The sequence below is a fragment of the Hyaena hyaena genome, unplaced genomic scaffold (assembly GCF_003009895.1).
Source record: "Hyaena hyaena isolate Hyena2069 unplaced genomic scaffold, ASM300989v1 scaffold_55, whole genome shotgun sequence".
Lineage (NCBI taxonomy): Eukaryota > Metazoa > Chordata > Mammalia > Carnivora > Hyaenidae > Hyaena > Hyaena hyaena.
The window spans coordinates 672,545-816,723 of NW_024080687.1; the positions used below are offsets into that span (position 1 = coordinate 672,545).

The window sequence follows — 144,179 nt, forward strand, 5'->3', positions numbered from 1 at the left end:
GGCAATGTTCTCACAAGAGGCTACTTTGTGAGCCAAAGCCCTGGAGAGAAAGTGACATAGAGCCAGATAAAGCTGATCTGCAATAAACATGCAGCATGTTGGAACCGCAAGTCCAGAAGATGTTGGTGTTTGTTTCTATGGCTTAACCTTTTCCCCTTCTGCAAAGAGGCAATACTCCCGAAAGAGGCTACTTTGTTAGCTGGCTACTTTGTTAGCTGGCGCCCTGGAGAGAAAGTGACATAGAGCCAGATGAAGTTGATCTGCAATAAACATGCAGCATGTTGGAAATGCAAGTCCAGGTGATGTTGGTCTTGTCTATTTCTACGGCATAGCCCAGTCTGTCCTCTAACAAATACACTCATTTACAGATGAAGACACTAAGGACGAAAGATAACTGAGAAAGGATTTGAATCCAGGCAGTTTTACCAGAGCCCAGTACACCTTAACCATATGCTAACCCTTGCTCAGTTTAATTGAGAAGACAAAAGAAAAACATCACCACTCATGGATATAATTATAAACAAGAAACTAGGAATAACCACACATTCTAAAAATATTTAAAGCATCATTAAGTAGCATCTTACAAGACAATATGCAAATAAATGTACTCAGAGACTTGGATGAGGATAATTTTCTAAGTAACAAAATTTACCTTAGAAGATACAAAGACATGGAGCATCTGGGTGGCTTGGTTGAGTGTCCAACTTTGGCTCAGGTCATGATCTCACAGTTTGTGAGTTCAAGCCCCACATTGGGTTCACTGCTGTCAGCACAGAACCTGCTTTGGATCCTCTGTCCCCCTCTCTCTTTGCCCTCCCCTACTCAGGCTCCTTTTCTCTCTCAAAACTAACTAACTAACTAACTAACTAACTAACTAACTAACTGACTGACTAACTAACAAAATAAATAATAAGCAAACAGAAGATACAAAGACACAAAACAGAATAAAAACCACAAAAGAAACTGAAGGGGTACCTGGGTGGCTCAGTTGTTTAAGGGACTGACTCGTGATTTCAACTCAGGTCATGATACAGGCTGATGGTTTGTGAATTCAAACCCCAAATGGGGGTCCATACTGCTTGGGATTCTCTCTCTCCTTCTCTCTTCTCTTTGCACCTTCCCCACACATGTTCTCTCTCTCTCTCTCTCTCTCTCTCTCTCTCTCCCCCTGTCTCAAAATAAATAAATAAATTTAAAAAAAGAAAAGAAACTGAAAAAATTATCAAAAATATATCCACCCACCTCTCTGACTCCTATACCTGCTGGCCACTGCTTAAAATATTAGGCCTAGATTGCTTCATGGGTGAATTGTTTCAAATTTTTAAGTAACAGATAATTCTTGCACTATTTAAACTGTTCCAGAGCCCTCATAGGAAGCTTTCATAGTATTTTTAGAAAGCCAAAGTAACATTGTACCAAGACCTTCCAAAGATAGCACTAAAAATGAAACTTAGCATCCAATCCTATTTAAGAATAAGGATAAGTCCTAAATTACATATTAAAAATACATAATTCAGCAAAACAATGAAATACAGCAAGTGGAATTCATTTTCAAAAACAAGAATAGTTTAGTACTTGACATATGTTTTGATACTAATCATAAACTAAACACTACACTAATATAGACCAAAGGGAAAATGATGTTCATCTTAAGTAATGGCCAAAAGGCATTTAATGAAACTCAAGAATTAGTTCTGATTTAAAAACATAGACAAACACTCCACACATAAGAAAACCATAATAGATGGATACTTTCTTTACCAAACAATAAAAAAGATACATCAAACCCTAGCTTTAGGGTGAAAATACTAGAAACTTTACTACTCTCACCACAGTTAAATAAGAGTGTGAATAAGAGATATAAATATCACATCAAGAAAATTAAGAAAGTAAATTGAAAAAAACTATTCAAACAATAAGAGATCTCAAAAATTGGTATTTTTACAAAATAAGGACAGACACACAGACACACACACATGCACATACATACACACACACCCATGTACACATGGGGAACTTTTATCTTCCTAAAATGGAGTAAGAAGGACTGGATTTACCTTTCCAATTGATATAACCAAGAACATACACAATACATGAAACAACAGTGTTTTTAACAACGGACATCAGGGAACAAAGGACATTGATTCCCAAGAGACAGAAAGCAAATGTTGAGTCATATGGTTGCTTCAGCTTCTGCCTTTAGGGAGTTTCAGGGCTGTGCTGGAAGACAGGGAACCAGGAAGAGCCCAGCTCACTACTAGAGTTGAGATTGTTTTTGCAAATAGAGATAGTTGAGGGAACAGAAGAAAACTTTAAAAATGTGAAACTAAAATCTTCAAAGAGTAAAAAAAAAAAAAAAAAACTTCAAAGAGAAGTTACTGCATCCATGGAATAAGGGCAGCGCTCTAGGGAAAGGAGCATCAAAGACAGGAACGAATTCTTGGTAGTTTAAAATATGAGAGAAGGAAAATGAAGTGAGGTTGGAAGATAAAGGGGGAGAAACCTTCTCAGATATAGAAAAAAGAAAAAGACACAAACACACACCCCTGAAAAGTAGAGAAAAAATTAGAAACTTAGAGACATTGATCTAGTAGATAATATGATTCCAGAAATAGAAACCAAAAATGAAAGAAGGGAGGAAAGTATAATAATAAAAAAAATAAACATCTCACTAGAGAAGAAATCATGTTTTCTGATAGAAAGAGTCCACCAAGGACCTAGTACAATGAAGGAAAAGACTCGCACCAATGCGCTTCATCATGAAATATCCATAAACTGGGGATAAAGAGAAAAATCCTCAGTTTCCAGGAGGAAAAATAGACTATTCACAGAATAAGTAAAAGAATAGTATTGTCTTCTCAATGAGAATGGGAATCAAAAAAGATGATGAAGAAACATATTTGCAATTTGAAGGAAGTTAAATGTTTTTTGTTTTATTTTATTTTATTTTATTTTATTTTATTTTATTTATTTCAACAGTAACATAAACAGTCAATTAACATACATTTTAGGTGTGCCTGGGTGGCTCAGTTGTTTGAGTTTATTAAGTGTCAGACTCTGGATTTTGGCTCAGATCATGATCTCATGGCTCATGGGATTAAGCCCCAAGGCAGGGATTTTGAGGGGGTGGAGTTGGGGGGGGTATAGGGATGGGGGAGGTGGCTCCAATCTGTCAGTGTAGAGCCTGTTTGGGATTCTCTCTTGCCCTCTCTCTCTGCACTTCTGTGCATGCTCTCTCTTTCTCTCTCAAAATAAATAAATAAACTTTTTAAAAAATACACATTTTATATGTTATATATATTATATACTGTATTGTTTTAGCAATATAAGGTAGAGAAAAGAAAATGTTATTAAGGAAATCATAAGGAAGAGAAAATACATTTATAGTACTGTATTGTGAAAAACCAATGTACCTTATTCACATATAAGTGGACCTGCACAGTTTTAATCCATGTTGTTCAAGAGTCAATTGTACTTTTCCAGTGTTAAAGGAAATTTTTCAAAATGGTAATGCTATGACTCTCACACAAACATGAAGTGAACACATGTGAGAGATTCCATTTAAGTCATCAATGAATGAAGGCACCAGTAAGATGTTACAACCAGTCCAAAGGACAATCCATAGAATAGATGTAGGAAGAGGCTTCAATAAGTAATCCCAAAGTAGATTTCCTAATAAGGGCAAAACTGTCTTCTTCTGCTAGGGAGGAATCGGTTGAATTTCCTCCAGACACAATTCATTTCCATCTTTGGGGACAATATTCACTTGTGATGCTATCAGTTTTCTACAATGCCTAAAGTTATGAAATGGCTCAAAGACAATAAAGAGCACAGAACCTATAGAATCAACCAACCCTGAAAGGTCCACTAGATAGTGTATAATGCCTGTTTTGAAGTTTTTTACATTTGTTTCTGGCACAGTATTCATATATATATACATATATATATATAAAATGTTTTAATTTTTTAAACATTTATTCTTTTTTTTTTTGAGAGATAGAGAGCAAGCAAGCAAGGGAGGGGGAGAGAGAGAGACACACACACACACACACACACACACACACACAGAGAATCCAAAGCAGGCTCCAGGCTCTGAGCTGTCAGCATAGAGCCTGACGCGAGGCCTGAATTCATGAACCATGAAATCATGACCTAAGCTGAAGTCGGCTGGCTGCTTAACTGACTGAACCACCCAGGTGCCCTGGCACAGTATTTATATTTTAAATTCTGGTTTTATTTCAAAATGTAATAAAGGAAAACATATGTGCTATTAGCTGACTAGAATTGCATGAGTACATCTTAGAGCATTTTACCCAAACTGCAGGCAGTACTCCATGAGGGACAGTTTTCTGAGAAGCACCATAACATTCCTAAGCCTTTATGACAAGAAACCTGTTGTAATTAAGCCTTATTGCATATTCTGAAAGTATCTTCTAGAACCTTAAGGTCCAACATTTTAGTTCATATTGACACCCATGTTCTCCAGAGCAGCTACATGGCAATAGCTATGGTAATAACAGGAGGGAGAAGGCAAGTGCCAAAACGTTCAGGGAGCAGAGACTAGTTCTTAGTCCACAAATCTTGTGTGTGAGACACAAAACTTCAGGACAGTGCTTAGCACATTTACGATGGGTATATAGCCAAATATTTGACTTTTACCTTGGAATTTTCTTCTTCTTCCACCACTATCTCCCTCTCATCTGGCCTTTAGGTTCTATCCATGGAGACCAAGAGAATGCAGACTTGGTGGAGAATCGTAACTTCTGGAAGAGAATGCCTCTTAAAAGCATGACTATTTTTGAGTAGAAATGCTCAAGAATAGGGGAAAGTTGTTCTAACACTTGGAGGAGGAGTTGTTGTGACATACCTCCCAGAAATGACCAAAGCCAACAGCAGTTATTAGACTAGAATATGGGAGTAAGGCAGGGGGGGTGACCACAGCTATGCAAAACTTAATTTACTAACAACAGTCTTATGTAGTTAACTTCAACAGCAGAGAATGTCCTCCTTTCCGGGTACATATAAAATGCCTGTTTTCTTTATTACTCCGAAAAGTGGATTTTCTTAAAGAACCCACCTATGAGCACCTGGGTAGCTCAGCCGGTTAAGGGTCTCACTTTGGCTCAGGTCACGATCTTGTGGTTCACGAGTTTGAGCCCTGCGTCAGGGCTCTGTACTGACAGCTCAGAGCCTGGAGCCTGTTTTGGATTCTGTCTCCCTATCTCTCTCTGCCCCTCCCCCCCTTCTCTCTCTCTCTCTCTCTCAAAAATAAACATTAAAATTTATTTTATTTTTTAAATGTTTTTATTACACATTTTTTTTTTAGAGAGAGAAACAGAGCATGAGCGGGAGAGGGGCAGAGAGAGAGAGGAAGACACAGAACCTGAAGCAGGTTCCTGGCTTCAAGCTGTTAGCACAGAGCCCGAAGTGGGTCTCGAACTTGCAAACTGCAAAATCATGACCTGAGCTGAAGCTGGATGCTCAACCAACTGAGTCACTAAGCGCCCCTAAAAAAAAGAAAGAAAAGTAAAAGAACCCAACCTAGAAGATGGTCTACTCTATTGACCCAGAATCCTTTTACATCTCCACTCTTCACTCTTAAGGACAGTTGACAGAACTGATTTATGGATCAAGTTAAACAAAGGCATATGGTGAATGTCTTTTTCTTTCTGGCTTATTGGGGAAGGGTGTGTGTGTGTGTGTGTGTATGTATGTGTGTGTGTGTAAGAATCTGGAGGTCAGGGAAGGGCATGAACTTGTGTGGAGATCTCACCATGTGTCAGGCTCATTGCTATGTATCTGACCCTGTGAGATAGGGATTTTTATCCCAGTTTTATGAACGAGATCACCAAGGCACTGCACTGAATCCAATGCCAGACAGTTAGCCATCTTATCCATGGTCATGGTCATGGTCATTCTGATTGCAAGCTCACTCTTTTTGCTGTATCAAACTGGCCTGCTAGAGGTACGGTGGTTGGTCCTGGGTTAAGTCTGGTTCCCAGCTGTGATCCTCTCTTGGAGATATCCTTCCTGTTCCAAGTTTTGTCTTCCTGTATTATACATCTTCATCCTCTAGCTAATTACCCCCTGAGTAATTAGCCCCACTTGGGCCACCTTGGCCCCACTCCCACCTTCCCCTTTGGCATTGTCTATGCCATTTGCAATCAGGCTCCTCTCTTCGGGTAGCTCTGAATTCCCTCAAAGGTCTTCTCTCCCCCTCTGACCTCTTGGGGCACTTAGAATCTACTCTGCTCTTCATTTGGCATTCACGTCCGCCTCTGTGAAGTTGTTACCTTTCCTACAGTTCACGTCTTAGATCCCAAACTAGTCTGTGAGAACCTGAGGGCAGAGATGTTTATCTTAAGCCTCTTTGAAAGTATTTCCTTCAAGTATAAGACTTTGCACAGCGTACGTGCCCTTCATGGCACCTTCATGGATGAAGCCTTTGGCAAGCCTTTCCCTATCCCCCTCTCTCCACTGTTACTATGACAATAACTGCACCTATTTCATCAGAATTCCTGCAAAAGGGGTAACTTCTGGTAAAGAAAACTTTTTCCAAGACATGAATGAGTAATCAAGGCTTAATTTATTCCAATATTCCTAAGAACAGCTGTTTTGCTTTCCCACAAGGGTCTGCATTTTGCTCTTATGGAAACGTGGGGATTTCAGAGTAGGTCGAAGGGGGGGCTATCTTATTCAGAGCTGTGGACACTCCCACGGTTAGACCACGCTGCACAGAAGGCACAGAAGGACTGTCACAATGATGCCACCACACTTAGTACGCTTCTGCTCCTCTTTGTTCCCCTGCCTTGGTTTCTCAGCACCACTCTGTCCTTCCTACCTACAACCCTTGTTTCTCTCTATCCCTGCAAACCCAGGCCATGTGGGGCTGGCCCAATCCCAGCACCCAGCCTACCCCTTTCCAGGGTGTTCCCAGAAGGGGACATTCACAGCTAACCCTGCCTTTTCCTTGACGTGCCTCCAGTAATGAACGGCCTGGCTCAGTCACTTCCTGGGTATTTTCCCACAACAGAACTCTTCAGAGTAACCCCTACAACCCAGGTCAGCTTCTGTAACTGACACAATTCACTTCATTAACTTTCATTACGATCCCATCCTTTCCGCAAATTTCTTTCCAAAATACCACTTACGAGACACGTAGCTAGCTGCCTATCGGTTTTTAATCTTTTTTCCCCCCGTCTATTTGGTTCCAGGAATCAGATTTCCTCATAGGAGTCATTTCCCAACTTCATGTCTACACGATTTAAAACAAAGTTTTCCCATCTAACATGATGGACTTTCAGAGAATAGGTCCCACTTTTCCATGCAGAGAATCAGAGACCTGCACCAAACAGCTTTTTTTTCTTCCCACAGAATGGGAAAATTAGTGACTGAACCTCAAGGCTTACTCCTGTAGGCTCCTGTCCCCGTCCCCCACCAACGGCTTTGTAAATTAGGCAGAGTTAATTGCATTTTTACAGTCACAAGCCATTCAGAGAAACATCTATTGTGCCTTTTAAAAGCCAAGTAATAATGTTAGAATCATTGGGCAGTGAGATGTCATTCACCTCTCTGATTTAAATAAGAGAGGAAGGAAAACCATTAGTGTCACACCCATCCTTAGCGGGGAGAGATGCATCTTTAAGAAATTATGAGACAGAATAGCTCCCTTTAGAAATCATTCAAACTTCTTTCTGACATGTCGTGCTTCATATCAAGTTACTCATTTTCCTTTCTCTATGCGATCTTCTTCCTGAGAAACTCGCATTAATCTTCTGCTTTGTTTCAAGGCCTGTATTAGATTAACCTCTTTTTCTTTCATTTGGGAATGACTGATTAGCAAGCAGAAATGAAATGTAAAAATTAAACTGCCTTCTCTATGCAGTGGATTTTTCAAGCCCGCTAGGCGTTGCTGGCAATATGGATGGGATCTTCTGTAAAACCCATCTTTATTGTGGCTGCTGGAAAGACAAAATGCTTTGGGGACCACGTCTTGAATAACAGACACCGGGTACTATAAATCTACTCCTCTGTCCCTGCAGGTGAGATTTCGGTGTTCGCGAAGTGCAGGTTCTTGGAAGGAGGACGAGAAAGTTTCAAAGTGCCGAGGACAAAAGAATTTGATCCAAAGGGAATACTTTGGATAATTGTCAAAGTCAAGACTAGAAGTGTCCAAGTATAGAATTTAACTCTTCTGTTTTAAAGATTAGGGAAATGAGATGCAAAGGTAATTATTGGTGAGGCCTGGAGGTGTCTACAGGTCCGGTTAGGTTTCCCTGTGAGAGATACTTTCTCTGATGTGCTGTCTTCTGAATATAGAGGGTGCGCATGTGCACAAGAGCACGGCAGGGTGGGGCAGAGAGAATCCCAAACAGGCTCCAAGCTGTCAATGTGAACCCTGACTAGGGGCTCAAACCCATGAGCTGAGCCGTGAGATCATGAACTGGGTGGATATCAAGAGTTGAGCAACCCAGGTGTCCCAAGCCTGTTCTGAATTTTAATCAATTGCTCCTTCTTACAGGAGGTTCCCTCAAGTGTTCCCTAAGAGCACAGTTCATTCCGTCTTGACCTTTGTTTTCTTCCATCTTCCTTTTTTTCTTGTCTACAGTGTTCTTTCTCTCTTGATTACTTATGAAAAGCTTGACCAACATTTTATTCAGGCAAAGGCCTGAATCAAGAGCAAGGTAATCAATCTAGGGATCATGATAAAGATGATGGTGTTGATAATGGTAACAATACCTTGCATTCCCATTGTTCTTTTCTATCGCACAAAGCTCTTTTGATTTCATTTTCTCATCCCATCCTTACAACCCTGGGAGACAAGTTAGGTCCATATCATTTTTGCCATCTTTAATAGAAACAAAGGCTTGGGTAAATTAACTGACGTGCCTACAGACGGAATCCAGGAAAGGAGATGAAATCAGGGTTCAAGTCTATGTTTTAGGACTCTGAGTCCAGGACCATATTTCTTCTCTGGAATGCAGTCTGATCAGAGGCTACGTACATACTCTGATCAGAGGCTACGTGCAGTCCGATCAGAGGCAGGTAGTACAGGGTGATTAAACCATCACAAAGATTTTGGATACAATAAGGGGAAAACAAATGTTAACAGGTCAATAGAACATGGGAATAATTCACTATGGGGGATTATGTAATCTGTCCCTTAATAGAGGGTTTACCTGAAGCAACAGTTCTTTCTTATTCTGTAAAACATCCAAAGTGTGTTTCCAGAAGTATATATCAAAAACACTAAAAGACATGACTAATAGTAACCTCAGGCAAGTTACTCAGTATCTTCAAAGTCAGTTTCTTCATCTGTGAATAATAGGGTTTGGGGGAGGATTAAATAGTGTAATGTAAGCACACTGGCACATAAAGTGCATTCAATAGACATTGCCAACAATGTTTAATGATGATAATATTTTCATTTGTATGAGGAAATAACAAGCACAAAGGTTTGGCAATAAAGACATTCTTAGCTGTGTTTTTGCAAATAATAGTTGGAAACACCCTAATGTCCAGAAATAGGGAACTGGTTGAAGAGAGCCTGCTGGTATTAGGTGCTAGGCTATTAGACAGTCATTTAAAAGATTATAAAATATGTTATTACGTGGTGAGATTTTTTTGCAATTTATTGTATTTTTATTTAAAAAAAATTTTTTAACATTTATTTATTTTTTGAGACACAGAGAGAGAGAGAGAGAGAGACAGAGACAGAGTGTGAGCAGGGGAGAGGAAGAGAGAGAGGGAGTCATTGAATCCAAAGCAGGCTCCAGGCTCTGAGCTGTCAGCACAGAGCCTGACACAGAGCTCAAATTCATGAACCATGAGATCATGACCTGAGCTGAAGTCAGACACTTAACTGACTGAGCCACCCAGGCACCCCAATTTATCGTATGTTTTAAAACAATCTATAAAATATTCAGGACAGTGGGATGTTTTTTGGTTAAAGTGTGTGTGTGTGTGTGTGTGTGTGTGTGTGTGTGTATAATAGACATATATATATCTATATATAGTATATTCATAGTAAACCTATAGTATATAGTATATTTATATATAGCATATATAATATAGGCATAGAATATCGCTAGTACATAGTATATCTATTTGTATATATCTATTTATAGATATAGATAAAAAATATATCTATTTATGTATAGTTATATAATATATAGGCATATTACATATCTCATATATCTATTTATATATAGATATAATGCATATAATATAGGCATAGTATATCTATAGTATATATTTGTAAGCTACCTATTTATGTATGTAATATGTAATATATATAAATAGATAAAAATCTGGATGGGTTTACCTTACTACGCTAATAATAAATGGGGAGAAAATTATGAGTGCTTTTAATTTTCTTATTTTTGCTTGTCTGTTTTAATTTTTTTTCCAACAATGAACATGTTTTTCAAGTTCTGGGCTTTGTGGCCTCCCTTTTTCTTCCTTAGTTCAGCAGATCTGTGCTGCAGGGCACTAGACACAGACAACAGTCCCTAACCCTCAGTTAGTAAGTGTTTTCTGAGTGTCCACTCTAGGCCAGGCACTGTTTCTAGGCACTAGATGCAGAGGTAAACGAGAACTATGTGGACAAAGTGGCTCTCAAAGAGCTTACATTTCGGTGGAGGGACGATCCAAAATAAACACGTAAAGAAGTGGGGGAGGGAGTGGACCCCACATCCGGGTAAGCGGCTATTTCTGAGGCAGCCACCCCTCCTAGCAGCATTCATTCCCCACTCCTCCGAGCAACCTGCAATCTGAGGTCCAACGTCATTTATTGGGATAAAGGTGGCTTATCTCTTGCTAAAGGGCATGATCTCCTTCGGGGTCAGTGCTGTGTCAACACTGGTAATGTATACCTTAGTATGAGTCACTTCCTGAAAGCAGATTATCTGCCCTTGAAGGGGCAAAGGGGAGGCAGTGAAAGGACACTGAGGAAGAAATGGGGGTCACAGGCTTGCCACTTTCAGAGGAGTAGAGGGCAGGAAAATGGGGTGCGGTAGGGGCTGGGGTGCAGGGGACCCTAAAGTGGAGGGCGAGAATGACATTACCAAGAGCTGAGCTTGGTTCTAGCTGCTCCCCCATAGATCTGACAACGAAGTGTCACTTTCCCTCCTCTGTCCTTCTCCCAGTGCTTCTCCTTTTCTTGTTTAGAAAAGAATTAATCATTTTCAAGCGTAGCGTAGACATTACTGGTGCCACAAGGCCTGATTCGCTGGATTCCCTGATATTCCCTTTATCAGATGACATTTCTCCTTGTTTTTCCTGTGCAATGATTAATTTTTACGAATGCGTTGTGGTTATACACGTAGGCACTCCACTTCTCTTATAAAAATACATGATAGTGAGGACGGGGTTTATGTCTATGGATCACGTATGGTTCACCAACGCCTTTCAACAGATACAAAAATAAACAGGTCCCCATGGTGGCAGTTTCCGTGCATATCAGCTGTTTGAAAAGTGCTTATGGCATGAAATGAATGTAAAGCATGCTCCATTATGGGTGTCACCCAATCATCCACACCGAGATCTCACACAACAGCGGGTTGCCATGGCAACGGCCAGATTGGCTCCCTAGCATCCTTGTTCGGCATTCCCCCATCACCTCTGGGCCACAACACTTGGAAAGAGTCAAAGCCTGGAACTGAAAGTATCTGAGCTGGGGTATTTAGCCAAGTGGTGAAAGAGAAGATCTAGTGGCCCAGTCTATTTATTTGGCTCAGTAGGGTCAGTACAATGATGATCATTCCATAATCTTGTGTAGATCAAAGAGAACTTTCTTTCTTTTCTTTTTTTTTTTTTTTTTTTTTTTTTTGAGGGAAGGAGAGCGTTGGGAGAAAGAGAAATATACTTGGAAGGCAGGGAATTTCAAATACTAACTAAGTGTTCAACAACTGAGTTGAACTTCCTACATTTCAGTTGAAATGACTGCCAGGAGATTTTCCCCTTTAGCCAGACTTTTTAAGGCCCTTGAACTCCAAGTAGAGAGGGTGTTGAACCTTTGGCATGTATATTTACAGACCATTAGAGACTTGAGAGCAATCACAGTAATTCCTGGGGGCAATCTCACCCTCTCATAACCCAAATAAACTTTACCCCACAGCATGGATATTCTAATCCATTCTTCCCGCCGGCTCTTTGCTGTTTCCCTAGCAACTTCACAGCTTGGGGAGCGGCAAGGGGAGGCTATAGTAAACAAAGCGAATTACAGCAAAGATGTGTGTGGCTGGCAGAATGGGCACAGCAGGAGGCGGAGGGACTTGATCTTGCAACCCAACCACAGCTCCTATGCCTCAGGCACCGCAAAGCCAAATACTGACAGTGGGTTTGCTGTAAGGAAAGAAGTTTAATTCATAAGGCAGCTAAACGAGGAGAGGGAGAAAAATCTCAAATCCAAGATCTCAGATTCCCCTTCTTGAAAAATTAGATCTTGAGTATTTATGGGATTTTAGGGAGAGCCTGCGTGAATGTGATTGGAAGCTAGCGAGGGTCGGAGAATTGTTGATCTACGCATGCTCAGTCCACCATCCTGAGTCTTCGTTCTTCACATGTTCAAAGATGTGGTATTGACATGATCAGGGGCCGAAGGGTTCAGGCACCTTGAAGTCAAATGACCACTTACGGGCGTTTGTGCAGGCCCAGGGAGAAGGTCTTGACCCGTCTACACTGGATGGAAATGGTCCTCTTAGTTCCTGGAACACAGCTTAAGCAAGTGTCTTGTGACTTGTACCTCAGAGAGATTTCATCTGTATAAGCAGTTATACATCCTTGTGTATGTTACTTGGGCTGCCTGTCCTTTAGAAGCAGGCAGAAGGTCTGTTGTGAAAAGAAATGGGCCTTAGGTTATAGTTTACTTCCTGTTAGCTACCCTAAACATAAGGCAACAATAATTTGGCATTGTTTTAAGCAGGTTAAAAGTAGGGGTCCCTGGCTGGCTCAGTCGTTAGGCGTCTGACATTGGCTCAGGGCATGATCTCACCGTTGGTGGGTTGGAACCCCGCATAGGACTCTGCTGACAGTTCAGAACCTGGCGCCTGCTTGGGATTCTGTGTCTCCCTCTCTCTCTGCCCCTCACCTGCTCCCACTCTCTCTCTCTCTCTCTCAAAAGTAAATACACGTTTAAAAAACAGTGAAAAAAAAGAGTAAAACTAATTGTAAAGCACCAGTTTCAATCTTACATGCATTTTTGCTCCTCTCCGCCCCTCCCCACCATGCTCCACCCCTTCTCTCTCCTCCTCTCTCCTCTCCTTTCCTTTCCTTTCTTATTTTGGTATTTTTCATCTCATTCTCTCCTAACAGAATACACTTGGCTGTGTTAGTTCTCATATCTGCACCCGGCAGGCAGTAGAGCATTGGTAAGTTCCAATTTTTTAAATTTTTTTAATTTTTGAAGTTTATTTATTTATTTATTTATTTAGAGAGAGAGAGAGAGAGAGAGAAAGAGAGAGGGAATCCTAAGCAGGCTCCGTGCCTGAACCCATGAACCATGAGATCGTGACCTGAGCCAAAATCAAGAGTCGGACACTTAACCGACTGAACCATCCAGGTGCCCCCGTAAGTTCCAATTTTTAGAATGACAGCTCAAAGAACTGCAAAGGGTGAAGACTGACTTCCTAAATGATGAGGTGTGACCATGATTATTTTTAGACACTTTGCGTTTTTATTCTGTTATTATTATTCATTTCCGGTATTCCATTGGTACCAGAGACAGCCATGCTCACACAGAAGTGCTGTATAGGTGTTTTTTTTTTTAATTTTTTTAATGTTTTATTTATTTCTAGGAGGGAGAGAGAAACAGCGTGAGCAGGGGAGGGTCAGAGAGAGAGGGAGTCACAGACTGAAACAGGCTCCAGGCTCCGAGCTGGCAGTCAGCACAGAGCCCGACGCGGGGCTCGAACCCACAAACCGCGAGATCATGACCTAAGCGAAAGTCGGACGCTTAACCGACTAAGCCACCCAGGCGCCCCGCTGTATAGGTGTTTTTAAAAGGTCTGTCTTAGTATATAATGGTGTTGGGCCACGAGGACCTCTTTCTACAATTCCCTCCTTCTACTCCATGAGTCAAACTTTATTTCCTGGTCAGGATCCTTCTTTTGTTGTTTAGCCCCTTGTCAAGAGTGAGTAACTTCTAGAACACACACCCATGAGGTGTCATGTAGTCATTTTCAACAATGATGCAAACATTCTTTTCCTTCACATCGGTCACGGACTGCATTCCGGGCGCTGACCCAAGCCTTCGAAATATGGAACAAACCGATGAAAACCTCTGCACACATTCTAGTTGGGAGAGAAACAATAACTACTGAACACTACAATTAAATTAAGAAAGTGACATCCTATGTTAGAAGGATCATAAGTGCTGTGAGCAAAATAATGTAGTGGTAAGGGCAAGGTAAAGTGAGGCATAGCGTCTTATTTATTTCTTTAAGTTCATTTATTTATTTTGAGAGAGAGAGAGAACGAGAGAGAGAATGGGGCAGAGAGAGAAGGAGGGAGAGAATCCCAAGCCGGCACTGCGCTGTAAGCGTGGAGCCCAGTGTGGGGCTTGAACTCGAGAACTGTGAAATCATGACCTAAGCTGAAATCAAGAGTTGGATGCTTAACTGACTGAGTCACCCAAGCACGCCCATCTTACTTTCAAAATCAGGTTTGTAAGGTGTGGCACACTGAGAAGGGGACATTTCATCAAAATGTTGAAGCAAATGAGGGATGGAGTCATTGTGGAATCCAGGAAAGGGCATTCTGAACAGAGGAGGCTGGCTTTGGCAAAAGCCCTTGGTTGGGGGCAGTGTGGCCGGTGCATTTGAAGAACTGAGCAGGAGGCTGGGGCTCAGGCTGGAGCATAGAATGCACTAGAAGGAGCTGAGGGCTCAGACGAAGCATTGTGGCAGGGCTTGTGGGATAGGATAAATACTTTGAGGCAAAAACCTTTAAACTAGTGCTGTTTAGAAGACAAGGCAGAGAAAGAATGTGCATTTAAAAAAAAATCCTAAAGAGAATGGGAAGACCACTTAGGAAGGTACAATAGGAATTAGGGGGGAGGGGGAATTGCCTGGATGGCTCCGTCGCTTAAGCTTCTGACTCTTGGTTTCTGCTCAGGTCATAAACGTGCAGTTTGTGAGTTCAGCTGTGCTAACAATGTGGAATCTGCTTGGGATTCTCTCCTCTCTCTCTCCCTCTCTCTTCCCCTCCTGCACTTTCATATGCATTCTCTTTCTCTCAAAATAAATAAATAAACTTAGAAAAAAAAAAAAAAAAGAATCCAGGCTAGGGATGAGGCTTCTCAGGGTGGTCATCCTGGAGGGAGGGAGTGGTCAGATTGCTAATAGATGTTTCCTGATGGGTCGCATGTGGAGTTAAAAGAAAAATCTCAGTATACGCTTGATTGGTTATAGTGGAGCCTGGTCAATAGAATATATGCCAAACTGTTAATAATGATAGTTACCTGGCGGATAAGCAAAAATTGGAGGCGAGGAGGGTTTTGGGCGTATCATTGTACACTTCAATGTTGCTTGGCTCATTGTGAATCACACTATTGCTTTTTGTGGTAGGAAAGCAAAACTCAATAACTTATTTGTGAAAAGATTTACCTCTGAGGCTCCTTTGACTTGTCCTCACCTGTGTTTAAATACAGGCAGGGCTCTCTGAGCCGTTTGTTCCTGGCCACTCCCCAGTCCCCAGAGCAGGGCCTTGGCTGGCCGAGTTGGTTTTTGTTGCCATCCGCCAAGTGCTTGGCGTTGCAGAGAAGGATGTGTATCCTGTGGCTCCTCATATATTCAACGCAAATAAAGAGACGATATCATCTCTGGACACTTTTGCCATCTATGGGGGCACTCGGATCTTTTAAGGAACCCTCAAGCAGTCTGGGTGTTTTGTGCCGGGCTACACAGTGGCTTCTTAATATCTGGTATCATTAATACAGGGGAAAAAATGAAGTGGGATGTACTCACCCTCTCAGCCAGGAGATTGTGGGGGGCAGGATGGAGGGGAAGAAGGGTTACCGGCATTTGCCCTCGACATTTCTTTCTTGCTTTTCCTCTTTTCTGACTCTTTTACTGCGGGTCTGATGAAACCAAGATGGCAATCAGAGGAGACAGCTGGGGCTTTGTCCTGTGACTGCCCTCTGTAAACATTCCTGCCTGGCTCACAGAATTACTGTCATGGTGAAAGGAAGGAAGGCTTTCTGAAGTGCAAGGAGTTATGTAGTCGCAGTATCCTATTGCGTGGGGGATGGGCATGGAGGGGCAAGGTGCTGTCCACCTTCTGCATAGAAGCATGTCCAGTGTGCTTCAAAATATTTGTCACCCACACGGAGAATCCCGCAGCCCCTACTGGGTGGCCTTGGGAAGGAGAACACGGACACATCTGCAGAGGACTTCCTCTCACCTGTGTCTCCCAAGAGCACTTCTAGAGCGCGAAGGTCATTGTCTTCTAGGCCCAGACTCTCGGTCTTTGCGTCGTTGTGCTCTCCTTACTCTGTTAAATGCAAACTCACGTCGTGGCCCTCCCCACTCCCCACTTCCCCACGAGCTGGAGGTTCTTCAGGGCATGTGGGGCACATCATACCTAGGGGACAGTTATCACCTCCCTTCTCAGGTGGTGCTCAGTCTCTATCAAAATTGCCCAAACCTCCTGGGTGCCACCCTGTCAATGTCATTGCTCAGCCCCCTTGGCTGAGGACTTGTCATGACATCCGTTCAGCATGCTCGTACTGGGCCCCTCCCGATTCTTTTCTCAAGCCAGAGAAGTGCAGCCTGCGATGAGTTACAACACTTCCATCTCTGCTTGTAAGCGACTTCTATTTATATGGGTGCGTGCCTTTTCCAAAGACATTCCAGTTGCTGGGGCTGACGCTGGCATTTTGGAACAGTCCTCAAAGCTGTGTGGCTTCAGATTTGAGTTACAGAGCACGCTGTAGCTCTGTAACACTCAAATGCTCGCCCTTTGTCATCTCGTAACCCCCATAGCCACTACCAGATTTCCTCTTGTCCTTTTTTTTTTCATTTCGACACTCACAAATTCAACTGTTGCCAAATCCCTAAAAGCAACATTTTCCCAACTTCTCTAAAGTGTGACAAGACTCCTAATTCTTTCCCTCCGTTCTCTTTTGCTGTTACTTCTATCTGTGTTTGTTTCTTTGTTAATCGTAAACAATAAGAGAAACCAAAGGGCTGTTTTCATCTCCCATCCATTGTAACTGAGGGCATACTTCGCCTGTGCTAGAATAAAATTAAACTCTGTTCCTAAAGAGTGTGCTGGTTTGAAAACGCAGCTACCCTTTCACACTGCCTTGGCTTATCCACAGATAAACTTTGAACTATGTCTTTGGGCATCACTGATTTTGACTCCAATGTTTACTCACTAAATGGTCTACTTGTTAATGACCCAACTCTTAGACCACACATCCCTCTGCTTCTCCCAACTTACTCTATTTGACATTAGCTCTAGAGGTAATCTTTTCGGGACCCCAGTGAGTAAAATGGGAATTGTCCCTTATTCGGTGGGTATGTAGAAGATAGATGTGAATTGTGGCATGTCTTATGATCGTCAGAACAAAAGGCCCGGGAAAGTGAAAGTGTCACTATGTTTGCTATAATTAATAATAATGGAAATTTACATCACCAACATGAATATACATAGCCTTTCTCTTGCCGGCCCTTTTCCCTTTTGCTTGTAACACCTAGTGGCATGGTTTTCTGAGTATCAGCTAAATGCACACTCAGGAGGAAAGAACCCTGTGGGATCTAACTGGAGTCCTGGCCTTGCCATTAACACGTTTGAATCTGGCCAAATCAATCAGTCTTCTTTTGTGACATGTAGCATCCACAGTCCAGAACCCAAAATAAGGGAGGTTTTTAGTGATCTAGATAACCAGGGACAAAAAAGGAAAGAGAGAGAGAGAAAGGGAGAGACAAAATTTTACTTGGAGGGAAATTTCACCTTTAAAAGAGGAGCTATGGGGGCAAATTATCCTTTTATGCCTCCCAACATTAGATGATTGTCAACTCATTACACCTTTTTTCTTTTTTTTTACAGTATTGATAAGGACAGTTACGTAATTGTAAATTTGTTTATAATTGTTTCTGAAAAAACTGTACGAAGTAATTAAGCGAAAGAAGATTACTCCTTCAATTTTAGAGACCATTAGGAGTCTGAAGTAAAATTTCGGAAATAGTCTTACTTGAAACTCTTGTAAATTTCTAGCAAATAAAAGTCTTAGGCATAGTTGTTCAGCTCATGGGCTCTGAAGTCTGGCTATGCCGCTTGGGTATCGTTAGAAGAGTGGCTTAATGTCTGTTTTCTCATCTGTACAGTGGGTACGATAACCATAGATAACTCAGAAGGCAGTTGAGAGGCTTTAACCACAACCTCTGTATTGCTTATTGGACCTGTACTGCTTATTGAACACTTCCTAAGTAGTTAATTTCCGCACAACCCCAAGAAGCTTATCCTGGAAGTCAATTAAGCCATGCATGGAAAGCCCTTAAAACTCTGCTTGGCCATACTGATTCTCAGTACAGGCTATCTAGCATTCCGTGTCCCCAGAGAGGGTGCAAAGTGAAATCAGCATAACTCTGAAGTGAAATAAATAATTTAACAGGAGGGAGCATATTTCAATATGAAGCAATCTCCATGAATCTTCACTTATGAAGGGAGTTCATTTGAATTTGTCAACAAGCTCCTGCTAAATGAAAACAGCTGGAGGGCTATAACTTAAGGCTCTAATTAAAGGGTGAATTAAGAACAGTGCCTGAAGGTTAGGCGGTGCAGAGAGGGTCTCACAGCGTGCCAGGGACGCTGGGCTTTTGCTGCCCTTCTTCTTAATGTGACTCTAGGGTGCAGCGACTTAAAAGGTGGGAAAGCAGTGTCCCGGGGGTTGTGGCCAGCATGCAAAGCAGGTTGGAAGAAAAGTAAAATGATGAAGGGGGATTAAATCACTAGAACAGTGATTTTCAAACTTTTAAAGAGTCAGGACCCCTACACACTCTTAAAAAATTATTGAGGACCTCAAAGAGCTTTGGTCCAGGTGGGTTGTTTATATCATATTGACCTTATTTAATATTAAGGCTGGAAACATGTAAATTTATTTATTTATTTATCCAGTTCAAAATAACAAAAATCTATTTCTTGGTGGCATAACATCATTTCTAATGAAAAATAGCTATAGTTAACAAAACAAAAAAAAATAAGAAGAATGCTATTGTTTTACATTTGGGCACATATTTGTTGTGTTACTAAGTGGATTCTTAACTCTATTCATTCAGTTTGCTGTGATGTATCATTTTGGTTGAAAATCTAGCTTGTCAAATATGTATTAGTTGGAAAAGAGAGTAGTATTTTAATAGCCTTTCAGGAAATTACGGGTATTCTTCTTTAATAATACACTAAAATCTGGGGCGCCTGGGTGGCTCAGTCGGTTGAGCATACGACTTTGGCTCAGGTCATGATCTCACAGTTTGTGGGTTCGAGCCCCGTGTCAGACTCTGTGCTGACAGCTCAGAACCTGGAGCCTGCTTCAGATTCTGTGTCTCCCCTTCTCTCTGCCTCTCTGATGCTCATGCTCTGTCTCAAAAATAAATAAACATTAAAAAATTTTATAGAAAAATAAAAATAATAATACACCAAAATTTGACAGGTGTTTGATTCTTAAAGATGAGTTGCGATGTGAAATTCCAAACTATTGGTAAGCTCTGTACACATGTGTGAGAATGAGTGGAAACAGAAGGATTTCTTCTCCTTCTCTCCCTTCCTTTCTTCCCCTCCTTCCTCTTTCTCTCTCCTTCCCCTCTGTTTCTCTTTCTCTCCTCCTCCTCCCCTTCTTCTTTTTCTTTTTCTTCTTCTTCTCCCTCTTCTTCCTCTCCTCTCCTTAAAATAGTTTTGGCCTTAAAGGGACCCTGGAAAGGCCTTAGGAGTCCCTAGGGATTCCTAGAACACACTGCGATCACCTTCTTCTTAGGTAAATTATCTCCCCAACCCCATTTACCTTTTGGCTGTGTGATTGCAGAGAACAAAGTCTTCCTCAGGTTATCTCAGAAAAAGCACTTTATTTTATAGCTATAGATGGCCTGAACTTGACCTGTGTAATTCTCCCTGGCTCACTTTCATGGACTGCGTATTCTCTTTCCTGTGATATCCACCCATCCCCATTCTTCTCCCTTCTTTCTCATACTTTCTGTTCCCTCAATTTCAAACTTGCCCGTGGCTCTCTAGCCTCCCTCTAAATATGAAGACGTTTTAGCTTAAGCTGCTGGGCATAACTAGACATTCTCTTGATGTTTCCAAGTTCATGTGTATAGGAGAAGAGCCCTCCTTGGTCATGTTTTTGTGCCAGTCATGGCAGATTCACTGAAGACCCTATGGATGTGCTGCTGTTGGGCTAAGTGCCCCTCGGAGCCCATCAGCTGTGGGTGGTGGACTGGGTCACTTGAGGGCAGAGTGTATTTCTTCTGTGTTCTTTCTCTGGTGGCTGAGAATTTACCCCATTTTGATTAACCTTGCATTTTCTTTTGAAACCTCCAGAGGCTCTCCCTTAGATTCTAGTCTACGATGAAATGTGATGTAGCAGGGAAACAAGTGGGCTGTGGAGACACCTGACCGAAGAAGAATTGTATCTTGTCACTTGCTCCCTGTGTGCCCTTGGATAAATTATTTACTTTTTGGTCCTCAAATGTAAAGTGAGGACCATAATGTTACCTACCCTTGGGCTCACTATAGGATTAAGAAGTGAGAGGGGTGGTCCATGGAAAGAATTCAGCATGTGGTAAGTACCCACAAAAGTTAGCGCTTGTCATTAAGTTTTTCTTCAGCATTGGAGAGGTAGAGGTTGTTCTACCAGAGAGATTGGAGATCAACCCTTGGGCCCGCTCTCTCATCCACCTCTTTCCCTCACGCCTTGGCCTTGACTGATTCAGGTCATCTATTTTTCAATCACCAGATTTGGTTATTTGGAAATACTTAAACAACTTTTTTGTTTTCCTCTCGGTCCTATATTTCTTCCTCAATTTCTACCCGACTTGCTTCCTGTCTTCTATTCTCTCTCTTCCCCGTATATGTTGTCCTCTTCCCCCCTTGTTCTTTTCTTAGTTAGGGAATATGATAAGCTGATATAACAAAAAGGCCCCAAAATGCTGTGGCTTAAAATAGGGAAAAGAATTTGTTTCTTTCATTTCGTTGAATTAGTCTCGAAGCAGTGATGCAAAATGTCTGTTCCCCACCAGGTCATCTGAAGACCCAGATTCCTTCCTTCATGTTGTTCTTCTGTCTCCTGGAATATTGGGTTCATCTGCCTGGCTGAAACTTGACTGCTCTGTATCCACATATTCCAACCCACAGTAAGGTGGGAGGGGAAATGCATGGCAAGCAAATTCCTTTTTAAAAAAATGTATTCTGGGGGCGCCTGGGTGGCTCAGTCGGTTGAGTGCCTACTTTGGCTCAGGTCATGATTTCGCGGTTTGTGGGTTTGAAACCCGCGTCAGGCTCTGTGCTGACAGCTTAGAGCCTGGAGCCTGCTTCAGATTCTGTGTCTCCCTCTCTCTCTCTGCTCCTCCCCCACTCATGCTCTGATTCCCTCTCTCTGTCTCTCATAAATAAATAAGCATTAAAAATTTTTTAAAATATATATTCTGAAAATTAGCATACTGACCAAAATGTAATACAAGGCCATGGTCAGGTTCCAATCTGGGGGGCTATGGGCTCAGCTAAAGCCCAGAGGAGATCAGACTCCTACCCCTAAAAGGAAGGAGAAGAGAATGGGAGACAGTTCTTTGTTTCTGCCACAGTTCTTAGGTTTATCAGTGGGACTCAAAGGGCACAGAACTGCAGGTTTGTGCAGCACGGCTCCCAAACTTTGCAGCAATTGAACTTACTAGCTCTTCCCTCTGCCACCACTCACCTCCCCATCTTTGGCCAATTCTTGTTCTCCTTCAGATGTCAACGTAGCTGTCACTTTCCTAACTCCGAAAACAGGTAGCTACCCCATAAGGCATCCCACAGCATTTATAACTTGACTCCTAATATCTTTCTTCCCTTACTGTTTTGTCCACCTTGCTTACCAGGCTATGAATGGCTTCAGAGCTGGAACTTAGTCTTCTTAATCCCCACTCTCTTCCTACCACCTAGCACAGTGCTTGCAGCTGAGAAAGAATGATCTCACAGAGTGTTGCCGGCAGAGATCAAACAGAGATTAAGCAAAGAGCTGCTGGATTGCCAAAGATGGAAAGGATAGCAGGTGTCTATGTACCACATGGCCAGTCCTGTTCTAAGTACTTTCTATTAGAACTCAGTTCTCTCAACCAACATGTGAGGTAGGCCCCACTCCCATTCCCATTTTATAAATAAAAGAACTTAAAACAATGGACAGGTTAAGAAAAATTCTCTATGGCATTTGGACTCACACAGCCTGGGGCAAGAGTCTACGTCCCCACCCACTGGGTTATATGGATAACACAGTGGATAATAGCCCATGATAAACCATAATCCTGCACATCATCAGGGTCCACAGGTAGGGGTCAAATTCAACATCTCATGCTTTGACGACATTAATAACAGGTCTTTTTTTTTTTTTTTTTGTCCATACTACTTGGGATTTCAGAGGGAATTAAGAGAAGGGATTTCGTGACTTCGATGAGCTTTTATAATCCTACTGTCAGTTGTATGAGGTAAAGTCACCAACTTGTCCCATTTGCCTGGGACGCCCATTTTAGTACTGAAAATCCCATGTGCTGGACAACCTCTCAGCCCTTGGCAAATGTGGGCGTTTGGTCCCCCTCGTGTGAGGTTTCTGTGCATGAATCTGAAGCACCCCTGCCACATTTGAGCCAGGTGGACCCAGAAGGGAGGAGAAGAGTCACCGACTTGCAGTGGGCTCCCCATCCAACCCTATGCCCTCTGTCTGTGCCTATTTCCATCCTTCTTGCTGATCTTCTCAGGGCAGGTGGCCTCTGATAGGCTGGCCGTGAATACACAGTCTCAGCAACTCAAGTCTTATGATTGCAAACAAGCCTATTCTTTATTTTCCTAGGGAGATTACAGGAGGTGAGGGTATGGGCTAGCTGGAGATAGTTTCACTGAGGAACTGTGGTTTACTTCAGAAAACCATAATTGGGAAGAGACTCAATCTAACTCACTCAAAAATTTTATTAGGTGAATATCAACATAGTCATAAAATTTTCCCTCTGCCCCTTTTATAATCCCACTAAAATATATCCTTCTGTTACTCAGATTCCTTGGCTTGAGCTCAATGGGAAACATTGTTTTAAGAGGGAAATGATATTTTATTTTATTTTTTAATGTTTTATTTATTTCTAGGAAAGAGAGAGAGAGAGAGAGACAGCGTGAGCAGGGGAGGGTCAGAGAGAGAGGGAGTCACAGACCGAAACAGGCTCCAGGCTCTGAGCTGGCAGTCAGCACAGAGCCCGACGCGGGGCTCGAACCCACGAACCGCGAGATCATGACCTAAGCGAAAGTCGGACGCTTAACTGACTAAGCCACCCAGGCGCCCCGGGAAATGATATTTTAAATGGCCTCTTTTTATTACTCTATTTATGTCAAGCCCCGGGGTGATTCATGTGCCTACACAACCATAAAATGTCCCAGGAATGTCATTTAGTAATTGTGATGTCACCACACTGCTGAGGTTTGAGTGATGACTTCTTCTACCCAGCTTATGGGTTCTCAACTCTCTTTAGCTTTAATCTTTGATCTAGAGCTAGAAAGTCATATTATGAACTCAAATGGGAACCTCAAGTTGAATATTTTTTTTTTGTATTCCAATTTAATAACAGGTATTTTTTTCTTATAATAAAACAGCTACTTAGAGAGAGGGAGTGAGAGAAGTGGGTGGTCAGAGAGACAAGGAGAGAGACTCTTAAGCAGGCTCCATCCTGTCAGCACAAAGCCTGACCTGGGGCTCGATCTCACAAACCACGAGATCATGACTTGAGCCAAAATTAAGAGTCAGCCGCTTAATTTCTTTATCCAAGGTAGTTCATCAAATAGGCAGTATAAAAATAGCTTATAAAATCTTCAAATACTTATATAGTTAATGGCTTATTTTGTAAGTAAGTGAAGCAAACATTAATAATATGATCCTGGGGGCGCCTGGGTGGCTCAGTCAGTTAAGCATCTGGCTCTTGATTTTGGCTCATGATCTCATGGTTTGTGAGATTGAGCCCCAGGTCAGGCTCTGTGCTGACAGTATGGATCCTGCTTGGGATTCTCTCTGCTTCTCTCTCTGAGCCCCCATCACACACTCTCTCTTTCAAAATAAATAAACATTAAAAAAAAATGATCCTGAAGAAACTAGTTGAGAAGGAGGAAAATGATATCATATGCCATAGTGATCTTGGTTCCCCTCTCCCTCATTTCAGTACTTTTATCAAACATTTGAGAGAAATCTCAAGTGGCCTGATTATTAATTTGAGAATGACGCAAAGTTGGGAAGGATCGTTAACAAGAGGTAGGAATTCAGATTCAAAGTGATCTCAGTAAGTTGCATTGGCAAATCTATACAGTTTAACCGGGGTACATTTTTGCCTTCAGTCACTAATGTGACATTAGGTTGCCTTAAAGGGAAACTAGTGAGCACAAGATGAATAATAGGCCTCTCAGTGTTCTTTAGATCATATTGCATTTAAAGAATTATCTAAAATTCTAGATGCTATGTTTTCAGAAGCATATTGCCAAACTGAAATGTGTTCAGAGGACTTGTGATGAACACTGGATGTCGTATGGAAGTGTTGAATCTCTGTATTGTACACTTGAAACTAATATTAAACTGTAAAAAAAAATATGCAGAGGAGAGTCAATGTTGAGGGTTTTGGAAACAGTCATGTATGAAGAATATTTGATGAGACTGGGGCTGTTCTGATATAAATAAATAAATAAATAAATAAATAAATAAATAAATAAATAAAAGGCTTTTTGGGAGATGAGAATTATTCTTGAATACTGAGATTAGTTGAGGATCCAGGGCTGACTTTCAGATGGGGGCATCATTAGTCTCCCATAATCTTCCCTATAATTTCTCTTTTCCTTGGAAAATATACTGAAAATGGAAGATTACTATTTTATTATATGTATATATGACAAGTAAGTTTTACCTTGTAATATCTCCTTTTTAAAAATGTTTATTTATTTTTGAGAAAGAGAGAGAGAGCAGGGGAGGGTCAGAGAGGGGGACAGAGAGCTGAGAGTACAGAGCCTGAGGTAGGGCTGGAACTCAAACTATGAGATCATGACCTGAGCCGGAATTCGAATGCTTACCAACTTAGCCACCCAGGTGCCCCCCTCTTTCTTATTCTAGCTATTTCCAGTGACAATCACTTTCATAGCAGAACAATCTCTCCCCCCTCAAGTCTTCCAAAATAGTTTTATTTATCTAATGAGACTCATCCTTTCTGGACTCAGAACGAAGGTTGAAATGTCCTCTAAAATGACTCTGTGCTGCAGGAACCCACAGATTGTCTCTCTTGTCATCCCCACATCCTCAACGTTCCTGGACTTCTTGACTTGCTTATTCTGTCAGAGACCACAACTGTCATTCAGGCTCCAAACTACAGAGTCACCATTAACTCATCTTCTCCCTCAGCCTTTCTCCCTCATCAAAGCTCCAAGTCTTGAGATCCAACTAGATTTTGCCCATGATACCGTGACCTGGCCCAGCCCAGGGACATCAACCAGAAACCTGCGATTTCTGTAATATATGGCAACGATATATGTGTGATCAAAGGCTCCTGTTAGGTGCGAATCAGAGCTTCTGCACATGGTTGGGAGGCTGGGGAGCTCTTCCTTTCTGACTCTGCATCTGCATGTCCAAGCCTGTTATATATGAAAGCTTCATTCTGCAAAGGGTCTGGAAGATGTTTAAGGAAAGTCAAAATGATAAAGCTGTGAGTATATCTCATGATTTGAGTGTAGTTTCTAAGAGCCAGTGGGATGGCCTGGATCATCCACAGACTTTCCTCACCCAGGAGATGGGACTGTGTGCCTCGTGAGGCCGGGACATAAAGAGCAACTACAGATTTGGCAGGAAATTGTAGAAGATGGTAATTCAGCATGAGGCAAGTGTCTTTGGTTGTTCCCAACTTTTCCGGGGCTCTAGGGCTCAGGGCTCAAATCTTGGAAACTAAATGCAGGGGAATGTTATGCCATGACTCTGCAGGTTCATTTCTTCAGATCAAGGTTTAGACAATCAGATTCTAGCATCTATATTGTGAAAATTTTTCCTAGACTAATCCTGTGGGTTGAGAGAATAGCCAGAGGTCACTCAGTAGCTCCCTTTAAGGGCTGAGCTACAGTGCACGGCATTTAAAAGAGTAGAGAGCTGACCTCAGGGACATCCAAAGCTCACTCCTTCTCCATTACAGGTGGTCTATCTTGGGCATCCCAGCCAGGAAGTTATCTTTTCAGTAGGCCTGGTGAACTTGGGGCCAGGCTTCACACCTCCTTAAGGGTCTCCAAAGTGTTCCCTGCCATTAGGAAGCCTGGCAGGAAACTCTGGGAACTGGGGACACATGTGACCCTCGTTCCCAGTCCATGTGCTTTCAGCTTGTGGTTCTAGAACCTAAGGTCCAAGTTGTGGAGTCTGGGGAAATCTGGGTAATGTTATGAAACACAAGCTGCAGGCTGTCTTCCTCATCCTGCCTCATATTATCTGCTTCTGATAACCGTTCTGTGGGAATCTCTCTCAAACTGACGTGGGGAATCTTTACTCAGCCTCACTCCATCCCTGGCAGTGTGCTTTTCAGGAACTGTCAGGAAGAGTCTGTTAACTCTTAGGATCCCTTGGCCTTGGGGAGTCTGTTTGGGGCAGGAGGTTAGTCACATTTGAAGATCTGGAGAATCCATTATGGAACATTCGTTTGGTCATATCACCTTGGAGGTCCTTCCCATAGCCTCTGGCCACAAGATTGGTTGCCCATTGGTGGGAAATTCTTGGTGGGACTAGAAATGGAGTTTTGCCTCTGTTGTGTTGCTGGAGTCCTCTTTCTGTCCAAGAGTATGGGCTCTGGCTTGTGTGGGTTTTTTATTGGCTTGTTTGGTTTTTTATTTGTTTGTTGACATTTCTATGTTTAATCAGACATTCTTTTTAAACACTTATTAATAGCATCATTTCGTTTCTAATGGAGACTCTTATACTATTTGAACCTCCTCCATGTTTTCATGCATGCCAGTCCAACTCTTTTTTAGCAGTTTTATTGAGATATAATTGATACTTTTAAAACTGCACATATTCAAAGTATATAGTTTTAAGGGTTTCAACGTATGTGTGCACCTTTAAAACCATCCCCACAATCAAGATAATAAACATTTCTATCATGTCCAAAAGTTTTTTTCTTATAAGGGCTCTAGTGGAGGAAAACTTTTATGGCAACAATAACAACAAGAGCTGCAATAATACTAATATTTATATTATTTCTTTATTATATATTATTTATTATATGATATATACATATATAATTATATATACATGTACATATATTTATATATAATGTATAATTATATATTATCACATTATATAAACACATATATAATTATATATGCATATACATATATATGAAAATATTTCTATATAATGTATAATTATATATTATCACATTATATAAACACATATATAATTATATATGCATATACATATATATGAAAATATTTCTATATAATGTATAATTATATTTTATTTATTACATTCTAATAAATATTATTATATTATAATATTATTAGTAGTATTGTGTACTTGACTGGGACCAATGAGTGTTATATACTATTACTAGCCTCAATGTCCTGATAAAAAATATGAAGCTTAGGCAGGGAAAGGCACCTTTCTAGAGCCACACAGCTACAAAATAATAAAGGGAAGATGACCTGTACCTAGGTTATCTTCCCTTTAATAATTACTCTAAATAAAATTGTCCTGTTCTTCTGACCTTGCCTTTTATACTGAGCTATGAACACACCAACTAGGATGGATTCTCCTACACAAGATCCCGGACAAGTTAAGAGGGAGAAGAGTATAAGTTTTTCATAAGTAATTTTTTTATACCCCTCACCTCATACTTCATTGAAGAAAGGGTAAAAAAACTCAGAAAATTATAAGAAAGAACTGACTAACAGAAGAAAGAAAGAAAAAGAGTCAACACTACACTACTCCTAATATTTTGAGACTTTTTCTCTGTGATATTTCTCTAAGGCATAATGTTGAAGCTAAAGACCCAAGTAAAACTTTAAAAACTTGAAACTTTACTTGAAAATCAAGTAGCTTCTCTAACCTGGCTGAGCTTGTATAGCTTGTTTAGGAATTCCAATGGGGGCAAAGGTCAACAGGCTACAGGGCTACGATTAGAAGACTTGTGTGAAATAGAAAGACAATGAGGTCTCTGAATTTAGAATTCTGCAAGCTGGTCTCATCTGGCACAGGACCGTGAGCAGCTGCAGGTGCTGAAACCCATGTGTGACTCTGGAATGCAGGTGCCGGTGCTGGAACGTGCTTCAGTCTTGGAGTCTCTTCCTAGGATTGTCATGGTCCAACAGTTCTGATTAAGTCCCCTAGGGGAAGCCACTGGATACTGGTTGTGTTTCTGTCAGTGACAGAGGGAATCATAATTCAGATAAAGTTTGAAAGAGTAGAGTTAGAAGAAGAAGAGTCAAGATAGGATAGAACATCATAACCTACTTGATGACACGTCATTAACATCCAGCCATTTAGCAATTGTCATTAATAACATACTCTGGGGGTAAGTGGAGACAGGGATGAGTCGGATTGGATAGTTTTTTTTATTATATATTTTGTTCAAAATCTCTACTTCTTTTACACCCTGGTGTAAACCTTTTTATTTTTAATTAAAAAAATTTTTTTAACGTTTATTCATTTTTAAGGGACAGAGCGCAAGCAAGAGTGGGGCAGAGAGAGAGAGAGAGACACAGAATCCGAAGCAGGCTCCAGGCTCTGACCTGTCAGCACAGAGCCCGACGCAGGGCTAGAACCCACAATCTGAGAGATCATGACTTGAGCCGAAGTTGGACGATTAACTGACTGAGTCCCCAGGTCCCTCTGGCATCGACCTTTTTAGACAAATAATTTTGGCATCTGATTATCTTCCACAATTTGTGTTAAGAAATTTCTTGCAAAAGAACACCCTGTCTCTTAATTTTTCTGCAAATATAAATTTAATGTCACCTAAAAACAATTCTTGAGAGGTCTTTTGTTTCTACCACTATGATAGAAAATCGTGCAAGATTCTAAGAAAGCCTACAACTTTATTTTGACTTCAGAAGATGTATTAAGGCTGCAAGAGAAAAAAAAAAACATAGAAGAGATAATAGTAGAAGGTATTATAGGTCTCAAAATTATAAGAAATGGTTGTGTTAGAGCTAAGAGACAACCATTCCTTAGGACATTCCATTTGATGGCCCCATGATACATGGATTTCAAACTCTAGGTCTCAACTGTTTAGTGGGTTGCAAAAATTAATTAAGTTGATTATGTCCACCCTTTAAAAATACAGTAGAAAATATCAAAGTTCACTACATGTCAGAAGGTGGTGAACTTCATAGACTTACTTTTCATTTACAAATAAACACACACATACACAAATGTCAGTGATGGGTGTCATTATAAAATGTGTTTATTCTCCTGGATTCAGTCAAACCAATTTCAAAGATGTTCCATTAGCCAATGTAACCCACAAACTAGATCTCCGTGGCTACCATTTATTAAAGGCCTGAAAATTTCCAAGGCCATGAATAATAATGCTTAAAAAAACTTTTTAGGAAATCACAATAACAACACTCTGAGGCCATGAGTCATCCAGAGGACAGTCTTCACAACAGCTAGCATTTCTGGAGCACTGCTCATGCCCTGGACATTGTGTTAAAGATTTTTCATACATTGTCTAATCTACTCATAGCAATGCTATGAAGAGGCTACTATTGTTCTTCCTATTTTTCAGATGATTAGCTGAGGTTTCAAGATGTTGAGTCACTTGCCCCTGGTCACTCAGCTAGTAGAACTCAATCTGTCTGGCTCCAGAGACAAGGCATTTCACTTCCCTACTACTTTATTTTCCAAGAACAAATCCCTCATGGAGAGCTTTATGATTTGCAAAACTTCTTTTTGCTGTCTAACTCTTTTACAATGCTCTTCAGTTAGCACCATGATAACTCAACCCCGTTTGATCCTTACAGAAGGCTGATAAGGGGCGTTTCTATGGTTATGGGTGTGTAGGGTGGGGTGCTGTTGGGGGAAGTTGATCCCTGCTCTGATTCTACAGAACTTGTCCCCTCCTCCTACAGACTGTGTCCTAACAGGTCCAACGTCTCAGATCCTGAGGTAAGCCTGCCTATCCCCTCTGGAAGAATGAAAGGTGAGCTACATTGCTCAGCTGCTCGCCCTGAAGGAGGAAACATGGAGATGCTGGGAGAAAGATCTGGGTATGGGGAGGCTGGTGCCCAAGGCATGTGAAGTTGGGCAGAGTGCTGAGTGGGAGCCTGAACAGAGGCGACACACTGAGTGGGGATAAAGCTGGTGAGGGTTGGGATGCCTGGGTGGCTCAGTCAGTGAAGCATCCCACTCCTGGTTTTGACTCGGGTCGTGATCTCACAGTTCATGAGGTCAGGCCCTGAGTCGGGCTCTGTGCTGAACATCACAGATCCTGCTTGGGATTCTCTCTCTCCTTCTCTCTCTGCCCCTCCCACAAGCACTTTCTCTCTCAAAATAAATAAACAAACTTAAAATTTAAAAAAGATGGTGACAACTGTGGACCAGCAATAAGAGAAGCCTCTTCCATCTACTCTTTGGAATCTTCAGGAACATCTTCAATCTAATGCATTGTAGGGTTGAGTCTTTATTTCAGTAAATAGAGAGGCAAATTAGTACAGTGAGGACACAGGTCTCCTCACCATGAAACAGTCCATATGTATTCTCTTTCTCCCTTTCTCTGTTTTCCTCCCTCCTTCCCCTGCCCTCCCTCTCTCCCCTCCCTCCTCTCTCTCTCTCCCTCTCTCTCTCTCCCTCACTTGCTCACATGCATTGTATATATTTATGGAAGCATTTTCCTTGTATAGATATGCAACATATGACAAAACATGCCAAAATCTTAACAGTTTTTAATTCCTCATGGTAGGGTTACCAACCCTTTTTATTTTTAATTTTAATTTTTTTTGTATTTTCTAAACTTTGTGTAAGAAATGTATTAATTTTATCTCCAGAAGAAAATGAAAGTAAATAGCTCTTTATCAGTCATTTCACCTGAGACTTTTATTTCTTTAAAGTTTATTTATTTTGAGAGAGACTGAGCAAGTGAGCGTGCGAGTTGGGGAGAGGCAGAGAGAGAGGTAGAGAGAGAGAGTCCCAAGCAGGCTTCAAGCGCTCAGCATGGAGCCCGATGTGGGGCTTGATCTCAGGAACCCTGAGATCATGACCTGATCTCACGAACCCTGAGATCATGACATGGGCTGAGATCAAGTCAGACGCTCAAACGACTGAGCCACCTACATGTCCCTTTGTCTTAGGGTTTTAAAGGGAGAGGAAAGGGAGAAAGACTTGTGAGAACACTGAGTATTTGAAAGGAGCTAAATGCGAGTGCTAGCAGGAAAACCCAGGGTCCAAAATCTTCCCATAGTTCGCTGTCACTGAGGGATGATTGGTTAAGGGCGTTAGAAAAGCATAAATATAGCATTGCATTTCCTTCCTGAAATCCCTCAAGGGAAAAGGCATGGGGTGGGTGTAGAGTGCAGGGTTGATGAGACGGTTTGGTTTCCCACGTTGCGTTCCAACGGAGAAAGGAGGTTACTTTAAATATGAGAAGGTGAGGAAATGGATATTGAACATGAGGTTCTGCATTTTTGTTTTACCTTATTTTAAAATATGCAGCATATTTGCATGTTCCCCTGCCTGTGCTCATTTCAGACAGTCTGATTTCTCTGAATCTCCAATTGCCATTTTATAGAGAGTTTGTTTCAGGTATGGGTTTGTTTTTGTTTTTGATTTTGTTTTGTTTTTGTTTTTTAGCAGTGGTGAAAATATGAAATGGAGAGGAATGGGGAGAAAAGCAGAGAATAGACAGAAGGTCTGGGGTCCTTCATCCAGTTCAAGGAATATTTCAAAAGTGCTTACTTGACACTATTAATGGTAGCAGCAGATCAAAGAATAAGGCAGAAATGTTGTCCCTCAGGAGTACTGTCTATTACAGCATGTATTGTCCCAGCAGCATGTTAGAATCACCTGGGGACTTTTTTTCTTAATTTTAAAAAATGTTTTATTTATTTCTGAGAGAGAGAGAGCTTGAGCAGGGGCGGGTCAGAGAGAGAGGGAGATACAGAATGTGAAGCAGGCTCCAGGCTCTGAGGTAGCTGTCAGCACAGAGCCCGACCCGGGGCTCAAACCCACGAACCGCGAGATCATGACCTGAGCAAAAGTCAGATGCTTAACTGACTGAGCCACCCAGCCGCCCCTGGGGGCTTTTTTTAAAAACACTGATGCCAGAGCCCCACCCAGACCATTGGATCAGAATCTCCAGGGATACAGTATTTTTTTATTATGTTTTTTATTTTAATTCCAAAATAGTTAACACAGAGTATTAGAGTAGTTCTAGGTGTGTAATATAGTGATTCAACAATTCCATACATTACTTAGAGCTCATCAGTCATGATAAATGTGCTCTTTTTTTTTTTTTTTTTATTTATTTATTTTTTTTACAAATAGTTTATTGTCAAATTAGTTTCTACATAACACTCAGTGCTCATCCCCAAAGTGCCCTCCTCCATGCCCATCCCCCCTCCCCCCCACATCCATCAGTCCTCAGTTTTTGTCAGCATTCAAGAGTCTCTCATGATTTGCCTCTCTCCCTTTCCCCCACCATTTCCGCCCTTCTTCTCCCGCTTGTTCCTCCGTCAAGTTCCTCCTAATCCTCCTATACGTGCAAATACTACATGGCAATGAGAAAGAATGACATCTGGCCATGTGTAGCAACATGGATGGACCTTGAGGGTGTTATGCTGAGCGAAATAAGTCAGGCAGAGAAGGACAAATATCATATGTTTGCATGATAAATGTGCTCTTAATCCCTGTCACCTATTTCACTCACACACACCCCACCTCCCCTCTGGCGTTCACCGGTTTGTTCTCTCTAGCCAAGAGTCCCTTTCTTGGTTTGCCTCTTTTTTTTCCCCTTCGCTTGTTTGTTTGCTTTTTTACGTTCCACCTATGAGTGAAATCACATGGTATTTGTCTTTCTCTGACTGATCAGTATTTTTTTTTTAATGTTTTATTTATTTCTAGGAGAGAGAGAGAAAGACAGCGTGAGCAGGGGAGGGTCAGAGAGAGAGGGAGTCACAGACTGAAACAGGCTCCAGGCTCTGAGCTGGCAGTCAGCACAGAGCCCGACGCGGGGCTTGAACCCACGAACCGTGAGATCATGACCTAAGCGAAAGTCGGACGCTTAACCGACTAAGCCACCCAGGCGCCCCTGACTGATCAGTATTTTTTAAAAAAACACTTATGGGCGCCTGGGTGGCCCAGTCTGTTAAGCAACTGACTTCAGCTCAGGACACGATCTCACAGTTTGTGGGTTCGAGCCCCACGCTGGGCTCTGTGCTGACCTCTCAGAGCCCGGAGCCTGCCGATTTAGTGTCTCCCTCTCTGTCCCTCTCCTGCTCACGCTCTGTCTCTCTCAAAAATAAAAATCGAACATTAAAAGAAATTTTAAAAATCACTTGAGGTGACTCAAGTGTAGCGAAGATGGAGAACAACAACTGAAAACAAGCACAGATCAGGCAGGTGATTACAGCTCCACGTGCTATAACCCATGAGCCAAACAGACAGATGCATCCTGGTTAGTCAGGAGGAGGAGGAAGAGATCAATTCTGGCTTGGGACGGGATGTCTTCTCAAAGAGTCACAGAAGAAGGAACACTTAAACTGACTCTGGAAGGATTAGCAGTTCACCAAATCAGACAAAGGGAGTGGGGTGCAAGGAAGTCAGCCCGGGGATAGGGTGCAAAAACAATCAGCCCATGCCAAGGCCTGGAGGACTGAAATGCCAGAGTGTATATACACCCTGGAACTGCGCAGGGAAAGGCAGGCAGTATATTAGCTCGCTAGGGCCGCCATAACAGAATACCACACAGTAAGAGGCCTAAAGAAACAGAAATTTATTGTCTCCTACGCATTGAGCCGCAGCGTGGAGCATGTAGCTATTGTGACTTGTTCTGGAGCTGCAGCCCCAAGATGGGGTAATACAGGACTTTACACACATCCGAGGAGACTTGAGACCTGGGGATCAGATGATACGCCAGGCAGGAATAGGAAAGGGGGCCTGGATTAACTCAGGAGGTGCCTGGGTGGCTCAGTCGGTTAAGCGGCCGACTTCCACTCGGGTCATGATCTCGCAGTTTGTGAGTTCGAGCCCCGCGTCGGGCTCTAGGCTGACAGTTCAGAACCTGGAGCCTGCTTCAGATTCTGTGTCCCCCTCTCCCTCGCCCCTCCTCTATTCATGCTCTGTCTCTCAAAAATAAATATTTTTTAAAAAAGTAACTCAAAGGCAGAACTGGGAGGGTGGCGGTTTTGTTTTGTTTTGTTTTGTTTTTTAAAAAAAAAAAAAACAGAAATGGAGATGTCCATCTTTCAAGGAGAAGAGTGAGTTCGGTTCCAGGTTTGGTGAGAAGGAGGTGATAGAGGGTGTCCAGTGGAGACCTCAGCAGACCCCTAGAGACACAGGACTAGAGCGTGAAATGACCTGGGGCTGGAGACCTGGAGAAGAAGCCCACCGTGAGGAGCAGAGAGTCGAGACGCTGAGCCATCAGTGGTCCCGAGGACAATAACCAAAAGGACAAGAGGGGCAGGGGCGCCTGGGTGGCTTAGTCGGTTAAGCGTCCGACTTTCGCTTAGGTCATGATCTCGCGGTTCGTGGGTTCGAGCCCCGCGTCGGGCTCTGTGCTGACTGCCAGCTCGGAGCCTGGAGCCTGTTTCAGTCTGTGACTCCCTCTCTCTCTGACCCTCCCCTGCTCGTGCTCTCTCTCTCCCCTAGAAATAAAGCATTAAAAAAATTTAAAAAAAAAAACAAACAAAAAAAAACAAAAAACCCCCCAAAAGGACAAGAGGGAGCTCCTTCATTTCACTCTCCTGGCACATTAACCCTCTCTTGTTCCACCGGTGCACAGGCACTAGTTCTGGAGGTCAATGATAGATGATGTCTTGGCTTCTCCTCGGCCGGCTAGGATGGCTGTGACCACTGAGGCACGGAGTCTCTCCGAGGCCGCCATGGGCTGTGTGAAAGTGTCAGAGACCAGTATCCCAGGGATGGCAGATGTGTTGTCCTTGAAAGTTTGGAAATTTGAGCTGCCATCAAAAGCCTGGCCGTGTAGTTTCCCCTAACATGTGTTTCAACATTCTGCTGGGCCTCTAAGAGGAGAAAAATAAGGCCTGTAGAGGTACTGGGACCCACGTGGGTACAGAATGACTCTGAGGCTTCCTTGGGAGGTCCCTCTAAAAGTTGGCTTGCCACTGCTCCCCTCCTTTCCACAAGCAGATCTAGCCTAAAGGCTGTGCTCCACAATTTGAGCCATTAGACAGGGAAAGCCCCTTGAATGACAGATGGAAAGACTACTGGATTAGAAGTTAGGAGACCCCAGTTCTAATCCTGCTCAGCTTCTGGAACACTCAGCAAATCACTCTGTGGACACTGAGAAGAAACAGACCCTGAGTCTATTTTCTTCATCTCTGGAATGAGACAGGTAGACTATATTATCTTTGATGTTCTTTTCTTTTCTTTTTAACATTTATTTATTTTTCAGAGATAGAGAGCAGGAGCGGGGCAGGGTCAGAGAGAGAAGGAGACACAGAATCTGAAGCAGACTCCAGGCTCTGAGCTGTCAGCACAGAGCCTGACACAGAGCTTGAACTCACAAACCATGAGATCTTGACCTGAGCTGAAGTCGGATGCTTAGCCAACTGGGCCACCCAGGGGCCCCGTCTCTGAAGTTCTTTAAAGCTCCCAAATCCCCTGATTTGTGTGTTCTAACTGGAGCTCAGACCGAGGACATACCCGAAGTGGGCAGGTCAGTCTGAAAACAGTGGATTTGTGAAGATGAACAGGTGACTTCTCTTGCCCCAGAGCTGGTTTCCTTCCCTGTCATCCTCTGTCCCCTGATGTTTACTCAGAGAACTACAATCAACAAAAATTGCTACATGCAAGCAGCTTGGGCTTGACTGACTTCTCGGTGATTAAACCACAGTTGCTCTAAGAATCTGGTTGCCCTTTCTCAGCCACGGCGGCACCACAGACGAATTCCTCCCGTGGCAGGGGGCCCCGTTTGCCAATTCATGCAGGTAACAAGCGCGCTTTTTCCCTGGTCATGGGAGTGTTCCTGCTGTGGTATGAAAGGAAGGCATTGTGAGTTTTATTATTATTTTCAAACGAAAATGTTTTGTGTCATTTGTGTGATGACTTCCTCCGTAGAATGGGGTGGAGTTGTGACTAAGTTCAGGGAGGACTTTCCAGGGCAGAGGAGGCCTCCTGATAGTTATGGGAGGACACTTTTTCTTGAACAGCAAATACCTTACTTGACTAATTCCTGGGGGCCACGGGATAGTCATCCCATGTTCCACGGTTTGAACTTTGGTTCTTGAGATGTAAACATGAAACCAGAGAATACCAGACCCACGTTTCATAGAGGGAAGTACAACACTGATGCTCCTTCATGTGTAAATACATGCATTTGGTACCTTCTAAGGAAGATACTGGGGACCTGCTAACCTCTGGTGTTCCACATGGGTTCCTTCTTAATACTTCAGATTTCCCCATTGTATAATGCAGAGTGGTGTCTAATGCTAGAGACTGGTGCTGGGCTGAGTTAGAATGCTTTCGGGCATTAGTACTTCCAAAGAGCAGAAATAATACTATATTTAAAAAACCCTATATTTAATTTTTATGGTTTATTTTCCAGAGATAGAGTGAAGTGGGACAGAGAGAGAGGGAGACACAGAATCCAAAGCAGGCTCCCGGCTCTGAGCTGTCAGCACAGAGCCCGAAGTGGAGCTTGAACCTATGGACTGTGAGATCATGACCTGAGCCAAAGCTGGACTGAGCCACCCAGGCACCTCTCTCCTAGTTGTTTTTATTTTTATTTTTTAGTTGAAGGAAGTGTTCTTATCTTATCTTATCTTATCTTATCTTATCTTATCTTATCTTATATCTTCCAACAAAAACCTAGCTATTAAAGAGAGTAGCATAGTTTTGAATCCATGGACAAGATACCTTAAACATGTATAAAGGTGCAGGGGGACCATAGGGAAATGAGCTTTCTGAATTCTGAAGTTAGACAAAAATTGGAGCACCCCCTCATAGCATCCACTCCCTCATTCACCCCCCGACCTTGTCCCTCAGCCTGGGGTTCCAGAAAAATTTAGGAAGCCATGCTAGGTGTAGGGATCACAAGCCTGGCCGATTCTGTAACTCCGTTTGTAAGGACATTTCAAGTAACCTTCATAGTCATTTTCTTTCTTTCTCCACTCTGTCTCTTTTTCTCTAATTGGAGTCGCATATGCTCCAAAATGTAACTTTGAGAGGCAAGATTTAATCATTCATCAGACTTATTTTCTAAGTTAAATGGCACAAATTTCTTAATCTTTGCTTCAAATCTTGAAAAAATATTTTTAGACGTCTGATGAATTGTCAGTTTATTGCTAATTCCTAGAATGTTCTCATTTCATAACAACTCTCAAATTGTGAAGATTCCTCTTCGATCAGCTCCTGCATAATTCAGAGCAGAAATACACACGTGTATTAAAGCCCCAAGTGACCCCTCACCTGACCAGAGAGCTCCATTTTTTGGGCAGTTTCATAGAAACAAGCATCCTGACAACAGCCACCCAGAATCCACAATGGAGGAGACAGAAAAGCTGCAAAAAGCAAACCACAGACTGAGCAAGTGCATTGGGCTGGGGCCAGTTATAAAAAGACCAAGTAGTGCTATACATCTTCTTAGCTTCTAGGCAGTCAGTGGGTTTTAAATGCCTTAAAATCAATCATTGATTTTCACCATAATGACCATGGGTCATTTAGAAACGATGCTGTTCACAAAGGCGATGAGCAGTATCATCCATTTAAAGAGTTGGAGAAGTGTGTTTCTTACTCTAGAATGCTCTCCAACGGGGGTGCCAAGGTGGCTCAGTCAGTTAAGCTTCTGAGTTCGGCTCAGGGCATGATCTCGCAGTCTGTGAGTTTGAGCCCTGAGATGGGCTCTGTGCTGACAGCTCAGAGCCCGGAGCCTTCTTTGGATTCTGTGTCTCCCTCTCCCACTTGCTCTCTGTCTCTCAAAGATAAATAAATGTTAAAAAAATTAAAAGGCAACAACAACAACAACAAAGATTCAGAATGCTCTCCAACAAAGTGTATTGTAAGCAAATTTAGTCTTGGCATGAAAAGTGGTCAATCAGCTAGCAATTTTGTTGGTATGTATTGTCAGAAAAATGTAAGCCAAGAGATTTTTTTGTTAGCAATGCAAAAAGAAAGGACAGTGATGGGGAAAAAGAGGAGGGACAAATCCCCTTGGGCACTTGAAATAGGTAGAGGGCTAGGTAGAACCAGGTAGGGGTAAGAAGGATGTGCCTGACTCTGGGCTTTTATTCCACTCAGAAATTTATTTTGAATACTCAATTTGAAAATGCATAGCAACTTCTGGGTTAAAGATGTCACCACAAGGGGCACCTGGGTGGCCCAGTCAGTTAAGTAACTGACTTCAGCTCAGGTCATGATCTCACTGCTCATGGGTTCAAGCCCCGCATTGGGCTCAGAGCTTGGAGCCTGCTTTGAATTCTGTGTCTCCCTCTCTCTGCCCCTTCTCCTCTCTCTCTCTCTCTCTCTCTCAAAAATGAATAAACATTTAAATGTTACCACAAGTCCTCTGGATGTATGTTAATAGTGTAGAGCAGGGGAAAGTTGAATTAAGGTTTCACCTCAAAAGTACCTCCCCATATGGGCAGTAGCTTTCCCGGCTTTTAGCATAAACCGCTCTGTCTAGTGGAATACACACCACACTTCCAAGGACAGATGGGGAGAAATTCCGGGAAAGCCACTAGTTCGAATTATACCTATATGCAGCAACTGACTCAGCTCTGATGATGAATTCACCTTTATCAAGATCACTTGTTTATAAATATGGAGCTTAGGTCACATCCTCCTTGAGCTACCAACTTGAACTCATCTCAACCCTGCAAAGCGCTGTGAACGTTCTCTGTAAATCATCCATTTAACATTCATGTAACAAATCCTTACAGAGAGTCAACCATGTACCAGGCAGTGTTCTAGACCTGAAAAAATTAGACCAAAATTCCACCCTAATGGAGATCACCTTTTCTGGAGGATATATATAGTTTCTGTATGTGCTGTATTTCCTGGTTTCTAACCAAAATGAAATCAAAGAGAGTGAAAAGTGAAGCAAGAACAAAGAACACTGATGGAAAAAATAAAAAGGGTCCAGTTGCACCAGAGGGCTCAGCGGTGAACTCTCCCCAGATCTGTTCTGCAGCAGAATTAGCAGGAAAACTGCTGGAAACACAGGCCTCACCCAAGGCTCCTCCTAATCAGTGTTTCAGGTCCAGGAATCTATATTCTCTCTTTTTTAAAAAAAAGGTTTTTTTAATGTTTTATTTATTTTTGAGAGAGAGATAGAGACAGTGTGAGCAGGGGAGGGTCAAAGAGAGAGGGAGTTACAGAATCTGAAACAGGCTCCAGGCTCTGGGTTAGCTGTCAGCACAGAACCCGACGCGGGGCTCGAACCCACGAACCATGAGATCATGACCTGAGCGGAAGTCGGATGCTTAACCGACTGAGCCACCCAGGCGCCCCAGGATTCCATATTCTCAAAAGTTCCTCACGTGATTCTGATGTGGCCAGTCTGGAACTGTGCCCCAACTTGTGTTTGGAAATCACTGAATTAAATGTTCCCCCTGATATTTGTGTCTCTCAGCCTTCTTGCAGGAAATGAAAAACACATTTAGTTGGATAAATTGAGAGTTTACAATGGGATGATTTACAAATGGGTGGTCAGGCTATTGGGGAAGCCCAGAGGATGGTGCAGAGCTCCGAGGCTGGTCAGGGAAATAACCATTAACATCTCCAAGCCCGAAGGAGTGACAGGAGCAGGGAGCCAGAGACCTGGAGGCAAGGAGGGTTGGGTGAAGAGGGTTCTTGACAGAAGCCATGACTTTCAGTTCCAGGAAGCAGTCAGCTGGCTTGAGCCAAATCCAAGGGCCAGGAGTCCACCGATGCCAACCACAGAGGCTAGCCTCCGGGGCCCAAAGATGGATGGAGGAAAAGATGGACGGTGAAACTGGACAGGCAAATAAAGGTGTTCTTTCAGCTCAAGGCTGAATATATGAAAATAGGAATATATGGAAACATAGTAACTAAATTAATCTGAAGCCATATTCCTAATACTTCATAGCAAAACTGTTTTCATGAGTTATCCAACTCTTAGCCCCTTGCTAACTTTACTTGGTGCCCCAGAGATAACAAAATGGTGGATCTTGTTCTTCCTCTCGTTTTTCTTTTGATAGAAGTGAATATTTGTTGAGTAATCATTATATTTCATATATTGTGATCATTGTAATTTATAAGACGTTGAAGGAGGAATTATTATTTTACAGAAAAGGAAATCAATGCACAGAGAGGTTAAAAATTTTACCTTGGGCCACACAGTCTATAAGCCTAAAGCCAAGCTTCAAGGTCAGATTTGTCTTATATCACTGCCCATGCTATTAACTTCTGTGCTATTTTGTTAAGCGTCTCCAGGAAAATGTAAAGCCTAGTCTCCCTCAGAAACTTGGAAGTGTATTCTCTAGGCCTTTTGTCAAGAACAAGAAACCACAATTTCTTGTATTTTTAAATACAGTCTCATATTCGTTCAGTACCTCACTAATTTTTGTGTTTGAGAAATATTATATATCTCTGCATTCATACTCAGAAAGCTACTTGGGCCTTGTGGATGGGCCATTTATTAGTTCGTGGATCCAGGCTGAAGCAACGGGTTGTTATGTTATCTCTGTGCTCTGCTGGTACTTCTGTGTTCAGAACACACCTAGTGTGACTGACTGTCCCAGTGTGTCCCCACGGAGGGGTGTCCCAGGCCATGGAACTTTCAGTGTGAAAACTGGAACAGCCCCAGAAAAAACAAGATAGTTGGTAAATGCCAGTTTGTTTGTTTGTTCATTTGTTTTTAAGATAGTTTCCATTTTGTAACTGAGAGCCTCACGATAAGTTCTAAAAACACATTTAAAACCATTTTAAAAGTCCAATTTTCTTCACATTTTCCCTTCTGTTTAGGCCTTGGTTAGATCTGTTCCTGCAGTATTCAAAGTCTAGTTTCTGGTCCTTATTTAAAACAAAGAAGCTGAGGCACAGAAGTCACAGGAGAGGACAGTGACAGAGAATTCAAAGAAGGTTCAGCCCAGACAAGTTATGGGGGCGGCCAAAGACGGGATGGCAAGCGATGGAAGATGTGGGTCATCCTCAGTAGAGCCTAGACCCTCGTCTCCTGCAGTGTCCGTCCTAGGCCTGCTTGGCTCCAAATATGGAGCTCATTACATGATGTTGTCATAGATTGTTGATTGCTGGTCTCCCTCGGTTGAGAAATATCATTGAGGACAAAGGCCCAGCCACCTCAGGATTTAAACTGGGCCTCTTCCATGGCAGCAGCCCAATGGCTTGTTGGGTAATATCCGGGATGTAAGGGAGGTACATTTACTCAAGATTTGTGTCTGCATTTTCTCTACTCATCATAGAACTTGGCTTAGGTATCACCTTTGAAACATGTGAAGCACTTGAGGTAGGGATGGGGAAGCAGGGTGCCTCACGTCATGAGGAAGTTTCCAATCTCATTCTCCCGAGATTTCTGTGTCCCAGGGACTCTGCCAACTCTCCCCAGCTCCAGGAGAGTTGGGGTACGGAGATGAAGACAGCCCAGGATCCCTGGCTTTCTGAGGCTCACGTCGGCCTTCATGCTTCCTTGTTCTCTGGGGGTGCCAGACCAATGAAAAAAGTTTCTTTTGAAGAGGGCAAAGATTCGGTTCCAGTAAGTGACTGTAGAAAACCTTACAGGAATCCATCCATCCTGGGTGGTATTATTACTTTTTTCAAACTTTTTTAATGTTTTATTTATTTCTGAGAGAGGGAGAGAGACAGTGTGAGCAGGGGAGGGTCAGAGAGAGAGAGATACAGAATCTGAAACAGGCTCCAGGCTCTGAGCTAGCTGTCAGCACAGAGCCTGACGCGGGGCTCAAACCCACGAACCGTGAGATCATGACCTGAGCCCAAGTTGGACACTTAACCAACTGAGCCACCCAGGTGCCCCCTGGGTGGTATTATTAAAGGTAGTGAGAAGGATGTTGAGGAAGGAACTAATTCTCACAAAGCACTTATTTTGTGCCAGGGACAGCACTCGCATTTTATATGTCCAAATGAGTTTATTCTCTGCCAAACTCTTATGAGATTAATTATCATTTCCACTTACAAGTAAGGCTTATCCAAAGTCATACAGCCAGCGGGAGGCAGAGGTAAGATCCGAAACCAGATCTATTAACCTCAAAAACCTCCATCCTTGTTTGCTAACATACAGTTGTGAAGCATCATGGCTGCCTCCTGGTGGCCTTGAAAGTCTCTGGACCGGCTCCCTGGGCCACCAGGTTTCTTCTGGTGTCTGATGTTACCCAGATATTAAGCATGACCAAGAAATGTTGAGGATTTCCAGAGAAAGCCTACAAGATGCATGGAGCTAGTAGTGAGGAGGTGAGGGAACCTTTCTAAGAGGGGGACCTGAAGAGTAGCCAAAACCATGGTTTGGGGACTTCCTTATATTATCAGGGGGAAGAAATCCCATTTATAAGTGCTAAAGAAGTCTCTGGTTCAATTTCACCAGTATCAATTATTCACAGAGAATTAGCAACTGGTGAGGATTTCCCCACCCTGTTCAGCCAACAGCTGGCTTTCTGCCATGCCCAGCCTTAGGGTTTGGGTTTAGTCTTTTGAAGATCAGTGCCCTCTGGAGGTTGAAGTCAGAGAAGCAAATGCAAGAGAGAAAAAGGACGCTCAAAAACTTGTCTGCCTCTGGTCCTTATCTAAGTCCCTTCCTCGAGATACATTAAAACAAAGGCTGGGGGACTTGGGAGGAAAAAAAAATTAGTTTTCTAGTGTGACCCGAGTGTGAAATACCTTGGAGCCACTCTACTGGGTTAGTCATGAGGAAGTCAGGTGGTGCCTCAAGTCCAAGCCCCAGGTGCTGGTCTGTTTCCTGTGCTGGCTCTTTGCACGTGCTCTATCCCGTTGGCCTGGCTAATGAGGTCTGGACAGTGACTTGCCCGCAAAGCAGATTCCCAGTGAAAAAGCAGTAACACTACGCATTGGAGGACTCGGTGTCAATGTCAATGTCTTCTTTGTTGAGAAACAAGAAGGTCCGGAGTGCAGAATTGGATTAACGTTAATGCCCTGTTCCTGGCTGGCTGTCCCAAGGCAGTGGTGGCAGGGGCTGGGGAGAAACCAGCTTAACATTTGTGAGCACTGATGACCTCCCAGGCCCTACTTTAACTCACTGATTTCCTTAAGAGGAGGAGTGCTCTCTTTTGGTTCTTTAAAGCCCTTGGTGAATTTATTTTGGAATCACCAACTTGTCTCTTCAATAGGATGGCCCACAGCAGGAGGAGCTGCTTTAGGTGAGCGTGTCCAGCAAGGAAAGGAAGTGGTAGCACGGGGGCGCCTGGGTGGCTCAGTCGGTTAAGCGTCCAACTTCCACTCAGGTCATGATCTCACAGTTCGTGGGTTCGAGCCCCATGTCGGGCTCTGTGCTGACAGCTCAGAGCCTGGAGCCTGTTTCAGATTCTGTGTCTCCCTCACTCTCTGCCCCTCCCCTGCTCACGCTGTCTCTCTCTCTCTCTCTCTCTCCCTCTCTCTCTCTCTCTCTCTCTCAGAAATATATAAAACATTAAAACAAAATCTGAATCGGAGGACGGTCCCAACAGGGTGAGCCTGGCAGATCGTGTGCCCGTGGTTAGGGTGGAGGGTCATGGGAGCGATTCCCAGTCTTTAAGCCTCCTCCATTTTCCTCCCAGCAAGAGTGATTGATTTAGGAAGGTCAGACTTACCATCAGGTCTAGGAGGCTTCTGCTACTAGTCTGGCCCTGCCTTGAACACCCACATGGATAGCTGGGCTCTGACTGTGCTTCTTAGTCCCAGATCTGTGCCTTCTTCCTGTGGCTGAGGCTTGGCTTGGTAACTGAGGCAGATGGTGCCCCCCACCCACATCCCACTACCTGATGCCATTTCTGAGTTCATTGGTTCAACTTGTAACCACCAGCACCTGTGTTCACTTGCCTGCTGGCTTTATCTACAGGAAGGGACCCACTCTGGCCATGTGCATAGCAAGCCAGAAGTGCCAGGGAGATGATGTCCACCTCTCTGGTAGTCTTCGACCAATAACTATGGGAAATCCAACGTATCATCTACAGAATGTAAAGACAACGTGAAACCCAGCACATCTGCAAGATCATGCTCAGAGGCAATGTTGAAAAGGTTTATTCCTTTGGGTCCGCCTGGGCAGCTCAGTTGATTTAGTGTCTGACTCTTGACTTCCGCTCAGGTCATGATCTCACAGTTCTCGGTTTCAAGTCCCACATCGGGCTCTGCACTGACAGCATGGAGCTGCTTCTTTGCCCCTTCCCCACTTGTTCTCTCTCTCTCTCTCTCTCTCAAAACAAATAAAACTAAACTAAAAAAAAGAAAAGGTTTATTCATTTAAAATGTCCATGAGTGTCTTAAAGGCAAAGATCGGCCCTTAACTACTACTGAAAACCCAATGCCAATTTCAGGTAATAGTTCTCTAGAAATCACTGCCGTGGTGTTGGGCAACACGGTAGAGCATTAATTGGAATCTAGAATCAGAGGATTTAACAGACTGTCGTGTCTTCCACTCAATCCCAGTAACTCAGAAGTGGTTTTGTATTAGTTATCACCCTCTGTGTAACAAACTGCCCCAAACTTAGTGGCTTAAAATAAAACAATAATAATTTCTTACCCCTCACAGTATGGGTCAGGAACTTGGGAGTGGCTTCTCCCAGGTGGTGGCTCAGAGTCTCTCATTAGGTTGTAAGCAGATGTTGCTGAGGACGCAGTCATTGGAGGGCTTGACTGGGGCTGCAGGTCCATGTCCAAGGCTGCTCATTGACATGCCTGTCTGTGGGTGAGATGCAGCTGTTCTTCATGCGAGCCTCTCTGGAGATCTGCTTGACCATTTTTATGGGGTGGTGGCTTACTTACCGCAGAGGGCATAATCTAAGAGGGCAAGGTTGGAGCTGCAGTGTCTTTTCTGACCTAGCCTCCGAAATTACACATTGTCATTTCTGCTCGATTCTATGGACCACACAAAGCAGTACTGATTCACTGTGGAGGGGGGCTGCATAAGGGCATGAGTAGCAGGATGTGAGGATCGCTAGGGATCTCGAAGCCAGTTAGCCTGGGTTTCCAGGGTAAAGCTCACTCTCCACAGTGTTTTAGGTGAGGGACATATGAACAATGACAGATTCAAGTTACACTGGAAAGTGGCTGTTGACTGGACAGCCAGAACCATTGAAAATGCTTTTCTTACTTTATAATTTCCCATAATGCTACCTCTGAGAATAGATCATGATCTGTAACCTGTTTGTTAAATATTCTACAGCCTCCAGTAAAGCTTTGCCCTGACATGGAGGTGGACACACCTTAGAAATGTATATACTGAGTCACACTTGAGCCAAACAGAAAGTTTTGCTTTCGATGAGGAAGTGTCAACTCTCAAGTGCCTTCCTTTGGAAACCCCTTTAAAACTCTAAACTCCATGAATTCGCAGAGATGTAAGTCAGAACCTTGAGCCCAAGAGTCAGGCTAGGGCATGGGCAGGGTGTTACTACCTTCAGGCATTTTCTGGGCCAGGATGTGGCTGCACAGAGGGGCCCTTTGTTATGCTCCGGGCAGATGGAGTCCACCGGGCCTGATTGCTTCAGGGCTCATTTCCTGAACCGGAAGGTTCTACCACCTGGTGGATGGATCTCTCCAAAACAAACAGGCCTCACACCTCCAAAACTTGAGCCCTGTGCTGAGCCCGGAGTGCTAGGGAACCGAGATGGACCCAGGATACACCATCAGTGGTATCAACTACCACGGCTCCAAGATGTTTTTACATTCATTAACTTCTTGCTACCAGAGAGGTCAAGTTCCCTCTGCAGGAATGGGGGAAAACAAAACAGAACAAAGCAAAGCAAAAGAAAACAGAACAACACACCCCCAAACCTAAGGAGGCAGCATTAAAAGGGCCCAGGGAAAGTGAAATGAGAGCAATAGGCATGCTCAGCTGATTTCTCAGTCATGGACACGGCCTTACTCTTATCTTATGCGAAGTAGTTCTGTGAGCTGTTCAAACATTCAGTGCTATGGTACGTTTGCTTCATGATGTAATCTGTTAAAATATATTCCCTTTTAGCTTTTCCACAAGAACCTTCTGAGGTTGATATTACTTGCCTCTGGCTACTCTAACTAAAATGGCAAACCCTCCCTCTTTCCTTCTCCTGCCTTATTTATTTTTTCATAGAGCTTATACCATCTGGTGTTATATCCCATGTCCCCATATTTGTTTATTTCTGATTATCTCTTTGCCTGTCCAGAGGTATAAGGTCTCCAAGAACAAGGATTCAGTCAGTTTTGCTCTTTGCCACATTCCCAGAGTCTAGTAAATGCTTCATAAGTAATTGCTGGAAAAAAACCTTTTGCATTGAGTCAGCTATGAGAGGTTAAATGACATTCTGCAGGCCCATGGTGTCCAAAGTTGATGCACTGTTTGTTTGTTGTTGTTGCTGTTTTTTTTTTTTTTTTTTTTTTACCATGTTGTGCTGCCTCTCTGTTTTCTGTTTCAGGAGCCCAGGTTTTAGGAAACTGAGGCCACAAAGCTGCCAAGCTGGATAATGAAAGAGTTCACACAAGAACCCAGGTCTTCTGGGATTTCATTACTCAGCCTTGATTTTTCCTGCCATGGACAAACTATGGATTTTGCCTCAGTTTATGAAGTTAATACTCAGGTTAGAAATGGTCATTTGCCTTTCCCGCTGTGGCCGAATTTGCTTCTTAGGTGGTTTGTAGGTCTCTAAATACACTTAGGGTATAACTCAGCATTGTTACAATCCGCCCCTCTGCCCATTCCACCTCTGTAATAAACATGGCACATAAGGAAATAGCTTGAAAGCGGTTACACATGGCTTCTCAAACGTCTCTATCTAGGTTTCTACATGGGAAGAGCTTACGTCTACAGCTCTAAGCAAAACATCTGAATCAGCACAGGGATGAAGTCCAGTGGAAGTTCAGAATAGATCTCACTTGTCTTATTTGTGGATTTTCAGGGTCATTTGACAATTCTTTCTCCATCTTCGGCTTGCCCTCGGTCTTCTTCTTTGCCCACCACCTGGCTTTCTTCTTTGCCTCTGCCTTTCTCTCTCCTGAGAGCTGAACATAGCTGTCAGGATTGAAAACACCCAGTGAACACCCAAGAGCATTGGTTGCCAAGTTGTGGAAGCCGCAGCAATCACTCCCTTATGGCCATTTGCTCACAGAGCCAAGAACAACCAAAAACATCAGCTGGGAGTCGACCCTCAGAAGCAAACAGATTGGTCCAGCTTATATCTCTGAAACAGCTTGCTGGGAGAGTCTGTTTCTTCTGAGAAGAAACACATGTTTATACCCAAACGATGCAGTTCAGCATGTTCCTCTTGGAAGAGTTAGAGCCCATGGGTCTTTAGCACTCATTTGGTGGATTTGATACAGTGGACTCACCTTGCCCATCACTACTGGGGTGAACTGCCTTTCTAAGTTCTCCCTCTGCTCTATGCTTTAGGAGCCCATGAAAACAGCATTGCCTGATCAACTATTAGAGAAGTGCACCAATGAGGCAGAAAATAAATGAAAGATTGTTTTGTCCCCAGTTTACATGGCATCAAGTGATTGATAGTAAATTTTCCTAATAATGTATCACATTTCCATATTGGTTTTTTTTCCCTTTGAAAAGATACCATAAAAGGAGAAGAATCAATGGAAAGAGCTCATGAGTCTTGGAATGTAGGTTCAAATCCCAGATTGACCATTTACGGACTTTGCCCCTTTGAGTGAGGTGGACTCACTGTAAGCTCAGAGCTTACACGTAAGGACACAGAACCCCAGAGAGGTTAAGTCATTGGGGCAAAACCATGACACTATTGAAGGGCAGGGTTGGAATTGGAGCCTGGATTTTTTGAGATGTGTTTAGACATCAGTTATAAAATGAGATATTATATTAAAACTTAATAAGTGCTAGGTTTATCATTACTATTTTTGTCAAATTCTCACTGATTATGTCATAAATGCAGGATTAGGTGATTGGGATACAAAGAAAATAGGAAATAAACCCTGACATTGAGGGACTGTCAGAGACTGAGAATCTCTTAGGGATCTTGTGTTCTTTGGCACATAAAACTTGCCTTCCTAAAATAGAAATAATGTTCTCGTTTAAAAAAAAAGACATTAAAATGTAATTAGTGTTTCATTTGGTGAAGGAGAAAGTATAACGGAGGCTACCCCAAAGCATTGTGCAGATCAAATGAAATAATATCTAAGGCTCTTGGAAAAGAAAAAGCAGGTTTTAGACATAAAGCATTGTTGTTCTTGTCTATTGTTATTAAATACCAATTGCTTTTAAGGTGCTGCAATCCTGAAGAGGAGACTGAAAGATCGTGTCCTCTAGAAGAAAGGGTGTAGAAGGTGTTGAGTAAGGGGTAGAACGAAAGACCCATGGGAGTTCAGAGAAAGACCCACCGTGGTAATATTTACAGACTGTCTGAAACTCAGAGATGCCTAGACTACAACAAAGGACCTTGGAGACAATTCATCCTCATGGCACTTGAAGTGTAGACCTAAAGTATTTGAAAGGTTCTTAAGTCATCCAGTTTATCTCAGAAGGATGGGGTTGGGTACCGAAGGAACATGTAAGTGTTATCTTTACAGAGAGGAAATTGAAGTCTACTGTCATGCCCAGAGTCAGATAGTAAGGTTGAGGTAGAGACCAGATATCTCCAAGTTTGCTTAATGAGAGTGGAAAGAAACAAGAGTTTAGAATCAATCCCTCCCTTTACTAGGGACGAGACTATAGACAATTACATTAAACCTTTTAGGGCATCATTTTTGTTTTGTTTTGTTTTGTTTTGCATCTGTAATAGGAGGGAAAAGAATAAAGCATCAATTACATCTCTTGAGTTGGTTTGGGGGAAAGTGAAATAGGACAGGCAAGGATACACATGGTACAGAGTTGTGTTTACATGTGGAACAGAACTGTGTTTCTTTCCACCATCTCCATCAGTTGTGGTCATGAATTGAACCCCTTCTTTTCCCAGTGAAGGCAATAGATAGCTCACATGTTATAGGCCATAAAGAAAGGAAAGTTGTATTTCCCTCTTAACTGGAATAAAAGTGTAACCTCCTTCAAAGACAGAGCTGGTGGGCTCTGTCACAGGGCGTAGAACTAAGAAGGTGCTCCAAAAATATTTATGAAGCTGGAAATATCACAACATTGTTAATAAAACTTCGAATTGTCCTTCCACCTGCCCTATGCCATTTTTACCTAAGAATTATCCAACCACTATTATTTGAGAGATTTCGGTTTTTGGTTTTGTTAAGTGGTCTCTATTGAGCCAACCTTTGTAAAGATAAAAACGATGAACTCCAGACAAAAGATACTGAAAAAATCAATTACTTGAAGTTACTACAAAGTGAATCAAAGCACATAGACACTAGAAGAGTATGACAACAGACAAAGTAGAGAGCACTGGGTGTATTCCCTCCTGCCCCCTTTTCTAATAGCTGTTAGCCTGAGGCAAGACCCCAGTCTGTGGCTTGTGGGGGTGAATAAAGCAAGTGGAAAATCACATCTTACTGGTTTGAAGAAGAGAAAATTCTGAAAAAGAAAGGATCAGAGAAGGAAAGCCCCAGACTCTAGTTTCTCAACTGCCTAAATCTCTGAATAGTTTCTGAATCATGCATGCACAAGGAATTGACTTTACAAAATATATCAATACTCTTCAGAGGAACATAACAAAATCCAAATTCTCTAGAATACATTTTTCATAATGTCCAGCATATAATCCAAAAATTGCTGAGATATGAAGAAACAGAACAACATCATCTACATATAAAGAAACCCAAATTATAACATTGTCATGTGGAATTTATGATGTATGAGGATGTAACACATATTAAGATTATAGTAAAACTGATGTGGATTTCTGCATTTTACATGAAGTGGTACAATATTAACTTGAAATCAATTTTAACAAATTAAGAATGTATATTGTAATCTCTACAGCAAACACCAAAACCATAATGCATTCGGTACGACTAGAAAGTCAACAAATTACAATTATCTTCATTGGATTCAGATATGAATCTCACAGCAGATGTTCAGACCCATCCCACAGCAGGCTCAGATTATAACCATGGAACAAAAGGGTAGCAAAATCCAGATGTGAGCATCCAAAACAGCTCCTCAGTGACCTAACTCCTTCTGGCCTTAATGAGAACAAGAAGGAAAGAAATGGAGTTCAGAAGGGACATCCCAGATTTAATGATGTGAGCAAAACTAAGGACACATAAACAGAAATGGGCAGAGTCAGTAGAGTGGAAGGTGGAGAGGGTGGAAGAAGCTCAGGATGCTGGTGCGTCAGCCTGATTTCTGCAGTTGGTTGCCCTACCACTGAGAGAAGGCTGGTAAGGCTTTGGGAAGTGAATGCCAGTCATAGCCAACCACAGCCAGCCACTTTGGACTAATTTGGGTAAGCCAATGGCTAAGCAGGTTGCTAACCACATTTCTAAGATATTGCTAGAAGAAGGAAAAGGGCAAAACCACGTTCCTGACCCTCTTCAACCTTGTGTTTTTGCACCTGTGTTGGTGTGTTGCAAAGCAGGGGGCATTGCACAACTTATTTGCGCCCAGTCCTTCAGTTTGTTCACAGACCACACACTTTATTAGCAGATGGTTTCTGAGTCAGTGTTGGTTGCTTCAAAATCAATAGCTGTGAGGGAGTGAAGGCGCCTGAAAAGTACATACTAGGACAGCCCCAAATTCCTTTTGTCTAAACAAGGAACGGTAATGACTGAAGTAATTTGGGGGAGACAAATGAAACTAGGAACTTCAAACCACGTGTGAACATTTTGGAAACTCCTTCATGTAGTTTTCTAGAATGTATATGTCTGATTCTGTCCTAAAGGTAACCAAGTCTTGCCCTCGTTCCGATTCAGCAGCATAAGAGGAGGAATTGCTAGGTGGAGGGAGAACATAGCCCTTTCCAAAAAAGAATTCTGATTTGGGGGAGAATTCTTTATTGGAGCTGGTGAGAGTGGGTGGAGAGGGCTAAGATAAATAATAAAATAAGAATGTGAATGGAAAGCAAGCTGGTCATCAGACAGCAGGGGTGATGGAGAGACGGGTAAAATAGGTGAAGGAAATGAAGAGGTACAAACTTCCAGTTATAAAATAAATGTCATGGGGATGAAAAGCAGAGCATAAGGGAATGTAGTCAATAATATTGTAGTAATGTTATATGGTGACTACATATATATACCTACATTGTACATATAACTACATATATGTACACATGACTACATATATACATATATGTACACACATACATAGATGTATCATGTTGAGCATTTTGTAATGTATGTAATTGCCAGGTCACTACACTGGACACCTGAAACTAATATAATATTATGTCAACTATACTTCACTGTAAAAAAATAAATAAACATGCTATTCTGGGAGTTTCTACTAACAAAATGACAGTGTCAGCCTTCAGATTTTCAAGGAGAATGAAAGAGATAAAATACTGGCTGGCTACACGGGCAATTGTATTTTTGGGTTCTATAAAGGACTAGACGGGGTCAGGAAGCCCCAGATGGGAGATGCTGTCGAGACCATGCAAGTGAGTGAGAGCACTGGAATAAGGTCAGGTGTGGGAGGCACAAAATTTGAAGGAGTGCCCCCCAAAATCTCAAGAATCAAGAATCAAGCAACCATGAATTATTTTTATCAAAGATACAAATTTTAACACCAAACTTAATCAAATTTCATGAAAAACAATCCACCATGAACAAAAAAATCAAAAACTTTACATAAAAGCAAGCTGCTGCTGCCTGTCTGTATCATGACCCTGAGTTACTGTTCTGCAGTGACGGCCATTTCCAATCAGCCCTTGGTTCCTGCGTCTGCAGACCCAGTGCGTGTATGACGGTTGGTAATGCTGAGCAAACAAACAGGGCATCACACGACTTTATGTATAGATAAATTTTTTAATTGTAGAACCTTCACCCATGTTTCTACTTGGTTCAAAGTCTGGGAGGATGTGTCGGTGGGAGTACAGAGGTGGGCACATCATTCCTTCGTCTTTGGTTTCGACAGGGCACAGCCCGGCGTGCCGCAGAGAAGGATGTGCTGTGAACGCAGCCGAGGAGGGAAGAGCCAAGAACACTTTTAGTGAAAGCTTGCTACACAGAGGGCTTTTGAGAATTCAGGATGTGTTGATTTACAACTGAGGGTCTGGGGGAATAGCTGGCTGTAAATCCATAGAATGAAGACCTAGCACAAAGGAAACAGGGGACTCTGTGTGATAATGGAGCCCAGAGAGTAGAAAGAGAGCTTTGGCTGCCACGTGAGCCACGAAGCCTAGTCCAGCCACTGACTTCCCATGTGCCTGCCTGCATTAAGCCCTCCCTGAGCCTCAGTTTCTACACCACTAAAATGAAGTGGTTCTCACATTTGTTTCCGCTGGGAGCCCTTTCTCCAAGTAGACCTTATGTGGCAGCTACAGGCAGACGTAGAACTGATCTGGTTGAACTTGGGGTGTGACCACCCTCGATCCCCCACAGGGGCCTTTATGGAAAGCTCCTCCATCATCTTAGGGCTCTCCAAGCTGTATTAGGGAAACGCTGATGTCAATTCTAGTTCTAACATCCTATTCTAGCCCAGAAGAAAGCTTTGCCTGTATTGGCATGTTGACAATTTGACAGTGAAATGTTTACTCATTTTAAGGAGCCAGAGGAGCCTCCAGCCTTTGGATTGCACTTTTGGGTGCGCCCTGTTCTGTTTCTAGGCCCTTCCAGCCTACAGGGCCCATGGAGTTAGCAGAGGCATCAAGAGGATTTAGTCAGCCTTGCTATGGCCAGTACAATTATACAGTGGAGTGAGGCCCACTGCCAGGATTTTAACATGAAGCAGGCCCCCCTGGGACCATAGACAAATGGCCAAGGGTTGTCTACGCATGGCCAGGAGCCAGCGGCAGCCAGCTGGGCCTTACTTCCTGATGAATGTGACAGTTCCAGACCTCTGAATGTTCCAGAACTGAGAGTGAATGAATTCTAGTGGTATTCAAAACAACAACAAGGTCTTTGTCATCTTTCTTAAGACTGCTCTCCTCTTGATTCTGTTGGCTGGTATTGATCTTCAAGGATGTAACAGCCTACTTTAAAACACAGGTGGCAAGGAAGCAATAGAAGCTATAGAAAGGGAAGGAATTGCAGGCTCTAACAGATCTAAGTTGGAACCCCAGTCCCGCCTCTTACTGGCTGTATGATCTTGGTCTGGTTTCTTTTAACTTGTCTGAGCTTCAAATTTCTTAGCTATGCAATGGAAATAAAGTGCTATAAATGGGATTACATCAATAAAATACTATTAGCAGGCATTAGCAGGTGCTCAGTAAATGTTCCCTTCCTTTTCTCCCCCTCTTTTCTGCAACTCTCATCTCCTTAAAGAAATAGGTCTAGAAAAGTTTTATGTTTAATTCAGCTCTGAGATCCCTTGCAAGGGATTATGCTGATTGTTATTTTTTCTTTTCCTATTTTCCAAGTTTTCTATAGTAAATGTGTATCAGGATGTTTGAAGTAGTCCAGGATCTAAACAAATGAAGGGTTGGGAAGCAGAATGTTTGAAGTAGTCCAGGATCTAAACAAATGTAGGGTTGGGAAGCAGAATGGGATTTGCCAATGTGCTAATTTCTTTAACTTATAAAGGGCTCCTAGAAATTAATAAAAGAAAGACCAACAATCCAATAGGATTCTGAGTAAAGGAGAGGACCTGGCAGTTCAGAAAGTAGGAAATGCAAAGGACTCTTAAATACATAGCATACTTCCTATCATCATTCTGAGTAAGATAAATATAAATTCAAATTACACAAAGATATCATTTTTTTTCACCCATCAAACCTCTAAAAATACATGCTTGAAAATATGTTCTGTTGGAAAGTTCTTCAGAGGGTAATCTAATACGTTTACATGTATCACAGATATATCCATGCCCATGAGTTCATGTGGAAAGATCTCCAAGATATACACAACAAAGGTAAGCTGTGTATATTAGAATATGAAAAATAACCAACCTTTTATGTAAAAGGAAGACAAAAAGGAAAACCTACATTTATATTATTTTCCTGATACACAACAAAATCTGGAAAGATATGCTAAGAAAATTTGTGGGAGCTGGGCAGATGACTGGGCTGGAAAAAAGACTTCACCACATATCTTTTGTTTGTTGTTATTATTATTTTTAGAGAGAGAGACAGAGAGAGAGAGCATGTGGGCAGGGGAGAAGGAGAAAGAGAGAGAAAGAGAATCGCAAGCAGGCTCCAAGCTGAGTGGGACTTGGTCCCATTACCTTGGGAACGTGACCTGAGTGGAAACCAAGAGTCAGACACACAACTGACTGAGCCACTCAGGTGCCCTTTCACTGCATATATTCTTATATTTTGTCAATTTTTAAGTTTAAATGTTGCCCCAACTTAAAAATATTTTCAATAAAAAAAGTATGTTAAAAAGAGAAAATGAATTGGGCACCTGGGTGGCTCAGTTGGTTAAGTGTCTGACTCTTGATTTTGGCTCAGGTCATGATCTCATAGTTGTGAGATTGTGTCTGGCTTCAAGCTAAGCGTGGAGCCTGCTGGAGATTCTCTCCACCCCCCTCCCCATCTCTCTTTCAAAATAAAACAAGAAGGTGGGGAATTTTGTATAGGCAATCAATATTGGCTGCCACAGCATGTATTAATTTCTAATCAGATAAAAAAAACAATAAAAAATAAAGACAATCATCTCCCAACATAGAGAACTTTATTCCTGATACACAGTGGGTAGAGTAGTCTTCTAATTTGCTACAATTTTGATTCTGTGGGAGAGTTTACCAATCCTTTACCAAAGCCACACTCCATCAGCACGTTATTTTTATAACTTTTTCTAAATCTATGGCCCTTTATATAATACATCATCTACTGGTGAAGCCAAATTTATTTTTTTTGATGTTTTATTTATTTCTGAGAGAGACAGCGTGAGCAGGGGAGGGTCAGAAAGAGAGGGAGATACAGAATCTGAAACAGTCTCCAGGCTCTGAGCTAGCTGTCAGCACAGAGCCCAACACGGGGCTCGAACCCACGAACTGTGAGATCATGACCTGAGCTGAAGTTGGACGCTCAACCGACTGAGCCACCCAGGTGCCCCAACATTTATTATTACTAAAAATGATAGTGCATCATAATTGCATCACTCAGAATAGTGGTGGCTTCAGAATTTTTTGTGTAGGAAGAGGTTAAAGACAATGAACTGGTTGGAAGTTGACAACTAGGGAGGTGTGTTAAAGCTTCACGTGCTAAATACTTTCTTTAAATCGAGTCATGGTGACAATTCCAGAGTGTCCCCCACCACTCTGCCCCCAAGTTTTCAAGCTGCCCCAGCTAATAGCATGGAGCACAGACACAAATTGTCCCAAACAAACCTTGCTCAAATTATAGATTTGTAAAGAAAATAAATGATTGCTGTTGTTTTCAGTTACTAAGTTTGGGGTGGTTTCCGACACAGAGCCCAAATCCCTTTTATCCAGCCAGTGCATGGATCCTCCAGCTGCTGTGAATGTGGGCTGCTAACCATTTACAGCTGCTTCCTTCTCCAGAGAACTGCCCTGTTCTGGCTGGAGTCACAAGGGAGGTCATGTCCAGCACCCCCACCCCAGGGGCAGCCTCCAGCCAGTGACTGATTGGGGAAAAAAAGGTGGTCTCCTTCCCTCCAGGCAGAATTGATGCTATGGTACAATTTACACTCCAGTGCTTCCCCAGTGAGGCTGCGTTCTTGTCTAGTGACTTTCCCTACCCCGTCCTCTTCTCTCTTTCCCTTTCTCATGAAAGTTGCATCAATGCATCGCACGGGCTGTAATCCTTGTCTCAGGCTCTGCCTCTCGGTCTTACCTTAAACAGACGCTAATGGAAGTTTTAAGAAGTGTGAGGGAGGGGCGCCTGAGTGGCTCAGTCCTTTAAGAGGCCAACTTCTGCTTCGGTTATGATCTCACGGTTCACGAGTTCGAGCCACGCATCCATCTCTCTCTGCCCCTCCCCTGCTCGTGCTCTGTCTCTCTCTCTCTCAAAAATAAATTTAAAAAACATTTAAAAAAAAGTGTGGGGAGAAATCTTTCCAAGCCATCTCTTGATACCTCACCTGCCCAGAGATACCTTTGTTAACATTTTGGTGTACGTGAAAGTATCTAACGCTTGTAGAGTATGTATAACATTCCCTGGTACATAGTAAGCACTCAGTAAATGCTAGCTATTATTATCATATTTGCCCAGTACTTTTTCCTGTATTTAATAATCATATCAATTTCTGAAGCACCTACCACGGGTCAGGCACTGTTCTAACATATTTCGTGTATGATTCCATTAGTCCTCACAGTAATCCTATCTAGTGGGGATTATCATCTCAAACAAGGCAACCGAGGCTCAGAGAGGGTAAATAACTGATCCAAGGATGTACAGCCAAAAAGTGGCAGAGCTGGATGAGTTATACATATATGTCTGTGTTATATTTTAATCATCATTTTACTGATAACTTTTTTGTGGCCAACTGCCTCAGGGTGGGGCTGGATACTTTTCTGCTTTGAAGAACCGCAAGCTTGCATAGTCATGCACTTCGGCTGTTGCTATTTCCACCCTGTCCTGGGAACTGCCCTCCTCATAATCTCCGATGGTCTTTTTTCCTGGAATGGCCTCACCTCTTCTCTCCACTTGTCCAAATGCTAACCATCCTTTAGGAGTTACATCAAATCTTACCTTTCCATGTAGTTTGCCCTGATTTCTGTTGCATGTGCTCATCTCATCTGTAATGACCTCCTACAGCATTTGCTGAATGTCCAAGTCATTCTGGTCCCTATCAATGGCCCGACACATTCCCTTTTAATAGAGGTTATGTTTATGGATGGGCCTGTTTCCATGAGGTGGACTGCAAGCTTTTTAAGGACAGGTTCAAGACTTACTTCTCTGTTATTTCTCTAATATCTTACGCAATGCTTGCCACAAAGTAGGATTCTTAATAAAAATGTGTTCACTGGAGGAATGAATCAATAAACTATGTTGTGGGTGTGTGTTTCCTGTCTTTTTGTCCATATTGTAAGATCCCTCAGGCCCAGACCTGCTTTCCAATGTCTTTTGTGACCTTCGTGTTTAGCAAATGGTAGATCCGGGGCAGAAATTTCGTGAAACTGAACAGGAACTGTCTGCCCCAAAGAATTGGTCACACTTGGGTCATGCTCTGGGAAAAGGACAGCTCTCTTTCAAAGGGAATCAGTCCCATGTGACATCCTACATGGAATTAGAGGAATGTTTCATCTTTGAGTTTGTTGCATGGCCAGCCCTATGTGTGCTATTTCCATAACTCCGCATGTGACCAGATGTCCTTGACTTGACCTTGTGGGAATATGTAAACCATGAGATTCAAAGAGGGATGTTTGTGGGAGGAGGGGATCATGTGATGTGGAACAATCTTTATTTGCAATTCCCTGACTCAGGAGTGATTTCTGAGAAGTGGCAAGGGGTGACTCTACAGAGAGCCTTGGCGGCCTCTACAAAGACAAGACTTTTCACGGGGTGGCACTCTGCCAGCCTGACAGGAAGTAGAAAACAAAGGGGCAGCTGACTCCAGGTCCCATCCTGACCAGCAACAGCTTTTTACAGGCAAATTTTTTAGCATAAAGCTTCTCCTTCAGGAGTTGAAAGCTGAGCTAAAAGAAGGCTGGAATGTTCCGTTGTACTGGAAGACCACATTCACTTATTTCTTATTTTATAAATGAAAACTAAGTTTTAAAATGCATCAAAGAGCACACAATTCAGAGTATCTCAGTGCACACTTTTCGTCGTAAACCATCCGACTCTCCTCAAGTTTATCTAGTTCGTAAACAGACGTGATCAATATTAGGGTTTGTTCAAAAACATGTATTTATGCTCAAAGAATAGGAAAAAGGCAGTGAGCCACAGGGGGGTTAGGAAAGTTCGTTATGCTTTGGAGAATATTTCAATCTTGCTTTTCAAATGGGACGCCCGGATAACTCCATCTTCAACCTCAAGGTCACTATGTGAACACACTGCTTTAAACCAGAAAAGATGAGGGCTCCTTGGTTTGGGGTCAGGATTGGGATAGGGTAGGGAGAAATTCTGGCATCCACAGCTGTAGGAAGTGCTTGTTCTGTCTTAATTTTGTTTACTTAAAAAGAGAAAAAGAAGTCCACATATCTCTTTGAAGCCCTGTGGGACTGTTTTTACTGCGAGCACACAGAGAAAGCCCGTGATTGTTCTTGGAATGCTTGTCTCACCATTTATTGTCCTTGGATTCAAGCCTGCTTTGCATTTGGGATAAAGATTCATTCATTCTCGTGCCAAGAAATAAAGAATTCTATTGCCTTCCTGCCCAAATTGTTTCAAGGCGATCTTTCTTTCTGAGACCAACAAGCCCAGATAGCATCTTGCTTGGCTCCATGATCTAGTCGCCAAAGGAGATGCCATGTCCTTTTCGGTCAGAGCTTTTCCGCCACAGTACCCGTTACACGGGGCAGACCTGCTCCCCTCAGCACCAGGAGGCTCGCTCTGTTCACAAGGATCCTTGACAACCTCCACAGATTGCCAGCCCAGGCTTACGGTAATTCTGCACCGCAAGAATTGTTGAGTCACTTCAGCAGACAGAGTGATGATGAGCTCTCGGGGGGGGCTGCTAACTCGATCCGCAGGGAGAAATGAGAGGAGCGTTATTGCGTGCTGTGACATGCCTCATCCTAGAATCTTCCATGATCATTCACAAGAATAAAGGCCAATCTAATTAAAATGAACACAGAAGTGTGAAAAATAAAGGGCAAAGAAACTCCAAGTAAGTTGGTTATCTCGTCAGAGGAAAACCACCCCCCGGGGGACTGCAGCCTCAACAAATTCCTGGTTCGTTTCTGACAACGTTCTGGTTCGTTTAGAGGGTTTAGTTCCAATCAGCACGACAGTGGTCCTCTTGTCACTTCCACATCTGCCCCCCTAAACCTTCCTCACTCCCCTCAGACTTTGCCCCTAAGTCCCAACTGTTTCCTTCAAGAAGATCTCTTTCCCTGGATGTCACATGTAGGCAGCTGAAACTCAATATAATCAAAATTGCACTTACCTTTTCTGTAAAACCAGTTCTTCCTTCCCTACCCCATCAAGGAAATGATAGCACCATCCATCTATTTACTCAAGTCAGAATCCTGTGTTGGGGGTGGGGACGGGGGAGGGTTATCCTAGCTTTCTCTCTTCCTCTCACTCCGATAGCCAATCAGTTGCCAGACTTGTACACTGGACCTTTTCAGCGTCTCTGGTATATCTGCTGGTCTTTTTCCCAGCTCTCAACTTCCCAAGAGCAAATGCTCTTGCCCACAGTTTTTCGCTTTGCAGTGCATCTCTCCAAAGCAGCTGAAGCGAACTTCCTTCAATAACTCCCTATTGCTTTTAGGATTAGGTCTCTACTCCTTAGTGGGACCAATAAAGCCTGATAACATATCTCCAAGCCTACTCCTCTGTTCTCCCTGTCTGCCTCTCACCTAAATCTTTTATATTCCACTCACCACGCATACATATACTGTCTTTTCACCTTGTCCAGAAAGAGGCTTTGTTTTCTTTTCTGATTTCCCGTACTTATTATTGGTCCATTTACTTCTACCCTCAACCACTTCAATGCCACATTATCTGCATATCTCCTTTAAGACCCAGTACCAGGGTTATTCCACCTCTGAATACTAGGAGGCTTTTCCTGAATACTACCTATCTCCTACCTCTGGGTGTAACTGTTCTCCTCTGTGTCTCATGGTACTCTTACATTCTTCATCCATGGAATCTCTAGCCCTCGATCACCAACATTGTTCATTTTTGTTTCAGCTCTTTTTACCATGCCAGAATTGAATAAATGTTCCTCTGAATGAACGAACGAATGAATGAACTCTTAGCATTTCTAGTTGGATAAGGGTAACTTACAAATCTCAAGTACTGATAACTGAAGAGTTTTTCCCCTAGAAGATAAATCTGCTATGAGAAAGGAAATAAAAGCCGTTTGGCTTACCTGATATTTTTAATAATCAAGAATATGATTTTTCTCTTACTGAGCATTTATGGCGTGTTTCCTGAGGGTTAGGTAGCAGAAACATACCCTGCTCTTAGTCAAAATTAAAATAGCTCTGTCAGGGTAAGTGCTTTTAATGTTCTTTAATATTTTGGTTAGAGAACACTTCAGCAATTTGAATTGAAAAGTTTTGCAGATGGATTTGTATTTGACTTGTATGTACTAGCAACACAACGAACTTGAATGGGGGTGTGTGCTGTTTTACTTTTCGGAAGCACAGGTCCACTCATTGGTAGCTGCAAGGGTCGCATCCTCAGGTCTACCTTTGGAGAATATTTGCCTAAAGGGGACAGAGGAAAGATACATCATATCTACCACTATTTATTGAGCACTTAGTCTGTATTGGGTACATTCTACATACAATATTTACATATTTACCACATTCATTTAACATTTACAACAACTTCTGGGTGCAAGGGTTCATTTACAAAAGAGGAAACTGAGGATCTACACATGCCATCCAGTAGAAAGATTTCAGCCCAGCTGTGGATTTTTATCAGTGGGTTTTGGTGATGTCTTTGTACAGAGTAGGGTAAGGAGGCAAAGATGCTTGCCTGCAAATCCTTGCCAAAAACCGGCCTTTCAAAATTGCTAATTATCTTGGTTCTTGCTCTACCCAGAAACTTTCATCCTTTCTAACTATCTGCCATAAAAACTTGATTGCATCATTCTACTGTGATTCTTTTTTTTTTTTTTTTTTGAGAGAGAGAGAAAGAGGGTGCAGGTGAGGAAGGGCCAGAAACAGAGAGAAAGAAAGAAGGGGAGCTCATCCAAAGCAGGGCTCATGTTCACCCAATGTGGGACTCGAACTCATGAACTGTGAGATCATGACCTGAGCCGAAGTCAGATGCTTAACCCATTGAGCCACCCAGGTGCCCCCATTCTACTGTGATTCTCACATCACTAGTTTTCATGATCCCTGACTACTTACATGTCAATTTGTTTCTTTTGCTCAAATTTAACACCTCTGAAATTCAACTTGAGCCAGATGTTCTTTTCAAAATCAAATACTAACTCTCCGATCTTATAATCCATGTTAATAAGTAATTGGAGGAGGGTTAGAGAATCTCTATCTTTCCCATTCATATTGAAAATTCATAAGTTTGTTCTTGAAACTATGTCATACTGTGCCAGTATTGTTTATCCAAAGGATGGGTCTAGAATAAATTTCAAAGCATGAAGTGGGAAAGGGTCATGCCGTGTTTGGTTGGAAGACATGCAATTTTAGGAAAGTATGAGGCCTTAAGTTGGGAAAAAGCCCCAGATTAGTTAGAATACTGCTCTCCAATAGAAATATAATATTAGCTCCATAGTTAGATATGTAATTTAAAACTTTCTAGGAGACACATTCCACAAAAATAAAAAGAAACAGGTGAACTTAATTTTAAAAATATACTTGAGCCTAATTGATTTCAAATATTATTATTTCAACATATAATCAATATAACAAGTATGAGGTGTTTTATAATTATTTAGTACCAAGTCTTTGAAATCTGGTGTGTATTTTACATACTTGACAAGCCCACATTTCAGGAGCTCTATAGATAGATGCTACCCTATTGGATAGCACAGCTCTAGAATCCCAGGGTAGGAAGAAAACCCGAAGTTATCAAATCCTACAATTCTTTGTGGGCTGAAACCCATAGAGAGAATCCAGGCTAAGTGGCTGCTTGGCCCCTGAGTGAGTACATCTAGTAACACAACTTTGCTGACCTCTAGCAAGCTTTTGGACTTCGATCCCCCAAGTTGAGAGAGAACAAACCTAATATCCCTTTCACAGGAGAACTTTTCAACTACCTTAAGAAGATCAGTGTAATCCCTGAGTTTGTTCTTTTGGCTAAGCTTTCCTCATGTTTTCAGCTTCTCTCTGTGTGCAGTGGAGGATGTCCAGAGTCTGAGGGCATGGACATGATTCTCTCTTAAGTGTTTTCCACCTCAAATATTCTCTGTCCCCAAATATTTAGCTGCCAACTTAAAGACTCTGTTTAAAGTAGAAGTGAAAAGCTTCGAAGGAAGACATAGGCCAAGTAGATTGATGAGTCATGTGTTCGTGGGCACATATTAAGGGACCTAGAATCGATTAAAAGGGGAAATTGTGATGTTTCTGTGCAAGTCCATGCTTCCCCTTGCTATGGTTCGTAACTCCCTGTGTGATGTACCTTTCTCTTTTGGGCTATTAAAGTTCTTCACCTGGTCCACATATACAGAGCCCACCTCCCAAAATGTCTCAGAAAATAATGAATGAGTAGTCATTTATTAGTGTGATTTCAAGCTAGTGAGTTTCTCTCCCAAGGATAATTGCAGTTAAAACCTTACCTCTGGGGCGCCTGAGTGGCTTAGTCGGTTAAGTGTCCGACTTCAGCTCAGGTCATGATCTCACGGTTCGTGGGTTCGAGCCCCGCATCGGGCTCTGTGCTGACTGCCAGTTCAGAGCCTGGAGCCTGCTTCAGATTCTGTATCTCCCTCTCTCCCTGACCCTCCCCTGCTCACACTGTCTCTCTCTCTCACTCTCTCTCAGAAACAAATAAAACATTAAAAAAAATTAAAACCTTATCTCTAATTATAGGTATCAAAGACACAAAATACCTTTCTCATCCATTAAATCATTGTTTTAAGCAAAAAAAAATCATATTTAGGTTTTTGGTTTGTCTTATAGATTGAACAAGTAGCATTACTTAAGCAGAACATACCTTCTTCCTTCACTTTTTCTAGACCTTTCATCTATTTATTTAACAGCTGATAGATTATAAAAGGGTCACCATCTCCAGTTTATGGTAGTAGGTTCAGCAGTAAGGACTTAACCAAGAATTTTGAATGGATTTGCCCAAATTCTTCACTGCTGTTAGAAAAACAATTCACATTATTATGATATACACAAAGATGGAGGGACCCTTAGAGTTGGAAACAGAAATCGTATCCTAAAGGAAATAGTTGGCAAATTTTTGCCAAATAGGTAAAGGATACCCTTTGTTTTTTGCAGAACTGATGAACTTAGGATGATTTAACTTATAAATTCAGGAAAGATGTATGAAAGCATTTATTAAAGTTGATTATAAAATTCTTTCAACAATACAGTCTCCTAAAGAACTTTAGGAGATAACTTAATTTACAAAATACAATTTACCTTTTCAGAAACAATTTTTTTTGAGTAAACTTAGACCTACCATTAGTACCTATTTGTATATGTTCTAACATCCCAAAATTAACATTCAGAAGTCTCCAGCCAACCATGTCAACATCAAGAAGTCTTTGAAAAACAGTCTAAGAAAGCAGAAACCTAAATAAAGGGAGCTGGAGAACAGTTATGAAGGAGAAGGGGTATGATAAAAATAGGATAAAAGGATCCACTCATTTATTCTCCAGCCCTTTTCCAAAAGGGGGGAAAAAAAGAAAATGGTGGTAAATAACACTCTGGGATTGTGTTTTCAAAAGATGGCCACATCTCCCATTCCACATGCCTTTCTATAATGTGACCTTGTTATGCCCTCATCAATAGGTGGGGTCTAATTTTCCTCTGCTTGAATGCAGAGTGGTATTATGACTCATTTGAACCCCACAGAACTGGGTAGAATTCTGTTTGCATGACTTTTGTTTGTTTGCTTTCTTAAAAGCTTAGCGGACACTCTATTTACCGTGCATTGCTGCATGATGTGCCCTTTTAATTTTCTTTAAAATTAAGCTTTTAATTTTGATGTAGAATTGTAGAATCACTTACAGTTGTAGGAAACAGTAGGGATATCCAACATACTTTTACCCCTAATGGTAACTGTAAACATCTTGCAAAACTACAGGTCACCATCACCGTCTAATATAGATACTGGCATTGATACAGTCAAGATACAGAATGCTTCTCTCATCACAAGGATCACTAATGTTGCCCTTTTATTGTCACATCTATTTCCTTCTCACCCACACCCCTTTCTTAAGCCCTTGAAGCCACTCATCTGTTATCCATTTCTATCATTGTAACATTTTGAGGATATTACGTAAATACAGCTATATGGTATATAATCTTTTAGGATTGGCCTTTTTTTATTCAGCATAATTCTCTGGAAATTCCCTCAGAGGATGTTGCAGGTATCAGGAGTTTGTTTCTTTTCACTACTGTGAAGTATTTCATGGTAGGGTGCAACACAGTTTGTTAACCATTCCGCTGCTGAAGGATATCTGAGTTTCCAGTTTTTGGCCATTATTTTTTTTTTAAGTTTACTTATTTATTTTGAGAGAGAGAGAGATAGAGAGAGAGAGCTCAAATAGGGGAGGGGCATAGAGAAAGGGAGACAAAGAATCCCAAGTAGGTTCCTTGCTATCAGCCCCAATGTGGGGCTGGATCCCATGAACTGTGAGATCATGACCTGAGCCAAACTTAAGAGCCGGATGCTTAACCAACTGAGCCACCCAAATGAGTGAATATAAATATGAATTTATAGGAATATAAATACATTCATATTATTTATGAATAAAGCTGCTATGAACATTCACATACAGCTTTTTGTGTGACCATAGGTTTACACAAATGCCTGGGAATGCAATTGCTAATATATAGAAATACAATTGATTTTACATGGGAAGTCTGCAGCTTTGCTAAATGTACATATTAGTTCAAACCGTTGTGTGTGTGTGTGCACATGCGCACGGGCATGTGTTCATTTTAGTTTCCCTGGGATTTTCTATGTAAGCAATCATATTACTTACAAATAGGGACAGTTTTATTTCTTAATTTCTGGTCTGTATACCTTTTATTCCCTTGATTGCCCTTTTGCATTGGCTAGAATTTCAAGCATCATGCTGAGCGAGAGTGATGAGAGTGGATCTACTTTTCTGTTTCCAATCTTAGAAAAGCATTCAGTTTTTCCCTATTAAGGCTATTGTTAGCTGTAGACATTTTGTAGATGTTCTTTATCAAATTGAGGAAATCCCTCTTACAGTTTTCTAAGAGGCTTTTTTAATATCACAAATAGATGCTGAACTTTAATATGTTTTTTGCATCAATTGATACGATCATTTGATATTTCCTCTTTCACTTGTTAATATGGTAGGTTACACTGATTGATTTTTCAATATTGAAATAATCTCACATTCCTGGAATAGGCTTCACTTGGTCATTATATATAATTCTTTTTCTATTTTGCTGAATTCTATTTATTAATATTTTGTTAAGAATTTTGTCTATATTCATGAGGCATACTGGTCTATAGTTGTTTGTTTTTTTTTTTAAATTCTGTGTTTGTCTATCTGTGTATTTGTCTGGGTTTCATCCATGTAATACTATCTCTATTAAACAAATTGGAAGTGTTCACTCTTCTTCCATTTCCTGGAAGTGATTTTGTAGAATTTATATTAATTCTTCTTTAAATGTTTTGTAGAATTCTGCAGTGAAATAATCTAGATCTGGAGATTTTTCATGGGGGAGGGCAGTTTCTAAATTATAATTTCAATTTCCTTACTTATGGGGTTATTCAAATTGCCTATTTCATACTGGGTGAGTTGTGGTGGTTTTTAAAAAATAGTCCATTTCACCTAAGTTGTCAATTTTATGGGTATAATGTTGTTTGTAGTGTTGCATTGTTATTATTATTATTATTTATTACTTTGTTATTCTTTTAATATCTCCAATGATATCCCTTCTTTCATTCCTAGTATTGGTAATTTGAGGATTCTGTTATTTTTTAAACCAGTCTTGCTATAGATTGTTAGTTTTATTGATCTTATCAAAGAACCAGGTCTTTGTGTCATTGACATTATTATTTTTCTGTTTTTAGTCCCATTGATTTATGCTTTTATCTTTATTATTTCCCTTACAATTGTTTTATTTTGCTCTTCTTTTCCTAGATTTTTGAGGTGGGAGCCTAGAATATTGATCTGTGATTTTCCCACTTTCCTATTTTTTAAGGTTTATTTATTTTTCAGAAAGAGAGAGAGTGTGTGAGCAGAGAAATGGCAGAGAGAGAGGGAGACACAGAATCTGAAGTGGGCTCCAGGCCCTAAGCTGTCAGCACAGAGCCCAATGTGGGGCTAGAACTCACAAACTGCAAGATTGTGACCTGAGCTGAAGTTAGATGCTTAACCAACTGAGCCACCCAGGCACCTCATCCCACTTTTCTGAAGTATTGATGTAGTGTTATAAAATTCCCTCTCTGCATTGCTTACACTTTGTCCTGCAAGCTTTAGTATGTTATTTCTTCAAATCTTCACTCAGTTTAATGTATTTTTTTTATTCCCTGATAACTCCCTCTTTCAACCAGGTATTATTTCAAAACCTATTAGATTGCTAGAAGTTTGGAGATTTTCTTGTAATTTTTCTGTTATTGGTTTTTAGTTTGATGATGTTGTGATTGGAGAACATTTTCTGTATGATTTCAGTCCTGAATTTTTGAAGGTTTGCCCTATTGTTCAGGATATGTTATCTTTGCATATGTTCTATGGGCACCTGAAAGATGTATATTCTATGGTTGTGGAGTGGAGTGCTCTAGAGGTTTTGATTAGATTCTGTTGTTGATAGTGTTGAGTTCTTCTATATCCTTGTTGCTCTTCTGTCTAGTTGTTCTATTAGTTGCTAGGTGAAGCATGTTGAAATCTCTAACTATAATTGTGGATTTGTCCATTTCTCCTTTCAGTTCTTGCTTCACATAGTTTGAAGCTCTGTTCTTTGGTCCATATACATGTAAGATTGTTAAGTCTTCGGGTGGATTGACCTTTTATCACCTCATAATGCCTTTCTCTGTCTCTGATAATTGCTTTACTCTGAACTTTATTTGATCTTATGCTAATATAGACACTCCTGCTGCTGCTGCTCTTCCTCCTCCTCCTCCTTCTTTTCACCTGATTCTATAATGTCCGTTTACTTTTAACCTGCCCATCTGATTATATTTTGAAAAGAGTTTCTTGTGATAGCATATAATTGGGTCATGATTCTTACTACATCCTGTCAATCTTTGTCCTTTATTTGCTGTTTTGAGACCATTTGTTTCAGACCATTTAAGGTAACGCATTGATATGTTAGGGTTCAAGCCTGTCATTTTATTTTTGGTTTTTGTTTATTATCTCTGCCTAATCATTATTCTGTTTTGTTTTTCCTGCCTTCCTGTGGGTTACTTGAATATTTTTATAATTCTTTTTTTTAGTTATTTATGGCGCTTTTGAGTGTGTCTCTTTGTAGAGCTTTTTTAGTGATTGTATGAGGTGTATATATACATAATACACTCTACTGGTGTTAGTTGTAGTTAAGTGTGGAAATTCTACCTCCTTGTATATCTCTTTACCCTCTTCCATTTATAATTGTCTTAAATATTTCCTCCATATACCTTTAGAACCACACCAAATAACAGTATAATTTTGTTTCAACTTTAAAATATAGTTTGGAAAACTCAAAAGAAGAAAAGTCTACTGTATTTATGCATATTTTCGCTTGCCAGTTTCCTTCTTCTTTTTTAAAAGTTTATTTATTTATTTTGAGGGAGAAAGAAAGCATGAATGGGGGAAGGGGAGAGACAGAGAGAAGAGAGAGTAAATCCCAAACAGGTTCAGCACTGTCAAAGTGGAACGTGATGTGGGGCTTAAACTCATGGACAACAAGATCATGACCTGAGGTGAAGTTGGATGCTCAACTGACTGAGCCACCCAGGCACCCCTGAAAATTCCTTCTTTTATTGTTTTCTTTCTATTTAGAGAATTTCTTTTTTTTAAACATTTTGCTTTATTATCTTTTTTCAGAGAATTTCTTTTAGCCATTCTTTTAGGGTAGGATTGCTATTGATAAATTTTCTTAGTTTTCTCTCATCTGAGAATACCTTGATTTGCTCTTCATTCTTGGTGGATAATTTTTTGGGTAAGGAATTCTTTTCTTTCAATTCTTGAAGAATGTCTCCTTCTGGTCTCATAGTTTCTGATGAAAAATTAACTGTCATTTAGTTGTTTCTCATTACAGGTAAAAATATCATTTTTCTCTAACTGCTTTGAAGATTTTTTCCATGTGTTTGTTTTCAGATACTTGAATTTAATGTTTCTTGGTGTGGATTTGTCTGGATTTCTCTTATTTAAGATTTGGTTAACTTCTTTAGTTTTTCAAATTTGGAAATATTTCTGTCATTTTAAGTACTTTTTCAGCCCTGCCAGCTTTCTTCTCTCTTTTGAGGACTCTAATGACTACAATGAATATTAAATCTTTTGTTATAGTCCCACAGGTCACTAAGAGTTTGTTCATTTTTTTCCAGTCTATTTTCTCTCTGTTGTTCAAGTTGGGTAATTTCTATTGTTATACTTTCAAATTCATCAGTTCTTTCTCTGGTGACTTTTATTTTACTGGTGAAGTTATACATTGAGTGTTGTCCCCCAGTCTTATTGAGAAATCATGTATATACATCACTGTATACATTTAAGGCATATAGCATGATTGTTTGATTTACATATATTGTGAAATAATTACCTCAGAAATTCAGCTAACATCTATTGTCTCATGTACTGCTATATGAGAAATAAAGAGAAAAAGAGAAAAAGGAGAAAAATTTTTCTTGTGATGAGAATTAGGATGTATTCTCTTAACAACTTTCCTGCATATCATACAGCAGTGTTAGCTCTAGTTCTCATGAAGAACATTACATCCCTAGTACTTACTTATCTTATACATTGGGTTTTTATTTTGGTTATTTTACTTCTCCATTCTAAGATTTCCATTTGCTTCTTCTTTATATCTTCTATTTCTTTGCTAAGACTTTTCACTTTTACCTTTGTTTCAAGCATGTTTATAATTGCTCATTGAAACATTGTTATTATAGCTGCTTTAAAATATTTGTCAGATAATACTAACACCTCTGTCATCTCAGTGTTGGTATCTGTTGGTTGCTTCTTTTTATTCACTTCATGATCTTTCCAGTTCCTGATATGACAAATGATTTGCTACTGATACCTGGACACTTTGAGCATTATATTTTGAGATAATACAATGGTTTGGCAAATGGAGACCTGGCTGAGTTTCAGCCTCTACTGTGCCAGGCACTCTTGGGGGAAGATACAACCTATGTAGTTGTATGCAGTGCCTTGATAATGGCCTCCGAAGACTGCTGCCTTCCCATTGTGTGTGAGGTACAGCATTGGCCTTGGGCTCATGGCCACTCTCACCAGGGACCTTCTTCTGTAATGTTTAGGGCAGACCTGGAGGCAGATGGACCTTGCCTGGTTACAGATTGGATCATAACTCTTGGCTCACAAGTCCCCCTCTTCCCCAGCCAGAAGAAGTCCTCAGTCCCTTCTTCTGTCTGTTTGTCATTTCTCCCTGAGATTAGTCACCAGGCCAGTATGAAAGAATGTAGGGAAGCTGGCTGTCTTTCCCAGAATCCTCCCCAATTATAAGAGGTCTAAAGGGCAGGGGCTCTTCAGTCCTTGCTGGTTCTTTCTTTTGAGACAGCAGCCAGAAGGAGGGGTAGCCGTTGAGGCAGGAAGGAAGAATAATGTTGTTGTTTAACACTGTTCACATGAAAGCCTGCAGGCCTTTGGCTGAAGATAGCACAGAAAGGACAGACAGAGCCAAACTTCAGTCATTCCTCAGCAGTGTTTACATCAGCAAGCCCCGGGCACTGCCCTGCTGGCAGCCTGGGTTCTAGTAGCTGTTGGCTCATGACCCTGACTGGAGAGAGATTCCAGATTTTGGAGGGAGTGGAGGGAAGCAAGAACAACATGTCCTGTTCACTTGGAGGGTATGGAGGCCTCTAGAGAGGCCAGATGTACCAGTCACCTGGCTTCGGGGTGATGCAGTCTCCCACACCCAAGAGCATGAGTGCCAGGAGAATTTCAGATCTGGACGTAAAAGAGGTTTTACAATTGAGGCCTGGTTCACCTTTCCTACTACAGCTAGGGAGAATGGGATCCTTTCCATTTACAGGTAAACCAGCCAAACCTGGCCTTACTTTGGAGTACACAGCTAGAAAATAGATTGAGGAGGAAGGGACGTAAGGTAGAACTGTAGTCTTTGGTCCCCTCTTGTCCCCTCTTGGGAACACTCTGACAATCCGGCCAGCCTGGACCAGCACGGGCAACCCTGTGCTTGCCTGTTTATCCCTTACCCACCCCAACCAACCTCCTCTTCAAGAGTTGCCAGAATCTAATAAACCTATTATCCGGGGCTTACGTGTATGGTGTTGGTTATTTAAAGGAAATCATTTCCATGAAGAGCCAGAATCGTCAGGGAGAAAGTAGCCATGGAGAAGAGAACTTGATTCAGTCCTTTAATTCACTGCAGGGCTTGATGAGGTGGAGAAGAAGGAAATGGACATTCACTGGAGGAGGCCACTTTAAACATTTATTTTATTTTTTTGGAGCCACTTTTTGGAAAAGCATTTATACTACGCCACTTGTTAGCAAAGCTTTCTACATACATTGTCCTACTTAATCTGCTCAGCAACCTCTGAGGTAGGCATGAGGTGTTATAGGTTTAAGATGAGTTCAGGGGATGATGCTTATTTAGCATCATCGGCCCATAAGTGGCATTGGATTTAAACCTGGCAGTTGTCCCCATGAGCCTCTGTTCTTAACCCCTGCACTACCCACTTCTCATGGTGGAATAGGAGAGGCACCAGGGAGTTCTGGGAAGAAATGCAGAGTGGATTTGCTTGACAAAACGGTGCAATTTATATACATTTTCTGTGGTCAGACATGGGTTAGGGGCTCAGTACTTCTTTGGGCATCTGCTGATCTAACACTTAGGTATTATATTAATGTTAGAGAAAATGCAGCTGTAACAACATAAATGAGATCCCCCGAATTCGGTTTCATGTGGTATAAGGTCAGCTCGTTGTGAGGTTAATGAAATGATCTGGATAAGTCTGGTCATCATCAGCTCTATAACACCCAAATTCCCTAGTTTACAGGTGAGGTGATTACACTATTATTGTTTATTGGTCCATGTCCTTTATTAATTTGTATGTCCCTTGAGGGTAAGATTACTAGTAAATAGCTCAGTTAAGTCCCTCTGTAATTAAAGAAACTCTGTTACTTCAATCTTTTCAAGAGGTCCTCAAGTTGAGTTAGTGAAATCAAATTATTTTGTGGTGATCCTTTCACAATAGACACATATGTCAAGTCAACACTTTGTACACTTTAAATGTGCACAATGGTATATGTCAATTACAGCTCAATAAAGTTGGGGAAAAGAAAAAAGGGGAAAAATGTCAGCCGTATGATTTTTGAGTAAAGTTACAAAACAGGTAGGCTCAAGGCTCCCATTGCCTCCTCAAACAGTCAAACTTGTTTTAAGAATCTAAAGCAGTAATTTAAATTTATGTTCTGGGACCCAAATAAAGTCTCTGAAGTGGCATTTCTTTAAACCAATAGGTCCAGAAAATGTTATGCATTGCACATATGGAGGAATTTCATCCTTTGAAATATCCCAAGACTGGTAAAGTTTGCTTTAAACCATATACTTAAAGTCTCATGATTTCTAAATTTGGACGGAGAGGCATTAAGGCATGATTTAAAGATAAATAAGGAAAAGCTCAGAAACCCAAGGTAGACAGACTTCATTTCCACAGTCAGCTTTTCCACCGATTCTGTGACCTTGAGTGAAGGGGCTTTCAAAGCTTTGGTTTTGTCATTATAAAATGGAAGAAAAAAATAGAATCCATCATAGGTGGTTGGTGTGAAATATAATTGAGAAAGTGCACTCCAAGTATTTCCTGGCATTTGTGTGTTCCATAAATGTGAAATTAGTAGGTGAAATAAATGAGTAGAATTGCCTTGGTTATTTCCATTCAAGGGTTATTTGTGTCTCCTAGGAAGGAGTGGGTGGCTCAGGGGGATGGGCAGTTGAAGGAAGCATTGTGGTCTGTTTGTTGCGGGACAACCACAGGGCAAAGCTGCTTCAACAGGCTCCATGAGTCAGTGGCAGAATTGCATAGGTATTGTTATGCCTCAATGAAATTCACTGCTCCCTCTCTCCACACCATAGAGAAAGGTAGATCCTTACATTTCTCCTTGTTTCTTAGTTCAGGAACCTGTTCTATATCATCCACTTCTTTTCCAAAGACATTCTGAAATAGTCTACTCTCAGAAAAATCTTCTTTTCTTTCTCTTGGAATTTGTTTCTTATATCGAGTAGGCAAGCCAATTCTTTAAAGTGCCTTAATGTAGGGAAGGTCTGAAATTCATAATTCTCAGTGTATTCCCCATTCTCATGTGTTTGCTCTGAAAAGGCGTTGCTCTTGGAGACCTCTTGAAATGTTGGGTCATGTGAAACACAGCATCGATGCTTGTTGAGTGAGTCTGAAGGGTCTAGATATTGTTTTAGCTAGTTGTTGGGGACAGTTGGATTTAATATTTGGCTCTTCATGTATTATGTGTCCAACTACCTGATATCTACCAAGTGATAGGAGCTATCTGTGGGATCAGGGTGGCTAAGGTGATCTAGATGAAGTGTCAGAAATTTTCCATACCATTGACAAAGATGGCAGCTTTTGATTTACTGATGGTTTCTGTGCCACACCCAATATCTCATTGATTTTTTAAAATCTATTTCTGGCTGGTTAATAGATGAGTCTCAACAAAATAGTACAGTATTATAATTTTGAAGAACATGATAGAAATCACGAGGAGGCGGATACGAGTAGCATGAAAAATCCAGAGGGTTGGGTTGGACAGTCTCTGGCTGATTAGTTTGTAACGAGGGTGAGGGTGTTTTTGAATGAGATTAACATTTGGATTGGCACACTAAATAAAGCAAATTACTCTCTATAATGTGAGTAGCCCTCATCCAATCAGGTGAAGGCCTGAGTAGAACAAAAATACCGACTTCCCTGGAATAGAGAGAACATTGTCACCTGATTGATAGAGCTGGGACATTAGTCTTTCCCAGCCTTCAGACTTGGATTCTTTTTGGAACTTGGACCTTGAACTTGCCAGCTTTCTAACTGGAACTCACACCATTGGCTCTCTTGGTTCTTAAGGCTTCGGTTTTGGAATGGAACCACACATCAGCTCTCTTGGGTCTTCAGCCTGCCGATGGGAAATCTTGGACTTCTCAGCCTCTCCAATCATCTGAGCCAATCCCTTATAATAAATCTCTTACCAAGCAGATATATACATATATCCTATTGGCCCTATTTCTGCAGAGAACCCTAACTAATAATAAATGAGTAAAGAAAACATACTTTTGCTTAGCCATGTTATTATGTTCAGGCATTTGATGAGCCATTTAAATTTGCTTTCCCACTTTAAGTAACTGCACCCCAGATCCTCTATGTGTATTTAGGTGGATTTTTATTTAAGTTTTTGTTAAAAGGTTTTGTATATGAAAAATTATAAATTAGGTCTCCAGCTTGCAAAGTGTACATGTGAGAATGTGTTTGATCAAGTTTATGAATAAAGGCTTACAGAATATGTGAAAGACACATTAAATTTGAGAATACTTTACATAAAAGTATGCTTTTGAGGTCTAAGAATTAGAGTTAAGTCAAGTTGAAAGAAGTCTTTTGGGAGAGATTGTCAATAATCAGTGTCGATGCTTACCCGGGGACTGAACACATATTTCAAAAGAAAGGTTTTGGATTCACTCTTCAACATTTGCAGTACCCTCCCCCACCATGTCAAGGTGAGAAAAAGGTGGAAAGGAGAGGGGAAAAAAGGAGGGCAACAAACATAGATTGATAATTGAGCATGCTCTGAGCCTGTTGAAATTTCATCTGCTTGCAGGAAAATAGAAGCTGTCTGCAAATACACATCATACCCCAAGGCCATCAAGAAGGAACAGCAATAACCAGAAATTGCCAGAGCAGCAAAAGTGAGTGTATATTTTTTGTCTCCCTGTCTTCTCTCCTTTCCCTTGCCACCCTTTCTTTATGAAAGAAATCTATCTCTTTTTAAAGATGTGTCTTTGTAGAGAGCAGACTGAGGGTTGATGGAGGGCGGTGGGTGGGGGATGGGCTAGACAGGTGATGGCCACTAAGGAGGGCACTAGTTGGGATGAGCCCTGGGTGTCGTATGTAAGTGATGAATCACTGAATGCTACTCTTGAAACCAGTGTTTGTCTGTATGTATGTTAACTAACTGGAATTTAAATACAAATTTGAAAAGACAAACAAACAAAATTATACCTTTTACCCATTTATTCCAGAAGCTCCTCTTTGCAATTTCATGATAAACTTGCAATGGAACATCATCCTGAGTGGACATATTTCTCAACATCAGGTTAATTTTATTTTACATTTTATTTTATTTATTTTTTAATTTTTTAAAAACATTTATTTATTTTTGAGAGAGACAGAGACAGAGTGCGAGCCAGGGAAGGGCAGAGAGAGGGGGAGACACAGAACTCAAAGCAGGCTCCAGACTCTGAGCTGTCAGCACAGAGCCTGATGTAGGGCTTGAACCCATGAACCCATGAGATCATGACCTGAGCTAAAGTCGGACACTTAACTGACTGAGCCACCCATGTGCCCCTTATATTTTAATGACACATGTGAGCATTCACACATGCCTCACAGGCTTTGGATGTAACTGAAAATTCTCTTTTATGTTCTTTAGTACATTTAGAAAGATTTCTTCATATTGATCTTGTATATTTGTTAGAATCATTCCTTAATATTTTATTTTATTTGAACAAGTAGAAAAACAAACCATATACTTAATTATGGGAATTCAACATTTGAAAGACATTGATTATCCCCAAGTTTATCTATACATTTAAGAAAATCTCAATAAATGTGTAAATAAATTTGGCGGGGGTGGTTTTTGTTTGAGGGAGGAACTCACACTCTGATTTTAACTCTACATGGAAAATTATTCTAAAGTTTATATAAAACATTATTATTATCATTTCTTAATGGGGTGCTTGGGTGGCTCCATTGGTTAAGCATCGGACTTTGACTCAGGTCATAATCTCGCAGTCTGTGGGTTCAGGCCCTGCATGGGGCTCAGTGCTGACAGCTCAGAACCTGGAGCCTGCTTCAGATCTATGCCTCCCTCTTTCTCTGCCCCTCCCCCACTCACACTCTGTCTCTCTCTCTTTCTGTTTCTCAAAAATAAATAAAAATTAAAAAATAATAAAACTATTTCTTAAATGTTTATTTATGTATTTGTTTTTGTGAGAGAGCACAAGCATGTGAGTGGGAAAGGGGCAGAGAGAAAGGGAGACAGAGAATCCCAAGTAGGCTCCATGCTGTCAATGCAGAGCCCCACAAAGGACTTGAACTCACAAACTGTGAGATCATGACCTGAGCTAAAATCAAGAGTCGGATGCTTAACTGACTGGCCCAACCAGGTGCCCCTCTATAAGAAATTATTAAAGATTAGAAAGAAAAACATTTGACAAGGAAGAATGATAAGGGAGAACTATTATATTGGATATGAAAATGTATCACAAAGCTACAGCAAATAGTGTTGAGCTTATTCTTGTGTAAACACAGATGAGTGAAAAAAACAACACAGTCCATAAGACCCAAAGATGCATGGGAATTTAATATTTAATGAAGGTGGCATCTCAAAACAATGAAAGAAAGATGGATTGTTCAGTCACTGGTGTTGGAAAAAGGCTAGATAACTGAAATGCCAGTTATTAGCATGACTTAGCTGCTATTGGCCTGCTTAAACTTCGTGTTGCAAGAAAACAATGACGAGTTCTCACACAGGTGTTAAGAGGGAAAAAATAAGAACAAAAGTTCCAGACAGAAGATGCAACATGTTCCTACCTCTCTAATTTCTACCTCTAACAGGTAAACTATGAAACTGAGATGGACCTTCAGTGATTAGGACTAATTCTAGCTAAGACTCATGACAAGGAACAAGTCAGGGTATGGACACCAAATCTGTTGCTTAAACAGCTGGAATGATTAAGGTGCTTCTGAGTAAATCCCCTCCTTTGGAAAAAGTTGCTCAGGAAAGGAGACCAAAGGTGTGCCTCTCCCTCTGAAGCCCGATTCCCTCAAGGTATCTGTCTGGAAAAGAACTGGGTGCATAGCTACTGGCATTAAAAGTTCTGCATCCACCTAATCCTCCTATACGTGCAAACATATGGTATTTGTCCTTCTCTGCCTGACTTATTTCGCTCAGCATAACACCCTCAAGGTCCATCCACGTTGCTACACATGGCCAGATTTCATTCTTTCTCATTGCCATGTAGTATTCCATCATATAGATAAACCACATCTTCTTGATCCATTCGTCCGTTGATGGACACTTAGGCTCTTTCCATGTTTTGGCTATTGTTGAGAGTGCTGCNCAAATATCATATGTTTGCACGTATAGGAGGATTAGGAGGAACTTAATGGAGGACCATGGGGGAGAAGAAGGGGGGAAATAGTGGGGGAAAGGGAGAGAGGCAAACCATGAGAGACTCTTGAATGCTGAGAACAAACTGACTGATGGGTGTGGTGGGGGAGGGGGAGATGGGCATGGAGGAAGGCACTTGTGGGGATGAACACTGGGTGTTATATGGAAACCAACTTGACAATAAACTATTTGTAAAACAAAACAAAACAAAAAAAACAAAAAAAGTTTTGAATCCAGTTCCATTGTGTGTGTGTGGGGGGGGGGAAGGACAGGGGGAGGGTTTTCTCCAGAAATCCCAGCAATTCTTGGATACCAGCTGGGTGTCCTACAATTTAACTCAATTCTGACCCCGTGGATCTGGAGGTAGCGTCGGGTTTCATAGGATAAGAGCGAGTCCCAGAGGACTGTCCCCCACACCCCACATTTCAGATGCAGTTGCAACTCCAGGGCGTTACCTATACCTCTAACCCACCGACTGTAAATCAGAGGTTCCCACGACCTCCTCCTTGGGTTTGCTCAATTTGCTGGAGTGGCTCATAAAACTCAGAGAAACGTTTTACTTACAAGATTACCAATGTGTTACAAGAGGATCTTCCTCAGGAGCTACCAGATAAATCAGACGCACAGAGCGAGGCTGGGGAGAGGGCTGGAGCTTCTGTGCCATCTCCACAGGTGCCACTTTCCCCAAATTGCCACGTGTTTACCAACCTGGAGGCTCTCTGAAATCTGTCCTTTTGGACTGGTATGGAGGTTTCATTACACAGCCATGCTCGATGGAATCACTGGCCATTGGCGATTGATTCAACCTCCAGCACCCATCTCTTGCCCCAGGAGGGAGATCGGGGCAGTGGGGTTAAAAGTTCTAATTCCAAGGATTAATTAGGAGTCCTGAGCCAGTCACAGGAAAAAGGCCAAATACATGTTTCTTCTGATTAATCGTATCACAGGCACCTAGCGTTAGGTGGAATAAAATAGATAAAAAGCCAAGTATATTTTAAAGAGACTTGCACCGTCAGGAGAACCACTTTTACACTAAAAGGGATTCTAACTTCTTTGCCTAAAGCCACAAGCTCGGTTAGCATGTTATCTGCCCTCCGAGTTTGTACAAACGTTTCACTGCATTACATATATGGCCTCTGTTCATTTCCAATAAATTTCCTTGCTTCCTATCGGCATACCGGGAGCAAATGCCTCATACTTTCAGATCTCTCTTATGAAAGCTTTTGCCCCACTTTTAGGACCAATTTCTGTTTTAGCTTAAGCTAGTTTACATTGTAGTAACAATTTCGGGATTTCAATTGCTTAAAATAAAACAAAAAGGTTTATGATTTGAGCATATAACACATTTTAAACAAATATAATCCACCACATCTATTAAAGGACTTTTATACCGCTTATAATTTTCACATACTAGAACTAATTCTGCACTGGATATATTTGTATGGGTACCATTTTGCACACGAGTGAGCATATTTGTAGGTTATTTTCTAGAAATACAGGCATGCTTTGGTGATACTGCCAGTCTGGTTCCTTACCACCGCAGTAAAGCAGAGAGCACTAAAGCAAGTCAAACAAAAATTTTGGTGTCCCAATGCATATGAAAATTGTGTTCATACTCTACGGGAGTCTACTGAGTGTCCAGTAACATTACGTCTAAAAAACAATGTACATGCCTTCATTAAAAACTAGTTTATTGCTAAAAACTGCTAACCATCATCTGAACTTTCAGCAAGCTGTAATCACCGATCACAAATTACCATAACCAATGCATTAATAATGAAAAAGTTTGAAATGTTGTGAGAATTGCCAAAATATGACACAGAGACATGAAACGGGCAAACGCTGTTGGAAAAATGGCACTGATCGATTGGCTTGACTCAGGGTTGCCACCAGCCTTCAATTTGTAAAAAGCACATTATCTGTGGAGCGCAGCAAAATGAGGGGCAATAAAAGGAGGCGTGCTTGTAGAATTGCTAGGCCAAAGGACAGGCACATTTTAAAATTTGATACAGACCTACTAGTTTATACACCCACTAGCTGAGCAGGAGACAGCCTGTTTCTTCCTACCTACAAAACTGTTGTCAATTGTTTTGAATTTTTTCCCACCTGGGAGCTGAAAAATAGCTTTTCATCTTTTTAATATATTTCAGAACTATTTGTATTCTTTTTTGGTTTATTCCTGTTTGCCCATTTGTCTCCTTGGATGTGTCTTTTTCTTTTAATGTTTATTTATTTTGAGAGAGAGAGAAAGCAAGAGAGGAGAAGGGACAGAAAGAGGGTAGAGAGAGAATCCCAAGCAGGCTCCATGCTACCAGCACAGAGCCTCACATGGGACTCAAACTCACGAACCGTGCTAACATGACCTGAGCCAAAATCAAGTCAGCTGCTTAACCTACTGAGCCACCCAGGTGCCCCTGGTGTCTCTTTCTTATTGATTTATAAGAACTACTTACATATTCAAGATACAGTCACTTATGATATGAATCAAAAATATTTTTCTAGATACTCATTTACATTTGGAGGCTGTTCATTGTATTTTTTGCCATGAAGAACTTTTTAATGTAGTCAAATATCAATTGTGTGTGTGTGTGTGTGTGTGTGTGTGTGTGTGTGTGATGTCTGAGTTATGATCTTTCTTTCTTTATCACAAATGAACATATTATTTAAAGGATAGAAAAAATAACTTTTTTGTTTCCTTCTAGCATTTGTAGTTTCACATTTTGTTTTAAAATTTGTCATATGGATGACATTAATTTTGATGTAAGGGGTGAGGGAGGGATACACCGAATCTCTACCTGATAATAGGAGTGAGTGCCTTTGTAGGTGATGATTTGTTGGCTGTAGAACAGGGCATAGCAGGAGACTGATTTTTCAATGAACACATTTTTGTAATTTTTACTTTTGTACCCCATTCAATGACATCCACCAAAACATCAACGAAATAAGTAAATTCTTTATTGTCATGAAAGAAGGAACAGGAAGGTTAAGCAGTCCCTGCCCAGCTCGGTTTAACATCTCCCTAAAGCAATCTGGAAACAATGCTGTCAGATCTTCCCATTTTTCAAAAGAAGCTGCAGTCTGGATTTTCATGTGAAATCCCCTGTTGTTTAAAATGTTAGCAACTAATTCAGAGTTTTAAAAACATTGCACAGGCCAAACAAAACACATCTGCAAGCCAGATGGGACCCGCAGGGTGCCAGTTTGGGAACTGTGGTTTAGACCTTTATTCTTCTCGCACTTGGAGATTCATTTAAGTGACTTTTCTATGGGCTACTATAACAGTGCGACCAGTCCTTATCACCTTATCACCTTTAATGGATTGTTGCTGGTCTAGTCTTGCTCTTAAGCTACAAAAAGGCAGTATATATAAATTTTGAGGTCCCCATGGCCTAGCAGAGTCTTGTACCTAGTCACTATTTAATAAGTTAGTTGAATGAGTGAATGAATGAATGAATGAATGAATGAATTCCACCACAAGCAGATCCTTGTCAAGCATCTGAACAAAGTAACTCAGGGTCTCAGGGGTTACCTTATCCAGATCACTCCTTCCTTCTCCTCCCTTCTGGCCAAGTGCCCCAGTTCATCCTCAGGACAACTAAACCTCTGTACCTTACAGTGATTTCATGAACAGGTGGCCTCTTCTACGGTGCAAATAGTGGCCACTAGATGTCTCCCTTTGCTCGAAGGACATCCTGAAGCCCTGGGGTCAACCAGAGGTTTGCTAAACAGAAACCAAACTTGTGCGAAAAATAGACTGTCTCCATCCCAGGCCGCATCTTCAGATGTTTGTCCTAAGGAGGAAGTTGAGTACAGCCGCAATGTCAAAGACAAAATGCCCAGGGACAGAATCGAATTTATTTTGTTCGGGGAGAGCTTCTCACCCACAAGAATTCTCCCTTGGGGAACTCAGTGACAGTCTGTTGGGTTTTAGCCTCGAACCCAGCAGACTCCTGACTGTTCTTCGGGCCACTTGTTTGTGTGACTTTTGTCTGCTGCTATAGGCCGGTGGAGAAATAGCGTTACTGTTAAGGGTCTGGTGATCTGGAACCTACATGGTAAAAGCAGGATTCTTGTAAACTGCCTCAGACTGAGCATTTCCCCAGAGGCTGCCCTGATGCACAGATGAATTTGTCTACATCACGTTGAATGCAGGTGGATGAGCTCTGTTGTACCATCCCTGTCACCCCAGAAAGGTCCCCTGAGCTTAGAGAGGTGGCTGCTTGATGTTGTATAATTCTCATTTTAAAGACAAGTGGAGGGGGAAAAACCAAAGTTCATTACTTTCATAGTGTTATCTCTGACATTCAAATACTGTAAGCTCTGAATGGATGAAAGACCAATGGTGGAATTCTGCCTGGCCTTTCTAAATTTGTCCAGGGCTTTGAATTGAGGGACACTTGAAGTTTATTTGGCGAATGAAATGGAAACTTGGATTCTATGGCTTTGGTGGCTCTTGATTTCACTATGAAAGTTTCCAATGTAAGAATGCTGTGTCTCGGGTGCCTGGGTGGCTCAGTTGGTTAAGCCTCCAACTTCAGTTCAGCTCGTGATCTCGTAGTTTGTGAGTTTGAGCCCCGTGTGGGGCTCTGTGCTGACAGCTCAGAGCCTGGAGCCTGCTTCCGATTCTGTGTCTTCCTCTCCCTTCCAGGGCTTCCCTCCCTCTTTAAATTATACTTGAAATATTTCTTATTGTATTTAATCATTTCACAGATTGGAATAAAGTCATCTGAAATGGCTCAGGGCCTATCACACTCTTGAATCACCATATGATCCAAGGTGACCAACTGCATTTACAGCCCCTGGATTAGAGCTTCTCTAAGACCGAGGGCAAAGCCCAGCACCTCTGATGGATAAACACTGCCCTCCAGGTTCCCCTCCAGCTCCTCTGCTGACTTCATTCAGGTAGTGCCCCACACCCAGTGATAAGGTGTGGATAAGGTTTAGAAAACTAGTTTCAATAATGTGATTCGGTTTGCCGTTGATTCCTGTGACTCTACTCTTTCATCAGGAAACCAAGCCATCAGGCTGCTCAGGAAGCCAGTGCAACCAAAAAATGACTTGACAGGTTTCAAAGCGCTTCCTCAGCCCCTGGTCTTCCTCCTGGTTCTCTCGGACGTCTATAGGATGCTGGGCCTGGTCCAGTCAAGGAAGCTCTGTGGCCAAGATTACCAGAGAGGAGATGTAAAGTATACCAGAGGGACCAAAACACATTTGTTTAGCTGTCTTTGTGTGCTCAGGTGAACACCTTGTGCCTGCCTCACACGTGAGTGTGTGTGAGATTTTGTACCAGAAAGAACGTTGCAGTTATACCAGAGGAGCAACCTCCTCAACGCTGCCTTCACAGAAAGTCAGCTCTTCTTGGGCTCCGAACAATGATATGTCACAATGCTGCTATGGTGCTCAAAAACCCGTGTTACTTTCTTTCGCTTTCTGTCTGCTGAAGGGACTGAGGAGCCCTGTAACCTAACCAGGAAGTATTGAGGAATTCAGCATCGCATGTGTTAGTAGATCATTAGGAGGAAACTAGAAGGGGTGAGTAAGTGGCTTACTAGTGAGTCATCCATCAATAATTCAAAAGCACACCCTATTTGCAAAGCAACCTAAATATTGGGCATACAATGATCTCCTTCCATTAAGTGGGGAATTAACAAACAATTAAATATAGTCATTTGTTTGGATTCAGATTTTCTCCAAAACCAATGTACTCAAGAAATTATTGATGTCTGTTGGTTGCCTAATTTTCTACTACCTACTAACGTGGTTTTGGTCTAATAAGAAACTATAGGGATCCCTTTGTTTCCAAGGGCCATATGCCAGCCCCTAGGAAGTTGCCGGGCTTTACAACACATTGAGCTGGAGGTCAGTAACAGAGCTTCTATCTGAGCTTCAAGCCCTCCCCTCGTAAAGCTCCACGGTGACTGGTCATTTTGTCTGTCTTACCTCTTCACCTTACCCCCTCCCAATTCCACAGCCACTTTCCTCCCTAAGTAATTAATAGATGATTGGTACCATTTTATAAACACATTCCCACTAAGATATCAGTGATTTTTGTGCTCCTACGTGCACTTGCATTTTAACACAGACAATAGGAAAAGGACAGCACTAAACCGAAAAGATAGCATCAATTCCTAGAACATTAGACATGAGATCAACTGAGTGAAGTCCTTCTGGAAGCCCTCGACCTTCTGTACTGAATGGAAATTTGGTCTCCATTTGCAATTGCAAAACCCTGCAGAATGGGCACAGCAGAGAGTGGTGTTAGCTTGATTAGATTGTGAGATCAGCTCTATTCAGCCCAGGCTGGTGGTTGACAAAGGAGGGATGGTTGATGCCTTTTAACAGTTAGGGATTGTCAGGTCAGCTTTGTTCTCTTGACAGCTTCTTCACTGGACCAGACTTGGGTTTGATCATGAAGAATTATGCTGTAGACCAAGTGGCTCAACTGGTGGTGAAAACAAGAGGGATACATTGTGTTTAGGCCTTCTTGGAACCAAAGGTCTTCAACATGAAATGATGGGCTCCAGTTTATTAGAAGAATTGTTCACTCTAAAAGAAATATTTCTACTAGAACCCCGTGCTCTGAAGACCATTTCCTCCTTCTGAAGAAGATGAATGCTTCCTCTTCTATAATAAGAACAATGTACCTGCTTACCTTCCCCTTTTCCTTGAATGCTAGGAAGCTCTTCTCCTATAGTTAAGTTTCAAATTTATAAAATAGTGTAGTTACCTCATAGGTTTTTAGTTGCATTCTTTTTCTTAATTGACACTCTACTTTTATAGCTTCCCTTTTTATCGTTTGTATAGTTTATATGGAAGTTTTACAGTTCATGTGTCCTTATTTCTAGTCAAATATAATGTTTTAAATGCATTGGCATTGTGAGCCACCTCAGGTCATTTGCAGAATGTAAGGGTGGTAGGGGGATCTGGATGGCTCAGTCAGTTAAACGTCCAACGCTTGATTTCGGCTCAGGTCGTGATCTTGTAGTTTGTGAGCTCGAGCTCCACATCGCACTCTGTGCTGACAGTGCTGAACCTGCTTGGGATTCTCTCTCTCTCCCTCTTTCTCTCTCCCTCCCCTGCATGCCCTGTCTCTCTGTCAAAAATAAATAAACATTAAAAAATTATGTGTGTGCGTGTTTGTGTGTGTGTTAATTTTCAGTTTGGATGGGTTGTTAGAAAGCAAAGAGGCATTTGTTAAAAAGTTGAAAAGATTTAGCTCTAGGTTTTCTAAGCCCAAAGAGCATTCCACCCTCAGCAAGTATACTTTTGTTCTCTTTTCCCAGCCCCCATTCCATATTATCCCATGGGTAAGGCTGGGGTTTCTTTGTCTGGGAAAGAACCACATTGGTTCTTCGGGCCTGAATGAGAAAGTCAGAAAAGGAAAAATAATATTGACCCCTATCTTCACTCCACTGGAATTGCCCACCTCCCTCCCATTGGAATTATACATGAAGGGCCGCATTCCTTCCATTTTATGGGGTTTGACCTGTGATGTCCTGAGGCTGGATGTGAAAGCTCAACAGGATGGCATTTTATAGCAAACTGATCTAGGACAGAAGTGTTCCGCATTCCCCTGGAGCATTTTTCTCCCACTTTCCTTTTGTGGTTTCAGAAACCTGTCTATGTCTGCTGCAAGAATCATTAGGTCTTGGGCTCAGATCTCCTTCCTCTTACCAGGCCTGGTATTGACTCCAAGTGGGAGGGAGAGTCAGCATAAAAGTATTTCTCTTTTCCTTCTTGAAGGGGGTGTGTCCTGGGTTTGTCTGCCTACAAGGGCAGCAACATGCACCAGGAGTTGCTTATGAATCGGTGGACTTGCGTGAGTGCCAGTGAGCTACTATTCAGATACTAGCAATGTCTTTCCAAACAGCAGTAAGAAGCGATTGAGCCACAGGTGCACTGGAGGAAAGGCTCCCTAAGGCTGTGACGTGAAGAGAGGAATCACCAGGTAAGCCCAAAGCTGTGATTTGATTCCTTAGAATGTGTATTACTATCACCCAGTACTACCAGTAAATTTGAGATCCCTTACCCCTGGGGAAAACTCTGATTTCAACAACTCATTTCCTAAAGACGGTTAAATAAGGGAACAGAGAATGGAAAAAGCAATGAGTAGAGACAACAGAGATCATCCTCTTGGTGACTATATAAATTGAGGAGATTTGCTGATTCGAAGACTCCAGGTTTTCTAACTCAAAGCACACACGTCTCTCTATCAATTATAACCCAGTACCCCCTATTCTTCAGGTGTGCCTGGGAGGTAGATTGGCTGGAATAAAGAAGGAGCCACCAAAGAAATTTAAAATATCAATCCCATGACTTCTACTGGTTAGTAATATATTAGCTTTAACAATCCCTTAAAATACAAATATGCTTGAGAAGATTAAGTTTATTTTCACTTTAGGATGAATTCATATAAGTTTTGCATGAACCAGTATAAATCTGGGAAGTACTTCCAATTTACCTCTGTCCCTGGACTCGGAAAAATCCCAAAATTGACCCTTACAATTATCTCCCTGATCCTTCCCACTAATAAATATAAAGCAATACTCTGTATTTTCTGACCAAAAGGCCTTGAAAATTGGTAATTTTTCTTTTCCTTTTTCTTTTTCCCCTTTTTTAATGAAAAATTTATGTGTGTAAACTTGATATCCCAGATATGGGAAGTTACTGAAGAAAGTACAGAAGGAAGATCAAGGTGGAAGAGATGTAGATAAATGATATCTGTGGCTTTTCCGTAACGATATCTGTTAAACTAATCCTGATAATAACACACAGAGGTGCGAAATTACAGATAGGAAAGAGGTAATAAAAATAGGTAAGCATATGTTCTATAATTTATTAGAATATTAGCACAGCCTTTTATTTATTTTTTCTTTTCCTGTAATAGACCACTGCTAATTTTACAACCATAATCAAAATTAAAAACAATCTTACAAAATAGACACAGAATACTATATTCAACTACTAGTAAGTATTAACACTTCGAGCACATTATTTAAGCTTTTCGTGCTCTGGTGACTAAATGTGCTAAATGGTGGCAAAAAGCATTAGGACGTAAAATCAGAGCATATGCGTGTTGAGATTTTCCAGGTTGATGTGCAAACACTTCTGTTTTGTACACAGCAACAAGCTGTTGGGAACTGTTGCTGACATGCCTCACAGGTATGCATGCCCTGCTTCTCTAAAATGACAGTAAATTTCTATAATATTTTTAAAGTTTATTTTCATTCATTTATTTTTGAGACAGAGAACATAGGCAGTGGGAGGGCAGAAAGAGAGGAACAGAGAGAATCCCAAGCAGGCTCTGCGCTCTCAGCCTGGAGCCCAGCATGAGGTTGGATCCCATGAACCCCGTGGGGCTCGAGCTGATGAACTCGACTGTGAGATTACGACCAGAGCCGAAATCCAGAGTCTGCACTTAACTGAATGAGCCATCCAGGCACCCCTAATTATTTTTTTAAGTAGGGGTAGGGTCCCATTATAGGGTTTGTCTCTTGCTGTGCTGAGGGTAAGGGGAACACCAGACCTTTGCACCCACATGCCCTCTGATGTCATTCATTCATTCATTCCCCAATTAAAGGACTGCGAATATTCTCCTAAAAAAATAAATGAACCCATTCATTTAAACTAGCGTCTACGTGAGTGATTTAGCACTTTGGTTGGGAGCAACGGTAAACCGGAAGCATCCAGAGGGTACTGAGTATCGAAGGGCATTACCAGAGGTAGGGGCGTGTCGTAAGGGTGAAGAAGTCAGAAAGTGGAGAAGTGGCATCCTTGGGACAATGTCACTGAATTCTCAGTTTTGCTTAGTGCCACTCCTTATGAAACCATACTCCACCCAATCTAAACATGTATTTACAACTTTAACAATATTCCGCCTTGTTTTCTTTCTCAAGTTCTTTGGCAGGAAATACCCGTAGCTTCAGAAAAGGGGAATCGCTGTTCCCAAACACACCAGGGAGTTCTAGTTGTGCTCGAGCAGGGAAGTGCTCCCTGGGTGTCAGGGTCTCCAGAGTTCAAGGATAGACAGACACATGGTCTTACTAGCTGTGAAAATAACCGAGAAAGTTGGAGGGATAGTGCAAGAGGTCTATAGACCCTCTTACCACACCTCTTCCCTCAAAGCCAAAGATAATCTCAGGAGCTCCTGTTCAATGGTAGGTGGAAACCTGGTGTCTGCAATGTTGAGAATGAAAATCCATAAGAATGAGTGTGAAAGTGTCCTGGAATCTCATAGGGTCGTAGTAAAATTCCCTGTGCAGTCAGTTGAATAAATAACAAGTAAAGAGGAGAACAGCAGAGAGAGGGTATGTAGTTCTCAAACTGTGAAACTATAGTTAAATCCCGTTGATGAGGGTTATCAGGGCCCGATGGTGTTTTTGGGTCCTCACTGCAAGTGTCACTTTTTAATCTCCGAGGCCCACGAACCTTGGAAACTCTCGTTTTTTGTTTTGTTTCAAATAAAGTCTTTTAAAATTAAGACGTTAAATAAAGTCTAAGATAATTTCTTTATTTGATTTATTTATACTAAGATTAAGTAAACTGATTGTTTAAGTTCCTTTCTTGTTTGGGGATAAGCAGCCATTTACTATAAATTTGTGATATTAGGATAGCTTGACGCAATGGAACACATTCACACCTGCAAAGTTTTGGGTAAAAAAATCTCCTTGTCTTCCTTCAGGAGATTATATTTTCTGTGAAAACCTTGCACACTTGTGTTTGTAGTTTAGCCTAATTTTGCTCGAAGACTTCTGTATACTTAATCTCTTAGAGAATCCAGCTGATTGTTTCTCATAAGAAAGTTAATGATATATTTCTTAGGCATGTAGCACTCTACAGTATTGTTGATCAAGATACGAATTAAACAAGTAAATAGTAAAAAAAAAAAAAAAAGACACAGTGGTACAATTCACAAAAATATAAGTCAGAACTTTACTATATGACAAGGATTATCAAGGTGTCTTGATAAAGAATGGTTGAGTCAAGAAACATAGTGGCCATAACTGGTTGTTCATTTGGGGGAAAATGAAAGTAAACGCCTATTTCATACCAAAACCTAAAGTAAGTCCAGAAGAATTAAAAGTTTAAGTGTACTTTTTAAAAAATTAAAAAAATTGTTTTACATTTATTTATTTTTGAAAGACAGAGACAGAGCACAGTGGGGGAAGGGCAGAGAGAGAATGAGACACAGAATCTGAAGCAGGCTTCAGGCTCTGAGCTGTCAGCACAGAGCCCGACGGGACTTGAACCCACAAATCGAGAGATCATGACCTGAACCGAAGTCAGACGCTCAACCAACTGAGCCACCCAGGTGCCCCTAAATGTATTTTAAAATGAAGGTTTAGAAGGAAATGTAGAGTACTTTTATAATCATTTTATAAAACATGTTTTTGAGGTTGACTCCTAGTTTGAAATACAGAATGGAAGAGATTGACAGATGTGATTTCATGAACATTTTGAGCTCTTGTGCAGAACATAAGAAGTTAAGACCAAAGACAAATGAACCCAGGTTTATAACAGAAGTGAAAAAAGAGCCAATATCCGTGTTACATAAAAGCTCCAAAGAAACAGTTCTTAAGAAAAAGTAAACATTTCAATAGAAAAGCTTAGAACAATGACTTAAAAAGTCAAGCCAGGAAAAAAAATACAAACGGCTAATACACATCTGAAAACCAACGCTTATTCTTAGTGATAATCAAAGACATGGAAATTAAAGCAATGAGGAAAAAAATTTGCCTATCAATTTGGCAAACATTAAGAAAGGTGCTGGGGGCAGTGTGATGAAGCTGGCATTTCTACACCTCATGGGGTGGGGAGAGGAGTGCAAATGAGGAGGACATGTTGGCCATGGGGATTAGATGACAAAGTGCTTAGAAGCAGCAATCCACTAACCTGGAAAAAACCCCGTTTGCCTAGAATTAAGTATACACAAGAAAAAGCTTAACAGAAGGAACATTTGAGGGCAGATGGTAAGTAAGAGTCCAAACAATAAATTTGCCACACTAATGCGTCTTTATCTGAACGTAGAGTGGAGCCTGGAAGGTTTCGGAATATGGACTGACATAACAGTTGCAGGATAGGTGGAATGCCAGGAAACTGGTTCTATTTCTAGAAGAATCACTTGGGGAATATGATTGAAAAACTTGGTTTTACTCTTCAGGAAATTATGATGAAAATACTGTTAACAGGCAGAGGGAAACCAAGAATGATTGTTTGTTAGTGTATTTGAAATAATTACGATTTATCAGTCTACGCATTGAATGCAAGTCGGAGATTTGTTTTATTTAAAAAGATCCCAAGAAGAGTTTGTTTCGTCTTTAATCTGACCTTTCACATAAGAAGTTGCCACGAAGCCTAGTTCTTTCCAGTAGGCCTGACAAAGTGTATTTTCATCCTTTGACACTGAGGACACTCATGTTTGTTAGAGGGATAGCTTTAAAATGTATATTCTCTTTCTTGAACAAAGAAAGCCTATTTGTAAGGAACTCAGATGGAGATCAAATTAACAATTAGGATTTTATTGAAACCATGTCCCAAGCAACAAAATGCATTGGCTCAAAGTCCAAGAGGAAGATTAGATTCTTTTAGGGAGAGGACTTTAGAGAAATAGTTGATAAATACATTTTAATGAGTAAACATCACTTTAAAGAATCAATATTTAAAGATAACTCTCTATTTAGGATTTGTATCTACCTTTTTGTTTTCTGCACGTGTGAAATGGAAATAATTCCCACTTTATTTACAAGATTGCCAAAATAACCAAATCGATACATACGAACGTGTTTTGTAAACTAGAAAGAATTATTCTGATGTCTTTTTCTTACGCAACCATCGCCTCCCTCAAGTGCCGTGCAAGTACTTTTTCAAAGGAACAATCTAAGAGGAAGTTCAAATTCCATGGGTTTCACCCACGGAGTGATGTGGGGAAGATGGGAAATAAACCCGGTCTGGGGATTCCAGAAAGGCTGGGTGCCCATTGCTGAGCTGAAGGCTTGCCTGGAAGAAACAGCTTGGCACCTTCTCTGGAATGCCATTAATCATCTTTAAGGGCTTGGTGGTAATGTTGACTCCACTGAACCATGAGTGACAGGAGAAAACCTTCAGTTACAAGAGGTTGGAATAGAGCCAATTGCTGAGGCCGGCAGTCAGGCTCTTACTACAGAATTGAGCTGCACTTGTCTATAGGAAATGAACTGGATTAGAACATTTGTGTTGGGTGCTGAGCTCAGAACAACAGATTGACCTGTATCTAAGATACGAAGCACAGATGAAATGACTTTAAAAAGCCCAGAATCTTTGTTCATGGAGAGCACGCAGTGTGCTAGGCTGACAGCACCAGCAGCAGAAGTCCTCTGCAACTGAAGTTCCCATGAGCGACAAAGGACACACAGACTTGTAAAAAAATGTATCTTAATTTTTGGAACAAGAAGGATCAGATGAGGTGGTAGGGTCACAAACTGAACTCTGAAGGGAGATGCATTCAATGAAATGTTGGAGAGTTTACATAGGAAACAGACACCCCAGCAACCCAGCAGTTCTTCTCAAAAGTGGGTCTGGATCACTCTTATGGGCAGAGATAGGATGTATGAACAGCCCTCCTGACTGTGCTGTGGACGCCAGTCCCTGGCACAGTGCCTGGGAAATTGGAGGCTCCCAAATTAATTAGAGTTTAGCAGATCGGTAAAGTGTCCTGGGGAAGGAATGACTGAGCCAAGTCCTTCCTTTGGTCTCTTCTAGCCTTATAATTCTAGGATTCTTAAAAATCACACCTATTCTCAACCCAAGGACTCATTCTTAGTAGGCTTTCAGCCCATCTCAAAGGATGTTCCAGAATTAGGATAACCAGTTTGAAGAGAAAACAGGTCTAAAGCCCAGTAAAAACTTTTGATCTTTCTCAGGTTCGATTTGATGACTGACACACACTAAGGAAAAAAATAATAAATAAATAATATGCAAAAAGAACTTGAGAAATGGGCATGTAACAATAGAATCAGAATGTGAATGGATCTGAACTTAACTTTTTCCGTTGGTTATTTTATAGAGGAGGAAACTGAGTCCAGTGAATTTTTTTTTAACTTTCACAAGTTCTGACAGGTTAGAGACAAACCTGGGGTTACATTCTAATTAATCAAGGTCTTTTCCACAATGTTTATACAACAAAAGCATACTAAAAACACACTAAAATGTAAAATACGTGCTTAAGATTGAACCATGCACACTATTTATGCAGATATTCACTGAGATTTCAAATAACTTTAAATTATAGTTCTTCCAGAAGTTTGTCTAGCTCATAAGATTAGCCAAATCTCCCAACATTTTTCCAGATGTAAATTCGTGGTCTTCTCTGTTCCCATCTATGTTTTCATGTTTTCTACTACATCTGCCTACTTAAAGGAAGGAGCACAAAGAAACTCTTCTCGAAGGCAACAGGCCCAAGGATTCCTACACAAAGACAGATCCTGATGGAAATGTTACCAAAGAGTTATAACATAAGACACAAAATAAAACCAAGGTTTTACAGGTCTTCTGCCTATAAAACAATCAGTTCTATCTGAGTCATGATTTCCTTCAGATCCTAGCTGGAGATCTGCTCTTTGCATTAGCGTGTATGTGTGTGTACATGTGTGTGTGTGTTTGTGTGTGTGGTATGCACATGCCCATGTGAGTCCAAGATAGAGAGGAGGGAGACAACTCTACTGGGATTTCTTCTATTTATAGAGGAAGAAACAATCCCATAAATATGGGTGCCAGGAAAGCAGCCCAAGGGGTCAATTGTGCCTAAGATTAGAAAGTTGCTAAAAATTCTGGGAAGTGTAGGTGTGAGCAGTTCTAACCAAGCACCACTGTTGATAAGGTGACAGCTGTTGACGTAAATAAACAATATTTGGAGCCCATAAATACATAACTGGAAGAGTGGAGAGACAATGGACAGCCTTCTCCACGGGCGTAATAGCAGATCCTAATGATTGTTCTCTGCAAACTGAAGGACAGGGATTATCAGGAGTGAATTCACGTAAATGAATTCAAGGAAGTGACAGGAGTCTTGCCATGGCCAAGCCTTCCCACTGCAGCCAGTGCCAGCGCAGCTGTGGGTTAGGAAGCATTGGCCCCCAGCTGCCACAGAGCAAGTGATGTAAACACATATACTCTGGTGACAACAGCTCCTCGTTTGTAGCTAAGACACAAGGATTCAGAGAATTTTTAATAATCAGAACTCTTTCAGCTTGGAAAGGAAGTCCTGAAAATACCATGAGGGTGGCCTCGAGTAAAGGCAATGTTAAGTGGGATATAGTATTACCTTACCCTACACACACACACACACACACACACACAGTACTTCTTGACATCTACACTGTTGATGACTCTCCTTTGAGTCAGAAAATTCAGTGACTCTGAGGCTGAGATCCAGTCTTCTATTTACAGAGTAGTGGCCATCAACCTGGGAACATCTTTATTTGGTAAGTTAATTTGATTCACAGTCAAAGTCAAACTCTGGCACAATTCAACAAGTAACTCTAAAATCTGGTGCTGAAATTGAAATATGGGTAATGTTAATTTTAATTGCTAACATCACTGAGGCTTATCACCTACCAGGCATTTTTGGGGGTACTTTATATGTAATAACGCATTCAAATCTCCTAAGAACTTCTGAATTATATACTATTTCCTCCATGTTATAGATTAGTAAACTGAGGTATGGAAAGCCTGAGAAAATGTCAGAGGACATCCACTTGATAATATCGAAGCTGGTACCTGAACCCTGGACAATTCAACTAGAGTACTTGTTATGACCTATATGCCTTGAGATACCACTTTCCCACCTTTGACTAGTTGTCAAATAGAGGGTGCCTGGTTAAATTTGAATCTCAGAAAAACAACAAATAATTCTGGACAACGAGTAGTGTCCCAAATGTCATGTGGCACATACTTAACACTAAAATATTAGTCATTGTTTACCTGAAATCCAGTCTTCCAACTCTGTCCCAGGAGGAGGTGTTTGCACCAAGGAAGCAAAGAAAAAATTTTGATTAATTTGAGCTTTGGTCTCAAACCCCAAATCAGAATGCAGATCACAAGATTGGCCTTAGTGCGGAACTCCTTTTTCCTACCCCAGAACCAGTCTAGAATAATAACTCTCAAACCTGCCTGTAGGCCAGCATCTCTAGGTAGCTTTAATAATGCACACAGCTGGGCCTAGCCTGTTTGAGATTTACTAGGCTCAGGGTGGTATGCAAGCACTTGTATTTTCTAATAAGTTTCCAAGTGTTTTCTTTTCTTCTCCTCCTCTTCTTTCCCCGTTCTGTTTTATAGTCCAGCTATTCATGATTGGCCTACAAAGCAGTGACTGGGAATCACTGGTCTGAAATTCTGTCTCTAAGTGGCAATTTACCATTTCTAGCAAGTTCAAGCAGACAGCCTGGAACATACCCTCCATATGGGCGGAGGAGTGGATAAAGAGGCCAAGAGTATGAGAAAGTTTCCTTACAACACCCAGGCTGTCATCTAGGCCTCATTGAGTTGAGTTTGCAGGCTCCAACCTGGACAACACAGGGGAGAGAGAAGATTTTTCAGAGAGAGATTGAAAGAATTAAGAGAAAGAGACATATGAGGGCCAGGCCTCCCAATGGGACACAGACCCTGGCACAAGGAGAGGGTAGATCACACCCATATGCACTGTGACTGCTTCCCTCTTTGAAATCTTCAGCACTACAGATCGCGGTGCAAACAGTGCTCAGGAACTGACATTAAAATGGTTTCCCTGGAGGTGGAGAACAAGTCAATATGGGGTGGGAAAGAGTACAAGCTTCCTCTGCAGTGTGGCTGAACTCCAGGAAGGTATTAGAACTATTGGGATTTTATCAAGATAAGTTTCTGCAAAGCAAAGGAAATAATCAACAAAACTAAAAGGTCACCTGTGGTATTGGAGAAGATATTTGCAAATGACATATCTGATACAGGGTTGGTATCCAAAATCTATAAAGAACTTAGCAAACTCAACACTTAGGAAATGAATAATCTGGTTAAAAAATGGACAGAAGACATGAATAGACATGTTTCCAAAGAAGACATTCAAATGGCCAACACACACATGAAAAGATGCTCAACGTTACTCATCATTGGGAAAACACAAATCAAAATCACGATGAGATATCACCTCACACGTGTCAAAATGGCTAAAATTAACAACACGAGACAACAGCTGTTGATGAGGATGTGGAGAAAGGGAACCCTCTTGAACTGCTGGTAGGAATGCAAACTGGTGCAGCTTCTCTGGAAAACAGTATGGAGGTTCCTCAAAAAGTTAAAACTAGGGGCACCTGGGTGGCTCAGTCGGTTAAGTGTCTGACTTTGGCTCAGGCCATGATCTCATGGTTCATGGGTTCGAGCCCTGCACTGGGCTCTGTGCTGACAGCTAGCTCAGAGCCTGGAGTCTGTTTCAGATTCTGTGTCTCTATCTCTCTCTGAGCCTCCCCTGCTCTCTCTCTCTCTCAGAAATAAATATAACATTAAAAAAAATTAAAACTAGAACTACCTTACTATCCAAAAATTTTACTGCCAGGTATTTCCCTGAAGAATACAAAAATACTAATACAAAGGGATGCATACACTCTGATGTTTATAACAGCATCATCTACAATAGCCAAGATATGGAAATAGCCCAACTGATGAATGGATGAAGAAGAGGTGGTATATATTACCTCTATATAGAGCTGGAGAGTATTACACTTGAAATAAGTCAGTCAGGGCGCCTGGTTGGCTCAGTTGGCTAAGCGTCTGGCTTCAGCTTGGGTCACGATCTCACAGTTTATGAGTTTGAGGCCTGCATCGGGCCCGGATAGCTTGGAGCCTGGAGCCTGCTTCAGATTCTGTGTCACACTTTCTCTCTACCCCTCCCCCACTCATGCTGTCTCTTTCTCAAAAATTAATAAGCATTAACATTTTTTTAAACTGAAATAAGTCAGAGAAAGACAAATAGCATATGATTTCACTCATATGTAGAATTTAAGAAACCAAAAAAAAAAAAAAACAAAAACGAGAAAAGGGAAAGAAAGAGAGAAAGAGAAACCAAGAGACTTGACTATAGAGAGTGAACTGATGCGAGGTAGGTAGGAGGAAGGGTTAAATAGGAATGGGGACTAAGGAGGGCACTCGCTGTGATGAGCACTGGGTGATGTATGGAAGTGTTGAATTGCTATATTGTACACCTGAAACTAATACTACACTGTATGTTAATTAACTAGAATTTGAATAAAAACTGAAAAAAAGGACATATCCAAGGGCACATCTCAGAAATAATCAAGTTCTGTTTCACAGACTTGTTCTGTTATTTAACTATTCTGTTCTGTTATTTACACATATATTCTCATACATTTTATTATATGTGTGTGTGTATACATGCACATATTATAAAATACATTTCTTTTTATAGAGCCTGGTCAAAATGTTTGAAAAACACTACGCTAAGGGTAAATATCCATCACTTTTAGAAAGCACAGAGCAGGCGGGAGGGAATAGGACTCAAAGAAGATAGATTTTGAGAAGCAAGGTCTAGAACGATCTGGAGCGTGGGCTGCTGCTCAAAGAAAGTTAAAATCAGTAGATTTAGAAGGAGTTTTGGCAAGTGGGAAGGTAGGGACAGGAGAGGACCGAAATTCACCTGAGGGTAGAAGGTAAACACAAAAGCTGTATATGTTTCATTGCTTATTTTTCCTACTTCCCTTGGAAGCCCTAGAAAGAATTGCTGCTGACATGGAAGCCACATCTGTGGTAGTCTTTATCCTGTCCCTAATGCCTTTTTTCTCTTCTTGTAGACCAGAAAGCAAAGTGTGGGGCCTGTCGGGGATGTCAGGATTTGCGTGAGGGTCAAGGTTCACCCAGGAAACAAGGTAAGAGCTGGAAGGGAAGGTCCAACTCTGTGTTTTCGGTGCTGCTTGCTGATCCAGCTCACTTATTCTGACGGTGGGTTATCAAGTTCAGGAATCCTATTTTTCCATTGTTTCCTACGGAGCTGTGAAAGAGTATTGAGAAGTTATAGCATTTCTTAGTTTCCGTCAATGTTGTCCAATATCGCTTTTCGAAAATTGTGCTAAAAAACTCACATACAGTAAAATGTGCCATCTTAACACTGATTCTACCCTTATATTAATGGTCCTACAGATCTTTGGTTACTTCAGTGCTTGTTTTTACTGAGATGAAAGGGGAAACCATGAAATATAAGGCTAGATGTTAAATGCATTTAGTCGCAGAGCTGAGCAAGTCATAATTTTAAAATAGCCTGTGTTTAGGCAAATTTGAGAGCTCTTGAGCCATTTTCTAGGAAGTTTGTAAAGACAGAGATTTCGTACCTCCTGGTACTGGAGCAGAAGGAATGGTATCTCAGGCTACACACATGAAATGGAAAAATAATCAAACACTCAGGGCTTCTGTTCTGCTCAGTTAGGCACAAAGCACTGTGTATATTTTTAAATTTTGGCTTGAATGACTTGCTTTGTTTTTGTTTTTTGGGGTTTTTTTTGTTTTTATTATTTATTATTTTTTTATTTTGCATCAGCCTTGTAGCCTTGCCTGGTACATTAATTGTCTAGCTGCACACTGTGACCCCAATTGTTCGTGCTGAGTCCACAGGAAGGAGGGAGACCAGCTGAAGATGAAAATCTGCATTCTCTGGCTCATGTCTTTCTTCACACTTGCCGTCGGCCAGGAAAGCTTCCTGGGGGTGAGCTGGCACATGCCCCATTTTTTTCTCCCTACAGCCTCTCTTCTCTCCGTCTGCACTTTGAGAACCTATCACTCTCTCGGCAACTGGAGCTATATAATTTAATAGACTTGGAATCAGAAGTCCTGGGTTCTTGGCTCCACATGACCAACATGAGTTGGGGAGCCTTGGATAAACAGTTTCATCTCCTGGAAGTTAGATGATCTAGCTGCAAAATAAGGAACTCAGACAGAACCATCTTGGAGATGTCCACTAGCTTAACACATTCCTTCCTATGGTTTCTTTGACTAAGAAAAAGCATACAGATTGGCATGGGCAATCCTTGGACTCTCTTCCCTCTCTCCACTTACTTTTTTGATGATTTCATCTAGGATCATGGTTTTAATGTTCTCTGATGGCTCCGCAATTTACATCTGTCTCTCAGCCTTCTCCCCTAAACTCTAACCTCATATATTTACTACCTACTTGCTATCTCCAGTTGGGTGCCCAATAGGCCCCTTACCTTAATAAATCCACAATTAAATTCTCACTTTTTTTCCTCAGCAAACCTGCTTCTCCTTTCTCATCTCAGCAAGTGGTGCCATTGTCCCTCTAGATGTCTGGGCAGAAAATTTATTTTCATGTGTGACTCTTCCTGTAACCCATATCTAAACCATTGGCTCTTATTTTGTTTTGCTTTATCTTTAAAATACACCCAGAATTCAAACATTTCTCATTACCTCTATGGCTACCACCTCGATCCACACCTTCAGTATATCTCACCTGTGTTATTGAAATAACTCCTGAGATGCTCTCATTGCTTTTGTGTTTGTCTGTTCCTAACATGGCTGCGGGATTGAGCCTTCTAAAAAGAAAAGTAGACCACTCTCACCTCTGTTCAGAACTCTCCAGTGGGTTCCTATCTCAATGAAGTAAAAGCTAAGCCATTGCTATAGCCTATCTCCTTGGAGATATTCTCTGATCTCACTTCCTGCTCCTCTCCCCTTACCCATTCCACTGAGCTACTCTGGCCTCATCGCTCACATACCAGACATGTCCTTATCTCAAGACTATTGCATGTGCTGTTCCCTTTGCCAGAAAAGTTCTTTTCCAGGGATCCTCGGTTCCCCACCTCCTTTAGGGTTGTGCTCAAAAGTTGCTTCAGTGAGGTCTTCTCTGGCCACCTCTTTACCATCCTTGGCTTGGACTTTTAGATCCATAATTTCAGTTCTTCAGGGAGATCCAATTTGGCTAATTGCTGAGATCCTTATGAAGTACATCATTACAAAGCCATGTCGTAATTATTCTTTTCCCCCCTTTTAAATAGAGAAATGAAGGCACCAAAACAAAAAGTGGACTCATTGTGAATAAGAAAAAGCATCCAGGTGAGCGTCCCTTAGAGTGTGGTATGATAGACACTGGTGCCAAGGGACCAGGGTTCAAATCTCAATAGTGCTTGTGACTGGTGTATGACCTCAAATCTGTGAGGTTAGACTAATAGCAGTCCCTACTAACAAAACATTTATGAAGGTTAAATGATATAAAAAGGCAAAGTATCCTGCACCATACCTGACAAGGAGCTCTTCCTTTCCTTCCTTATCTCAATCCTAACAAAGTCTTTAATGGGTACCACCCTCAGTCTAGAAATGGATTGTGTTCTGAGATTTAATTTGTCATTCTGATGTTTCAAGCACTGAATGTATTTCCTGGAAACAGTGATGTACACTGATGGTTGCTTGGTTCCTGGGTCAGCCCACAAAAGCCTTTCCCCGGTGCAGCGGTCTGTCATAAGACAGCGTTCTAATAGTGTCACTAAACTCATCACCGTGCAAGCCTGGCTATGATTCTTCAGAAAATGAAATGGAAATTCAACTTGGAATGCTGTGGATACATTTTCTCTGGCAGTAAAAAATACAGCTAGTATTTATTGAACTGTTAGCAAGTGCCAGGCACTATTTTCCGTGTATTAGATGAACTAAATCCTGACATTGAGCCTCTCATTTAGGAACAGTGGTCATTTTTATTTTATAGATAATAAAATTAAAAACAGAGCTAGGGGGCAAGTAGAATGATTCATACCCAGTCAATCTGACTCCCAAACCAGTGCCATTAACCTCTGACACTGACCATCCCCCCACTTCTTACCTGCTTGGGCAGTAGGAACAAGAGTGCCCTATAGCTCTCTCTACTTGGTGTGGCTCCCAGAACCTGGGGCAGAGGCTACAGCCTGCAAGAGGGGAGAGTAAGAGGCAGGGCACAGGCTTTAAGGAGTGAGATGGTGGAAGTTATGGCAGCCAGGAAGCTCTTATAGATGTTTTGGGACATGTCAGCCTCAGCCAGCTTCCTGGTACCCTCTTGACTACTTTCTGAAAAGTCTAGGGATTGATCTGCTCAGTTCCTTCTCTATAAATTTCCTTTTTGCCTGGACACCCCCATCCAGGTCCCTAAGAAATGGGACAGTCTCATAGAAACTCCCATGTCATCTGTCCCCACAAAAAGCATGAATGTTCCAAGAAATCTAAGACTTCTAAGAGATTTCACCACCAGTGGAAATCAAAAGAGACCCAGGAAAAAAGGTTCACTTTTCCCCTCCTTTTCTCTAAGGTCCTTCACATTCCTAATCTAAGATCCATAGATGAGCTTTGGAGGATCTTGAAACCCCATGAAATCGCACACTAAGTTTCATGTAAATGTGCCTAAATGAGTTCTGGGTGAGAGAATACTCATAGGATTCATATTCTCTATGAGCCCGGAACACTTAACGGGCTCCCCTTAGGGAAACAATAGGTGCTGCTCAGGAGTGGTAAGGCAGAGGTGAGGGTGCATAAAGGCTCAAGTGAAGGCTCTGGTGTAGTTTTGCTTTTGCATGTCATGTAAGGTACTCAAATTTGGCTAATTGTTGGAACCTCTTCACAGGAGAAAAAAGGGCTCTTTGCTGAGGGTGAGACTGAGGGCTTTATACCAGAGATACTTCAAGGAGACCAGAGCAGGGAGAGTAAGAGGGAAGAGGGACTAGCATCGTCTCACCTCTTCTTCCTTGGGTCTTGATCCCTGAAACCTGACCCTGGACGTGTCCTGAGGAACTGTGTCAAGTCGGGAGGGTGAAGCCAGGGTGGGTCAGAGAGAGCAGGAACAGCTGCCCTAGCAGACGTGGGAGAATGGGCACATATCACTCACGTGTGGGACCATCTGCAAGGGTTTATTCTGGATGCTCATTTTTACTTACTGTCTGGATGAGCAGATGCCAGTAACAAGCAGTGTGGCGTGTTATGACCTCCCAGACTACATGTGATAATTGCTTTATGGTGGCTTCCTTGACAGTACTTCTCTCTCAGGCTGAAAGAGGAGGCTCCTGACTCTCTTCCTTTCTTTAGGCTCAGTCCAGGAATATGAGCTGCTGCTTCAGGTGGCCTACAGAGATTCCAAGGAGAAGAGAGACTTGAAGAATTTTCTTAAGCTTTTGAAGCCTCCATCATTTTGGTTACATGAACCAATGAGGATTCTCAGAGCAAAGGCCACCACATGTAAATCTGCCTTCTGGGAACTGGGAGTGGAAATGGGGAAGGTGGGTGTATCAGTCAGGACAGGTTAGGTTATGATATGGAGACAACCATCTCCACCATAACTGTGGCTTGGAAGAATACATCTGTTATTTCTTCTTCATGCTATATCCCTACTCCAGGTTGGCAGCATGGTTGTGTTTGTGTGGTCACTTGGGAATCCAAGATAATCAATGTACCCAGTTTGAGCCAAAAAGAAATGGAAAACTAGAAGGTTTCACACTGGCAATTGAATTCTCCAACTCAGAAGTGACAAACATTAATCTGCTCAGAACTTATTGGCCAAAACTGGTTTCATGGTCCCATTCAATCTCAGGGGAGGCAAGATATGTAATCCTGCTATGTGCCTGGAAAAGAGCAAGAAATAATTGACAAACAGCAGTCATGACCACAATGCTGGTTTTCAGAGATGTCAATGGTTTGTCTAAAGCAGTCGTTCTCAAAGTATGGTGCCTAGGTGAGCAGCAGCAGCAGTATCAGGGAACTTAATGGAAACGCAAACCGTTGGCCCATCCCAGACTTGCTGAATCAGAAACTTTGGGATGACGCCCTCCAGGTGATTCTGACACATGGCAACATTAAAGAGTCATTCACTACATGCCATCATGCATATTTTCACAAAGATGTCTGGTGACTTTGCCCCAGTTTTTTGTCTATTATAAAGGAAGGCCTTTTGGTGGGCATTTTTGGTCAGTTAGTAGGAAATGAGCATACAGAATTGGCTGATGGAATTTTTCATCATGATTCTTAAAAACAAATGTCTCTTGGTGTTTGCCATCTTGCTTATGGGGCCTACCTAAAAATGGTGTTAGGTAGACAGGAGGAGCCTCCAATGAAGTAGTGGAGAAATACCTTCTAGAACTCTTAAATAACTGTCAGGTTGGTATACTCTCTTCTGCTTCTCTTTTCCATTCCAAGGTCTATCTCCTGGGCATCCATCTTTCTTTGGGATGCTAGGCCTAACCACTTGATTTTATATTTGCCAGGTGTTTGATACCAGTCTCAGAATCTATTGAGCTGGACATTTCCTTACCTTGAACACATTGCCATCTTAGTTTTATCCTTCTAGCTTTTGGAGAGAAACACTGGGTTCAGATTCTTTTTTTTTTTTTTTTAATTTTTAATGTTTTATTTATTTCTGAGAGAGAGAGAGAGACAGCGTGAGCAGGGGAGGGTCAGAGAGAGAGGGAGATACAGAATCTGAGGCAGGCTCCAGGCTCTGAGCTAGCTGTCAGCACAGAACCCGACGTGGGGCTCGAACCCACGAACCGTGAGATCATTACCTGAGCTGACGTCAGACACTTAACCTACTGGGCCACCCAGGCGCCCCTACTGAGTTCAGATTCTAAGTCAGAAACAAGGATGAGAACTTGACACTAGTCAATTTATAAATCAGGCCCCCTGAGACTAAGCTCTGTTTTCTGTGCAGACTGCAGGCACCAGAATGGGGTCTTGCAGTGTTCCTGTGAGGACGGCTACACCTGGTTCCGTCCCTCGTGCCTTGATCCCCAGAAATGCTACCTTCACACGGCCGGAGCACTCCAGAGCTGTGACTGTCATCTCAACAACCTCACCCAGAGCATCAATTTCTGTGAGAGAGCAAGTAAGCACATCAGGGCGCTGGGAGGAGAGCCCTGGGTCTACACCCTGGCACCCAACAAGCCACGGAGAGGGAGCTCTAGCTCTTCGCCCACATGATCTTCTTTGTCTCCATGCAGAGCTAGTGTTTACACGCTAAGCAAAGGGGGATAACAGTATACCCCACTAGGCTTAGCTCCACACAGTGAGAGCTCTATAAGTGGAGAAAATTCTGAAATGCAAGTTGATGTTTGAACATCACTTCAAATTTGAGGTTCATCTGCCTCAGCTCTGCAATTCTCTGATTTTATTGAGATTTAGGGGGATTCACTGAAATCCCAAGTAGGAGAACTGCTTAAGTAAATAATTTTTTTCCTGCCTGCTTTCATTTCTTTTGCTAACATCACCTTTCAGAAAAGAGAAGTCTAGAGGTGTAAGAGCAAGGAGGAGCACAGAGTGATTACATTGAAATATATGTCCAAAGTTGCCTACAAATATGTGTACTGAATGCATTACCAAAACAAGACAGAAGTTAGAAGTCTATTTTAGGAAACCAGTGGAAGCCAAGTGAGCTGTTGCCTTAGGTGTATATTCAGTGGATGATGAAGTAAATCAAATGATGTGGACTCCAGGGCTTGAAGGTCTTTACATAGTTTCCTCAGAGATTACTCCGGTTATCTTGAAGCTTTAAATTTTGGCAGAGCTGAGCAAAGAGTGAAGGAGAAACTGAAATAGCCCAGATTTTCTGGACATTCCTGACTCCCCTTCCCAGGACAAAGCCAATTCATGAAGGCAAATCATATTTATTAAACACCATCTTTATACCCAGGTCAGAGGCAAATTCTGGGAGGACACAATGAAGCATTTCTCTCTATGAATTAGAAGGCTAGTTGGGGAGGCTAGGCTACTATACAAGAAAGAAGATTATATAATTTCTTCAGCAAATTTGAATGAAAGCCTGCCTTTTGAAGGGTGATCTGTGTCTGATCCATCTCGAAGAGATACAAAGATAGATCAGACAGGGATGACACTCACCAGGGTCTTCCCAAGGTGGAGTGGGCACATAGAAACATGAGAAATTCTCACAAATAGATATGCCTGTACAAGACGTTGTAAAGGGGGTATGGACAAAGTATTGTAGGAGTTTCGAGGAAGGAAAGAATCTTTGCATCTGGGAATCAGGGGAAGGCTTGCAGAGGAGGTACATTTGACTAGGTGCTGAATGAAGGATAAATGGGATTTATCCATATAAAAATGACCAACAACTTGTCCCTGCACAGGAAAATACTAGCAATGGGTGAACAAGGGTATGCTAGAGATAGCAAGTAGTGTTTTATTGTTTTGTTTTGTTTTGTTTTTAATGTTTAATAGGGAGAGTGTTTAAGCTCAGTGCCTAAATGGGCACATATTTCAGTGTTAAGTGACTGCTTTCTTTTTTTTTAAACCTCACGTGGGTGACCACACATTTACCTACTTATAAGGTTGTGTTATCACCAGAACTTTCCCATTACATTCTAAATCCACAACTGAATATCTAGTTTTATGTACACTTCTTATATTATTTTAGGTGAACATTCATTGCAAAAAGAAATTGAAATACTGCTGTTGAATAGATGGGCTCTAAATGTACTTCTGTAATTTTATGCAAATAATTTTTATATCTCTTAACCTCTTTTTATTTCCCATAGAAGTTTGGGGCACTTTCAAAATTAATGAAAGATTTACCAAAGACCTTTTGAATTCATCTTCTCCTTCGTATTCCAAATATACAACCGGAATTGAAATTCAAGTAAGCAATTTCTACTTATTGCATAAGAAATCATTGGCTGAACATAAATTCAAGTGTTTTCAATTCAGCATGTTTATTTAATACATATTCTTAATCATTCACATTCAATGAGTTATTACAGAGCCGTTAATCACATGGCTCACAACTGGCGTACATTGAACATTGTCTTTCTGGGAGAGCTTTAGCAATTGACTTCTTTCCGTTTCTCTTGTGTTCGCTTATGCTCATTTATGTGAGCCATATTCTACTAAGTCTTCTTGATTGTTTTCTGTTTTTTATTTGTCAAAAGAAAATTTTCATGATCTAGGCTCAATTGTAAGCACTTGGGATTTGTCCCATAAAGAAGCCTCTCTTGTTAGATGCTAAATAGAATTACTGAGAAAAGTTCTGGACTATATCATGAAGTCACCAAATAATTCAATTAGTGTCTGTCTGCCTAAGATGATGGTTCAGATGTGATTTTCACTGAAGACGTACACAAACACATTATGATAGATTCAGTTTAAATGGAAATTTATGTCTTATTTTTGTGAAGGAGAAAACATAGATTTGGGGGGTAAATTTATACTATTTGGCACCCCATCCTCCCTTCTAAGCAATTGGTTCTTCCATTTTTATTAGCAATCTCAAAAATAATAAATGGTGTGTGTGTGTGTATGTGAGTGTGTCTATGCGCGTGTGTATATGTGTACATTCTCAACTGCCATTTGAACTCTATTTGTATAATATCAATTACCTTCTGTGGAATCTCTTTGCTTAGTGGTTCTGTTGGTTTATTTATTATCTCCATCAGGGTTTTTTTTTTTTACTTAAATATCTTTTTTTGTACGTGGACAAAGATCAACATGTCGCCCTTTTCTCTGTTTGTAAGCTTAAAGAAGCATTCAGAAGGATTCAAGATTTTGAGTCAGTTCGTGTCACCCAATTTCGGTAAGTAACACAATGGCCTTAGAAGGGCATCCTCAGAGTTGTGCACCCATCCTGCAGAATGCCCAGTGCTGTTCCCAAATGGCCTTGACAGAAAATAGGGCAGAGCTGGTCTTCCTAGTATTCTTACTAAAGTAAGAATTTAAAAGCATTAAAAAGCATTGCTTTTGTCTAGTAATGCTTTTAAATGCCAGAAGAGGAAACTTAAACACCGAATGGCAGTCTTCAAGCTATAGATCAGAGACTGGAACTGCAAACCCGCAGGTGGAAAACTCGGAATGTACTCGGAATGTTTCAGGAGATCGTGGTGTGCATGTATGGACCAGGATTGGGGGGGGGGGGCGGAGATGAGGGCTGTGGGTTGCAGAGGGATGGTTTTTCTCTGTCCATAAGCACAAGGGGATATGATACAAAGTTGTATAACTGGGAGCCATGGGGGCAGCCTTGGGCAAACCATTATATTTTTGTGTAGGAATCATGTGTGCACTATAACTCATAACCCAGTAGGCATTGTCTACAGCAAATAAAGATATATTTAGTAAATTATCTTTTTGTTTATGCTTTCATTCCAAAAGTTATATGGTTAGTTAGCCATGTGTAAATTGATTACTAACTATTAATAATCTTCTTGATAGAGGAAGTGGCTTAGAGGTCAGAGAGCTTGACTTATTATATATATAAGAAGGGGAGTGGGACAGAAGGAGAGAATCTCAAGCAGGCTCCATGCTGACCCAGGGATCATGACCTGAGCTGAAATCAAGAGTCAGACCCTCAATCAGCTGAGTCACCCAGGAGCCCCTCCACCTGCTATTCTTATCATTTCACCTGTCTCTCATAACACTTAACTAAATGTATATGTCATGTATATTTATGTTATATAAATTATATATAATTGCTTATATGTGGTGGTCGCTTGTTTCCTATTTGCCTTGTCTTCTCTACTAGAATGTAAGCTTCATGAAGACTGGCACCAAATCTGTTTGATGTGTTCCTGCAGACCCAGTGCTGTGCATACACACAGCAGGCCCTGTGTGACCGAATGAATCTCATTTTTCTTTCCACATAGTCATTATAGAGATGGAAGCATCGTTGCTGGGTTTGAAGCTGTGGGTTCCAGCAGCACATCAGAGCTGCTGTCAGCCATTGAACAGGTGGCTGGGAAGGTGAAGGCAGGCCTTCAAAAGCTCTTCCCACTAGAAGATGGCTCTTTCAGAGTATTTGGAAAAGGTAACACCAAATTCCCCTCTCTGACTCAGTTACGGGAGTCCTTTAATTCGTAGTTTATTTGTGTCTTCTGATGGAAATGTTTCTGATACAGGATTGTAGTAAGACTGACTTTTGGTAGACATGGTCAGCCTTCCCACCTCCCACTCTCAACATGATGAAACTCAGTTTCAGTGGATTATTTCAGATCCTTGCTGACAGCGATCTGGTCTCCAGTTGCCAGTGTAAACACTGTGGAAGCTGGACTTTACTGTAGGCTTTGCTGGAAATGACTCAGCAATAGTTTACTGGTACACATACTGAGAGAGCCCCGGGGCTGACATATGCTTAAATCATAATCCAAGGAACCAAAGAAAGAATGGGTATATCTAGATCTTTAACACACACACACACACACACACACACACACACACACGACAGCACCACTTTTCCTCATATTTTTTCCTTTTCCCTTTTTTACATTCAATCTTAAACCTATTGTATCCAGATACGTACCACTTTCAATAACATGTATTCAATAATATTTACTAAGTGCCTAAAGTGTATAGGCACTTAAGACACAACAGTAGGAAAAACAAACACATATCAAAGCCCTTGAGGATCTTCCATTCAGGGTTTCCTTCTCTTGGTCCTGATCACAGTGAGAATATGCTATTAAAGGCCAGCTGCAAGAAAAAAGTAGTGACCGTTCACAATGTGAGAGGTTTTTAAAGGAGTACAAAGTTGGATGTCACCCTAAAATGGCAACTGCTCCTCTCTGAACCATATCATTACTGCTCTGTTCCCTAGCTTATTGAAGATTTTTTGATTTTTTGGCATTTCCTTACCGAGTGAAATTCCTTCCTGAGAGTGATTGTACCAGTCTTATTTTCACCTGATGCTTACTAGTTGACAGCCCATTAAAAGCCAGATTATTGGCACAGATCAGACACAAGCCAGCCTTGGGGAAGGCATTAGAAAGGAGAAAAGGGTACAGATAAGGATGAGGCTGGGCATCAAGGACAAGTTTCTACTCCTGAATTTTGCATGGGTTTTGTCTCTGAAAATATGACTTCTAAAGCACTGCTTCATAGAATGGTTTATAGAGAGTGCCAGGATATTTAGACATTTTTTCCTCTTCATTTCCATTTTTTTTCCCAGCTGAGTGTAACAGCATTGTCTTTGGATTTGGGTCCAGGAACGATGAGTATACTCTTCCCTGTAGCAGCGGCTACACTGGAAACATTACAGTCAGGTGCCAGCCCTCTGGGTGGCAGGTCCTCAGGGAGACATGTGTCCACTCTCAGCTAGAAGAACTGAGGAAGGTAAAGCATCTCTATCTTGTGTTTTGAATGTCAGTGTGGGCATCTCCCAGTGAGCACTGTTAGGTGGAGGATAATATATCAATTTGTCTCATTGGTTAGTGCACTGAGGTCAAGGGTGTAATCAGACCCTGGCAAACCCAGGGAGTGTGGACATGGGTAGCAGCGTCTAGGTGGATGCTGAGAGGGTCAGAGCAAGTCAGAGCTGATGTTTCTAGTGGGAAGGGTGCTACAGAGGAGTGAGTCAATGCTGAAGAGTTCTATGATAGTAAAAGAGCAACCAAGCTGGCCTTAGAAGTCCAGAAAGCCAGGGAATCAAAGATCCAAGTGAAGGTGTGAGTCAGACGTTAAACTCAGTACAAGTGAGGGGATGTATACACGTCAGAAACCTGGACAGGGAGTGGGTCAGCCGGGGGTGAACCATATACAATGACAGAACTGCAATGGATCTTAAGGGTCATCTGGCTTACCAACCTCTTTTTATAGATCAGGAAATGAAAGGCTAAGAGGCTAATGGTCCCTTCGGTAGCAATAACATTGAACTAGAAACATGATCACTTGATTTCCAGTCCTGAACTGTGACCTCCACATGATGTTTCCTAAGGCGAGGTAGATAGAAAGCTGGAAGCAAATAGTGAGGAATTAGAACTCAAGGCATGGAAAGGAGGGACTCTGAGACCAGGCCACAGACATTATTCTGCTAACAGATGTCCATAGTGAGCATAACTTATCTCCCAGCCTGAGACCTTGTATTGCAGATGAAACTCAGAATGATATTTTTCAAAGACAGTTTACTGCTCCCTTTTTGAGTTTTCTCATCTGTAAACTGGGGAGGGAGATTGGGCCAGATGGCTTCTGGCATCTATCCTTGCTCTTGCCTTCTCTACATCGGCTCCAGGCATGGACCAGAGCTGGAACTAGTCTCCTCCAGGTGTGAAGGCAGGCAGGTCCCAGGTGCTGTGAGCAGAGAACAGTACTGTCAGCTGAAAAGTACAAAAAGGAAAACAGATGGGATATGATCCCTGGGTTGACTTGGTTTGAACGGAAAGGAATATGCCTTCTTGGCTGCCTGCCAAGCTAGCTCAGTGTAGTGAAAGCAGAAGGGAACCTGAAGGAAGAAGCAAAACTCCTAATTCAACGACAAAGTGTAGTCATATCTCCACATATGTTCCTTTGTCTTCTCATTCCACAAGAATTTCTCAGCATAGTAGAGTGGATATAACATAGGATTTAGTGCCAGTAGACCCAGTCTTTCCACTTCCTGCTGTGTAGTTTGGAAAGTCACCGAAGCTCACTGGATATCAGTTTCTCTCTAATCAGGGTCATAATTTATATGAAACGCAAGCATTTTGTTGTTCTCTAGAACTTAACCCTTTTTATTCCTAGAATTTCAGTGTGATTGCAGGCAATGCCACCGAGGCAACTGTGTCATCCTTGGTGAGAAATCTTTCACTCGTCATTCAGCAGAACCCATCAACTACGGCTGGCAATCTGGCTTCAGTGGTGTCCATTCTGGACAATGTTTTGTCTCTGTCACTGTCAGGCCATTTCAAGGTGTCCAATTCAACTATGGAGGTATGGTCTCCTTATGCTAGAAGAATTCACTTTATTTTTTTTTTAAGTTTATTTATTTCTTTGAGGGGGGGAAGAGAGAGAGAGGGAAAGAGAGAATCCTTGATGTGGGGTGTGGTCTCATGAACCATCAGATCATGACCTGAGCCAAAACCCAGAGTAGAACACTTAATCGATGGAGCCACCTAGGTGTCTCAAGAATTCCCTTTGAGGTGCTCTATCTCTTAGGAAGAATGATATGAGCCCAAGTTGAAAGCACACCATTGAAAAAGACCAAAGAGTGGTGCCTGGGTAGCTCCGTCAGTTAAGTGTGGATTCTTGTTTCCAGCTTGGGTCATAATCTCTGAGTTCGAGCCCCACGTCAGGCTCTACACTGACAATGTGGAGCCTGTTGAAATTCCCTCTCTCTTCTCTCTCTGTCCCTTCCCCACTTGCATTCTTTCTCTCTCAAAATAAATAAACTTTGGAAAAATAAAAGACTGAAGAGTCATGTAACTGTCTTTTATGAGCTTTACTGCTTCCTCGACAGGGTACAAGGAAGCTACAGGACTGATTATGAGTTAAAAAATGGGCTACCTCTCAGCAGGCTTAGAGGGAGGAATGAGCTTTGGCACTGTATGACACAGGTGCCAACTTTTTCATGTATTTGGAGTTATCTTTCCTGTGGCTCAAAGCTCTGATTTTAGTAGGATATATTTTAAGAACTCTCTCATTTTGACTGGGGAATTCATGATTTAGTTTGGATATTTAAAAATTAATTTAGGGGTACCTGGGTAGCTCAGTTGGTTAAGTGTCTGACTCTTGATTTGGCTCAGGTCATGATCGTATGGTTGTGAGATCGAGCCCACCATCAAATGCTAGGCTGAACATGGAGCCTGCCTAAGATTCTCTCTCTCTCCCTTTTCCTCCGCCCCTCTCCCTTAAGCATGTGCATTCTCTCTCTTTCTCAAAAACAAGCAAACAAATTAATTAATTAAAATTAGCTTAAAATTTGGGCAGATGAAACTTGCTTACTAAGAAATGCAAATAGGCAAAAAAAAATGATATGTAATCTGGTCACCCTAGAATAGCCACTGCTTACATTTTGGGTATCACCTCAGTGCCAAGAAAATAACAAATAGCACATAGAAGTACTTAATAAATATTTGTTAAATTTTTATTTTGTTAAATAAATGTCCTGCCAACCATTTTGGATATATGCATTTTATATGTTAAAGTACATTGTATTTTACAAAACTGGATTATAGAATGTATACTGTTACATAATCACACAATTATATACAACTATGTGAGATGAACATTATGTCAGAGATGACACTAAATATAAATAGGTTAAACTCCCTGAAATCAAAATAAAGATGCTAAAAAAATTTTTTTTGAAGTCTGACTTTGGTTGTTTACTAGAAACCAACTAAAACAAAAGGACAAATATCTAAAAATAAAATGTAGAGCACAGAGCAGGCAAACAGAAACCAAAAGAAGGAAGAAGTTCCAAGAGGCAGTACAAGAAACATGCTATGGGACTTGGGGCCAGAAGCCACAGAGTGTTCATTTAGGGTGAGACTCAGTCAGAGTGATAATGCCTGGGACAGAATGCTTGGGAATCAGAGCCATAAGCCAGAGACAATGTCCCATTGGAGAAAGTGGCAACTTTCAAGGGCTTGTTAGGAAAAGGAATCTCTTAAACTAAGACTGACCCTTAAAACCCACAACAATTCCATTTCTGGTTGCTCATCCAGTTTTTAAGGATTTTTGCTTTATATTCTCTTCTGTTAAATGAAGGTCATAAATCCACATGAATTAAAACTTGAACGTCCATGACAAGAATTTAGAACTTCTGAAAAAAAAAACATGATATTGGAAAGCAGTTCGAAATAATGTCTTACTCTTTGAGGCTCAGCTGAGCTATTAATAGGGCAGCCATGTTGCTCATCTCTGAGGACAGAAATGGGCACTGTGGCAGCCCACACCACAGGATTTTTTCTAAGCCATGCTGGTTCTCCAGTGTGCATATGAATGCTGGGCAGATGACTCTGGGACTTACATGCTTCTGCTGACCGAAGTTACTTAACCCAAAGCGTCCACTGTGCAGAGCAACTAAGCTGCTTATTGCTGATGAGTCTGAATGTGGTCCTCAGCTGAGCCAACTCTCTGGGCAACTATACTATACTTAATAATCTAAAGACTCTCTGCTCCACTCCTCTGACCTGCTTATTTAAAATACAAACTGACTTTCATCCTTGTATTTCAGGATGTCATTAATATAGCTGACCACATCCTTAATTCAACATCAGTAACCAACTGGACGGTGTTACTGCGGGAAGAACAGCATGCCAGCTCACGATTGCTGGAGACACTGGAAAACATCAGCAGCCTCGTACCTTCGACAGCTCTGCCTCTGAGTTTTTCTCGGGATTTCATTAACTGGAAAGGGATTCCAGTGTCCCGAAGCCAACCTGAGATGGGTTACAGCTATCAGGTTGAGCTGTCCCACCAAAATACTTCCAAACCCATCAGAGGCCATGTATTAATTGGGTCAGACCAATTCCGGTGGTCCCTTCCAGAAACTATTATCGGCATGGCCTCGTTGACCCTGGGGAATATTCTATCCATTACCAAGAATGGAAGTGCTCAGGTCAATGGGCCGGTGATATCTATGGTTATCCAAAACTATTCCGTAAATGAAGTCTTCCTGATTTTTTCCAAGATAGAGTCAAATCTGAGCCAGCCTTACTGCGTGTTTTGGGATTTCAGGCATTTGCAATGGAACAATGCAGGCTGCCAGCTAGTGAATGAAACTCTAGACACGGTGATGTGCCGATGTACTCACTTGACTTCCTTCTCCATACTGATGTCACCCTTTGTCCCACCTGCCATCATTCCCTCTGTGAAACTGATCACCTATGTGGGGCTGGGTATCTCCATCGGAAGTCTCACCTTATGCCTAATTATTGAAGCTCTATTTTGGAAGCAGTTCAAGAAAAACCAAACTTCCTACACACGTCATATTTGCATGGTGAACATAGCCCTGTGCCTCCTGATTGCTGATATTTGGTTTATCGTTGCTGCCACTGCAGACTCCACAGTAAGCTTTCCTGGAGTCTGCATGGCTGCAGTGTTTTTTATGCACTTTTTCTACCTCTCCCTGTTCTTTTGGATGCTCATGCTCGGCATCCTGCTGGCTTATCGGATCCTCTTTGTGTTCCATCACATGGGCCTACATGTGATGATGGCCTTCGGGTTCTGCCTGGGCTATGGGTGCCCTCTCATCATATCTGTCATCACCATTGCAGTCACACAACCTAGCAACAGCTACAAAAGGAAAGACGTGTGTTGGCTTAATTGGTCTGATAACAGCAAACCCCTCCTGGCCTTTGCTGTTCCTGCACTGACCATTGTGGCTGTGAACTTGGTTGTGGTGCTATTAGTTCTCATGAAGCTCTGGAAGCCTCCTGTTGGAGAAAGGCCGAGTCAGGACAACAGGGCCACTATTGTCCGCATGGGGAAGAGCCTCCTCATCCTGACCCCTCTGCTGGGGCTCACCTGGGGCTTTGGCATAGGGACAATTGTGGACAACCGGAATCTGGCTTGGCATGTTATTTTTGCGTTACTCAATGCGTTCCAGGTAAGAACAATAAGAACTCCTTATATCATCACCTGATTGGAATAATTATAAAGAACTGAGGTTGGTAATACCACTCTGGAGGCTATCTTCATCTCCCCACCCCACCAGGTCTATACCCAACATTGCATGTCAACGATGAATAGAAAACAAACAAATAAGAGGATGCATATTTTCCAATAGTTATTCTTATACTGAAGCAGAATATTAGACCGCTTCAGTAATCCATCCCAGGGCTTAAAATTTTTTTAATGTTCATTTATTTTTGAGAGACAGAGTGTGAGTGGAGGAGGAGTAGAGAGAGAGGGAGACACAGAATCTGAAGCAGGCTCCAGGCTCTGAGCTGTCAGCATAGAACCCGATGCGGGGCTCGAACTCACAAACTGTGAGATCATGACGGGAGCCAAAGTCAGACCTTAACCGACTGAGCCACCCAGGTGCCCCTCTACCCTATGATTTTAAATCTGTTTAAATTCATATAGCTAACATTAATCCCTCTTGCTGCTAACTCAGTCCTCTTCCTCTTGGGCAGACCTCTCCGCGAAAGCACACAAGGTAAGGGAAAGAAATCAAGAGTGACGGTTGACTCTGCATGGTGCAAAGGAAGTCTCTGGAGCATGATAGAGCAGGAGCTGGCAAACTGTAGCCAGCTCTGTTTTTGTCAATAAAGTTTTATTGGAAGACAGCCATACCAATTTATTGAGGTATGGTCTGCGGCAGCTTTCTTCACACTGCCAAAGCTGAGCAGCTGCAATTGTATGACCTACAAAGCCTACAACATGTCCTCTCTGGCTCTTTCCAGAAAAAGTTTGCCTACCCCTGCTGCAAAGTGTGGGTTTTACATTCCACAATCAAAGAGTTGTTCAGAGAGTAGGTAGACAAAGTAATCTTTCGGATTTGGTGAGTCTGGAAGAGAGCCTTTAATCCTGGTTTGATGCAAGTTTGCTGGTCCCCTCTGGACAATGATTCAGGGAGATAGTGGTTAAACATTTAAGCTCTGGACTTAAATAGGTCTCAGCTCAAATATGTCAGATTATCAATGGTGGCCACTAAAAATATTACTTAACCTCTCAATTCTCTCATCTGTTAATAATATCATTAACTATATCATAAAGTAAATGTGAATATGAAGTGGCAAAATTTAGCTCTTAGCAAAGTGTCTGGCACAAGAGAAAATGCTAATATGTCTTCTAAAAGCAAACGGTCTTCCACCCATGTCAGCCTACTGGTGAAAGTTTTCAGTGGTAGTACAGATGACAAACCCGAGTGCACTCACTTAATGGTGACAGGCTTAGGGAGCTTCTGTTGAGGGTGGACCCATGGTGATCTGCTGTGTAAACAGGCACCTGGAGGAGGATTCCAAGGTACAAGAAAGCCAAGGGTTCCCAAAGAGTTGTACTTGATGGAAAGGATAGAGATATAGGTCCTCCATTTGAGCTTAACATTGGACCTCAGTGCCTGCTGCCATCATAAATGCTTAGTCAATGTTTATTTAATGCCTATTCCAAAGAAAGACTAAGATATAGAAGCAAATGGAAGTTATTTATCTTGGGTTCAGGATGACACAAAGGGGAAAAGAAAATGGCATGCATTTAAAACATTATTCATTCATTTATTTATGGATTCAACACAACCAACATTTTTTGAGTGCTCTGTTATGCCAGGCATTGAGGAGTGACCCGGTGTCCTTGCCTTCAAGGAGGCCACAGTCTACCAGGGAGACAGACAAGAAAACAACTTGAATGCTGGGTGACAGAATAGTATTACATATCTATGCTTCATTTTTCTGGAAAAGACAAGACCACACATGTGATTGATCTATTCTTTTTTTTTTTTTTAGGGTTTTTTCATCTTATGTATTGGAATGTTCTTGGATAGTAAGGTATGCGTGTCCATTTCTCTCTTCATCTCTTTCTTCTTCTAATCCAGAAGAAATCTACCCTAATAAGATTTCTGGGCTCTTATTCACATGTAAGAGGTGAGACCCTGGGTACTTTTGGAATCAAATTCTATAATTTTATAAAAGGTAGACACAGTGCAAATACTCACTGCTGATAATAAAATTATATAGAACTAATCACAGTATATAATGTGACCATTGTAGACAAAAAAGGGAAATTTTACTTTTCATTTGGTACTTTTATCCATGATTTGGCAGTCATTAAAGAGCAAAAGTACTTTCTGGAAGGGTGAATTTTGCTCCTTGATTAAATGTATGCATTTACTTTGAATATGCTGAAAGAAGTATCTCCTGCTATATTTCTAGAGTTTTATATGGTGAAGACTAAATAGCCTTTAACATTAAGTAACATCTCTAATGAAGGACAACCAACGTAAGCAAAAGATTATAGAAAAAAATTTATATAAACTGGTTTCATTATTTTTTGCAAGCTTTGAGCAATTCTGTTGATAGACATAAAGACAGTAAGCTAACAATACAAACTTTGTTTTAATAAGAAGATAAGACTGTTTTATAATTAGCACAATTGTAGCACATACACAAAATCTCTGTTTACAGAGAAGTAATTTGCTGTTCTTGATGAGACTAAATAATTCCCTTGATGGCATCATTCACATGGTTAGGAAACTCTTTCCTTCAAAGATAAATTTCAATTTAGCAATTATTGTCAATTACTATTGTCTAGAATCTGAATTATTATGGCTTTTAGTACTGTTGTTCTTTGTTTCATCTTAGATTTGTTTATAGGTATAGCAAACAAATAAAAGAAATCCTTTCATCAGATAGTCATGGTTAAGGTCTATGAAGGGCTTCCAGGAAATAATTCTGGTAAACAGCAATTCCAATCTGTAGTTTTGTTCTGGATTTGCCTATTATGATCATGCATGTGCCTCTCTTCAATATTTCTTTGTTGCCTTATAGTTGCGACAGTTGCTGTTCAACAAATTGTCTCCTTTAAGCTCTCAGAAGCAAGCATCAAAGGTAATCGTGTCCTGCTGCCAGGGGTCCAATGCCTGAAATTTGGTTTCACACTTTTCTCTATGCGCAGTTTCACAGCAAGACCATGTTGGCATAACCCCTTGAGTTTCCATCACCATTATATTTATGCTATCTGGCATTGTGTCTTGCCCAGGGTCCATGCTCATAAAGTTGAGTGAGTGAGACGATGAATGAATGAATGAATGAGAAGGCAAGGAAAGTTACAAAGAGAGTCAAGCATTGAGGTCTGTGGGCATTCTTGTGGGCAAATACCTTTGAACAATCATTTGCTTTAGTCTGACTTGACTGCCAATATCTAGAGTCAGTGAGACCCTTTTCTCTGCCTGACTTTCTGGACCTCCTGTAGACCATTTTGCCTTCAGACAAGTAAAAGGTTAATTTCTATTATTAGAAATGTTCTCTTTGAAAAGTGTTCCCTCTTAAGTGGGTACAATTGACTGTGACCCTTGCAACTCTAGCTCTTAAATCTACAAAGTGAGACATCTGTATGGAAACAGAGGATTCCTGTTTCATTCTTTGCCATGAGAGTGTAATCAAGGAGCAGTGGCTTGTGAGATGGGCCCTGCCCTGTATTTCTCACTCACTGACCAACTGGCTGAGTGATCTTAGGAAAGTCACATGGTACCTTTTGGTTTTATTTATTTTTTTCAGCTGTTAACATCAACTATTGGACTAGTTACTCAAAGCAGAAGTTCTGACTTTCTGTGATTTTGAGTTTATATCTTGAAAAACCAAAATGTTCAACCAGAAAATGTGGAACTAGTAAATCACTCACTATTCTTAAGCAAAGGAGGGAGATACAGCAGATGCAGCTGCATTATAGAAAACCCTGTAGTTAACAAGGTGAGACAGGCACCCCCGCCCCCCAACTTCCCCACCCTCCCAACTCCCCCACCCCTGCATCCTGCCAAGCAGGAGCCAGAGTTTTTATGGTTCAAAAACCTAAGAGAGAAAAACATCCCAAAGTCAATTAAAACAAAAACAAAAGTAAGGATGCTCGACAGTATTTTTTCTTCCTGTTTCTAATGTGAAGTGTTGACACTCCTCAGCAAGCAGCCGTGGTCACTGAGGGCTTCACATCTTGTAGATTTGCACTCCTTTTCCGATGTCATTTTTTAATTAGATGACAAAAGTGGGGTTTTCTTTTTGCATCAGATGGCTCACTTGCTTTAAAATAAATGTATATTTGGCAGAAGAGAAGAGGGGAGTTCGTAATTTCCCAATGGAGTTTGAATGTAAAACAGGAACCCAGATTACAGTGGTTGAGGAATATAGGCGAGGAAGAGATACCTCAGTGGGGATGTTCCTGTCAAGAAACTTGTTGTGAGAGAAAAGAGAGTGAGGGTGGAAAGTAGACGCAGACTCAAGACCAGCAGTGATGGTGGAGCTGAGTCACGAGGATGTGAGCAAGTCCATATGCTGGGAGGGATGAGCCAGCAAAGAGAGTTTGAAGACAAATGGGGGTTGGGGAGAATGACTGAGGGAAGAAGATTCTTGGAAAGGCAGATGGGATAGCTAGACTGAAGACGGAGGGGGCAGCCTCTTCCCTGGACACTGGAAGCATCAGTCTGATGCAGGTAGAGCAACGTATGCAGATTGGGTCACGGGGTGAGAGAATTCAGACACAGACACTTTTTTGTTTTGTTTTGTGTTTAAAGTAGGAGAAAAGGCTATCCAATAAGAGATGTAAAAATGGATGGCAAAATAGGGGTCTTACAAGGTCAGTGAAATTTGCTTGTTGGCTGAAGGGAATGAAAGAGGCCAACGATGTTCTCCACAAGGAAGCCCTCAAGCCACCATGATACTGTGTGGACCCGTGGTGCAGTTTCCCTCAAATCCTTGCTGAGGGCTGAGGGACCCTTCTAGGCCCTTCCATTGTCCCTAGCCATGTTGTCTGTAACTCTTCTCCAAGAGGCAGACACTGGTGGCCTCTACAGATTCTCCCTCCAGAGAGAGGATATTTATTTATTCATGGTTCCAGTGATTCAGGTCCTGTTATTGACCAATATCTTAGCCCCATGTACTCACATGTCCGAAAGGCTGCTTTTTCCCAGACCATGTAGAGTCCCTGATAGTGTTGCAACCTAAGATTTTTTTTCTCTGTATGGGGCAGGATATAGGTTTTTGTTTTTGTTTTTGTCTTCTTTTTTTTCTTTTTATTTATTTCTAGGGGAGAGAGAGAGAGAGATACAGTGTGAGCAGGGGAGGGTCAGATAGAGAGGGAGACACAGAATCCGAAACAGTCTCCAGGATCTGAGCTGGCTGTCAGCACAGAGCCCGATGTGGGGCTTGAACCCACCAACCATGAGATCATGATCTGAGCCGAAGTCGGCCGCCCAACTGACTGAGCCACCCAGGTGCCCCAGGATATAGTTTTAAAAGCAATGATAATGACCATAGAATTTTTCTTTACGGTTATAGTATTTGTTTACTAAGTCCTGAATCTAGAAAATCAATCATTTTCCTTTGGAACTTTTGGACATTTCTCATTCTTATCTCTATGATAATTTTCTTCCAAGAGCTCAATGTGGAGTAGCAACTTTTATATTTCAGTGAAAATCAGGAGCTATCACTGGGCTGCCTACCGCATATACAAGAACTTTCTTCTCCTGTCTTGATTTAGCTTCCTCATGACATGGACAGGGGTAGGAAATGGAGCTCATTCTTTCCAATATTCCTGGTACCTAATGTAGTGTCTAGCACACAGTGGTACTCAACAGGAGGTGTTAAATTGATTAATAAATCAGTTGATGAGTGGAAAAAGATATAATGTATCTTAACACTTTTACCTACCCCATAAGTACATGTTCTTTATTTGAAATATTTGGTTTCAGTTAGATGATCCAGTTATCAAACTTCTGAACTCAATTTAGCTTCTGCTGCAGTTACTAAAGGATTATTCACAGACAGATTTGAATTCTAAAATGAGTGAGAATAGGCAAAGTCTTATTTGAGATCATTTTTATAGAACTATTGTTTTTTTCCCCATGGGTTCCTTTTATAGTGATAAATGTGTGAACCAAAGAAATGTAAGCATAAGCATGAAAAAAGATAATGCCTTCTTTATTTTATTTATTTTTTAAGTGCTTTTTTTATTTTTTATTTTTGAGAGAGAGTGTGAGCAGGAGAGGTGCAGAGAGAGAGGGAGACACAGAATCTGAAGCAGGCTCCAGGCTCTGAGTTGCCAGCATAGAGCCCGACATGGGGACCCATGAGCTGTGAGATTATGACCTGAGCTGAAGTCAGACACTTAACCAACTGAGCCACCCAGGCGCCCTAATAATGCTCTCTTTAAACCTGCTTTCTAGTTCATTGTTAGAAGTTGTGAGAATATACAGGAACACAAGATTCACTTAGAAATAAGTTCTTAGGCATTTAAAAATGATTAAAAAAGAAGAAAGAGTAGGAAAGGAGTACTCTATAAAAGAGAATAGCGCACCATGTAAATGGAGTAAAAGTTCACTGATGACATTAAGATGTCAGAAATGCGGAGCGCCACTAAAAGAATAGAGCTCATGTCCGAATGACTTCTTTTTCTTTCACGCAGCAAAACTCAACAGAGGTATCTGCCAAACCCAAATACCCAAAGCCCTTCAACCCATTGCAACACAAAGGTGAGTTAACAATAAGCCAAAGATTAATAAAAGGCAGAAGAAGAATATGAATATATCATATGAGGAAAACTGAAGTGTACTTTTACTTATTTTTTATTAAAATTTTTTTTTAAAAAATCTTTATTTTTGAGAGAGAGAGAGGGAGACAGACCATGAGCAGGGGAGGGACAGAGAGAGAAGGAGACACAGAATCTGAAGCAGGCTCTGGGCTCTGAGCTGTCAGCACAGAGCCTGACGTGGGGCTCGAACTCACAGACCACGAAATCATGACCTGAACTGAAGTTGGACACTTAACCAACTGAGTCACCCAGGTGCCCCTAAAGGGTACTTTAAAAGCCCTCATGTGGAAAGTGGAGGAATATCAGCTGGCCATATGTCTGGAGTTCATCTGGATGGTGCTCGGGGCTGATGGAATATTGTTGGGGATTTGAGGCTCATGGAGACCTATGGTGTCCCTTTTCATTTCCTCACAAATTACCACCATTTCCTAACTTAGACATTAGATAAATTGATGACATTCATCACTGGGGTCATGGGGTGCATTAGTGTGGTTAAATGAACACCAATTTTGTCCTTACTGGAGAGTCACTCCTCTGTGTCAGCAACTGGGCAGTGGGCACGGGCCAGGTATTTGTGCCTAATCAGGTAACCCCAACTCCCTAAAATGTTCCTGCAAAAGGAGAAGCTACCACCTGCTATGGGTGAGAAAGCACTGTTCCCTTCACCTGTGACATGCATTGTTTTTATCCTCATATATTGGCTGTAGCTAAAGTCAGTGATATTCAGCTCCTGGAAGGCTGATGTGTATGCATCGCAAATAGTTGCCATTTGCCTGGAGGAGAAGAGTGGAACCAGAGGGGTGACAGAGTTAAGCTGAAGTCATATTTAAATGCCCGAGTCCCATTTCTTCTTAAATTCGGTTAATACCATTATTAGGGCAGAGAAATGGGCCACTCATGTTAGATTCTAAGCAAAATTATTTGAATTCCAAATAAAGTTCAAGTGTTTGAACTTGAAAAGGTGCTTTTCTCCCAACATGTCCAATGCGCCCACCCAGAAACCTTGGGTCCTGTTATCACCATCACCTACAGCTAGAGTGTTTTTTACAAATCTCTTAACCTTTTGGGATGTTTATCTCTAAGAGATCACAACGCTTCCTTCTAGCAATAACATTTTATGATCTCAAATCTACTTTATCTCATGTCTCAGCCGCATCTGAGAGATGTGGTGCTTCTCCTCTCAAATGAGAGATGTCTGACAAACACAAGTCTCTTCAGCATTAACGAGAGTGTGGCTGTCTGTCAACCAGTTACATTCTGTAGCTTTCCCTATCACCTTTCCAGAACTGTCCAGAGTGGTAAGGACCTGCATAGGCATATTTTCTTTTTTGTTTTTTTGTTTTTGTTTTTTTGCAAATAGTTTCTTGTCAAGTTCGTTTCCACATAACACTCAGTGCTCATCCCCACAAGTGCCCTCCTCCATGCCCATCCCTCCTCCCCCCCACATACATCAGTCCTCAGTTTTTGTCAGCATTCAACAGACTCTCATGGTTTGCCTCTCTCCCTTTCCCCCACCATTTCCCCCCCTCTTCTCCCCCTTGTTCTTCCGTCAAGTTCCTCCTAATCCTCCTATACGTGCAAACATATGATATTTGTCCTTCTCTGCCTGACTTATTTCGCTCAGCATAACACCCTCAAGGTCCATCCACGTTGCTACACATGGCCAGATTTCATTGTTTCTCATTGTGCATAGGCATATTTTCATTTTGGTCTCATGCTCGATTCCAAGATGGAAGCAATAACTCTTATCATCTCTTTCCTTTCCTAGGCATTTATGCCCTTTCTCACACTGGAGAATCCTCAAATGACATCACGCTAACTCAGTTTTTATCAACTGAATAAGGCTGCAAACCATAAAATTGAGGGAAATTGTTTTGGTGCAACTTAACATTTAGAACTAAATGTCAGTGAAAAAATTAGCTCAACAATAGGTGGACCTTTCTGATGTGGACGGCTGGAATAAAATGAGAATGTTTCAGCAGCTAAATCACTGCTTTTTTTTTTTAATCTTCGTTTCAACGGAACCATTTATTTCCATGTGGTTTGATTCAAAGGATTTGCTTCATAAATGTTGGAAAGCAGGTTTTATCGGAAGTTGCGTCTGTTGTACCAGCTTTTCGCCGCCACAGACTACAGTTTCCTTTTTCATGAAATAGCATTATTCATGTGGCTTTCCTGGTCACCTGAACTGCAGTCAGAAAACGTCATGAAATCACCCGAGATAAATGGATGGCCCATGTTCACTTCCTATCAAAAAGTCATTGATGCAAATTTCCTAGAGAAAAGGCATTTCCCTCCCAAATTTTCTAGTTGGATTTTATGCTTTTTTTTTAGGTTCCGTTACTTACTTTTGAGACTTAATCAGAAATAATAAAATGAAAAAATTCGATTTCACACAGCTTTGTGGCCATTAGTTGGAAAGTATAATGATATGATTTCATATGTAATGTGGTGTTTTTCAGTCTATAAGGCATTTTCATCTGGCCTCCTGTCCAGTGAAGTGAGGTGTCCAGGCAGATCTAGATCAGAGTGAAATGGAGGCTCATCAAGGTGGAGATTGTGCAGCCAGTAAAGGGGTACTGAGGGCTTTTAGGGCTTTTGGTTCCTAGTCCAGTTCTATGGCTCACAACTGCCTTGGAAATCACCTTCAACCCTAACAACACTTATAAGGTCAGATATGAGATTCATTACTCCCAGAATTCTCTCTATGTAAGTGGCAAATTGAGGGTTTGGTTGTCACCTTCCGGGGATATACCCTAACACATCCTGGTTTTCTTTCATAACCACTGTAAGTACTTTTGGGGGTTGTTTACATGTAGAGCCAGTGCCACTTTCAGATGAGACAGAGAGCAGCAGGTGGACAAGCACCACGTGAAATGATATTTCCTTTCCATTCCTTCACCCCTTGGGCTCACCAGAGTTTCAACCCTGACTACTGGGCCCAGAAGGACTGAGCCTTCTCTGACTCACGCCTGCTTCCAGAAATTATCGAAATCCTAAAAATCTGCATGGGTAGATTTCTTTCAACAATAATTGTGAGGACAATGGGGATGGTGATGATAATGGTAAGAGGTCAAATAAGAAGAAATAACAGTAACATTGTAAACTAGTTGACGATGGAGAACGGTTTCAAACTGTTAAGAAGAAATTATTGCAACCCAGAATTAAGTGTGAGGAAGAATAAAGATAACTTCAGCCACGGAAATTCTCCATAAATTTTCCTACAATGCTTCCCTTCCCAAAAGCTATTGGGAAATAGGCTGTACCAAATGTGGCAATAAACCCAAAAAGAAAAAGACTTGGGACCCTAGAAACAAAAGATGCTAGAGAAGAGAGAGCAGGGGGAATATCTAGAGTGGGGGTAAAAGGAGCTTCACCCCAGACAACAGCCTGGGGCAGATCCAGGCTAGATCCGCAGGAAAGATTGCTCAAGAAGATGAAAATGATAGTAGGATACCTAATAGATCTGAGTCTTATTATTTTTTTAAGTTATTCATTTTATTTTATTAATTATTTTACTATTTTTTTTTAAGAGAGAGAGCACGTGAGCAGGGGAGGGACAGAGAGGGAGAGAGAGAATCCCAAGCAGGCTCCATGCTCAGCATAGAGCCCAATGCAGGGCTTGATCCCACAACCTTGGGATCATGACCTGAGCTGGTATCAAGAGTTGGATGCGGAAATGACTGAGCCACCCAGGCACCCCTGAGTGTTATTTAGAAAAGATTTACATACCTGGGAGTGGGTTGGGATAAGTTTTTTATATGAACACAAAAGTCCAAACAAGTAAAAGAAAAGTGTTACATATAACAGAAACAAAATGCTGTGCAGAAAAACAAGTAATTAAACATACTACCTAACACAGCTATGAACGCAGTATACAGGGTAGCAATAATGAAAAGTGATTTTGGTTTGAAAGCAAGATAATAACACTTGGGCAAGTGGAGAATAGAAAGTCTCTTTTGAGGGATGGCAGAAGAGATCTAAATCTTTCTTTGTGTTTGGAAATCAATAAAAGTGAGAAACCAAGAAGCAACATTATAATCATGATATTTAGAAATATGGAAATAACTATCAAAAGAATAAAACAGCAGAGATTTTCTCTGAGAAGCAGAAATTATAGTTTTTTTTTTTTGGGGGGGGGGTCTTGAAACCATATCCCTGTAACTGTGGTTAAATATAAATAAATGTGGAATGTGTGTGTATAAATTGAAGAGAGAATGAGCTATCTTAAAAGTTGAAAGTCCCCTTGATTCATTTCCTTGAACTCAGAAGCCACAGGGCTCTGCAAGCTTATGTGGCTTTGGCCAGCTGCTTCAGGTCATCAAAATTCCTATGAGAGCTCCAATTTGAGATGTCAAGTAGGCCCCTGGGAATACTAGTTTATTGTCAAAGGAAGATCTGGGCTACACATGGTGCATAAAGCCATGGGGCCAGATGAGATCACCTAGTGAGTACAGGGCAAAAGTGAGGAGGTCCAAGCACTGAACCAGGGCACCTCATCATCTAGAAATAGGGAGAGGGAAAAGATCCAGGAAAGGGGAATGAGAAAGATCAGCCTGTGAAGTAGGAGGGAAACCAAACCAATCTGACATCCTAGAAGGTAAGAAAAGCATTTCAAGAAAGGTTTCAAGGATAGCATCTGGGCTAAATACTGCTGAGAGTCAAGGAAGGTAAAGACCCTGACTTGCTCATTCCCATCTTAATTTTTTTTAAACATTTATTTATTATTGAGAGGCAGAGAGAGACAGCATGAGCAGGGGAGGGGCAGAGAGTGGGAGACACAGAATCTGAAGCAGGCTCCAGGCTCTGAGCTGGCAACACAGAGCCCGATGTGGGGCTCGAACTCACAAACCATGAGATCGTGACCTGAGCTGAAGTCGGACGCTTAACTGACTGAGCCACCTAGGGGCCCCACTCATTTCCATCTTATATCAAGATATAAGAATATAACAGGGACTCAGAATAAGAAATTCCAGTGTTGGAAAATTTCATACTAAATATATAGAATGGACTTATGTTTAGACTTTGCTTGGCCTTATATTGGAAAAGCTCTTCCAGATCTGAAACTAGCTATTTTAGAAAGACAAATTTTCTCCAGGTTTTTCTGATGTTTTCAGAATAAATAAAGGGGCTGAGGAATAGTCATTCTGTAATACCTAGACTGTTTCTTAGACCAATATAGATTTTGGTACGAGCCCCACAGTTATGTCCATTCAGAGGACTCTTAAATGGAAAGACAATTTGCCTTTTGTTAAGAAGGCAGCAAGACTGTGCTGCACTTACCTTTATCAAACTTCAGGGGGCGGACTCTGACCAAGAAATAAATCCTGGACAACTCGCTCAAAGCTTAAACATACCTGAGATGCACTCTGGAATTTGGGGAATAAAAGGCGTTTTAATCCAACTCCTCTAATTAGGAACAATTTACAGTGTTGCTGTGGTGTTTTGTACAGTAAACGAGATTAGGGAGCTAAGAACATAATAGCTCTGTTTTGGGATAGCAAACAATACCTCTGTTTCCTGGGTTTATGCCCAAGTGTGCTGGTGAATTCTGAAGGCTGCCAGCATCTAAGCCAAGTAGGAATTAGGCATGGTTGGCTCGAGATTTCCACCTGCTAGAAACACGGGGTTTTATTTAAACTTGGGCTGCATCAACGGGATATCCTTGGATATTTTGGACTAATGCACAGTTAATTTAAGCACGTGGTGCAAAATTGACTGGGGATATTCTGAGCTTTTTGGATTCATCTCTTCCTTTGGGAGGAAGTAGTTTAGCAAATTTTAGAGTTTTGTCTGACATGAACCACATACTCCATGGCTGGGCTATCCAAACTCTTCACAGATTCCATGTTGTACCAAAGGTCTTAGGGGTGGACAAAGTAACACAAATGAGCCTCAACTGTATTTAGAGCAGGGATGTGATAGGCCCTCACAGACTCCTCAGGAAGGATCAAGGTGCTTACAGTGTACTCCACAGCCCTCACCTTACTGCCAAGGCTTGGCTTAGCACACAGTGTGATATGAAGAAAGGGTGGGAGAGGGCACAGAGGCTACGGAGCCTTCAATATTCCGATTCTGTGCCAGACTCAGCATAGATGACTTCTTTTGATCCTCAGAACAACACAGTATGTTATATATCATTTTCCCCTCTATAGAAGGATGTGGGGGGCTCAGGGATTGGATGAGAACAAACATGGAAGCAAGGAGACTCCACTCCAAGGTGCCCTACTCTGCCTCAACTTCCCATGTTCAGAAAGCCTCTGGCCTCAGTTCACACCAGCAGCAGCAGAGTTCGATATTTTATGGACAAAGATTTACCCCTTTGGGATAAATAGTGGATCCATGAGCCTGTCTTTTAAAAAAATATCATGATACCAAGATACCATGATGTAATTTTTCCAGATACTTTATTCCAGATTCTCCTGAGAACTTGAGTGAGGCTGAGGGGAGGGCTGGGACTTGAGAAACAACCGAAGCCATGAGCACTGGGGGAAGAGTCCCCTGTTTGCAGATGACAATAAATTTTCCCAGAATGGGTCTATATTCACCTGGCTTAATCCCAACCAGACATCCCCGGTTACATTTCCTTGATGGCCTCCTGGGGTGGACGTGGAGGGTTCTTTCTGGGAAGGAGTCCCAGGGAAGCCTGGCTTCCAGGAGCATCAGGCATTTCTCTGCATTACAGTTTCCCATCAGTAAGATGCACAGATCTGCACTTGATGAGCTTAGAGAGCCCAGCCAGTCCCGACTTTGTCTGATCCTGTGTCTCCTCATGGGTAACATGTTGAGAGAAGAGAAATTTATCACCAAAGAGGACCAGGCCAAGTGGGCTTGGAAGGACCTTATCGTGCTGGGTAGAAATCATAGATAAAGCACTGCCAACAGCTACATTATGCCAACCAGAGGGGAGGCAACACCCCTTTGGAATTCTGACCTGATGCTTGAAACCAGAGCAGAGGAGTGCCCCAGTGCGGTGTGCTGCCAAGGGACACAGTGCTTTTATGGATAAGGTTTCCCGGCTCTTAGACGTCAGCCACGTCCCCCAACAGGGCACGGGCAAGACAGCTGTGAATTCCATGACAATGTGCTGCTGGGCACTGCCAAGGACAACCTTCTGAGGCATGAAAGCCTTGCCTGGTGCTGGTGATAATGTGAGTTTGTTTTCCTGAAGTTGGCCGGCTGGGGGAACTGGTCCCACCGGTCCCCTGTTTCACCTGCTTGTGGGGAATGTCACACGCCCTGGCTGCCCACCAACTTTAAAAAGGAATAAAAAAAGAAGTCACCGTCACGGAATCCTTTTCAGAATTTATAGCGACAATCACTTCCCCGTCAAAGTCGGCCGCAACGTGAAGAGCCCATGCCCTGCTTTCTCTCAGACCAGAGCAATGATTCTCCAAGTGTGTCTCCCGCCAGCAGCACCGGACCTGGAACTTGTTAGAAATGCCAGTTCTCAGCAGACCGCCTAAAGCAGAAACTCTGGACTGGAACCCAGGGTCTTATGTTTTAACAAGCTGCCCCTGGTGACTCTGATGCACACTTAGATTTGGAAAACACTGACTGAGAGAACTCAGAGAGGGCAGTTCCCGACTGAGGCTGGAGATTAGCATTACCAGGCTCTGAAACCTCCCGTTATGTGGGAGTGTAGGTCACAAGAGGACTTTTTTCCGAATTCATTTTCTATTGCCAGCACTTCTGAGCAGAGAATTAATGCTGGACAGCGTATTCGGGGTAATGTAATATTAACTATTAAGAAAGAAAGGGTTTGAGGCTGGGCTCCAAAACTTACTAAAGGTATTAACTTGGCATATTCCCAAACCTTAGTTATTTCATCTGAAAGTAAAGGTAATAATTCTGGGTAAGGTTAATGCTGGGAACATAGGAGAGGAGCCGAAAGTCGTTAGCATACTGCCTGGTATTTGGTAAGCATCCAACAAACGGTGGGTATTAATGATATGAATAATGCTGAAGTTAATAATGGAGCATGGATTCCATAGGACATTGTTACCACATCAAACCAGTGTATTAGGAGGAGAGATACGTTTTTTAGGAACCAAATACAAAGCTTCAAATGTCAGTTCTGCTACTGGCCACGTTGGATGGGTTATCTTATCTCTATTTGTAAACTGGGAAAGATCGCAATTACTCTGCCAGGTTATTGGAAGGCTTAAATGAAGTCAGTAAAGTAGTTTGTTTAGTGCCTGGATACTATAGGTGTGAATTTTTCTCCCCTTCCCCCTTTTTAAATGGGAAAATAAACCCAAATTTTTAAGTAGTCAGTGTGCCAGGGATTTAATCAAGCAAATATTCATACTGGGACATTCTATCAGGATGGCTTAGAAAATACTTGTTTATAAGGGACGAAAGGGACGCCTGGGTGGCTCAGTTGGTTAAGCGTCCAACTTCAGCTCAGGTCATGATCTCAGTTTGTGGGTTTGAGCCCCGCATCGAGCTCTGTAGTGACAGCTCAGAGTCTGGAGCCTGCTTCAGATTTTGTGTCTGCCTCTCTCTTTGCTCCTCCTCAACTCTCTCTCTCTCTCTCTCTCTCAAAAATAAACATTAAAAAAATTAAAAGGGAACAGAAAGACAGAGGGAGCTGTGAAGGAGAGAAAGACTCCTTATGCATATTTCTTTTTCTTATTCATTATCTTATAGAAAAATTTAATGACCTTTGATAAGTCAAAAGCAAAAATGCCCAGGCAAAAGAGGTTTTTAAAAAGAAAGGTTAAGAGAATTACATAAAATTGTACATGTAGCAAAATTCCTGGAACATAGTATATGTTCAGTATATGTTTAGTGAATGTATAAAAGCTTACCTTTAGCTTTTATTTTATTATAAATATTAAAAGTGTGTAAGATAGAAAGTAAAGAACCCTCTCCTTATTATACTTTTGCCCCCCACCCCCCAAGAAATTATCATTACTAAATATTTAGAATATATCATTTAAGATTATCCTGCCCCACAAAAGGGACCCACTGTATGTATTCTCCCTTGTAAGCTTATATTTGATGTTTATTTGAAAAATTCACATAAAAAATTTGGAAATTTTCTGTGAGATTGAACCAGTAGGTAATACAGAGGGAATAGATCTTATAACTTTAGAGCTTTAGAGTTATACCTAATTTTCAAAATAAAACCTGCCTTGTTCTGTATGGCCACTTCCGGCCACAAGAATGGATCTGGAGAAATTTAGTTTTCTTAAAAACTTCACACCCTTCCCACAGCTGCTGATGTTGTCAGCAGAGCAGATATTTAGGAGATTGTGATGCTGACCTTGAAGGTAACTCCCAGGGGGAGAGTTACCTCCACACACACACCCTTCTTCCTCCCAGCCCCATGCCAGCCTGGTAGTGCCTGGTAGTGCCATAATGTCCCACATAAACGTGCTAACTCTGGGAGTCCCCCTCCAGTGCAGCTAATAAACCGGTTTCATATGTAAAAATACACAGCAGATGTAGATATAGGCACTGAGCAACTTTGTTCAAGATCCGACATCATCTGCACCTTGGCAGGGACTGGCAACTTCTACTGTCACGAAGTGAGACTTCATGACTGAATCCTAGCTTTTCCTTTGCAAATGCTTCTTCTGGATAAACTAAAATATATTATATGTGCACCCAGTCATCTTGCAACATTCCCAGTAGAAGGAGGGGTAGCAGGAAGTCCAGGATAAAGCACACATGTGTACACACACACACACACACACACCACTTTAATACACAGCTCTGCCTCCGGGTTGAACATCTGCTAGGTAGAGATACATTTTTCTTGTGCCGCACTGACTGAATGTTCACAGTTATCATCTCTACCTGGTCCAGAAAGAGCTCACTCAGGTCCACTTATTAAAAACTTTCAGATGCAACAAGCCTTCTATTACAAATCTTCTGTGTCCCAGTTACATGTCTCAACATCAGATGCTTTATGTAGAGAATGCCATTTCATCCTCACTGTAATTATCCTCTACGTTCTATAGATGAGGAAACAGAGACCAAGTTTATCCAGAAAGTAACAAAAGTGAGACGTGAACTCAGAAACTCTCCAAAACTCGTGTCCTTTCTGCTCAAAAACTCTTCAAGATCCAAGAATCACTGAAGGGCTGGTAAGAGAGAGATTACCAAGATACCTTCTGGTGTCTATCATGTTTTTCTACTTTGATTAATGTCTTCCTATCAACCTATTTAGCCCTAGCAATAAGTGTCATCATTTAGCCACTAAAATATTGGCCATAGAGTTCATAGTTAGTCCTGGATCTACCTACATCTTTCACAGGCTGTCACAGCCTCCAATCTTTGCTTCCGCAACCTTACTCCCCACAATCCATGGACAGACAAAAATATCAAGAAAGTTGAATGACCTCCTAGGAGTGTGAGGACACACTCACAGGAAGCCAGCCTTCCAGGCTGGATTTCTTGAATGGAACGATAACTGCTGTTCTTTCTTGCCTTGTGGAGGTATCGAAAATCAGGTCACTGAGGAGCCCTAGGAAATACTGCACATTTCTTCTCAGTCCTTCTTTGTTGGCAGAGGACACCTGCCAACAAACAAATGGAAAATGAACACAAAAGTAAGAATCCCTTATTGTATGTTGGAAAGCATAAAGACATGAAAGGAAGAAAAAACATAAAAAGAGAGAAAACAATTATTTCTATTTCTACTGCCACTGAGGGTATGTTGTGGAGAAATCACAATGGGCTTCATGTTCCTAGAAGAAGGCAAAGTGCAAACACTGAAGGTTGCTGTAAGGAGGACATGGATCATTCTCTTTCCCAGAAGGGCTTGTGAGACCACGCAAGAAGAAAGACGTGTATTGGGGAGAATCTCTTTACTTCCTTCTATTTGTCAGAAGTGAAAGGTCGAGGTGGAGAACACAAGACGACAGTGTCGTTTTTCAGAAAACACTGAAATATCACAGTTGCCCTTAGTTTTTGGATAAGGAAGAGAACACAGCCTCTTTTTAATTTTCACCTTATGAACTGACATATCAACTCACTCCATGTTTTCTTAGTTAAGGTGCTTCCTCCTCCCAAATATATACTATAAATTTTGGGACAGATTCTCTTTTTGTATTAGGTGAAGCTAAATACAAGGATTTGACTAGATTCAAAGCAATTATGCACAATAGACTCTACTGCACATACTCAATTCTCAGAGCGCACAGATGACACAGGCAAAATAAATAACTGGCTTGTTTGTAAAGGGCTGAACACTTTTTTGACCTTTATTAACATTGGTAGTCATGCAAACTTTGGAATGAGCAATCAAACTTCATTCTACTAGGCCTGGGCAGGGGGTAGGTAGGCTTAGAAAAGAGTATTTACTTTCATGCACTTCTGAAGGGAAAATAAGAACATTCTTTGAAGGTTTTTTTTTTTTTTTCACCTTTACTCTAATAGAGGAATGGGTAGTGTTTTTAGCAAACACCACTGGAGGCCAATCCATTCAGGAAATCAAACATAGCACTCACTCTGCAGGTCTCTAAAAAGGTTCTGCTTGGAAGTGTACAAACCTGAGTCTTTGATCCTTTCCAAGATTCATTCGTCTACTCAACAAAAATCTACTGGGCTCCTATTATGGGCCAGGCACTGTTGTAGATATTAGGGATAGAGTATAGAGCATAATGAACAAAGCAGGTGAGGGGCCCATCCATATGAAACCCATGTGTCCCTCACCCATTCTGCAATTCCGCACAATTACCAACCCATCACAAGCCTACAACTTCTTAGCTTTCAAGAAAGCCAGTTGCTTGCTCTCCCCTAACCTCTTCCAACTTTCAAGTTGTTAGTTTTATTGATTTGGAGTATGTAGGCCCCATCAGTAAATAACTTGGTATTCATCTATGTTTATGCTCTAGTTCCAAAATAAAAACATAACCACTCACCTAAAAACCCATGTACTCTATCTTCCTCTTTGGCAAGTCTCTTTGACCCTTCATGGTGCAGGTGACATCCCATGTCCTGTGTGAAGACACTCCCACCTGCTCCTGCTTCCGTCAACTTCTCTCTCCTCTGAGCCTTGTACTCAAGTAGCCACCAAGATGTTATGAAGGGTATTTATTGCATACGTTTCCTAGTACATGCTGTTCTTAATCTTTTATTTCCTTTTCTCTTTTTCCTTCATCTCCTTTAATCTTATGTCACCTGCTAGATTACACCCTCCTTTGCAGCAAGGACTGTGCTTTATTCTTTGATGTAGTTAGCTCGTTGTATTAGATTTGAGTATGAATTGTATACACTTGAAATATACTTTTTCATTGGGTAATTAAAATCTTTTAATAAAAAGATAATCTCTTCAGGGGTGCCTGGGTGGCTCAATTGATTGGGCATCTGGCTTCTGCTAGGGTCATGATCTCACAGTTCACGAGTTCAAGCCCCGTATCGGGTTCTGTGTTGACAGGTCAGATTCTGTGTATGCCTCTCTTCAGATTCTGTGTCTGCCTCTCTCTCTTCCTCTCTCCTGCTCATGCTCTGTCTTTGTCTCACAGAATTAAATAAGCATTAAAATTTTTTTTAATTAAAAAAAAGATAATCTCTTCAACAAGTGGTGTTGGAAAAATTGGACAGCAACATGCAGAATGAAATTGGACCACCCTCTTACATCATACACCATAATAAGTTCAAAATTGATGAAAGACCTAAAGTGAGAAAGGAAACCATCGAAATCCTAGAGAACATAGGCAGCAACCTCTTTGACCTCAGCTGTAGCAACTTCTTATAAGACATGTCTCTCTGGATGCAAGGGAAACAAAAGCAAAAGTGAACTACTGGGACTTCATCAAGATAAAATGCTTCTGTATAACAAAGGAAAACAATTAACAAAACTAAAAGGCAACCTGCTTCAAATTCTGTGTCTCCCTCTCTCTCTGACCCTCCCCTGCTCACACTGTGTCTCTCTCTCTCTCTCTCAGAGAGAAATAAAACATTAAAAAAAAAAACTAAAAGGCAACCTACAGAATGGGAAAAGATATTTGCGAATGACATATCTGATAAAGGGTTAGTATCCAAAATCTATAAAGAACTTATCAAACTCAATACCCAAAAAACAAATAATCCAGTTAAGAAATGGGCAGAAGATATGAACAGACATTTTTCCAAAGAAGATATCCAGATGGCTAATAGACACAAGAAAATTTGCTCAACATCACTCATCATCAGGGAAATACAAATCAAAACCATGATGAGGTACCACCTTACACCTGTCAGAAATACTAAAATTAATAACACAGGAAACAGCAGATGTTGGCAAGGATGTGAAGAAAGGGCAATCCTCTTACACTGGCGCAGCTACTCTGGAAAACCATATAGAGGTTTCTCAAAAAGTTAAAAATAGAACTACCTTAAGACCTAACAATTGCACTAGTAGCTGTTTACTCAAAGGATACAAAAATACTGATTCAAAGGGGCACATGGGCCTCAATGTTTATAGCAGCATTATCAACAAAAGCCAAATTATGTAAAGAGTATAATTATTCAGTCATCAAAACGAATGAAATCTTGCCATTTTCAGTGATGTGGATAGAGCTAGAGTATATTATGCTAAGGGAAATAAGTCAGTCAGAGAAAGACAAATAACATATGACTTCACTCAGATGTGGAATTTAAGAAGCAAAACAGAGAAATATAGGGAAGAGGGGAAAAAAAGAGAGAGAAGAGAACCATAAGAGACTTCTAACTATAGAGAATAAACTGAGGGTTGTTAGAGGGGAGGTTGGTGCGGGGGATGAGCTAGATGGGTGATGGGCATTAAGAAGGGCACTCGTTGTGATGAGCACTGGGTGTTATATGTAAGTGATGAATTACTAAATTCTATTCCTGAAACCAAGTGTTAACTAACTGGAATTTAAATAAAAACTGAAAAAGAAAAAAATGAAATATTTTAATAATCGAGGTATGTTGTTAATCATTCGTGTATATAGTCATTTAACATATTCTGAGTTCCTATTTGTTCAAAACAGTGTGGGACTGTGGGGGATATAGAAAGGAAATTGCAAACACCATATACGTCCTTGAGGAGTTCACATTTTCCAAAATGAATCAAGAAGGGCCAAGGAGCGATTCGACAATTTTGAAATTAAAAACATCCCCTCATTGTAATTCTTGGTTTGGGTTACAAGACATTGCGCGTGTGTGTTTATGTGCACGATTGTGCCTTCATCGTGTGTACAGTGTGTATTACACTTGGTTGGTAAGAGGAAAGGTCAGCTTTACCCTATTTGGGGCAACTTTTATATTATGCTAAAATCGTCTACAGGAAAACTAGGCGTTTGGATAAAAGCTAAAAACAATTCAGTTGATTATTAGATGTTGGAAATGTAGAAAAGAATCCACTAAACGATTGACCTGTATTTTCTCAACACTAACCGATTCATCCACGAACAAGTCCGAGGTTGCTCACAGGTATTTTCCTTTTTGTGCGGTTTGAAAAACTGGCACCACTCCGATCAAAACAATATTGTTTTATTTATTATTTATTTGTAAATCTGCCATAGGAAAGTAGTAGTTCTGGGTGTGACAAAAAATGTATGGTCATGGAAACAAGGAAAGTGAGGGCCTTTCATTGAATATGGCCATATATGCACGTCAACACACCATAATCCGGAGCCATTCACACCTCTCTGGTTTTCTTTTAAACACAAGAATGAATGTTTCAAGCAGTCTTTTGGTATTTTCCCATCTCAATTCAAAATGAAAAGTATTGTTGTTTGGTCTTGCTGGTTGTTTGCTCTGCAGACCTGTGTGTGCGTGTGCTTGTGTGTGCACTGCCTCGCTTGTAGGTAGAGATTTCCCCCACACCCTTGGGCTTTGAATGGAGCAGAAAAGTGGAGCTTGTTTTTTTTAACTTAGTAATAACAATGCTGACTTACGGAGTGCTTAAGAAAACACCTAACATGGGGCGCCTGGGTGGCTTAGTCGGTTAAGCGTCCGACTTTCGCTTAGGTCATGATCTCACGGTTGGTGGGTTCGAGCCCCGCGTCGGGCTCTGTGCTGACTGCCAGCTCAGAGTCTGGAGCCTGTTTCAGTCTGTGACTCCCTCTCTCTCTGACCCTCCCCTGCTCATGCTGTCTCTCTCTCTCTCCTAGAAATAAATAAAACATCAAAAAAAATTTTTTTAAAAAGAAAACACCTAACACTGCCTCAAAACAGCTGACATAGATGTTACGCACAGCAGCTGTGAGAGTCATTAGAAATGGTGCCAAAGACCATTTTCATGGGTCTTAGAACTGAATAATATTGGGGTCTGAGGCAGATTTTGTAGATGAGGGGCAAGGGAGTGGTATTTTACTTCCCCAAGTAAGATATGCTGATTTTATTTGTGTATTTCTACAAGGTATTTTTCTGATGTTATGGTATTTTCCACTTTGTGCCTATGTGCTATACTTATATATATTAAAGAGTATAATTTATTCTTTCATTCAATTAATCATTTATTTTGATGGAAAAGAAACATGGGTTCTTGTTTTCTTCTCTCTGTTTTGTTTTGCTTCTCTTGCCCTAAAACAAATGGCAAAGCCAGAGGTAAATTACTGTGAAATCACTAAAGTGTGGAAACCATAGCTTGAGATGTCTCCTTCAGATGTGAGTCCTGTCATTCTAACGTCTTGAAGAGCAATGTAATGGGCCTTTTGAGCATGAGAATTGAAAGGGAAGCAAGTGGCTACATGTCAAAGTAAATAGAATTGAAAGATAATTCAGATTCTGCATCCATAAGGTGACAGATGCTTGCGTCCCCATCCTAACAGTACTTCCTGGGATTTGGTTGTGGCCTGGAAACTATAGACTCCATGGAGGAAGGACGGCTCTACTGTAAATGCCTTACCTCCATAGCTCAGGTACAGTAACTTCCCATTGATTTTCTAAGTTTCTAGATTGGAACATGCTGGAACACTTGGGGTTTGGGAGAGTAAGAAGACACCTTTGTCATATGTGCTGGTCTACCCTTTATATGGTTCTTTCTGTCACCAGATTCCCAACCCTTTGGATAGAAGACTATGCAGATCACTCATCTGTAGAGCCCTGTTCCTAACACTAGTTCTACAAGGTTTGTTCAGTGAATGACGGAATGAAAGATTGTGTTTAGTGGGCAGAGAAACAGAGAGTTCTTACTGAGAAACTCTTCTCTCTACAACTGACTTTCCAAGGTAAATTTCCATTCTTTGGCTTTAAACATTGACACAAGGCCTGCTTTGGGGATAAAGGCAATAGGAAGAAAGGAGAAGTGTCTGTTACCGTGGAAGGAAACACAGAACCTGAATGGGAGAATGAAAAATACATTTCAGGAAAACTAAATGTGAACAACTGAAAAAAAGCATGAATGCAGAAGAATGCAGATATAGCACAGGTTAGCTAACTGACATCACACACTCATACACACATACACACACACACACCCACACACACACAATTTAGAAGATATACACAAGACTATGCACTCCAAATTTCCCCATGTCATAAGTAAGTTTCAAAACAATTTTCGAGAGCTGCACGCTGTTAGGATTCTGTTGTTGTATTATATTTAATAATTTAACCAACTCTTCGTGTGCAGGGCTCTGTACTGAAGTTTTTTTTTTTTTTTTTACCCAAAGAGAAGTTTGGCATTTGGCTTCGGCTACTGGGAGGTGTTCTCTCGGCCTTTGGAATGTTCTGCCTGATAAGAGTGTCTTTGTTTACCTTAGGGTCTTGTGCCATACTGCAGTCTAACAATGTGATTTATGACACAGGCTTTAGGCCATGTGGCTCTATCTCTAGAGGGGCTGGGGACTACGTAGGATATGCCACATTGCCATAGGGCACTCAATCATGTACATGTGATTGAGCCCCAGTAAAAACTCCAGACATCCAAGAAACAGGTGGCTTTCTCTGGTTGACAATACTTTGTTATATTGTCACACACTGTTGCCAGGGGATTTCATGTGGACCCTGATTCTTCTAGAAGGGGACAAATGGAAGCTACACATTTGGAATTTTCTGGAACCCTGCCACATGCATATATTCCCTTGGCTGACTTTAATTTCTTTCACTATAACAGTTACTGTAAGCATAACAGTTTTCGGTGAGTTCTGTGAATCCTTCTACTGAACTATCAAACCTGGGGTGGCCTTAAGAATCCCCAAACCTGAGGCATCTGCGTGGCTCAGTCAGTTAAGCATCCAACTTCAGCTCAGGTCATGATGTTGTGGTTCATGAGTTTGAGCCCCCACAACAGGCTCTGCGCTGACAGTGCAAGCACTTAAATTTTACAACCTCAATTAAAATGTATGTATCCATGCCCATCTTGAAAAGTGGTGACAAGTATTAAGTAAGAAAATATGGTATATGTGACATGCTTATCGATGTCTTATTCATATTATATTATATATTATAAGCACTGTAATTGTAATAATTTACATTTAAATATGCATAGAGCCCGATTCTTCATTTTTATACCCAAAAACATGCTATTCCACACTGTGGGAAACCTGTTTCACAAAATATATTCTGTCTCAAAGTCTATTTAAAAAGTATATAATAAATATAATGATAATTATAGTCAAAGGTGTTGAGCACCTACTGTGTGCTAGAAACTGGTCTAAGCACTTTTACATATATTAACTCACTTAATCATCACAGAAATTCCATAGAGAGGTATACAGTGCTTATTCCCATTTTATGAATGAGCATGCTGAGGCACAGAGGCTGAGAAACTTCCCCAGGGTCACATGCACAGTAAATGGCAGAGACAGATTCAATCAATGAGCAGCCCTCTTCATTTCTGTCAACACAATTCAGTCTGCGGTCTTGGTTTTGCATTCCTCCTAGGTACAAGATCCTTTCTGAAGTCAGGACCTGTCCCTTACGTGTCTCTTGCCTCTTACAAAATTGAAGGTGCTATACACAATATCCGTCCTTGAATAGTTGACTCTATCTTGATGTTATATTCAGATTTTTATTTAGGAGAAAAATCTGATTTAAAAAAATATGTTTAGGAGCCTTAATAAACAATTACCAAATCTAAGCTAGGGAATCTTTAAGCTTTTCCTCCATACTCTGTCCATATATTTCTCACAATCCCACTCTAATTATGATTCTAGTTTATTCCACCTCTGAATTTTGTTTATCATTATGAGACACATTCCTCTCTTAAAATTTTTTCATGGCCTCATTTCCTGCTAACCTTGGATTCTCTAAATCCATTGAACCAGATAATAAACAGCCCTCAGATAATAACTGACATTTCCTCTAAAATAGAAGCATCTGAACCATCTTCCAGACAGAAAAAAAAAAAAAAACAACCTTGATGTTTTCAGCCATGGGCACCTAATTCTTGGAATTAGTTTTTTTTTTTTAGTGTTTACCCTCCTATCTTTTCAAACCTCCTTCAGAAGAACTCAGTTATTGGCAGTGTTATCCTTCTTAAAGCAATGTTGCTTTTTCTGGTCCTTGAAAATTAGGCCTTACAGATTTAGTAACACTATCTTTCTCTCCACCAGCTTGTTCCCCGGAGACTTGCTTCAAAGCATCAGGATGAATCAGTTTCATCAGAAGGTGGCGTGGCCTTCTCTTGATGAGTTCAAGGCACGGGGGCTAGAGTGCTGGGCTTAAGGCTGAGTGTGAAGGTTATCTTGTGACCGTTTATCAAATAGCAGAGGATCCCAACCACCATAGTGGGATTTTAGAATGTGACTTTTTATTGTATTTTCCTCCCCATCTTTATGAATAGAATTATTCACCCTAGTCACAAAGGACTTGCTTGACTCCTCCATCAATTCATCAATTTTAAAGTAGGTAAGTGAGAGGGTTGCTTGCTCTTGGTTCCCTTGGCCATTCTCATTTGTCTTTGGGCTGGCAAAAGAATAAAGCATCTACATTATCTGACATCTTTTCTTTTTCTTCCGGTTGAAACCATCCCCAATTCATCTCACCCACCTTTTTTCCCTTCATACGCCAATGACTAGCCTAATGGCTACCTTCACTGGAAAGCCTGGTGGTCATTCAATCAGCATGTTCATGCAAATAAAGTTTAAATATAGTCCAAATCAACTTCAAAAAATACCTTCATAAGACACAGATGGCTATGTAAATGCCCGTAGTGACCGGTCACACTGGAGACAAACATGACACACTGTCACAGTGAGTCCAACATGGCCAGTGATTTCTCGGGGTCAGAAATGATGGCTGTGCCCTCGATGGTATCAGGTGAAGTTAGGGGCTATGTAATATGAGTAATATGGATCCTTGAATCCCAAAAACACATAGTATGTGGCAAGAGTCCCACTCAGTGGGAGGGGAACATGGCCACTGAGCATACAGAGGAAGTGGCTGATTCAAATCTTCCTTCTCCAGACCCTATCCTTTATATTTGTGGAAACTGGGACATGAAAATAAAGAGTCTCACAGAGCATACATCTCTATACTTAGAAGTTATAAATCAAGCAAGCAAACTGTTAAATAAAATGCGTTTCATCTTTCTTCCTTGACCAATCGACTTTGATAATGGCCTGGATGGACACGTGCAAATTGGGAATTTTTCAGACTCCTTAAAGTCTTGTGCCAGGTTGTGGCAGTGCAGAGACAGGTCATCCTCCAGCCGCACCTCTCCTCATAGGGCCAAGCGGACAAGCCCATCCACAGCCTATGACGCATAGTCTCTAGACTTCACTACAGCAAGCCAGGACCTTGGAACTCCCTGCCAAAGACCTCAATCTTGTTTTCTTGGCTTGTGTAAGCCCTCCCTCAGAATGAATTGTACCACAGGTGTGCATATCCCTAACCCCACAGGGTAACCAAGAGCAGAAGTGTGCTAACCAGGGTGTTCATACCTGCTATGTGTGAGACCCCCTTATGGAGCAGGAGGGGTCCAGAAGCGTGAGGCTGGGGGAGGCCACTCCTGCTCACATCTGGGGGCTCCTGGGCCCCTCTGACCTACTAGGAGGCCTCGGTTGATTGAGAAGGCTGGCAGTTCAAATCCCCTCAACTGTTTGGTTAGTTCTCTCTTTATTTTTTATTCCTCTGCTGATGGTGTGTAGTCAAATCAGTATAATCTGAATAGCTAGATGTGCTACAGATTCTCATCTCACCGGGCTGAGGGCCCAAGAAATGGTGCAGGTGGAGTCTGAGGTGTAAGGAAGCTTCCACATTCTGCCTGGGAGGAATGAGGTCTCTCCTCAAATCCAGACTCCAGGTGCATGACTTCTACCATCACATGCTATGCAGGAAAACTGGTAGTGAGTGCAGAGATCTGTGATTCTTTCCTGATCTCAGCCACCATACAGGATCTTTCTCTTAGATTCTCTTCTCAGGAAATGTCTCCATCATTGGCCTCCTCAGTCCCTTCAGCTGCCTTGGGCCTGGTCTTCAACTTCTTCCTCTTCCTCACCACACTCTCTCCCTACGGGTCTACTAGCAAATCCTTCTTGCTTCCTAAATATTTCTCACATCTGCTCCCTCCTCTTTATCTGCACTGTGACCACCAGTTCAGAGAAGGGCTCTGGAGCTGAATGTACAAAGCAGGGCATGGCTTAAGCCCCAAATCCTCAATGTGAGGTCTGGGCCTTATTGGCAGCCCCCAAATTGGTCAAGGATTGAAGAACAGTTCAAGGTTGTAATGTTATTACTTTGTTCCATTGTCCTTTACAGGTGTATTGTAATGTTGTTTCTACAAATATTTTGTGTTATGTCAGAACCCTGTGTGATGGAGTCATGTGTAATGCACACAAGATAATAATTGACTGTGGACATTCAAGGTTTTTCATTTTATATTTAAAATTACATGTCACGCTGTCTCAAAGCCCTCTTCCCTCAAACTAAGAGTATTGTGTAAGAAAAAAATAGCTTTTCCTGACTTTCTTACAAAGTCTCCAATGTATTTGTGAGCCTGCTTTTTTATAACTTACTTTTCTGAGACCGATAGGTATGTGAAAAATCAATTTTGTGTTGGTCATGACCATATCTCTTGATGGCTTGGGTAAATAAATATTTGTCTTAATGTTTCAGAGGGGTAGGAGCAAAGTGTTGAAATAAATGTATCTCTTGCCTCCGATGTGAATTGTGCTAGTAGATCTCAAAACAATTTCTTTCTTAATGCAGGGACTTCTCAGTTTTGTCAGATGATCTGCATCTTATCAGGAGATGTCTGTACTTTAGAGGCAAATAAGAACATTGGAAAAAATACCCACATGGGTGGAATAAGAATGATATTTATGAGGAATGAATTAATTATCCTCCATTAACAACATGTCATATTTATGGCTTTGCAAAACAATTAGCTTTAGGGAAAAATATTACTTCCACTTTTCCCAGGCTCAGGCTTTGTTCTTTCTTTTTCTCTTCCTAGAGGACAGAATGTCCCTCAGCATGGAAACAAGCAGGCCAGGTAGCCAAAATATCTTAGAATATTCTCATTTAAACAAACAGGAACAAACATCCTTAGAAAGGTTTTCTCTTGTTTGATGTTGGAGTTCCGGTTGAGATTTTTCAAACAGAAAGTTTTGAAAACAAATATATTCTATGGTCTTCCACCCCTGTAAAGCAGTAGTCATTCCTTTCTCTGCAGGTGTTTTCATGCCCATAAAAACTGAAATCTCTTCCTGAATCAGCAATTAGATTGTTACCCCTGTGTGTGTTTTGAGGAGTCATCGGTCATTGTCTCCCTAAACTGGTGATGCTAGTAGTTAGTGGCATCTGGCATAACTGTTTACGTGAGCATAGACATGGAACAGGAATAGACACGAAACTTATTTGACATTCAAAGTTCTGGAATCTAGTCCAGTTTCTGGCCTCAGGGAACAATGTGTCTTAAAACCAGTCATTCCAACTTTCTGAGGTCCAATCTCTCCACCTATAGGACAAGAGAGTTGAACTAGATTAGGGTCATCAAATGTACTGTACACATGCTGACTCTTCTCTTCCTATATCTTTGGCATACGAAGCTAATCCATCACTGATCTTTGCCACTTAGCCTTGACTTTGGATTACAGTCCTTCTCAGTTAAATGCTATGGGCAGCTGCTATGTATTGAGTTCATTTTGTTTCTTAAATTCTACGTATGGGTGAAGTCACATAGTATTTGTTATTCTCTGACTGACTTATTCCCCTAGCATTATACTCTCTAGCTCCATTCATGTCATCGCAAAGGGCAAGATTTTATTCTTTTTTATGGCTGAAAAATATTCCATGGGTTTATATGCCATATTTTCCTTATCCATTTATCTATCAGTGGGCACTTGGGCTGCTTCTTTATCTTGGTTTTTGTAAATAATGCTGTTATAAACACAGGGAAGCATGAGCCCCTTTGAATTAGTGTTTGAATTATTTTGAATAGTGTATTTATATTACAGTGTTGAATTGTATTCTTTGAGTATATACTCAGTAGTGTGATTGCTGGATTGTAGGGCAATTACATTTTTAACTTTTTGAGGAACTTCCATACTATTTTCCACAGTGGCTGCACCAGTTTGCATTCCCACCAACAGGGCAAGAGGGTCCCTTTATCTCCACATCCTCATCAACACCTGTTGTTTCTTGAGTTATTAATTTTAGCCACTCTGACAGGTATGACGTGGTATCTCATTGTGGTTTTGATTTGTATTTCCCCGATGGTAAGTGATTATGAATATTTTTTCATGTATCTGTCAGTCATCTTGATCTCTTCTGCGGAGAATTGTCCGTTCCTGTCCTCTGCCCATTTTTAAAATGGATTATTTGTTTCTGGCATATTGAGATTTATCAGTTCTTTATAGATTTTAGATGCTAACCTTTATTGGTTATGTCATTTGCAAATACTGGGATCTCCTGAATGAGATAGAATTATAAGGTATTACTGTTACCTTGCCATCAGATTTGGAGGACTGAGGAACCCTGTTAGGGGAACTCAGTAGTATTCCATTTCCACTTCTTTTCCTTTTTTGGTAATGTTGAGGGAAAGACAACTCCAAGTCATTTCTGCTTATAACTTACAAATAGCCCTAAACATTAGGCTGAAATGAGTTTGTCCACAGATCTGGAACTTGAAGCATTACTCATACAATGGGGAGCTGTGAAAAGAGATTATTACCTTTAATTCCTCAGAAGAAAGAAATTAGAGTCATAAATTTCTGGGTACTCAAGAAAAAGAAAATGTTTTCATAAAAAATTAATCCAAGTAGTTATTAAAACTGCCTCATTTATTTTTTTTAAATATAATTTATTGTCAAATTGGCTAACATACAGTATATAAAGTGTGCTCTTAGTTTTTGGGGTAGATTCCCATGACTCATCACTTACCTATAACACCCAGTGCTCATCCCAAAAGTTAACTGTGTGGAAAATATAGACTTGTGTATAATAAAAATGCTAAGAATGTTGATATGGCCCTGTATGAAGGGGGTTTGAATGTTAATAAATGTTTTTCACTTTAAATAAATAAATAAATAAAATTTATAGTTGAAAATGCTCAACAGAAAAACATAAAATAAAACTGACCCATTTAGAAAAGGAAGCTTCTATAAATCTCCATTTAATTTAATTTGGCAAATTTTTAATGATAATGTTTATATATATATATAATATATATATATATATAGAGAGAGAGAGAGAGAGAGAGAGAATCATGTGAAGGATATAAGAGAGACAATAGAAAGACCAAGACTTTGGGACACCTGGGTGGCTCAGTTGGTTAAGCGTCCAACCTTCACTTTCAGTTTAGGTCATGATCTCAGGTTTTGTGAGTTTGAGCCCTGCATTGGGTTCTGTGCTGACAGTGCAAAGCCTGATTGGGATTCTCTATTCTTTCTCTCTTTCTGCACTTTCCCCATTTACTCTGTATCTTTTCCTCTCTAAATAAGTAGACTCGAAAAAATTAAAAGAAAGAAAGAAACAAAGAAAGACCAAGACTTTGACCACAAGAAGCTCATAGTTTAGTAAGGGGAATAAGAGAATTAATTAGACAACAACAAAGGAAGAAGAGTGTTCTTCCCAGAGAACACAAGGAGATTCAGGAGGGAGGTATCCTCTGGTTGAAAGGATCAGCTAAACTTCATGAGAGAAGAAGGAACTGAGCTTGATTTTGAAAAAGGTGTAAAGATATCTACAAGTGAAAATCAGGCTGAAATTTGAAGAATGAATGTGACACCAATGTGTGGTTTGACTTGAGCAGGAGAGCATCTGGGAGAGGACTTGAGAATCTATTTAGAAGTCTAGGCATAAAGTAATGATGGCCCGAACTAGGAATGTGTTAGTAGACACCAAAAGGCAGGAGACAGATAGGAGAGACATTGCTGACTTGATAATTGACATCCACCATGAGGTGCAGGAGAGGAATGAGTTAAAGACAGTCCTAAGTATACAGCCCAAGGACTGGAGGAATACCCATGCTACTAGAGGAAGGACTAACCCCAGAGGAGTTGGCTTCATTAACACATTTGGAATAGGCTGAAATTTTAGCATTGCTGGAAGAATAATTTTAAAGGAGGGCATTTGGTCTCCACAATTAAATAGAACTAGCACCGCAGAAGCTTATAACTTTTGCCTTAGTCCTTCCTGATAATTTGTGTGGTATGATAAAATGGCTTTTGTCTTCCAAACATATTTATTTACAGATATAAATATTGGAATAGATGCTAATGTACCCAATTAGACATGTCCTTTAAAATTTTAATTCAAAGGTATCTTTGCATGGAAGTGTCTGGATATTTTAACAAAACCGATAAAACCTCTGCTTTCTACCTATCTAATTGGTCTTTATAACCTAAGTTCAAAACCAGTGTTTTGATACTACTAGTGCATGTTGTACAATCCATTTTCAAGGTCAGCTTTGGCCAATTAAGACATTAGTGACTGGAAATTCTTAGGCTTTCAAAAAACAGAATATAAACAGTGCAACCTCCTCAAAAATAAAGAGCAATTATCGTAACTAATAAAAGGGGGGTGCTGAATAAATGGAAAACAATTGCTAGTGTTTAATCATTAGGAATTGGGTGATATTATTAAAAGAATAATGTTGTGTCCAATATTCATCAAAGTACACTGATGTTTTTGTGGCAATAATAGAACATTGTTTACAGAAAACACTGGAAAATTTTTAGGTTAAGCAGAAGTGATTTTGAAATTTGATGCTCAACTGGACAAACAGATAAAACAACAGATAAAAAAATAATTAAATGATCACTACCTAGAATGGAAAATTTTTAAAGGGATTGTTAATCATAAGTAATAGAATAAGAATATTTAATACATAAAATTTTAAAGTATACATATCTCAGGTCAACTGGATTACATAATAATAAAAGTTTCTTGTACACTTAAATTTATCATACAAATTACAAAAAAAAAAAAGCTAGATGAAGAGGTAAACAAGTCAAAATTTACCAGTGCTTTGCTGGTTTTTACATCTTGCATAGTAAGTTCTGGCTTTTATGAAAAGCTGAAAAGACAACTTTCAATTTTCCGCATTGATTTTAAAATTTGTTGAGAATTGTATTCAGGTGAAGAAAAAAACTCATCAGCCAGAGTATTCAAAGTGGTTTGAGTTTGTTACCAGGACCAAAAAGGA

The 144,179-nt window shown here is 41.2% G+C and overlaps 1 protein-coding gene and 1 long non-coding RNA gene across 3 annotated transcripts; both read left to right on the forward strand.

Annotated features, from left to right (window-relative positions):
• Positions 1–59,119: 59,119 nt before the first annotated feature.
• LOC120231249 lies at positions 59,120–83,511 on the forward strand. Of its 2 annotated transcripts, none has more exons than XR_005528289.1 (4): positions 59,120–59,260; positions 74,207–74,294; positions 81,491–81,682; positions 83,159–83,511. It is a non-coding gene; the product is annotated as an uncharacterized LOC120231249 (long non-coding RNA). The 2 variants fall into 2 exon arrangements; XR_005528290.1 differs by lacking the exon at positions 83,159–83,511 and adding an exon at positions 81,789–81,893.
• A 12,917-nt stretch (positions 83,512–96,428) lies between these two features.
• Positions 96,429–120,606, forward strand: ADGRF1 (adhesion G protein-coupled receptor F1). The gene is made up of 14 exons (XM_039231095.1): positions 96,429–96,497; positions 97,804–97,861; positions 99,851–100,000; positions 101,466–101,639; positions 103,303–103,403; positions 104,275–104,333; positions 105,406–105,557; positions 106,695–106,858; positions 108,242–108,430; positions 110,679–112,052; positions 113,890–113,931; positions 114,931–114,990; positions 118,556–118,622; positions 120,450–120,606. Exons 1-14 carry the CDS (start codon positions 96,429–96,431, stop codon positions 120,521–120,523), a joined length of 2,733 nt encoding a protein of 910 aa, XP_039087026.1. The 3' UTR covers positions 120,524–120,606.
• The last annotated feature ends 23,573 nt before the right edge of the window (positions 120,607–144,179 follow it).

Coding starts and splice junctions, on each gene's coding strand:
- ADGRF1 (XM_039231095.1), top strand. CDS start 96,429: ATGAAAATCTGCATTCTCTGGCTCATGTCTTTCTTCACACTTGCCGTC. Junction 100,001..101,465: donor CAGAGCAAAGGCCACCACAT/GTAAATCTGCCT, acceptor TTTTCTGTGCAG/ACTGCAGGCACCAGAATGGG. Junction 104,334..105,405: donor GTTCGTGTCACCCAATTTCG/GTAAGTAACACA, acceptor TAGTCATTATAG/AGATGGAAGCATCGTTGCTG.